The sequence below is a fragment of the Gossypium hirsutum genome, chromosome A05, assembly GCF_007990345.1.
Source record: "Gossypium hirsutum isolate 1008001.06 chromosome A05, Gossypium_hirsutum_v2.1, whole genome shotgun sequence".
In the NCBI taxonomy this organism is placed as follows: domain Eukaryota; kingdom Viridiplantae; phylum Streptophyta; class Magnoliopsida; order Malvales; family Malvaceae; genus Gossypium; species Gossypium hirsutum.
In genome coordinates this window covers 2,883,744-2,994,449 of record NC_053428.1, presented here as the reverse complement: position 1 = coordinate 2,994,449, position 110,706 = coordinate 2,883,744, and the positions used below count along the sequence as shown (strand labels likewise).

At 32.3% G+C, this 110,706-nt stretch overlaps 12 protein-coding genes, 2 long non-coding RNA genes and 1 other non-coding gene across 22 annotated transcripts; 8 read left to right on the top strand and 7 right to left on the bottom strand.

The window, feature by feature from the left end:
* Positions 1–23,106: 23,106 nt before the first annotated feature.
* Positions 23,107–26,220, bottom strand: LOC107944869 (mitochondrial carrier protein CoAc2). Its single transcript, XM_016878695.2, has 7 exons — positions 25,300–26,220; positions 24,783–24,868; positions 24,486–24,693; positions 24,232–24,358; positions 23,951–24,135; positions 23,744–23,866; positions 23,107–23,673 (listed from the first exon to the last, which is right to left on the bottom strand). The coding sequence occupies exons 1-7, from the start codon at positions 25,429–25,431 to the stop codon at positions 23,536–23,538; spliced, it is 999 nt and encodes a 332-aa protein (XP_016734184.1). The 5' UTR covers positions 25,432–26,220; the 3' UTR covers positions 23,107–23,535.
* A 219-nt stretch (positions 26,221–26,439) lies between these two features.
* Positions 26,440–28,701, bottom strand: LOC121229230 (thiamine phosphate phosphatase-like protein). Its single transcript, XM_041112863.1, has 4 exons — positions 28,412–28,701; positions 27,916–28,037; positions 27,632–27,833; positions 26,440–26,853 (listed from the first exon to the last, which is right to left on the bottom strand). Exons 1-4 carry the CDS (start codon positions 28,547–28,549, stop codon positions 26,578–26,580), a joined length of 738 nt encoding a protein of 245 aa, XP_040968797.1. The 5' UTR covers positions 28,550–28,701; the 3' UTR covers positions 26,440–26,577.
* Positions 28,702–30,446: 1,745 nt separating this feature from the next.
* LOC121229228 (probable protein arginine N-methyltransferase 1) lies at positions 30,447–34,094 on the bottom strand. 2 transcript variants are annotated; one of them, XM_041112861.1, is made up of 9 exons: positions 33,615–34,094; positions 33,238–33,248; positions 32,718–32,873; positions 32,522–32,585; positions 32,290–32,432; positions 31,549–31,636; positions 31,272–31,387; positions 30,973–31,123; positions 30,447–30,855 (listed from the first exon to the last, which is right to left on the bottom strand). In XM_041112861.1, exons 1-9 carry the CDS (start codon positions 33,874–33,876, stop codon positions 30,650–30,652), a joined length of 1,197 nt encoding a protein of 398 aa, XP_040968795.1. In that variant the 5' UTR covers positions 33,877–34,094; the 3' UTR covers positions 30,447–30,649. The 2 variants fall into 2 exon arrangements, with proteins under 2 accessions (XP_040968795.1, XP_040968796.1); XM_041112862.1 differs by lacking the exon at positions 33,238–33,248.
* Positions 34,095–34,246: 152 nt separating this feature from the next.
* On the bottom strand, positions 34,247–36,849 carry LOC121229229 (uncharacterized). Of its 2 annotated transcripts, none has more exons than XR_005926924.1 (5): positions 36,504–36,849; positions 35,951–36,094; positions 35,617–35,748; positions 34,649–34,732; positions 34,247–34,560 (listed from the first exon to the last, which is right to left on the bottom strand). It is a non-coding gene; the product is annotated as an uncharacterized lncRNA (long non-coding RNA). The 2 variants fall into 2 exon arrangements; XR_005926923.1 differs by having other exon boundaries at positions 34,645–34,732; positions 36,504–36,848.
* A 19,417-nt stretch (positions 36,850–56,266) lies between these two features.
* On the top strand, positions 56,267–57,857 carry LOC121229227 (1-aminocyclopropane-1-carboxylate synthase 7). Its single transcript, XM_041112860.1, has 2 exons — positions 56,267–56,872; positions 56,987–57,857. Exons 1-2 carry the CDS (start codon positions 56,325–56,327, stop codon positions 57,840–57,842), a joined length of 1,404 nt encoding a protein of 467 aa, XP_040968794.1. The 5' UTR covers positions 56,267–56,324; the 3' UTR covers positions 57,843–57,857.
* Positions 57,858–63,129: 5,272 nt separating this feature from the next.
* LOC107907153 (uncharacterized) lies at positions 63,130–65,686 on the top strand. 3 transcript variants are annotated; one of them, XM_016834407.2, is made up of 3 exons: positions 63,130–63,268; positions 63,625–63,812; positions 65,270–65,686. In XM_016834407.2, exons 2-3 carry the CDS (start codon positions 63,631–63,633, stop codon positions 65,454–65,456), a joined length of 369 nt encoding a protein of 122 aa, XP_016689896.2. In that variant the 5' UTR covers positions 63,130–63,268; positions 63,625–63,630; the 3' UTR covers positions 65,457–65,686. The 3 variants fall into 3 exon arrangements, with proteins under 3 accessions (XP_016689896.2, XP_016689895.2, XP_016689894.2); XM_016834406.2 differs by having other exon boundaries at positions 63,137–63,290; XM_016834405.2 differs by having other exon boundaries at positions 63,210–63,361.
* Positions 65,687–65,975: 289 nt separating this feature from the next.
* LOC121203639 (probable phospholipase A2 homolog 1) lies at positions 65,976–67,469 on the top strand. Its single transcript, XM_041112858.1, has 4 exons — positions 65,976–66,645; positions 66,786–66,825; positions 66,928–67,047; positions 67,151–67,469. Exons 1-4 carry the CDS (start codon positions 66,442–66,444, stop codon positions 67,327–67,329), a joined length of 543 nt encoding a protein of 180 aa, XP_040968792.1. The 5' UTR covers positions 65,976–66,441; the 3' UTR covers positions 67,330–67,469.
* Positions 67,470–70,762: 3,293 nt separating this feature from the next.
* LOC107907155 (GATA zinc finger domain-containing protein 14) lies at positions 70,763–75,754 on the top strand. Its single transcript, XM_016834409.2, has 7 exons — positions 70,763–71,164; positions 71,289–71,421; positions 71,505–71,608; positions 72,251–72,422; positions 72,544–72,684; positions 72,897–73,095; positions 73,199–75,754. The coding sequence occupies exons 1-7, from the start codon at positions 71,133–71,135 to the stop codon at positions 75,562–75,564; spliced, it is 3,147 nt and encodes a 1,048-aa protein (XP_016689898.2). The 5' UTR covers positions 70,763–71,132; the 3' UTR covers positions 75,565–75,754.
* An 8,349-nt stretch (positions 75,755–84,103) lies between these two features.
* LOC107958765 (40S ribosomal protein S15a-5) lies at positions 84,104–85,904 on the bottom strand. The gene is made up of 3 exons (XM_016894621.2): positions 85,586–85,904; positions 84,602–84,762; positions 84,104–84,426 (listed from the first exon to the last, which is right to left on the bottom strand). Exons 1-3 carry the CDS (start codon positions 85,713–85,715, stop codon positions 84,328–84,330), a joined length of 390 nt encoding a protein of 129 aa, XP_016750110.1. The 5' UTR covers positions 85,716–85,904; the 3' UTR covers positions 84,104–84,327.
* On the bottom strand, positions 85,849–85,920 carry TRNAP-UGG (transfer RNA proline (anticodon UGG)). The gene has a single exon. It is a non-coding gene; the product is annotated as a tRNA-Pro (tRNA).
* A 1,155-nt stretch (positions 85,921–87,075) lies between these two features.
* On the top strand, positions 87,076–94,163 carry LOC107958766 (zinc protease PQQL-like). 4 transcript variants are annotated; one of them, XM_041112856.1, is made up of 21 exons: positions 87,078–87,485; positions 87,657–87,903; positions 87,989–88,114; positions 88,503–88,640; positions 88,747–88,881; positions 88,978–89,235; positions 89,331–89,468; positions 89,566–89,635; positions 89,723–89,936; positions 90,247–90,352; positions 90,541–90,774; positions 91,154–91,318; positions 91,406–91,555; positions 91,637–91,728; positions 91,980–92,061; positions 92,182–92,265; positions 92,348–92,419; positions 92,530–92,661; positions 92,777–92,857; positions 93,214–93,402; positions 93,619–94,163. In XM_041112856.1, exons 1-21 carry the CDS (start codon positions 87,277–87,279, stop codon positions 93,685–93,687), a joined length of 2,991 nt encoding a protein of 996 aa, XP_040968790.1. In that variant the 5' UTR covers positions 87,078–87,276; the 3' UTR covers positions 93,688–94,163. The 4 variants fall into 4 exon arrangements, 2 of the variants coding, with proteins under 2 accessions (XP_040968790.1, XP_016750111.1); XM_016894622.2 differs by having other exon boundaries at positions 87,083–87,485; positions 92,348–92,464; positions 92,541–92,651; XR_001700718.2 differs by lacking the exon at positions 93,619–94,163 and having other exon boundaries at positions 87,076–87,485; positions 92,530–92,651; positions 93,214–93,399.
* Positions 94,164–94,383: 220 nt separating this feature from the next.
* Positions 94,384–95,400, bottom strand: LOC107958767 (uncharacterized). Its single transcript, XR_001700719.2, has 2 exons — positions 95,040–95,400; positions 94,384–94,747 (listed from the first exon to the last, which is right to left on the bottom strand). It is a non-coding gene; the product is annotated as an uncharacterized lncRNA (long non-coding RNA).
* Positions 95,401–98,132: 2,732 nt separating this feature from the next.
* On the top strand, positions 98,133–98,912 carry LOC121229183 (uncharacterized). The gene is made up of 2 exons (XM_041112649.1): positions 98,133–98,361; positions 98,479–98,912. Exons 1-2 carry the CDS (start codon positions 98,133–98,135, stop codon positions 98,910–98,912), a joined length of 663 nt encoding a protein of 220 aa, XP_040968583.1.
* Positions 98,913–101,461: 2,549 nt separating this feature from the next.
* Positions 101,462–103,876, top strand: LOC107960804 (uncharacterized). The gene is made up of 4 exons (XM_041112646.1): positions 101,462–102,897; positions 102,951–103,277; positions 103,499–103,607; positions 103,802–103,876. The coding sequence occupies exons 1-4, from the start codon at positions 101,462–101,464 to the stop codon at positions 103,874–103,876; spliced, it is 1,947 nt and encodes a 648-aa protein (XP_040968580.1).
* Positions 103,877–105,463: 1,587 nt separating this feature from the next.
* On the top strand, positions 105,464–107,986 carry LOC107960805 (uncharacterized). The gene is made up of 2 exons (XM_016897082.2): positions 105,464–105,932; positions 107,901–107,986. The coding sequence occupies exons 1-2, from the start codon at positions 105,464–105,466 to the stop codon at positions 107,984–107,986; spliced, it is 555 nt and encodes a 184-aa protein (XP_016752571.2).
* Positions 107,987–110,706: the final 2,720 nt, after the last annotated feature.

Sequence of the window (110,706 nt, the reverse complement as noted above, 5' to 3'; positions counted from 1 at the left end):
ATCTCCTTTCACATGTAAAACATGGTTTATCTATCGAATTCCCTTTTAACCTCAACCGAGACGGTTGTAGCGACGTAAAAATTTTAGCTTAGCTTGGTCGCTAATTGTGGCGATTTATTGAAAAAAAAGTTTAAAATTTGACGTTTGATTTTTGAAATAAATAGGGAGTCGCCACCGATCCTTTTTCTTAGGCGTGATCGGACACCTATTAAATCTCTTATTAAAACAAATAAAAGGCTGAGTTTAGGTCTACGTTAAAATCCAGAGAAAATTTAGGGTTCGGGAGTCGGTTACGCTCGAGAAAGGTATTAGCACCCTCGCGACACCCAAAATTGGTATCTTATAAACACGTGTTGTCTGGATTTTCAAAAATACGAGTTCAATATAAGATTAAATCGTGATCTGTTTGAAAAGACAAGAATTTTCAATCTTTTTTATTTTTTATTTTTTGAGAAGGATATACCGTTTTAACACGAGTCGATTGATATTCACCCAGCATAGCAATGAAATTGACGACTTGGTGTTAAACCGATATGTTGCCTTATGCCTCGAAATTAATCAGAAAATAGGAATAAGATTTTCGAAATAATGCAAAGCAAATTGATATGAAATAGAAATAAATAAAAGTGCCAGGTATATATTAAAGCAAATAATAAATAGGATAATAATATTAAAAACAATAATCATGCATACGATATTAAACGTAAATAATGATAATATTAAACATGAAATAAAAACAACGAGTATATATACATAATAATAATATTAAAAGTGTGTACATAAGATATATATAGTAATGGAGTCATAAATATACTATACATAGTATTTGAAATATATATATAAAATAGGGAAAAAGACTAACTAATATAGTAAAAACGCATATACATATGTGATATTAAAAATGTATATAAAAGAAAATATGCGTGTAAATATATGTACATAAGACCGTATAAAAGTATACGACTATGATACTAAAGTATATATATACATATTAGAATATTTATTGAAACTAAAACTAATACTAACAATAGCAAAACTAATAAAATAATATAGTACAAAAATATGTAACTAAAAACACTATAATATGAATACGTACATATAATATATTATTAAAATATACATATTATATATATAAAACATGTATTAAGATTAATAATAATAAAGATGATATAAAGATATGTACATGAAATAAAAAAACATATAACTAATAAAAAATAAATGAGGGAAATATACAATATAAAACGTATGCGATATATATATACATTAGAAGTGATAAATAAAAATATTTATGCGATAAAAATACGTACATATATATAGTAATAACGTTAGAAATACTCAATATATAATATTTAAAAATATACATACATAATACAGAACATATATAACGTAGTATTAAAATATAAACACAATATATACATTTTGAAACTAATAATAATAATAAAATATTGATAATACTTCACGAATACATACATATTAAAAATATACGTAATAATATATATAAATATAATATTAGAAGTACGTAACATATAAATATATATATATACACATAGTACAATACATAATATGGGCGCATTAGAAGTAATAATAATAATAATAATAATAATAATAAATTAAAGTAGAGTAACGAAAAAAGGTAAAAAAGAACGAAATTATAAAATGCGCGTAACTTGGAGGGGCTAAAAGGGAAATTTTCTCAAGCCTCCAAAACGCACCGCATTGAATGGGACTAAATCGTAAGGCGCGAAAAATTATGGGGCCAAATTAAAAATAAAAAATGACTTAATTGTAAAAGAGTGAAAAAGCGGAAGGACTGCACGCATAAATAAACCATTAATAGAAAACACGCGGATCCTTGGCGAGTTTGGATCGGGTCGGGTCGGGTAGGCTCAAAACGACGTCGTTTTGGGGTTAAAGGGCAGCCCCCAAAACGACGTCGTTTTGGAGGGCTATATAAGGCCAATTTTTGACAAAAAAAATCATTTTGAAGAGAGAAAGAAAAAAAAAAGAAGGGAGAAAGAAGAGAGAAGGGAGGGGGGAAAGGAAATCTGGCCAAGGGGGTCGGTCACCGGCCGATCGTCGGTCGCCGTCCGTCGTCGGCGCCGGCCACCGCCCACGGTGGCAGGAAAAAGGTAATTTTTTTATATATTTTTTATTATTATATTTTTATATGTTTTAAAATATATAGGTGAGAAAATAAGCTTAAAAAATGAAAATAAAATAGGAAAAAAAAGTAAATCACCTTCGTTCTTTGATTTCGATTTTTGTTCTCTGTTTCTCTGATTTTGTGTTTGATTTGGTGATTATTCTCTTCAATATTGATGGAATCGCTATCTTTTTGCTTAAAAAACGAATACTTTTCTTTGTATTATTTTAGAGTTGCCAAAAATAGGAGCGGAAAAAAAAAGAACTATTTACATTTGATTTCATGACTCTTATAGCCTTACAATTTTATTTTCTATTACTTTCTGTCTCTTCATTGCTGCTTGCAGGGTATGAAGGTGCCAGGCATGCGGGGATGGTGCTGGCAGAAGCATGGGCGATGTCTAGGTATGGGGTGACCAGGGATGGTGCTGGTGTCAGAGGAGTGGAGGCATGCCTAGCATGCGACGGCCTAGGGTTTCCCTTGGCTGAAAGTTTTGGTTTTTTTCCTGGGCTAGGGTTAGAATTGGGCTATTTGTTATTGGGCTAATTTGGGTATGGGTAGTGGTTAGGTTGGTATTGGGTTGTATTTGGGTTTTAGGGGGTTTGGGTAATAGGTTTATGAAATGGATTGGGGTTTAAGTGTGGATAAAATTGGGCTATGGGTATTTTGTAAAAGGGCCCAAAATTGGCCTACAACAACGGTTATCAACAAGTCATTATCAAAGATGCATTTCATGCATTCTCATGTCATTAATAATACAACTATCATGCATTCATAAATCATACAATCATGCATATTAGGGGTTTACTTTAAGTTATCTGAACTTACCTGGTAACAATTTCAGAGTTATGTTTCGGTTATTTCGAAACCTTGCATTTACCTCAATCGGTCTTCGGAATTTGTTCCTCGGGGTCTATAAAAACAAAATTAGCTCATTAATACCCCACATTATACATTTCAAGTTTAATGTCTACCCCGGTCCAAATGATTTGTTTTGCCCCTAACCTTTGACATTTTTACGATTTAGTCCCTAGGCTCGTATAATGAAACACATGCAATCTCTATCTTACCCAAGCCTAACCAAACATTTTTCTCTCTTATGGAAACCCACATTTTTCATTATTTTCCTCATTTCTACCACACATTTACATCTTTTGAAAAATAGTCCCTATAAGGGTTTCTCATGAAAACCAACTTGGAAAAGATGTTTAACATACATTTATCTTTCATATTCCTCCATAATCCATCAAAATACCAATAACTCATGCATGGGTAAATTTTTGAACATGAACCCTAGCATGAAATATGGGTAGAAATGGAAAGAGCAAACTACCAGGATTTCAAAAATACAAAAACATGAAAAATAGGGCTTGGGAGCACTTACTATTAAGCTTGAAAATTGAAGAAACCTTAGCTATGGTATCCTCCAAATTTCGACAGCTATGGGAAGAAGATGAGCATATTTTTGCTCCATTTTTCCCTTTTTATTTCATTAAAGTGACAAATGACCAAAATGCCCTTATGCCATTTCTTTAAAATTTTATCCATGCAAGCCCATTTTTGTCCAAAAATTTAGAATTTGGACAAATTGATCTCAAAGACCTTCTAATTCATAATATATAGCAATTTCATACAATTTTCTTCTAGAATCCAAGTTTTGCAATTTATTCAATTTAGTCCCTAATTTCCAATTGGACACCTTATACTGGAATTTCTTCATAAAACTTTAACACATGCACATACTCATATTCTAGGCCTCATAAAAATCATAAAATAAATATTTTTAATGTCGAATTTGTGGTCCCGAAACCACTATTCCGACTAGACCCTATTTCGGGATGTTACAGAAATAAACCGTACGCTGAGTATACATTCAGTAGTATTTCTATAAACCAATAATTAATTTATGCATTTATACTTAAACTGTAGAACCCAATAAATAAACACATCATAAGCATTCAATTAATTGTTTTCATTTCATAATAACATTTAACATTAGAATCGAAACCAGTAAAATATTCAATTCAGTTAGTATCATTTAGTCTTCAGTGCAGTAATTTACCCCTATTAACATAACTTAGACCTGGATGGATACACGGATCCAACCCACACACCGGGGTAGTATACAGTGTTTCATCGACTGATGCCGGAATACACCGTAACAGTAACAGTTGCAGTAACAATAACAGTAACAGTATCAGTACACAGAGTACCTCATCGGAACGAATCCGGAATAGTATCAGTAGTTGACACTTATAGTGCCTCATCAACACAAAGTCGAAATATCCCTGAACACTTCCAATCCTATGGCATGCCAATTATATTCGACTAGCCCGACACTGTTAATAGGGATTTCAGTTTCTTTTAAATTTAAACATTCACATTTTAAAACAGTACAATAAGATAACAATACTTACCTCATTTTCATTTTTCATACAATTTAAATAATAGATACTGTAATGACCCGAATTTTACGGTTATCAGAAAAGTTTATTTCCGGGTCTCCGTTTCTGAAAAATGGATTTGTAAATATTTATTAAAAATATTGACGAAGTTAATTGAGTGATTAATTAGAGTTTAATAAGGTGAATTAGCTTAAATTGAGGCTAAATAGTTATAAGGATTAAATTAAATAAAGTGTGAAAGTTGAATTATAGATTAAAAGAAAATGTAAATGACCAAAATGGCAATTATGCTATTTGTCCTAATTTAGGTGGCAAAAGATGAAAAAATCTAAGATTTTTCTTAGAATAAATAATTTGTTATTATGGTTATTATTATTTAATTGATATTAAATTATTACATTATTAAATAAATTAAAATAGTGACAAATGAGTGGTAATAAAAATATAAATGTGTAATAAATATTATACATACATTTGTAATACATATATGTATTTACTTATTATTTAAGCAAATATTATTATATTAAAATTATTATTGTATATTAATTAAATAAAGTAAATAAATAAATGAATTAAAGAAAGGCAAATGTGTGATGATGATTTGATACAAGTGTATTTGTAACACCCCTTACCCGAGACCGTTTCCGGAGTCGAGCACGAGGCATTACTTAGCTTATCTTACCAATTCGGAGCATAAAAACTAGGTTTGAAAATTTATTTCATTATTCGCAGCAAATCTGTCCAATCGCGCAGCAGTTACTAATTTAATTATAACTTGAGCTACAGAACTCGAAATTTAATTCCGTAAATTTTCTCTGAAACTAGACTCATATATCTACTCATCATAAAATTTTTAGAATTTTTGGTTCAGCAAATTAGTACATTTTATTAGTTAAAGTCTCCCCTGTTTCACCACCTGACTGCCCTGACCTCTAGTCACTAAAAATAAGTTTTCTCACTGTAGGATTTTCATATGAAGTTATTACTTGTTTATACAGAAAATAGACTCATTAAGAAATCTAAGCATGTAAATTTCAACTCATAACCATTTTTTTAAAATTTGTAATTATTTTCTAAACTCAGAACAGGGGACTCCAAAAATAGTTCTGACCCTATCTTACTAAAATTCACATATCGTAAAATATAAATTTCTTTTTTCTACACCGTTATTTTTCCATGAAAATAGACTCAACAAGATTTAATTCCATATATCATTCACCCTCTAATTCATTTTGTACTATCTTGGGTGATTTTTCAAATTCACGTTACTGTGCTGCCTGAATTCTGTTTCTTTGCAAAATTTTATCCTTTCATGATTTCCATGCATAATTTATCACCTAATCTTTCATAAGAACAAACACCTTCATCCTTAATCATTTTAATAACCATACATCATCAAATACTTACACATCACTCATTAGCAAAATCATCATTACAAACATACAAAATAACTAAATCCCTATACATGCCATAACTCAAACGTGTTTCGATATAAAATACCGAGCAGTTGTAGTTGATAGTGTGGACGATCTCCGACTTCTTTAGGATCCTTGAAGTAGCTTTGCAATACTATAAGAGAAAGAGAAATAAAAGAAGTAAGCATAAAGCTTAGTAAGTTTACTAGCAAATAAATAACAATATTTAACTTAAATAATTAAACTCAATGTCTATATCTCTAGTTTACTCTTTAGTTGATCTCATACTAGTTCTCTTACTTGTTTACTTAGAATACTTGTGTGCATAACTTACTCAATCCTTGCTGCATCGTTGAACATCAATTGATAGTATAATAAGTTCTTAAGTCTTACAACTTACCTGAGCTTGCCATTTATGCTTTAAACTGAACTTTCATGAACATGATTCGTTTACAAGCCCGTTGAGCTACATTGGAATAATAAGGATACTCGGGTCTCTTCTGATAATAACATGCCAAAGCCATGTCCCAGACATGGTCTTACATGGGATGTTCTCGTGATGGTGCCCATGCCATGTCCCAGACATGGTCTTATAGGGGACCTCTCATCTCGGTGCCAACGCCATGTCCCAGACATGGTCTTACATGGGACCTCTCGTCTCGGTGCCCATGCCATGTCCCAGACATGGTCTTACAGGGGACCTCTCATGATCTTAAGGATGCCAATGCCATGTCCCAGACATGGTCTTACATGGGATCTCTTTACCCAAATGTCATGACATTCGTATCCAGTACCATCCTTATGTATCAACGGGACTTTTAAATTTTAATTCTCTATCATTTCATGCTTGGATCATCATCAAATAAATTCATAAAATAAATTCATAATTGCTGGAAATTAACAGCATTAATAATAAATATTGAAATATTGCATTTATTTACCGTAAACTTACCTCGGTACCAATTATAGCCAAATTCACCAACTTAGTCTTCAACTTTATTCTTCCCTTTGTCTAACCTCGAGTTTCGTACTTCTTGATCTAAAATAGTAAATTTAACTTATTTAATAATCACATTCATCAAAACAGCCCTCGACTCTAACTTTTTCAAAATTACAATTTTGCCCCTAAACTTTTACATAATTACATTTTTGCCCCAAGGCTCGGAAATTAAACTTCATCTCTTATTCTTATGTTTTATAACATTCTGAACATTTTTCCCTTCTATGGAAACATCAAATTCCCACTCTAACATGTACTTATGAACATTAGGTATTTTTACCGATTATGTCGTTTTACTCGTTTTCACTTAAAATCGCTTAGCAAAAGTTGTTTAACATAATTTCTAGCTTCATATTCTATCATAAAACATCAAAATAAACACTTTTCACCTATGGGTATTTTTCCAAATATAAACCCTGGGTTAAATTATTGCTAGAATAAGCTAAATTAAGCTACCGAGATCTCAAAAACGTAAAGAACATTAAAAACGGGGCTTGGGATCACTTACTATGAAGCTTGGAAGCTTGAAAACCCTAACTATGGCTTCCCCCCTTTCTGATTTCGTTCATATGAAGAAGATGATGATTTTTGCCATCTTTTTCCCTTTTAATTCATTTTAATTACTAGATTACCAAATTGCCCCTAACTTAAAAATTTTCTATTTCACTTATCTCATGTCCATTTTTGTCTACCAAGTTACCAATGGTATAATTACCATATAAGGACCTCCAATTTAAAGTTTCATAACAATTGGACACCTCTAACATGTAGAACTCAACTTTTGCACTTTTTACAATTTAGTCCTTTTGACTAAATTGAGTGCCCAAACGTCGAAATTTTCGAACGAAATTTTCAAAAAATTATTTTGTGAAATTGTAGACCATAAAAATATAAGAAAAATAAAATTTTTCTCATCGGATTTGTGGTTACGAAACCACTGTTCCGATAACCTCAAATTTGGGCCATTACAGTATTAATAAAAATACATACATTTGTAATACTTGTATTTAATTATTAAATAGATAATTATTAAGTAAAAGATATTTATTAATTAAATAATTATATTATAAGATTTTTATGTAATAAATAAATTAAATTATGACAAATGTATGGTTATAAATGGATACATATGTGTTAATAATATACACATGTATAAATAATAAATAAGTATTACTAATTTAAGTATAAATAATATATAATAGCTTAATGAAAAAAAAAGAAAAAAAAAGGAAAGAAACAGAATAAAAGAAACGAAAAGCAGGGGAAGGACAGAAAGAAAGGAGAAAGAAAAGAAAAAGGAAGAATTAGGGTTTGAAGGTTTGGAAGTTTAATAGGTAAGTCAATTTAGCTCTTTTATTTAATTTTTATGTTTTAGAAGCTTTGGAATAAGGTTTTGATGAAATTAAGTTGATATTTTGAAAGTTATTAGATTTCTAAATATTGTTCATGTTGAATAAAATGATGAATTAGAGATTAAATTGATAGAAATTCAAGTTAGAAGTGAAATAAGGATTGAATTGTAAAGTAATTCATAAGTTTTATGCTTTAGGGACTGAATTGAAAGAAATTTGAAATTAAGGATTTATGGGAAATTAGAGAGTTGAAATTTGATTTTAAGTGATAGTTGAGTGAAAAATAGAGAATAAATTGTAAAGAAAATAAGTTAGTTTGAATTGGGATTAAATTAGAAGTTATGTAAATATTGAGTTGAAATTGGAATAAATAAAATGAAATTGTATATTGATGAATTTTTAATTGTTTTAATTTTCGTAGCTAACATCATGCCGAAAATCTCGGCTAAGCAAGAAAAAGGCAAAGTCGACGAGGGTTAGCCCGAAAATTACGGTTTGTATTTTTACAATCCGAACTTAATATTTAATTATTAAATTTATTACTTAATATGTATAGAAAGTGCTTTGAGATGAATATTTGAATTAGAATATATATCGGTTAGAATTGAAAAGTGAAATTATTTATTTATTGTTGAATTTTGATTGAATATTATAATAGTAATTGAGGTGAAAATTATTGTGTTATATAATTGAAATGGATTGATTAGGTATGTAATTCCCCATACCCGTACCTGAGACCGAGATAGGATACGAGGCATTACCGAGATTTTCAGAATAATTTCAATTAATTTATATTATTTAGTATTCATTTTCATGTTTCATGTAACATCCTTTTCATATATTCAATTCAAAATATCATATAAAATACGTACAATACTTAAATTGTCATATTTACATGCTCATTCAAGGTAGACGAACCTACCTGACTAAATTGCAGAAATACCAAGATTTAGGGGATATTGGTAATTTACCATTTTCCCAAATTTCACCCAATCTTAAATTTATATTTTCATTCAATTTATTAATTAAGATAATAAAACAATTCATTCCCTTCAATTTAGTCATTTTCGACATTTTTACAAAATTACCCCCTAAAGTTTTACTTTTATTCAATTTAGTCCATGAGCTTAAAACATGCAAATTAGCCATGCTAACTGAATATTCATATATATTTTTCCTCCTCCTCCTCTCCATTCCACATCCTTAATGTATATAACACACTTATAAGTAACATTATCTATAATTTTTATTATTTACTTTTATGGATATTCAAGCTGTCCATCTATGTCATAGTCACTAAATTATTTATATCTGGAGTTATAAAACTCCAAATTACGATCCGCTAATTTTTCCTGAAACTAGACTCATATATCTTCTTATCATAAAATTTTCAGATTTTTTTGGTTTAACCAATAAGTACAGTTTATTCTTTAAAGTTATCTCTGTTCTGCTGTCTGACAGTTTCAACCCTTCTTCACTAAAAATTAATTATCTCACAGTACAAAACTCGGATAATATTCCCGTTGATTTTTACTGAAAATATACTCATTAGGGATTCTAAAAATATAACTTTAGGTCTCTAGTTATTTTTCTCCAATTTTTGGTGATTTTCCAAACTCAGAACAGGGGAACCCGAATTCATTTTGACCTTGTCTCACAAAATTCATTATATCTCATAATTTACAATTCAATTATATCGTTTCTTCTATAAGAAACTAGACTCAATAAGATTTAATTCCATATTTTATTCATCCTCTAATTCAATTTATACAATTTTTGGTGATTTTTAAAACTTAGACTACTGCTGCTGTCCAAAATAGTCTTAGTGCAAAATGTTGATTTTCTACTTTTAATTTCAATTTAATCCTAATTAAATTCACTTACTTTTCTATCTTAATTCATACTTTACTTCTACTCAATTTTTAACCAAACTTACACATAATTATCTATTTTTCATCATAAAACCATAATTTCAAAATTCTTTCAATTTAGTCCTTAAAGCATAAAACTTATGAATCACTTTACAATTCAATCCTTATTTCATTTCTAACTTGAATTTCTATCAATTTAGCCCTTAATTCATCTTTTTGTTCAATAAGAACAATGTCTTATAATCAACTATCTTACAATAAATCAACTTAACTTCATCAAAACATTGTTCTAAAATTTCTAAAACATCAGAATTAAGTAAAAAGGGCTAAATTGACATACCTATTTAAATCTCAAGCTTCAAACCTTCAAATTTTCCCTTTCTTCTTTCTTTTCTCCTTTCTTTCTTTCTTTCCCTGCTTTTCGTTTTGCCTATTCTGTTTCTATTTCTATTCTTTTTTTTTTCTTTATTTCCTTTTATATATATACACACATGCATTTATTATTTAATAATAAGTATTATTTATTTATTCATGTGTATATTATTAGTACATTTGTATTCATTTATAACCATACATTTGTCATTATCTAATATATTTATCATAAAAAATCTTATAATATAATTATTTAATTAATAAATATATTTTATAATTAATAAATATCTTTTAATACTTAAATACAAGCATTACAAGTGTATGTATTTTTTATTTATTTTTATTAATACACTTGTACCCAATCATTACCACACATTTGTCTTACTTTTATTTATTTATCATATAATATTAATTTAATAATAATAAATACACTAATATTTACTTAAATAATAAACAAATACATACATGTATTACAAATGTGTGTATTATATTTATTACACTTGTATTTTATTTTTGCCATATACTTAGCATTCTTTTTGGCTTATTTGCTTATTTAGTCCTTTCAATTTTCTTTATTCTATAATTAAACTTTCACACTTCATTCAATTTAATCATTTTATCCAATTATCCTTAGTTTAAGCTAGTTCACTTAATTAAACTCTAATTAACCACTCGATTAATTTCGTAAATATTTTTAATAAATATTTACTAATCCATTTTTCAGAAACGGAGACCCGAAAATACATTTTTTCAGTAACGGTAAAATTCGGGTCATTACAAGGTATGTGTTAAATTTATTGAATTTATACGGATATATGTAATTATTGTAAAAATTAAATATTTGTTATTGAAAAGTAAAATGAATTATATCGAATTATGAATATATATATATATATGATTGTTGAGATGTGAAATGATTGGAAACTGGAAAATGAAACCCTATTAACAGTATCGGGCTAAGTCGGATATAGTTGGCATGCCATAGGATTGGAAGTGTTCAGGGATATTGTGACTTTGTGTCGATGAGACACTATAAGTGTCGTCGTACTGTTACTATTCCGGATTCGTTCCGAAGAGGTACTCTGTACCTTACTGTTACTGTTCCGGATTTGTTCCGATGAGGTACTCTGTGTACCGCTACTGTTACTGTTACCGTTACGGTGTATTCCGGCTCCGGCCAATGAAACATTGTATGCTATCCCAGTGTGTGGGTTGAATCCGTGTATCCGTCGAGTCCGAGTCATGTTAATAGGGATAAATAAATGTACTGAATAATTGACTACTACTGAATAACTGACTGTAACTAGATAACTGACTGCTACTGTGTAAAAGATTGTTACTGAATAATTGATTGTTACTGAATAATTTATCGTTACTGAATAACTGACTGTTAAATAGTGACTGAATATTATTGAACAACTAATTGTTATTGAATGATTGAATATTACTGAATGAAACTAAAAAATTGATCGATACTAAAAATTATTTACTGATATTGAATAGTGAACAGAAGCATAAGTAAGACATATGAATGAAAAATATTATTATTTAAATGATTGTAAATTTATTTGAAAAGCTAATTGGGTTAATAGATGATAAAAATTATTATTTAAATGGTAGTGAATTTATTTGAAAAGCTAATTGGGATGATAAAAATTGAATGAGTTGTAAAAAAATTATCCTTGAAATGAATAAATGAAAATTTATGATCATTAAATGATATTAAGTGTATGTTTTACTATTTAATGTTTGGTTTATAGAAATACAACTGAGTTCATACTCAGCTTATGGTTTGTTTCCGTGCGCAGGTTAAGTTAAAGCTAGAACGTGGAATTAGCATCCCAGGTCGATCCCGAATTCAATGAGGTAGAGCGTGTTAATAGTTGGTAATGACATGTACCTAGTATATTTTATGTATGTGTATTTTGAATTGTCAATGTATTGATGAAATATTTAGAATTAGGTTTGGTAATGGTATATAATAGGATTTGGCTTAATTGGTATAAATTTGAATTATTTGATAATTTGTTAAATTTGTGATAAGTGTAAATAATTATTTTAATTAATAACCGTAAATGAATTGTATTGACTGGTAATACCTTGTAATCCTGTTCCGGGGACGGATAAGGGTCAGGGGGTGTTACATCAATAAACAATTATTAAGCTCGGTTTATAAAAATAAAAATCGTGGTTCTCGAGTTTATTCGTTATATTCGCTCACTTTCTCTTTTCCCTTCTTTGATGACGTTCCCGATGCTACGTTAGCTACGGAAAAATTAATATTTAAAATCATCAATACATATCATTTAATAACACACTCTTCTATTTTCCATGTAACTTTTACATAAATTCCAATTTAGTCCTTCCACCATAACCATTCTTTCTCTTTAAAACCAATCCCATATTTTCATTTTAATCCATCCTTTACAAGTTTTAACACTTAACTTCCTCCATAAAACATCAGTTCTACAATCTTTTCAATTTAGTCCCTATTATAACAAAACTTATATCTCTTTTTACAATTCAATCCTTTTCCCACTTCTAACTTGAATTTCTATCACTTTTTCTCATAATTCATTCAATTGTTCAACTTAATTAACATCTAAAAATTCACTAGCTTTCTAAACTTTAACATAATTCAAGTAGGGCTTTATTCTAGGATTCCAAAAACATCAAAATTATAAGAAAATAGACTAAATTAACTTACCAATTAAGCTTCAAACCTCAAAAACCCTATTTTTCCTTTCTTTTTCTTTCCTTTCTATTTCGTTTTCATTCTCTGTTCTTTCTTTTTCTATTTTGTTTCTTTTATTTATTTTAAATATTATATTATATTATTATAATAATATATTATAAATATTAAATATCTTATACTTAAAATATAAGTAAATACATATATATTTTACATTTGTATAAATAAAATTATTACAAATGTATTAATTTATACCACACATTTGTCCCCTTTTTGGTTTTTTTACTAATTTAGTCCCTTCACATTTCTTTAGTCTATAATTAAACTTTTATCCTATATTCAATCTAGTCCTTTCAATAATTTAGCTTTAATTCAAGCTAATTCACTTAACTAAAGTCTAATTAACTACACTACTAGCTTCGTAAATATTTCTAATAAATATTTACGAATTCATTTTGCAGAAATGATGACCCGAAAATTAAATTTTCTAATACCTATAAATTTTTTCTTCTTATTTAGATTTGTTCTTATTTTTCTTATTCACCAACACCCTTCATTTCCCCCCCTTAAAACTCAAATCCTAAGATCTACAAGCAAGCTTCAGTTTCAGCACAACGTTATTCTCATTAATAGTATTAACAGACAAAAGCAAACGAAAGAAGGTCGGACGGTGGTCGTTGTTGGTTGGAGAGTTCACCGAATGAGGCCGGCCGGTGGCTAAGGTAGGAAAAAAAGAAAAAGAAGAAAAGAAAATGAGAAAACATGAGAAAGAAAATAAAAATAAAAAGATGGAAAAAGAGGGTACGCACATGGCGGCACACGAGTGGCTAGCGATGCCACATTAGCAAAAAAGTAAAGACATTAGTGATGCGATTTCTTGAACCTGAATAGAACCTCGAAAATAAATCGATGAGACCCGTATTCAATAGTAAGGAGAAAGTCACAATTGTTTTAAGGATCGTCTTGATTTAGGAACAAATGGGTGGAAACGTTGACTCGAAGTACTTGCAGTATAAGGAACCAAAGTTATATTGAACCCAACTCACTTAACTTGCAAAATTATTCGAACCTTGGTATAGTGAACTAGAATAGGATTCTCGACCCAATTTGAACAAGACTGTCTTGGGCTTGATCCCAGAGTCCACGCATCAATCCATTAAGAGCCTCCTTGAGTCATTTTGCTCGGGCCCTTGTAATTGGCCCAATTGGCATTTGCAAATGATCAAGCAATATGTTGGACATCCCATGTATAGTTGGACCATGATGATTGGGCCCATTAACATCATTCATCGGCCTATCAAAATTTGACTTAGTGCTTGATCTCAGAATCACATCAATTAGACCTGGGTATCAATATAGTGGACGAAAAATGTAACGTCCCCTAACCCTATACCGTTGCCGGAACAGGGTCACGAGACATTACCAGCCAGTACAGTCCAATTCCGGTCATTAATTAAAATAAATATTCACACTCATCCTAATTTTAAGATGTCGTCCCTTTAATGGGCCCTCGTGGTCCAATATGAACAGTAAATTCAATTTGGAACTAATTTAGAATCACTACGAATTTTTAATAAATTTCAAAATTCATACTATATACCGTTGCCAACAATAATTTACTTATTTCATCAATACTTTTACAACCTAAATGACTCTCATTAAACATCCTAGGTACATGCCATTATCAATACTCAACATACTTTACCTCATTGAATTCGGGATCGACCTGGGATGCTGATTCAACAGTCTAGCCTTAACTTAACCTGCGCACGGAAACAAACCGTACACTGAGTATACACCCAGTGGTATTTCTATAATCTGAACACTTAAGCAATTATAAAACTTATTATTTTATATATATATCGAACTATTCAAACTCAATGAGTATTCAAACATTCACTTTCCAACCAATGTTTTGGTTTACTTTAAATTTCAAATCATTTATTAATTTCAATAGCAATTAATCAATCAGTAATGTTCATTAACAATCAGAACAATTATTTATTCAGTAACAGTCAGTTATTCGGTAACAATCAATTATTCAATAATAACCAGTTATTCAGTATCGATCAATTGATCGGTTATCCAGTAACAGTCAATTATTCAGTAAAATCAGGTATTCAGTAACAATTAAGTTATTCAGTAACAGTCATTCATTCAGTGACAATCAGTTATTCAGTAATGATCAATTATTCAGTAATATTCAATTATTCAATAACAGTCTAATATCCAGTAACAATCAATTATTCGGTAACAGTTAATTATTCAGTAATAATCAGTTATTTTATACCTTTATTTACCCTTATTAACATGACTCGGACTCAGACGAATACACGGATCCAACCAACACACCAGTACGGCACATAGTGCCTCATCGGCCAAAGCCAGAATAATAACAATAACAGTAGCAGTACGGTACACAGAGTACCTCATCGGAACAAATCTGAAACAGTAACAGTAACGGTAACAGTAACAATATCCGACACACAAAATGCCGAATCGATAACAGTAACGGTAACAGTAATAGTAGTCGGCACATAAGTGCCTGATCAGTAAGCCGGCAAAACCCGTATTCTTCCATACCCTATGGGATGCCAACTATATCCGACTAGTCCGACTAGTTAATAGGGTATTTAATTCATTTTTCAGTTTTTAATTAATTCATATTTTAATTAATTAACTATATATTTTCAATTCAATATAATTCCATTCACTTTTCACTAATAAATATTTAATTTCACAATAATCACAATTTTCTATCAATTTCATCACACTTCCAACTACATATATTTTCCAATATAACAAATATTTATTATTCAATTTCCACATCAATATTCATTTAAGTTCAAACATTCATATATATATTCATAAATCAATTCAATATAATCAATATCCAATCCAATTCAAATAATCATCTCAAAACACCTACTACATATATATATTAAATAATAAATCCAACAATTTAAGTATTAAGTTCGGATTATAGAAATACAAACCATAGTTTCTGAGCTAACTCCCGTTGACTTTGTCTTGTCCTTTCTTAGCCGAGATTTTCGGTACCACATTGACTATGAAAGTAATACAATTCATAATCATTAATACATTACTAATTTATATCTTGAGTTACAGAATTCTAAATTAAGATCCGCTAATTTCTCCTTACCCTAAAATTTTCAAAATTTTTCGTTTAGCCATTAAGTAGAGTTTATTCTTTAAATTCACCCATATTCTGCTGTCTGACAGTTTCGACTCTTCTTCACTAAAAGTTAATTATCTCACAGTACAGAACTCGGATAATATTCCCGTTGATTTCTCCTGAAAATAGACTCATTAGGGATTCTAAACATATAACTTTAAGCCTCTAATTATTTTTCTCCAATTTTGTGTGATTTTCCAAACTCAGAACAGGGGAACCCGAATTCATTCTGACCTTGTCTCACAAAATTCATTGTATCTCATAATTTACAATTCAATTGCTTATACCGTTTCTTCTATAAAAACTAGACTCAATAAGTTTTAATTCCATATTTTATTCATCCTCTAATTAAATTTATAAATTTTTTAGTGATTTTTCAAACTTAGACTACTGCTGCTGTCCAAAATAGTCTTAGTGCAAAATGTTGATTTTCTACTTTTAATTTCAATTTAATCCAAACTAAATTCACTTACTTTTCTATCTTAATTCATACTTTATTTCTACTCAATTTTTAACCAAACTTAGACATAATTATCTATTTTTCATCATAAAACCATAATTTCGAAATTCTTTCAATTTAGTCCTTAAAGCATAAAACTTATGAATCACTTTACAATTCAATCCTTATTTCATTTCTAACTTGAATTTCTATCAATTTAGCCCTTAATTCATCATTTTACTCAACACGAACATTATCTAGAAATCTAATAACTTTCAAAATATCAACTTAATTTCATCAAAATCTTGTTCCAAAGCTTCTAAAACATCAAAATTAAGTAAAAAGGGCTAAATTGACTTACCAATTAAACTTTCAAACCTTGAAATCTGAAATTTCCCTTTTCTCCCTTTCTTTCTTTTCTTTCCTTCCTTGCTCTCTGTTTCGTTTCATTCTGTTTCTTTTCTATCTTTTTTTTTTCATTTCTTTTTCTTTTGTTTTACTTTATATATATATATAATATGTTAACTTAATAAATATCTAATTAATATCAAATATTTATTTTACATTTGTATCCATTTATTATCCACACACTTGTCATAATTTAATATATTTGTTACATAAAACTCTTATAATATAATTATTTAATTAATAAATATCTTTTATAAATAATAAATATCTACTAATAATTAAATATACATATGACAAATGTATGTATTCAATTTATTACACATGTATTTTATAATTACCACACATTTGTCACTATTTTAATTTATTTCATAATATAATATAATATTAATATTAATTAATAATTATAGAAATAATTTAATATTTAAATAAATATCTATTTATTATCAAATACTTGTATTACAAATGTGTATATTTTTATTTCTACACTTATATCAAATCATTTCCATACACTTGCCTTTCTTTTATTTATTTATCATATACTATCAATTTAATAATAATAAATACAAGTACTTAAATAATAAGTAAATACATACGTGTATTACAAATGTATGTACATTATTTATCACACATGTATTTTATTTTTATCACACACTTGGCACTCACTTTGGCTTATTTGCTTATTTAATCCCCTCAATTTTCTTTATTCTATAATTAAACTTTCACACTTCATTCAATTTAATCATTTTATCCATTTATCCTTAATTAAGCTAAATTTACTTCATTAAACTCTAATTAACCACTCGACTAACTTCATAAATATTTTTAATAATTATTTACTAATCCATTTTTTGGAAACAGAGACCCGAAAATACATTTTTCTGATAACCTTAAAATTCGGGTAGTTACAAAAAAAAAGTTTGGGTACCAATCTGGGAGAAGTGAACAAATTCAAGTACCAATTTTATATTTAATATTAAATATAAAAAAACCAAAACTTTGAAATAAAAATGAATTGCTGGATATAATTTTTTATTTCTCATAAAATAATTTCATTTAACAAAAATCTTTTGCGACAAATCTCAAAATTATACATGAACTGCAATTTTATATATGAACTTTAAATTGAGCAATTATACACATGAACTTTGATTGTAATTTAATGCATAGATAAAATTTTAATTTTGGTCCAACCATACTCATTTAAAGATAAATATTGTTAGGATAGAAAATATCAAGAGATGAGTGAATTGGTATTTTAAAATTTTCTACAAACTTCTATAAATAGAAAAAAGAAAATGGAAGAAAAGCTTGAATAATTCGATTTATAGTGGTTTTGCCCCAACTGACTACCTCCACTGCATTGGTATACCTCAACTAAGGATTTCTCAATTCACTATATTTAGATTATTATCTTTCAAGGAAAATGTATAACATTTACAATATAATCTCAATCTTTTTCACAGGGTTAAGATTGATCATTCCCCTAATTTTTATAACTTAATTAAAACCCTCTAGCTTTTGTGGCTAAGTTGAAAACCTTTTACAATCTACTTAAGATTTTATACCACAAAAACCTTAAATATGCACTTCACAACAAAGAGAAGATTAGCAAACTAACAATGAACCTCTAGTAGGTGTGTGTCTGCAAATTGAAGCTCTAAATACAAAGATGAAAAGGTATTACAATAAGCTCTTGATGAATCTATGTACAAGAGAAAATGAAGCAAATAAAGAATTGAAGACTTTTCTCTTGATCTCTATGATTGGATGTTCATCTCTTGTATCTTTAAGTACTCCTTATATGTATATCGAACAAGGGAAAATTTTGTGATTGTTTATAGCTGTTGGAGGTATTCCAGATAGACTTGTATCGATACAACTCACAAGGTATATAGGTAGAAGTGGACTTATAGCGGTAGAAATCTCCTTAAGTATTGGTAGAAGTATGTAGGAATGCTTGGGGTTCTTTCTAACTTGTTTCTATCGGTAGAACTTTCTCCACGTATCTATACAACTTCCTAGACTTGTATAAATGAATTTAAAACACTTAATAACATTTTGGATTGACTCAAAAATATTAGATAAATTAAAACACATTTAAAATCATAGAGATCAAGAGAAACGTCTTTGAAATGCTTTGAAAATGTTTAATGAAATTTTCAATAATTATTTTCACCAAATGACTTAGGAAATATAAAAAAAAATATTTTAAATATTAGATAAATATAAATATTTATGTATGCAATATATAAACATAAAATGATGCTATATTAATAATTGTGCTAAAAATTTATGAGAATTGGATCGAATCAAAATTTCATATGTGAAATTGTAAATTATACTAAATTTCATATATAATTTTGAAATTTATCTCAAATCTTTTAATATATAATTTTTAAAATTCGTTATTTATTGAAAGAAATAAATGATTAGCAAAATTCAAACCTTTCCCATTTGTCGTTTACTTGGGGATTTAACTGACGTGCTTACTGGGCGGCTAATAAGTTAACTATTCCATTTTTTATATATGAAGAAACTCTAACCTAATTCTTCTTCTTACTTTAAAAAACTATGGTTCAAAGGAATTGCTGGTAGACAAATAAATAAATAAATTAGTAATAATAATAATAAAACAAATATCAAACTGTTTGACATCTCCCACAATTCACAATGTATCTTTTCTATTTTTCTACTCATTGATTTATATATTATACTAATCGAGTCTTCTCATTATTAAATCTGTTTTAACCAATACATAAAATTTTATATGACATAATTTAAAATAAAAGTTTTAAAGAAAAGTAAGATATTACCGCATAATTTTTAAAATTAAAAACTTAAAAAAGAAAAGAAAAGAAAAGAAAGTGAACAATAGTTTTTATGAATTCTTTAAAATTTTTTTTTTAAAAATCAAGATTTTTAAATCCATTTTTACAATATTTATTTTTTAAAATTTTCATTTTTAAATTATGTCACGTAATATCTAATGTCTCATTCAATAGTTAAATTAACGATTTTAGTAATAGAATGACCTTATTGATATAAAATCTATAATTTGAAGATGTAATTAGAATATTTTAAAGTAATGAGAATTGGATGGTGAAATTAAGTTTTGTTTAATAAAATATAATATTTAGAAAAGAAGGAAAGCGGTAGAATATAGTTGATATTGTTGAATGAAATAATGGAGTTGTATGATAGGGTAAAAACTTTCTCCAATTAAACAAGACATGAATTGAAATTTATTATATATTGTATTGGATAGGTAAGTGCCCCCCCAAACCACAAATTGAGAAAAATCAGACTCCTTTTGCTTACTTTAAAAAAGAAAAAAAGTAGTAGTTTTGATGTTGTTTTAGGTATTAAATACAGGTTTTGCATTCAAAAAAGGTTTGTTTAATCAAATTTCAGGGTGGAACTGTCTTTAATCACAATCCAAATATACCTAGTTTATAGATATCTTACCCTACTTGCATTTCTCCTTTTCTATTTAAGGAGCTAATGGTGTTTATTAGTGAAAACAACCACATCAACTTATTAACATAATCAAACCAATCTCTCTCATAACATCATCTTTTCTTCTTTTATTTATTATTACACTAAATTTTAGAATTTTTTTTTATTGTGTCGAAATATCATATGTATATCCTCCTTTAGATTATTTTGTATTTCAATTGGGGTTTGCTTGTAATATTTTATATTGAGTTAATTTTAAATTTTGATAATTAAACATGTATTTTGCTTGTTACTATCAATAATATATTACTTATGGTAATATCTTTTTATAATCTTTGTCTTAACTTTCGATGACTTTTAATTAAATCTATCCATAAATCGAATGAAATTGTAACTTTTTCAAATTAATTTTTATCTTAACATAATTTAATTCTTTATTCACTTATTCACGAATATGATAAATAAATAGATTTTATATTTGTACATATAAAAGAATCATTGCATTTCTCATAGTGTATAAAAGTTTTTGGATGTTGATAAGATGCTCCCAATCATCCAATTGCTAAGAAAAGGTATATGTCAATATTTCATGGATTTGATTGCTTAAAAATCATAATCAACTTGCAAATGGAATCTCCAAATCCGCCTTTGTTTTCCCATTTTGGACTAAAACTAAACCATGTACAAGGGCTTTGTACTCATCATAAATATATATATAAATTGCTAAGATAGAAACTTATTTAATTACCAAAAATAAAGTTTAATGATTTGCTCAAACAAATTGTGATAGTTTAAAGAAAAAAGAAGAAGGAAGAATTAAATGAATTAGTAATTAGAAAGTGGGAAAAAAATGCAATAATTGCAGTGAAATAGGCACCACAAATGTTGCTTTCAATTGAAGGACATGAAGCACTAGCTAATAACATAGGATGCATGCACTTTTCTTCTTTTATCACTTACTTCCAATATTTGACAATAATAATCTAAAGAAAATAAAGAAGGGTGAGATTACATCATACATCATATATAATCTAAATTCTAAAATCAAGAACTGCAGGCCATTGTTGAATGTCTAATGTGCAAACCACTTTCATATCTTTGTTTCTTCAAATAATTTAATGTCACTGATTTTGAAGCATTGGGTTTTCATTTACGTGAAGAAAAATGCCATCTTCATGTAATTTTTACATTTTAATAATTCATTTGTATAAATTTTAACATATTCGTTTTTTTTTCCCCTCTTTCGTATTATATTTAAAATGGTTAAGTGTAACTGAAGGAACAGTAGTATAAAAGAGACAGTAGGGCAGCAAATGATAAGTAGCTTTTTAAAGGGAAAAAGGAGGAAGAAAGTGGGTTGCACTTGTATGCCTGAAAAAAAGAAAGGTGGAATTTCTTCACAGCAAATCATTCTTTGACACTAAGCAAAGCACATTATGCAGTAGAGTGAGCAAAAAATTCAATATGAAAAACACCAACTTGAAAAATTTTAAAGAAATTTGATAGTTTGAGTTAATTTTATCGAACTTCTTCAATTTTTAAAAATTAATTTAATAAGTAATTTGATTTTTTGAGTTAAATTTAATTTTAATTTCATAATTTAAAATAACTTAAATAATAAATGAATAAACATTTATTGATTTCCGGTTAATTTCGAAAATGGATAAATTGATTCCTTTAAAACTAAAAAAGTCAAAACAATTTTCAAAATATTTATATAAAAAAACTTTCAAATTTTGTAAACAAATACAAAAAAAAAATCAAAGAAATAAAAATGATATATTTATATATATTATTTTTGAAAAAATTAAAATGATAAATTTGAGATCTTAAATAAGTAAATTAGCAAATCAAGTTTATCACACTAAATTATTTGGTTCAATTTTCATTGCATTCAGAAAAAATCAAATTGAATTAATAAGATAAAATATCACCCATCAACTTGACTAATTCAAAATTCTTTTATTCGATTCGTTTCGTTAAATGCCACCTCTATCATGCAGGATGCTATTGGCTTTATTTCAGCCAATGAAAAACGGCTTGCCATGGAAACCATGACTGGGTTTTTTCTTTTTCCAAAAAGGACCATGTTTGCATTGATTTTTTTTGAAAGTATGATTTCAACAATTAATCCAGAAACCAAAGGTATGCGTTCGGTTTCAATAAGTATGCATGAACCGATCAGCATCAACTATAAATACGCATCTACCCTGAAATGGTCATTTTTAAGTTTATATATATATATATATGTGTGTGTGAATACAAATATCAAATAGGATTAAATAAATCCAAATAACAAACATCTTCAATAAACCAACATGGTTATTTTAGCAGTCAAAAAAGGCAACACAAAAGGATAAAACTAACAAATATGTTATTGAATGAGATTAAATTAATAGCAATTTCACTTTGACTAACGTATATAATATCAGAAAAATATTAGATCAAACATCTATGAAGCAAACCAGAGCCTCTTGGAAGGTTCTCATGCAAGTACATGCAACAAGCTATAATACAAAGCTCCAAAACCCAACAGTGGGAACCTAAAAGATAAGTTGAACCGCATCCATTCCGAATCGATTTCAAATATATGAATAAAATTCGAGTCTCTTGGCATGAAAACTTATCTGTAAGCTGCTCTAAGGCTAACATACAGCTTAAAAGAATGGAATGTACAACTCAGATGGCCTGACTTGATATCCATATTATAACATAAGAGCTTTAAAGGTGAAGTGAAGCTCCTTCATGGCCACTCGAACAATCAATGAGACAGATATTACTTATTATCATGACCGAAGAGATGATGTTCGGGTATTTCTTTTATTTGTTACCACTTCTATCACAGCTTCCTCATGGGATGGAACTTTCAGGCTTGATTTCATGATGTCGTAAACTGTAAAACCAATTGCCACAAATGGTACAACCTGGAGAAAACATACAGAGATTAGTTTAACAAGAAATGATAGATAAAAATGCATGACATTCTTTTCATACCTTCAGGTAGTTGATGCTCAGCCCTGAAAACAATTGCTTCCAGCCTTGACTTTTAGCAATCATAATAAGTGTTTCGATTGTTCCTTTCAACTCAGGACTATTAGATGCCAATACCCTTTGGACCTAACAACACAATTCTCATTCATCACATTAAAATTCCTGGTTTGATCACTTTTCCTTCGATGGATTTGAGTCCGAGTAAAATACCTGCATTTGCCTCCTCACGACATCAAGAGGATATGTGAAAGTTTGGCCCAACAGACCAGCTACAGATCCACATACTAGATTCACCATTATGTTTTTCTTCTGCTCATGAGGGACGTGACGCTTCATCTCTTCATAGAAGTAAAACTTCAAACCAGCATACGGGAAGATTCCGTAAAGCGATGGAGCTGAAAATCATCCTCACATATGACTAAGAAAACCCATGATAATGTAACCACCAACACACAATTTAACCGCAGCATGATTAGTTTTGAAATCCATACCAACACCCCGATAGAGACCTCTGAACCCTGACACTTTGTAAGTCTTGGAAAAACAATCAAGAATTCCTCTGTAAACTTGTTCTCTGTTAACGACTCCCACGACATTAATCCCTGGTGGACCAACAACCTGCTCTAGCAAACGCAACTTGGTCAGACAAACAGAAAATCCCAGAAAGAAGGAACCAAGCTGAGTGAGTGTCGACACCGACTGCCCCCGCACCTCCTCGGAGCCTCTAGAATATTTCTCTATTTACCTGATAAGCTAATTTAGTCCGAACCAAATCGAGAGGATAAGTAAAAAGCACAGCAGTTCCTCCAGCAAATGATCCAGCAACAAAATCAAGTGCAGGGCCCCTTCCAATGTCAGGAAATCGCTTGATGGTCCATCTACGGTATTGTTCGTAAGCCATATAGTGAAGTGCTGCATGGGGAACAATTCGAGCGACACTAGCACCGTTTCCTCTATAGTCATCTCATAAACTTAGTAAGCAATTAAAGATATATTTCGGGGAAATCCTTCAAGTAAAAAAGCTAATGAATTGGATATCCACCTGTAGAAACCCTTGATGCCTTCTGTTTTAGCAATCTTTTCGATGGATCCAAAGAAGCCTATGCTGCGAAATTCTGCTTTTCTAGTCTGGAACAGAACAACGAATTATAAGTTCATCTGCAAATGCACGGTGAATATCCAAATGTTGCAGGCCCCTGGAAGTTGGCGGCACAATACTGAAATCTACATTCTTACTTTAATAAATTACATATCACTTTGTTATTCCTAGAATGAAGAAGGCTATCAAAATATCAAAATTAAATAATCTCAAAGCCAACATAGTTTTTAGCAACGAAACTTCATTGCATTGACAAAACCAACAAGTTATTGTAAGCTCGAAAATCAATTATGGATGCCAATTCATATAAGAAAGAAAACAAAAAACCAAATAAAAAAAACAGCAAAGAAGAACCAAAGAGTCCAACAAGTACAATCGCGGCTAAGAGCAAATAGTTACACAAAGTAAATCAAGAAGCAATAAATCGAGCACAAACTGTGAAGCATCGAAAAAGAAATACCTGAAACAAAATCTTGACACGCTCAAGTGGAGCAACAGCGGTCTTTGCAAGGCCACCGGCAACACCTCCAGCGACCAATTCCTTTGCAAACAAAGGCATGGACTCTATGATCCCATCAAAGAACAAACCCATATCTCTTTCTCCTCACTTGTTTGCCATTTTAAGCAGATAGAGTGAAAAAAGAGTGATACTTTTCGTAAAAGAAGACGGTTAGTTATTAAAAGAACAGCATGGGTGGGAAAGGAAAAGAGAGAAGAAAAGGGAAAAACTATCTGATGGGGGTCGGTACTGGGTTGGGTTTTATATGTTGTGAGACAAGCGACATTTCAGAGCCTCAGATTCAGAGGAGCACATGTAATGGCCCCTTCGGTTTGGTTTGGTTTGGTTTGGTTTGGTACAGTATAAATTAGATTCCAGTTGTGCGAAGGGAAGGGAAGGGAAGGTAATTTACTAACGAGTTTTGTGGACCTGCTGGTATTTAATTCCGGAATTATACTGGCTCTTTTATAGTCAATCTTGGCTGTTGGTTTTTTCTTTTTTCATTGGTTCCAACTTGTTTGGTGGCCACTGGCCATTGGTGAGTGACTGTGGAATGAAATGCGCCTATTCTCCTGGTACCTTTTCTGTTTCTTTTACTATCGATGAAAGCAGCTGAAATAATTCATGCAGTTATTTTTAAAGACCCGACGGCTGCGACCTATACTTTGTATTCTCAAATTACGATATTTTCTTGAAAATGATAAAAAAACTAAAATGCCTCTTTCTCTTCTTATTTGTAATAATAATAATAAATACAGAAGTAGGATTGCAAGTTTCTATAGAGATGAAGAGGGAAGTATGAATTCTATGAAAACTATGTATATATAGTCCATGATATTTCCCGAATTAATTCTTTATAATCTTTAACATGTCATCTAAACAACATTATTAGCATTCAAGAATAATGATAAACGACTGAATCAGAACAGATTCTTATAGAATATGTCTGCCTGATCTAATAATTTTTTGCAAACTAAGGTTCTCAGTTATCCACCAATATACCTTAAGTCTGGAAGGTGATTTCCAAACATTGATCCGATATGAAATGAGACAAGAATAAGTTGTGATGAATGTAAACGCCAGAGAATTTTGAGCCTAAGGGATGAAACAAGAATTCCGCATTCATATGGTGTAATTGTAAGTATAGAAGCAATATTAGCACCTCCATGGTTTAAGGCTTTGGGCGAAGACACTGAAATATGGAGCTTGCAATTAGATGAGTTCAATTGAGAAAAAATGTTACAAGATGCTTCGTTCTGAGGATATTCTGTTAATGAGGTGGAGCAAGGTTCCTTCAAGCTCTTCACCGTTGCTCCATTCACGAACTTCTGCTTTGACAAAAGCTCGGTCACTAAAAATACAGTTCCATAAAGGGTAGTTCTTCCTTGGCATCACATAATCCTTGTCTCCAAGCTTCAAAGTTGGGCAGTAATCACCTGACCCATCTCCCAGGTAGATAAAATTCTGCCTTTCGCTTTCAGGAGCAGAAGCTTGGATATTGTTAAGTACTTGACCCTACAATAGAAACCACACAGTGACTATTTAATTCCCAAACTCTTAGATCCTGTAACGTAGTATATAGGAAGCAGTACTGGGAAACTAAACTACAATGCCTTTTGAGCTATTAGGTAGCATTCTAATGAAAACTTAACTTTAAATATTTTAGGGTTACTCTTTCCCTTTTACTAGTGGAACATGGATTACAGCATGCAAAACTAAAACGATTATGGGGGAATGTACTTTGAAGATTTATGATGACTTGGCAAAAGTTAACCACATCAGTTATGCTTAACCACAAAATATGTTACCTAAGCAACCAGATCCCGAATCAACAAAATCAAACTTAGACATGAATAAATCAATCCAATATTCTGCAGACAAATTCCAAGGCATACACATTGGCATCTTGCTTACTTCAGGGAGTAGGAGAATATTGACAGTGCATAAACTTCATGGCCACTACCCAGAAAACACTTTGCATCAACAAATTCAGATGCATTATAAACAAGGAAGAATGAGCATGTATCTTAGCAACTCCATATATTCCCCTTTAATTCTTTCCTGAAACTAGGAGTATCAAGAACATTAACAGAAACGAGGACTCCACAGGCAATATATCCAGCAATCAAAATAAACAAGTCCACGACATGCCTACAAAATGCAAATGCAGAACCAACAATCCTCAAGCTTCACATAAACTAATATTCCAGATAATCAACCAAATTTTCAATCAACATAAAGTAAAAAATTAACGAATTTTCGATAAATATGCTCAATCAGTGAACTTATTTACCTTGCACAAATTTGAAGGACATAGGCTGCACCCATGTGGAGATAAGGTAGAGTCATGATAAGGGAAGATCCTAAGCCTTCCTTCTTCATCTACGAAGGTTGGATTTGTATAGATCTTTGAGAAGCAACCCAACAGATCATGATGCTCCAAAATTTTCTCAATGAAAAACTGATTTGCATCACTAAGTATCCTCAAGTCGCATCTGAAATTCCCCATATAACCAACATTAACCGTAGAGCTTGACAAAGAACAAACCATGAAAAAGGATGTCCAAAAATAACTACCCAAAAGCATGGGCGGCTTTAATGGCGGCAGCAATTCTGGGATGTACCGGAGTCTTTTTCAAGCATTCTGCAATATCGTCAGCAGTTTCCCCTCGGGAATGAAGCTCCTTCATCATCCTATCCTACAAGTAAATTTAAAAAACAAATATTAAGTTCAAGAAACGAGAAAAGCCTCTAATACACTTTTTCAGCAATACTCCGAAAAAGTACAAACCTTTATCACAGTTAACAGTAAATTATGATATCTTAGTGTTTAATAAACACAAATAGCACATTTGATATAAAGCAATCAGCTAAATTTCACAGTAGAGTAAAAACTTATTAGCATGTATTTTAGAAAGCCTATCACTCCAATTTATTCCTAGTGATCAATACATTTAGTTTTACCTCGAAACCTGTGAACGACGATTAAAATGAAGTGTTTACTGTAACTATGAGAAAAGCGAACGGAATGGAAACTGGAAAAAGGAAGTTTTAAATCAAATGCAAAACAAACCATGAGGGAATTCCAAGGCAAGGTAGATCGGAGTTGATGGAAGAGGTCGGAGAGGCCCATCTCCGTCACCACCCAACTGTCGCTGTCCCCGTCTATTAACGTCCGATCAAAGTCAAAGACCACCACTATAGCCGCCATTTTTAGGGGACTCTCCGACACCCCCGCCTCAAATCTGTTGACTATTTGGGGGGTGGGGAGACTGTATCAGATTGAAGTTAGGTACCTGGTCACTAAACGATTAAACTTATCGTCGCCGTCAGTTGTATAAACTAATGTGAGATTACAATTAAATCTTGATGTTGACCAGTCTTGACTTTAAATATGTATTAGTCCCATGCGGATTTATTATTATTTTTAATAATTACTTTGTACTTACCACGGATTGATTATACATATTTATTTAAAATACATCAAGATTATATAAATATTTATATACTTTTTACATCAAAAAACAATAATTTAAATAAAAATTAAGATATTTTTATTTTAATATTATGGGAAATGAAAACTTGATAATATTAGGTTTTTATTTTTATATTTTAATCTTTGATAGTAATTAAAGAAAATGTGTCTTTACAAAATTACTTTTAGGATATAATAATTTAGATAATCAATACATATTATTATATAAAAATATTTAAAGGTAGAAAAGAATCATTTAATAGAATATAATTCAAAATAAAAATTATTAAAAATAATAAATAAATGATAATTCTAGATCTTCAAATTTTAAAATTAAAACTATATTTTAAAAATTCAAAATAAATTGTTTAAGTATATATTTGATAATTTTTTAAGAAAATCTTGTTTTTGAAAAAGAATCTATATTTTGAATTTTTTATATAGTTCTAAAAAAAAAAACAAAGCTATAAGAAGAAAAAAGTCTACATCCCAAAATGAAAGTTGTAAGTTCTTTTTTTTTAAAGAAAAATAGTATTTATATAGTTACAAAAGAGTAATTATGATTAAAAGATAATTATGATTGATTTATGATTATGGAAAGTAAAAGATAATAAATATTAATATAATATGAAAATCTAATCTAATATATATATTTAAAATTTATTATTATCTAATTATTTTTTATTAATTAAATATTTATCTAAATTTTTAAAAAAAATTTAATTATTTAAATTTAAAAATAATGATTATCATTATCTATTAAAAACTTTAGGGTTGTTTTTACAACTTTTAAAGCTTTTTCAAATTTAAATTTAAAGTATAAAGGAATTAATGACAATTTATTACATTCTTTTTTATTTTTTAAATTATTATTATCATTATAATTTTTTTTGTAAAATTATTATTTTTAAATCATTTTAATTAACAATCTTTTGATACTGTTTAATTATGTTTAAAACTTATATATTAAAAGAAAATAATTTTTAAAAATTGATAAAAAATTTAGAATAAAAATAGAATTAAATGTAAAAAATTGAGAGTGCGCCACTTGGTGCAAATATAAGGTATGTACCTTGGTGTATATATATATATGATACGATTAAAATATATTTTTATTAAATCTTTTTAAAAAATTAAAAGGATTTATAAATAATATGAATAAAAAGATTAAAAAGTAATATTTAAAATAATTCCCAAGATAACATTTTAAATTAAATTATTATAAGAAATAGATTTTTCCAATAAAAGAGTTTAGAGTAAATTTCAATTATAAATGTATTTTTTAAAAGTAAAAACTTAAAATGAGATTTAAATAGAATTTTTTTCCTATATAAAAAAAAACAACAATTATACTAACATTATAATGATGGAACTGATAAGTATTAAAAGTGTTCGCTCGTCATAATTGTATGATACCACAAATTTTTTTATTATAAAATATACTTTACAATTTGTTTACCTTACCTTATAATATAGTATATGATGTGGGGATCATGAGAAATGTTATTTAATTCAAGAAATTTTGGTTAAACTTGTGTAAATGTCACTTCTGTAAGATATATGTTTTTGTTCAACGTTTTTGTAAGGAAAGTCTTAACGAATTCTCTATGATAAGAAACCACAAGATTCAATATGAAGCATAAATGAGAAGAAAACAGTTGGATTGAGTTAATGAAGTACATGCATCTTATGTGTTTTTCTTTCTCAGGAAAAACCTTTCGAGGAAAAAGAAAGTAGAAAAGGAATTAAAAAAATGTTTGGTGAAACGTTTAAGGAACATGCAAACAAGGTCCCCTCCTACAGCTAGTAGTGGTGATGAAATGCTCTGCAACAAAATCAGCGCATCTTATAGAATTGAACTCTCGAAACCACACAACGTCGTCCACTCAATGAATATTTAACCATTATATCAACGTCTCGGGGATTCTTCTTGTTTGGTGCAACAGTCATGCTCCCAATTATTGCCTCCCCTTCACAGATGGTTAACACATCCTCTAGATATAGGACTGTTTGCTTCCAATGGGTAGCTCGCGATCTTGGTCCTGCATTTTGTATTTGCCATTAGCCAAGGCAAAGTTCTTCTAGGCTGGCTTGCTGATTTCTGTTCGTAGATAAAATGGAAAGGACAAAGGATAGAGAATTTTGATGTAGATACAAACCTGTAGAGAAACCCATCAATTTGTGGCATTTGGTAAACGAAACATCAAAATATGCAACGAAAGCATGGATGTAATAATCACGCTCTGCAATAAGCTTGAAAGGTGCAGTGAAAGAAGCATCCCCAGGAACCATCTTAGAAATATCCATTGTCTGAAACCAGAAAACCAAAATAAATAATTCAGTTGTACTCCAAACACATTATTTTGTAAAATAATTTCCAGTAAGTGTTCATATATAGATACCCAATGATATATACATACATACATACATACAGGAATATGCTTATATATTTTCTCACCTTGAGAAGGTGGCAATTTGTTACAATTTGTTTCTGGTCAACCGTATCAACAAGAGGTTCCATCATAGCTTGCTTTTTTATACAACTCATGTCAAAGCCATAAACATTATTCCAAACTGTAGCAAGATGATGCCATGTAGAAAAGGTGGGGTACATATAAGAATACAAAAAGTTGAATTGCAATGAAACACAATAGAAAAACTCGTTGAAAGTTATACAAATACATATGAACATGAATACCTAGATTTATATCAATTTAGCAGTCTGTTATACTCACATTCGATCTTGTCGTCTTTGTATTCGGCATCCTCAATTGCTGTCAAGTAAAGAGAAGCTTCATCTGGTAGCACAACTCCATCATCAACCTGACACGGGTAAAGGAATAAGAACTTTGATTGTAAAGAATGTAGCATATAAGAACCCAACAAAAATTTTGCTTTCATGAGCAAGAGTAAAAATAAATTTAAAAGGCCCAGCCCGTTCACCACATGAAATAATAAGGAAGCAAACTGCGCAAGAGAGCTTGACATGATGATAGAGTTAAAATCTCAATCAATTAACAGTTATAGCTGGAATCTAAGCTACTTTCTGCAAATCATATCATGCAGCGGAGAATTTAACTAATAAAGTAGCTAGCTGCCCCCAACCAAAAAGAGCTTGAGATGATGGCAACTGGAGTATGGGAAAAGGTCAAGAAGACATTGACAATAACATAAGACCAGGCAACACTACTGCTGCCATACTAGAATTTAGATTGGTCGCACAGTGGTATACTGGATATAGTATCACAAGAAAAATACCATATAGGCAGCGAGTCTTCACAACTAAACATAAGCCATACCTGACACATACAGCTCCATAACAGCCATACTAGATTGAATATCAGTTAACATAGCATACACATAAATGATTCATCAAGGAACTTCCTATTACATGATAAAAGTGCAAAAACATATTTCCAACCATGGAAATATTTTGAGTATAAATATTTATGGTATCAAGTATAGCAGCAACTTACAAGCCATTTATCACGGGCATATAACACTGTGTTCAACATATTCTCGAACAATAAAAAGTAACCCATCCACTCAGATATTATAATATCTACTTTTGCAACAGGAAGCTCAATTTCTTCAATCTTTCCTTTCAAGACCGTGACAACTGTAACAATCAAATAATTCTTTGGTAAACAATGTGCTAAAAAGGAGAGGAAGCAATACAAGAAGACACAACAATTTTAAAAAACTCACCATCAGACAAGCCATTTGTTTCAACAATTTGTTTAGCCATGTCAGCCATATGGGAGCATTCAACCTAGGAAAGGGAAAAATATGAACAGCATTTGACAAATAAGAGATAGACGCCAGGAGTGTAAGAATTTGGTCAGACAGATTATTAACAACACATTAAACAGAAACAAAGGAAGATGTAAACTGGAAGTCATACAGCATAAACATGAGCCGCCCCTGCTTTTGCACAAAACAGGGACAAAATTCCAGTCCCAGCTCCCACGTCAAGAACTACTTTGTTCTGGAATAGAAACTTATTCCGATAAATAACATTTTGATATGTCTTGGTTCGCACTACATCTTTAAGCATTTCCTGAAATACAGGGAATGGCAGGTTAACACAGAGGAAAAACATTTTACAAAAAAAGAAGAAATGAAAAAGTTATGCAACCATACCAAGTTCTTCTACTGAAACCAAGAACACAAACGCAGAAATCATTTCCAGAAATTTAAGTAAAAGATTAAGTTAAAAAAAGAAGACAGTTTTTGGATAGTAACTGTGTTGCATAAAGTCATGTATGAGCTTAAACAAAGAGAAAAATTACAAACAACCCTCCAATCACAGATATTCGGCACCCAATAGATCACAAAATAATGGTGACTGAAGCAGAACTATTCCATAAATAAGTCGACAAAAACGAAACAAGATTCAAATGTCCAAGTTGTTGCACACTTACTTCATGAATACCTGCACATACACAAAAGGGGGGGGGAAAGATTTAGAGGAAAGTGCTCACTGTAGATAAATAAAAGAATGTATGACTTGAAACATCAGCGAACCCAATGCGCTACCTGATACCGACATGCTAGCCCCATAAACATGCAACCAGTGAACCACAAATTACTTAGATATAAATAAACTATTGAACTCAAAGCTCTAACTTTTGCAAAGATAGAAACTTTCTTCTCACATTCGAACCTTCTTCACAAAAATGTTAAAGCCAACACTAAGAAATCCTCACATTCTCATTGTTTTCTAATCAACAAGAAAAATCAGTAAAAAAAAACTTCAAAATTGAATCTTGGAAAAGAGGATGAGAAGCAGAAAATATACCGAAGTGAGAGTAAGAATCGAAGTAATAATCAGCACTGGTTTTATCATCTTCGCCGTCGCAACCGAAAAACGAAACGTCGGGCTCTCCCATGGAAATATCTTCACTAGCTTTATCAACGGCGACGATTGAATCATCGAGATTGGAGCTGTTGCTGGCGATTTCCTTGTCGTCGGCGTCTTGGAAGCGAATGTTAGCTCCTTCGAATTTGTTCGAAGAGTTGGTCGAGGTTTGAGTTGTGTTGGTGCTTTTGCGGCGACCCATGTTCTTTTCTACGACCTTTATTAGGGTTTTGTGGAGGAAGAAGCGATGAGAAGATTAGGGCTTTCGTTAGAGCCTTTAGCCTGTGCTTGGGAGGAAGGTGAGCTCCACTGTGGCGTGAGCGCTTTTGCTTGCTTGCATTCTTGCTATGTGTCTATATATTTGCCGGTGGTGGCCTGCCTCCGTTTATTTTTTAAGAGGTACGGGAGTTTCTAAAAAGATTTTTTCTAAGATATCAATCGGCGTCGTTTTACTTATAACTGAAAAGCAATGGCTCCTATTTTTTAAAAAGAAAATTAAACCAAAATCAAATAGGATCATATTTCCAATCAAACAAAGAAATCCGAACCAAACTCCATTTGTCCAAATCTGGTTTAATACGTTTTGAAATTTATCTTTTCATGATAATGTCTGGTTTTTTATTATTTTAGAAATGGAATATTCATTTCATTTCAATTTGAATAATTACAACATTTTAATTTGTAAATAAAAACAGAACTGAACCAAATAAGTAAAAAAAAAAAAAGGTAAAGATCCAAACGACAAAAACTGAAAGGGTTGGTTCTTTCCTTTTCAGTAGGCAACCCAAAATGGGTTCTTAAGTCAATTATGCGTCCGAAAGTAGAAAAGTTAGTTACGTTATACACAAGGCTTTGATCGCTTGTGATTAGTAAGCTTTCCATTCACCTGCATCAATTGAAAAGTAAAAGCCGCATCAGGCATTCCACACGCAAGCATAGAAATAAGTTGCAAAATAGATAAAATACGTACTCACAGGGAATGTGCAAGTAATGTCTCACATCCATAAACTGTCTTCAGCTCCCAATTCGAGCAAGGTCATGTCTCTATCTTCTAATATCTGCAGTTTCTATCAGAATAACATGAATGCATTGATTTGGAACCCTTGTGACGACACAAGTCATAAACCTAATGAGATCATGTTTCTCTCGTTCAGATGAGACTAATGCAAATTACAATCACGAAAAGACAAATGGCTGAAAATAATACCCTATCATTTGGAGGTGCAGCATGTCCATAATGTAAAAGACAATTGCACAATAAAAACATAAATATTTTGATGGAATCTCGCATCAATAGTCACTCTCATGTATTAACCATACAAGAAGTAAAACTTCCAAAAATATAAACTGCAATATATGTCTCAAATCATACAGAATGAGAAACTGAGCATCACTTCTTGACATTCAAAATGTTTTCCTAATGGTACATTATACCGGAATTCTATAACAACGATAGCTATATTAGATTTCCTTTCTCGGATGTTTAGTTTAAAAGGTAAATCCTGAACAAATGGGCACGAAAAAACTATTAATGTGCTGTTATTATGCATTGCATGTATTGAACAAGAAATAATCAGAAACTGAGGCACTCCTATTTTCACATCTACTGCAAATGCACGTGTATGAACATGTAGGTGTGATTGAAACATACTTTCAAACTGATATTCTTTCTTGCCTGCTTTAGTTTTTCTAATAACCTCACAGAATGGAACATACCAAGTAAAGATTAAATTTTCGTTATTTAGCAATACACTTAGGAAACAGTTCTGCTACAACATCAATAATGCAGGTGAAGCAAAAGAAGATGTAAAGAAAGAACGAAATGGCCAAAAAGTAACTTCTAAAACATGTAGAATGACATATTATAGCCGAAATCATTTGCTTATACACGCAAAAACATATATACACAATTGTTGTTCAAGCAATGTACTATAATTATTACCTCAACATGAGCTTCAGAACTTATATCATTGGCAACTCGAATAAGAGTAAGCTCCAAGTCAGACTTGAAGACAGAGCACTCAGTCAATATCGGATGCAAATTTGTCAAATCTGTCTCAAAATTTTACATTCCCTAAAAACAGTAGAGAAAAAAACAATATAAGCCTCTAAATAAACAATGCAGCACTTTTACATAACGTCATAAAAATTGAATCAAAGTCGGTGCACTAATTCAGTCTGACAATACAAAAGTACACCAGAATTTGAGAAATAATATGACACTGTTCTAAAGGCAAGCGGCAAATGAGAATAGAATGGTCGGTGAAATGTTAAACCTTGAACTTGGCAAGTTTTGAGAAATTATTGCTATCAGAGTTAAGCCTGTGTAAGAGGAACAACAAGGGTTTCTGTCAAGATTTGAGCAATCTCATCAATATAGAAGGTCATGCTATCCAGTAACCTGTAACCATATACCTTTCCTGCCAACAAGAATGTAAACATAAGAAGCACTTATCACCTGGCATAATGAACACGACAACATCGATAGAATATTTATCCGGAAATAAGACAGTAACTTTATTTCCCCCAACCAATCAGCATAATCAGCAGGTAACCTAGGTGCAAATAGAATCAATTTCCCAGTTGTAATGTCCTTAATTCAGTAAAAATGGAAGTTTATCAACTTCAAAAGTTTCTAGATTCAATAAGCTCTAGCATCTAAAAAAACATGACCTTAGCAAAGAAAAAGCGTATAACATGAAAATTAACGTAAGAGAAGCAACTTTCTTGCCTAAAATTGAATAGATTATAATTAAATTTTAATTATTGCATTGTACTGAATTATAACTTAATTGAAAGTTTATAAAGAGCAAGGCACGGCCGAAGTACCTGAAAAGCTCAATGTGATCGGTGCAATAGCGCGTTCGCTCTCATCCTCCCTGATCGATCGATTAATCCAAGAAATTTAACATCGAAGAAAGCATGTATGGATGAGAACCAATTAGAAATGAGTGATTCGGCAGTCCCTGAAGGAAGGCGAAGCCACGGAGGGGCCGAGAAAAGTCGGAGAGGTGCCGGCGAAGAGAGTTGAGGAGATTTAGACGGTTGGAAACGTGGAGAACCATGGGGACCTCCGGAGAGGAGATAGACGACGGCTATGTTGAAGCCATGGCAATGGCTTCTTCTCTCATCGGTTTCGCGGTAAATACAACTGAACTAACCTAAGTACCGGCATTTGCTTGAGTATTTTATTTCTTTTTCCCTCGAAAATTCCATTGGAAATACGACACCGTTTTCCAAATATGGGCAGTGGATCGTGGATTGGGCTATAAATGGGTTCCTCTGCTTTTTCTTGGATAGCTAATAGTAGCTTAGCTTGTAATACAAGTGGCAAAAAAAATCACTAGTTTAATAGAAAATTAACACTTTTAGACTTTCAAGTTTCAACTTCAAGGATAAATTTATTTATAAACATATAATCATTGAAGACTACATATGGAAAATTCATAATATGCAACTTAACTATCCAATTGATAAGAAAATATAACTTCAAAAGTTATATAAATATTAATATAAAAAATTCATTATTAAATTTAAATAGAAAAATTATTTATTACACTACAAAAAAATGTCATTTATTGACGGCCAAAATTTGTCGATAATATAATCAAAAAATTGGTTGGTATAACACCTTATGTTTTATATCGATGGAAAAATACTTACCAAAACGAAATTCTGAATGTCGAGAAAAGTATTACTTGTATAGAATTCTACTGACAAAAACAATCCATTGATAAATTCCTTTCACCTTATACTACAAAAACCTCCATTGGTAAAGGCAATGTCAAGCAATTGCTACCCAATAATTAATTCATTGCTTTACTGATGGTTTAGACATGCATCCCATTGTCACTCGAGACAAGTAAACATCAAATCTAAACAAGTTTTGCCTAGCTCCAATTCTTAAGACATTTACCCAAAAATGTATAAATTGATTTTTTTGTTCATATTATATCAAAACTTAACTAATGTGTCTCAAGACCTATATATCAAATGGTCCAAAATATAATATTTCTAGTATATAAACGATACCTAACTATCACCTAAAACATACTATTACTTACCAAACTATTGCACAATCATTTTACTTATGAAACTACATTCTAACAACTTAAGATCATGGCAACATAAACATCAATTGATCCTAAGTATGTCAAGATAGTAAAGTAAACCAAGCATGCTTTTAAAAATCATCATTATAGTATGAGGTTTGCCAATGGACTTATAAAATCCGTCAGTATAGAAATAAGGTATATTGACAGATACATTATTTGACGATATAAATCGTTACCAATAATGACAGATTAAATTCCTCAATATAAGACAATTTTAGCGACAGTTTCCTTCCGTCCGTATATGTATTTGACAAATTTTTTGTAGTGTTAAATAGCAATTTATATCAAAATAATCCTAAATTACAAAAATCATATCTAAAGTCTAACCCATTTCGAATCTGATATCTATAGAAACCCATTTCAAACATGAAGAATTATATATGTCCATTGCGGCCTGAAGCCCAAACCCTTTTTGGGAAATTGCAAATATTTGACCATCTGTATACTACTTACAAAGTGGCTTGTTATAATTTGACAATCTATACTACTTATAAATTTACTGCAAGGTTGTGTTAGAATAGGTGTGTATTTGCATTTTATCTTCCAATTTGTGTAAATTTTCTTTTTTATAATGCTTAGGTGTGTGTCCTATATAAAAGGAGTCCGTTTTTTATGGTGTAAGTTTGTTCCTGTTGTTTATGTTTTATTAACCTTTTGATTAGCTGTACCTTTTTGAGTTCTAATAAAATTTTATTTTCATTGAAAAAATAGTATTTAATATCTTGGTTATGTAAACATGGTGCATGACTATATTATAGGAAATTCATTGAGCTCAATGGCTAAAAATAAAATAACCCTAAACCTACATCATGAATGTAATAATTAACATGGCTTGATTATATACAAGCTGACTAAGACTCTGAGATTATGAATATATTGTACGAAATTCTGAGGTCATTGTCTAAAAACAAAATAAACGTGGGGAACCAAACTCCAAACTTACTGAATTTACGGAATGTTATGTCTTAAAAATGATTATATGATTTATTTGTTTATTTAATAAGAATTTCATCTTGAATCAGTGCTGCCTCCGATCCAGGCATTGAACTTATATCAATCAGGTTTAAAGTCGGTGGTGGACACAATTAATTTAGGATTCTTATCTCTATACTGCATCCATGTTTTGCCAAGAAATTAGGATTGAAAAAAAAAGAAAAAAAAAGGGTCCAACCAAAGCTGCTTAATTGAGCTGTCTTAACTAAAACTGTTTGACATGTGATATGATGGTGATAAGAGGTAGGTGTGTCTAATTAGTAATTACATGGTGGAGAATTAGGACACGAGTTCCATTTTTTTCCCTTGAGGCATATTAAGGGATTCCTGGAATTTGCCTACCTCAATTCAATGGATATATTATATAGAGAGAGATATGTGGGAATCAAATTTTTATTCTGAATTTTGTCTAAATATGCTTCCTTCACTCTTCAATCTGGTTAATATTTTTTGTCCACTCTTTTCCATTCTTTCAACTCCCATTTTCTTGGCTCAACCCAATGATACAACTTTTTGTTTAAAAAATATATTTTTTATTATTAAATAATAATTTGGTTAGCTACCCAATCTAGATTTATATGATTTTTTTTAAAACTTATTTAAAAAAAATAGATCATGTCTAATCATTTGTACACATAAATCAACCTTTAAATAAGTTTAATTATTGTATATGTAATCAACTTATTTGCAACATATTGACAATGGTGAAACCTAATAATATAAAAGCCCATGGAAAATTAACGTTCTCAATATATTGTTGTTGCATTACCGGACGGAACCGTCTCTTGTCTCGTCCTTTAATTTATCGAAATTGTCCGCTTAGGGTTCCTCACGTGAAGGAAACTGATAATACTATTTGAATGCATTGCGTTCTTAGTAATTTATTTTCAAATGAAAATGGGATGTGTGCTTCAGTAAGTTTCATTGCTAAATTATGAAGTTGGTGAAGCATGTGTAAAGAGTTTCATCAAATTACGAGGTCAGGTCGTCAACATATCCTTTAATCTCTAAACAACATTCAATTAAATGCCCTGCGTGATCGCCTGGTTGGCAAAGGCCTCACATTTAAGCAAAAAAAAAAAATGTTAACTAATTACTAATTACTAATGTCATGGGTGGGTTGTGCATCAAAGCCCATGACGATTGCGCAAATAATGCTCCATAAAGCTCGATTGATGAAATAGGACTCATTTGACCTGCTTGAACTAACTGGGCTTATGAAACTCATGAATAAGCCTATCTACTTCAAATTTTGGTGGCCCAATGAAACACTCCTGTAAAACTATAGAGTTATTAGTGTAAATCCTAAAGGGATCAAATTGTATAAAGTTTAAATCCTTTATGACTCTCAATTGTAGATAAGCGCTAATCTTAATCGTAGATGTAACTCAATCTATTCCGTTGATATTGGAGTAATCACTTCACTTCATTTCATTCATAGTTGTGAATATATTTGAGAGTATTTACGCAAACACTTGGTGTGCGCTATTTTTCCTTTGGTCTTTTGTTCTTCGTTGCCCATTCATTCGAGTTTGCTTTCGCTATATTTCAATGCCTTAGAAAATTTTTACGAGAATTCTCACTTTGTGAGAGTTAAGCTAATTTAGATAGATTTAAAATAAAAAAATTGCATAAGGTTGCACGGTCTGTGAGACTAAAATTCTAGTCCCGTAATGCAATTGCAAATAATTTACATTGTTGAAGTTCTCATTCACATAAGCGTTGGATAAAGAAAATTTTAAAAAAAGAAAGAAAAAGCAATCGGATATAATTACAAAAAAAAATTGAAATGTGCAAAAATACAAATAATAATTATTGCTAAAGGTAAATAAAAAATGTAAATAATTATAAATGAAGTTTCAAAGCTTATATAGTGAAGTTAGAGTCTACTAATAGAAGAAAAAATGAAATATTTATATAACTCTACTAATGTATTATTTTATTTTGTAAAATTGATTTGTTTATATTATTTCTAACTAAATTGATGTGGAATTAGTGATATCTACTTAATTAACTATATATAATTATAATGAATCTCCGGGACTGTTGACTGTTCAAAGATCATAAAAGTGGTATCCAATAAATTTAAAATGCACTTGTAAAATATTAGACTCATGATGGACACTGAGGGCGGAGGTGAAGAGGGCGGACAAAGCACATGGAGAAGCTATATAGAAAATTCTTTCACGAAAAAGGCAACTCTTGGCTTGTGTGTTGGGAATTATGTGTTAAGAACTGGATTATATAAAAACAATTAAATATGGGGAAAGGAAATGGTCCACTGTCAATAGTTTACTATAAGCAAGTTGGAGATATAAAATTAAATATGTAGTGATTTAAATATATATTTAGTACATATACGAGTTTGAGCAACAAGATTACAGATCTTTTTTGTCAAGTTGATATCTTCAAATTTATAACGTACGTTTGAAATGTTCTTTCGAAGGCTAACAGTAACGATATATATATATATAGAAGAAATTTAACTAAAAATAGATAATTTAGGCTTAATTTAATTAATTCAAGTGCAATTGTTTTATAATGTCTTCTCATAATATATCATTACAAGGCTTGAATTATTCGTACTTTGAGTTGATTAATATTTTTAAAAAAATTATTAGTTAAAAAAGTAATTATTGGTGCAAAAAAATAAATAAATATCTATTTTCTTAAGTAAAAAAAATATTATGCCATTTATTCTCTTTAACAAATTTTAATTTACAAATAAACTAATAAATTCATATATATGATGATTTTGAAGGAGGATTCTAATACAGTTATCATGATAATTTCAATACAATAGTTCTAAATGAATTAAGGAATCCAATACAACATTAAACTCACCATGATGGTGATTCCAATTGAGTGTTCCAATATAATTATCATGGTAATTCTTGCTTGCAAATAGAAATGTGGCAGGACACAAAAAATAATAATGGGTAAGGTAATTAAAAATTGAAATAATAATCAATAAAGTTTTTATTATGTTGACAAAGTTTGATAAAATCATTATTAAATTATTAATTGAGTAAAATAATTAAATATAGTAATGTATATATAATGAATCTCCGGCGATGTTGGCTGTTCAAAGATCATAAAATCCAATACATTTAAAATGCAGCTGTAAAATATTAAAGACTTTTTTTGTTTTTGTATGTATATGATGTATACTGGGGGCGGAGGTGAAGGGCGGATAAAGCACATGGAGAAGCGATATAGAAATTTCTTTCATGAAAAAGGCAACTCTTAGCTTGTGTGTTGGGAATTATGTGTTAAGTTATATGGGGAAGGAAATAGTCCACTGTCAATAGTTTATTATAAGCAAGTGGGAGAAATAAAATTAAATATGTAGTGAGTGCGTATTCGAGTTTGAGCAACACAAATTTTTTTCTAACTTGATATCTTAAAAATTTTGTAAAGTTCGAAATGTTATTTTGAAGGCAACAGTAATAATATAATTATAAATTAAAATAAGATAATTTAGGGTTAATTTAATTAATTCAATCCGACTTGTTTTATAATGTCTCCTCATATTATAAAATATATGTTTTGGAAAAACGAAGTGATGCCGGTGGATCGTATTTAATTATATGTTATATTTTCAAAAAAAAAAAAAAAAAGTCAAACAACATCTATCGCGTAGGACTACTACTCTTATGTGATTTGTTCAAAGCGTAGTACTATGTGTAGGGCTAATATCATAATTTTGCACGCATCAATCAACCGGAAATTTCTTACATGAAGACAATGATGAGCATGTTCCAAAGACCATTGCATGCCTTTATGGCGGGGTTCACAAAGCGTGTTCGTACAAACACGCTAAGAATCTTTTTTATATATTAAAAAAACAACATATATACCATATTATAAAATTTATGCATTTCAGATTTACTCCAATTGGAATATACATTCTTTAAAAATTAATATTAAAACAAAAAAAATTTGATTTCAATAATTTTTACATTTAAAATTTTAATTATGGTTTAAACATATTAATCTATTTTTATATTAGATAAATATAATAATGCAATATATGTAATTAAAATGGTGTTATGTTTATAATTGTGCTAGTAAATTGTGGATTAAATATTAGGTCAAATTAATATTTTTATGTATGAAATTGTATAAGATTAAAGTTCATGTATAATGTTACATATTAAATCAAAATTTATATATAACTTTTATATTTATTTTGAAAAACTATACTTGAGACTTACTTATCAACTTGTATATATTTATATGATTTGTATTAATACATTAATTTGTTACAAGATTATTATCAAGTATGTTGTAAGCAGTGTAACATCCTCAAAACCCCATTGGTCATAAATAAAATGAGATAAAATTTTAGCAAAATAAGGTATAAAATCAAAGAAAATGAAAGTTACAATATATCAAAAGAGAGTTAAATCAAGAAGCATGACATGATGTATTGAGGAAGGGACCAAATTGAAAATATGCAAAAATTTCTTTGGCACAAGCATAAATGTAACATCCCTACAATTGATATATAAGAAAAGTAGTAATAAATTGTGTAACACCCCCTACCTGTATCCGTCGCCGAAATAGAGTACGAGGCATTATCGAGAAGCACGAAACACTTACAGATAATATAAATACATTTTCATAACAATTTGTTTCGATTTCATACTATTTCATATTTAAGCTTTATTCACCAATGTATTTGAAATATCATCTTTATGCAAATAGCACACATGAAGTACATAATTCCATAATTATGAATGAACACATTTATCAAACATATTCTATGTTTTTATATAGATCATAGCAACTTTCAATTTATTTCATAGAATCAAAAACTAATGAATTCAACAAGTGGACCTAGTTGTAAAAGTCATAAAAACACAAAAATTTCAAGAAATAATCAAGAATTGAACTTACTTGAAGTAAAAATATGAAAAACCAGCTTAAGGGAACTCTTCCATGGCGTTTTTGCTGATGAGAATGCAGAAAAATAAAGAGAAATCTAGATAATTCCACTTTAGTCCCAGCTTTATTAAGTAAATTTTGCAATTTTCTAATTTTGCCCTTAATTCTCCTTATTTTCTTGCTGATTTCATGCTCTTGCCGTCCAGCCCAAATAGACCTTGGGTCTATTTGCCTTTTAAACCCTGTTTATTTTATCATTTAAGCTATGTAATCATTTCCCACAATTTTGCATTTGATACAATTTAGTCCTTTTTGTTCAATTAACTATCAGAACTTTAAAATTTCTTGACGAAACTTTAGTACTAACTTATTAACACTCCATAAATATTTATAAAAATATTTATGGCTCGATTTAAAATTCCCGAGGTCTCGATACCTCGTTTTCGATGCTAAGTATTTTAGTATTTATTTTTAGTACACTATTCACAATTTCAAAATTTTTCCTAACTTCACATTTAACTTATACTCACTAAATTAATAATATTTCCTACTCATTTGTCGAATTTATTGATCTCGAATCACTGTTCCGACACTACTGAAAATTAGGCTGTTACAAATTGAATAATGTATAATTAATTTTTCGGTAAAATGAGAAAATGATATAAAGCAGATAAAAGAGAATATTCAGGAGTATTAAGATAATAATAACAATAATGATGATTAAGAAGTAGGTTTTAGTATATTGATTTAAAAGTAAAGGCTAAATTGTAAATATGTGGAAACTTTTTTCTCAAGTGTAAATATTAAAAATTTAGGGGATCAAAGTGTAAAAATGATAAATTTGAAGGACCAAAAGTGAAAAAAATCCAATTTACTAATATATGGAATTGGCATGCAATGACCAAATTGAATAGGTGAAGAATTGTGAGGGACTAAATCATAATTTTACCAAATTAAGTGATGATTTAAGGATGGAATTTTGAAATATCATGAAGGGCACAATGGTCAATTAGAAAGAGAGAAAATTCTATAATGTAATGATGATGTTGATGACATTTTGGTGATTTTTTTAATTAATTAGTTAAATATTATTTTATTAATATTTTACTTAGATATTTATTAATATTTTATTTAGAAAATAGTATTATAAAAAGAAAAGAAGAATGAAAAAATTTATCATCCTTCCAACGTGAGTGAAAATATGAGAAATAAAGTTTTCTTTTTTTTACAATTTAGTCCTTTGCCACGAAAACCTATCTTTTTACCAAAATTTTTGAAAATTTCCTTAGATATTAAAGAAAGAAGATGAAGTAGAGATTCTAGAGAATATGTTCATCAATTTAGAAGTAATAAAATAGTAGAAGAAAGTGGAGAAAATGAGAAGAAAAATGAAGGAAAGTGGTGAAGATGAGAAATGCATGGAAATGAAGAAGAAATGAAGAAATTCTTGACAGAGGAGGTAAGTTTCATATTAAACCTACTTGTATTTCAATAGATTGAGTTAAAGAAGTTTTGAGTGAGATGTATGAAACATATATTTAATCTAAATACTAGAAACAAAAATTATTTAATGAATAATAGATACTTAAAACACTAAATTGGTAAGAGATAATATGATTTGTATGGCGAAAAGTACTAAGATTAAGAAATGAATATGTAATCTACACATAACATAAGTGACTAAATTGTATAGTAATAAAAAGTATGACAATTATGTGTGATTGAATGAAAGATAGTGCAAAAATCCTTGGAAAATAAAATATTTTTATTAAAACAATTTGGACAGCAGTAGTTACTTAACTTTGAAAATTCACAAAAAATTATAAAAACTTAGTTAGACATTGAATTAAATATGTAATTAAATCTTATTTAGTCTTGTTTCATATGGAAGAAACGGTGAAAGAAACGGAACTTTATAGTTTGAGATATATTAATTTTCATGAAACAAGGTCAATGTGAATTCGGGTTCCCCTATTTTGACTTTGAAAAATCATAAAAAATTGTAAAAAAAATGACTAGGGTTTTAAACGTATATGTTTAAACTCTTAATGAGTTTATTTTTGAGAGAAACAAACGGAAACATCATCCAAATCTCGTACTAAAGGATAATTATTTTTTAGTAAAGAAAGGTCGAAGCTGTCAAACTGCAGAACATGGCCAAATTTGAACAATTTACTGTACTTATTGACTAAGTCATAAATTTTGAAATTTTTTGTAATGACCCAAAATTCACGGGCATCGAAAAAGTATAATATCGGGCCTCCGTCTTAGTAAATTGAGTCCGAAAATAATTATTAGAAATATTTACGAGACTAGTTGTGTGTTTAATTAAGTTTTAGATAGATGAATTTAATCTAATTAAGAATAATTAGGAAAAAGGATTAAATTGAATAAAGGGTAAATGTTTAATTATAGATCAAAAGAAAATAAGAGGGACCAAATGGGCAATTAAGCCACATTTGGAAGTTGAGGCGGCATAAAATTGTAAAAATCTTAGATTTTTATATTATTTATTTATATAAATATATAAATTAATTATAAAGGATATTATTAAATTAATTATATTATAAATATTATATTAAGAAATAAATTAAATAAAGACAAATGTATGGTGATATTTAATACAAGTGTATTAATAAAATACATACATTTGTAATGCTTATATTTAATTACTAAATAGATATTTGTTTTAATTATTATATTAAAGTAATTAAATAAAAGAAAACAAAAGAAATAAAATAAAGGAAATAAAGTAAAGTAAGTTAAAATAAAAGAATAAAAGAAAACAAAAGAAGAAAGAAACAGAATAGCCAAAGACGAAACAGAGAAGAAACAGGGGAGAAAGAAGAAAAAAGAAAGAAAAAGGAAAAATTGAAGGTTTAAGGTTTAAAGCTTTGATTGGTAAGTCAAATTAGCCCTTTTCTCTTAATTCTAATGTTTTAAAAGCTTTAAAACAAAGTTTTGATGGAATTAAGTTGATATTTTGTAAGTTCATAGGTTTTCAAGTATAGTTTATGTTGAACAGAAGAGATGAATTAGGGATTAACTTGAAGGAATTTTAAGTTAGAATTGAAAAAGGGATTAAATTGTAAAAGAAACTATAAGTTTTATGTTTTAGGGACTAAATTGAGGGAAATTCGAAATTAGCAAAATATGCTGAAATTTTGATAGTTAAATTTTAGTTTGGATGAAATTTGAATAGAAATAGAGTGTGAATTGAATTAGGAAAGTAAGTGAATTTAGTTAGGATTAAATTGAGAATTAGGAAGAAATTGAATAGAAATTCAATTATTTATTATAATTAGTGTTGTAATTAATATTACAAATTATTATTTTCGTAGCTAACAAAGAACCCGAGGCATCGGCGTCAAAAGGAAAGGAGAAAGTTATCGAGGACTAAAACGGGAGAATAACGGTGTGTATTACTATAATTCGAATTTTAATTATTATTGATTGCTGAATTTTTTTATTGTTATGTATGGTAAGTAAGACTTGAGGTAAGTATGTGAAATTGATATGAATATTGAGTGAAAATGAAAGTGATGCAAATTGAATCAAATTGAATTGAATAAGTGAATTATGGAAGATGTAATTATTTGAAAAGCGTATTGATGTAATTATTTGAAAAGCGTATTGATTGAAAAATGATTGGTGATTTGAATTGTGAATCAAAATGTAACACCCCTTAACCCCGAACCGTCGCCGGAACAGAATTACGAGGCATTACCGGACGTATCGAACGATTTACAACAATTCTTAAATAAATAACCAATATATTAAAATAATTCATAAAATTTATTAGTTTGTTTACCAAATGACTTCATTTTTTTATAAAAATTTCGGCAGCATTTCTGCTTATTTTTACATAAACCCCCTGCAAATTAAAACCATATAGTTCCCAAATATCACCAATTCAACCAATTCATTTCACATTCACATTTTCTATTCTAAATACTTCTAATCAAACTCAATCTACACAATATCAATTTAAAATTTAACAATGTACTAATTAGATAAAATAGATAGACTTCTTTCATTAAAATCCATAAACTTTTAATACTAACATTTTTAACCATTATATATTAAAACATAATAACCTTTATACACAATCTATGTTCATGCCACCTTTACCAAAGGAAAAATACATCACCAAGTTTTGCCGAAGCCGGGATTAATCTGGATGCTGAACCGGGACCTTTGACTTCTATCGACCTGCCACGGAAACAACCGTACGCTGAGTAATTCATACTCAGTGGTATTACCATAATTCAAATTATAACAATAATGTACATGTAATGCATAAATCGTATATACAATTTAAATTCAATATTTCAACAATAGCAATTCATCAACCAATATCGTATATCCACAATTTGAGTTTGAATAAATCACGAACCTTAGGTTCATTTATCAATCTCATTTCACATTTCAATTCACAATTCAACTTTTTCATATCATTTCAATAGCTCGTTTGACCAACTCGTTCGGTTTATCATTTCATCATTTACCCTATTAACAAAACTCGGACTTTGGCGGATACACGGATCCAACCAAACACACCAGAATGGCACCCAGTGCCTCATCGGATAGTTCGAAGCAATAGTTGACACCCAGTGTCTCATCGGCAAAGCCAAAGAAAGTTGGTACCCAGTACCTCATCGAATCTATCCGAAGAAATATAGTGACACCCAGTGTCTCATCGACTCGAGGTCGTACTGAAACTAAGTCGAGTACCCAATGATTCATGCAGCTGCTTCCAAAATCTCGAAGTGAATCGAGGATCTCTGTCTGAAATTATTGATACCGGAATACCATGTAATCTAACAATTTCTCGAATATAAACCTCGGCAAGCTTCTGTAATGACCAGTCGGTTCTAACTGCTATAAAATGAGCTGATTTTGTGAGTCGATCAACAATCACCCAAATAGCATTCTTTTTACTCACTGACAATGGCAACCCCGTAACAAAATCCATGGTAATGTGATCCCATTTCCACTCGGGAATAGTAATAGGCTGTAACAGACCTGTTGGTACCTGATGTTCTGCTTTTACCCGCTGACAAGTCAAGCATTTACTGACATATTCAACTATATCTTTCTTCATTCCTGGCCACCAATACAGTTCTCGTAGATCACGATACATCTTCGTTCCTCCTGGGTGCAAAGCAAAAATACTATCATGTGCTTCTCGGAGAATCAATTCTTTAATCTCAGAAGTAGATGGAACACAAATTCGATTCCGAAATCTCAAACAATCATGCTCGTCAATACTAAAATTTTCTACCGCACCATACTGTACCATTTCTCTTTTCCTCATCAACTTTTCATCCTCAAACTGATGGACAATCTGAACGAGTAATTCAGATATTAGAAGATATGCTTCGAGCTTGTGTCATTGATTTTGAATCAGGTTGGGAACGTTATTTACCATTGGCCGAGTTTGTTTATAATAATAGTTTCCAATCTAGTATTCAAATGGCTCCGTATGAAGCACTTTATGGTCGAAGGTGTCGATCACCAATATGTTGGACAGAATTAAGAGAAAGAAAAGTGATTGAGCCAGAATTGATTCAAGAGACAGAAGAAACAGTTAAAAAGATTAAAGATAGACTGAAAGCCGCTTTCGACAGACAGAAATCTTACGCAGACTTGAAACGACGAGACATTGAATATTCCGTTGGTGATAAGGTATTCCTCAAAGTATCACCGTGGAAGAAAATTTTGAGATTTGGTCGGAAGGGAAAATTAAGTCTGCGCTTTATTGGGCCGTATGAGATAGTGGAAAGAATTGGGCCTATTGCTTATCGATTAGCCTTACCTCCAGAGTTACAGAAAATTCATGATGTTTTTCATGTTTCGATGCTTCGGAGATATAGATCGGATCCTTCTCATGTTATTCCCACTGAAGACATTGAACTTCGATCTGATTTAACTTATGAAGAAGAACCAGTTCAAATATTAGCACGAGAAGTGAAAGAATTAAGAAATAAACGGGTTCCTTTAGTAAAAGTTTTATGGAGAAGCCATAGTGTGGAAGAAGCAACTTGGGAACCGGAAGAGACGATGAGAGCACAATATCCTCATTTCTTCTCAGGTAAATTTCGAGGACGAAATTTATTAAGGGGGGAGAAATGTAATGACCCAAAATTCACGGGCATCGAAAAAGTATAATATCGGGCCTCCGTCTTAGTAAATTGAGTCCGAAAATAATTATTAGAAATATTTACGAGACTAGTTGTGTGTTTAATTAAGTTTTAGATAGATGAATTTAATCTAATTAAGAATAATTAGGAAAAAGGATTAAATTGAATAAAGGGTAAATGTTTAATTATAGATCAAAAGAAAATAAGAGGGACCAAATGGGCAATTAAGCCACATTTGGAAGTTGAGGCGGCATAACATTGTAAAAATCTTAGATTTTTATATTATTTATTTATATAAATATATAAATTAATTATAAAGGATATTATTAAATTAATTATATTATAAATATTATATTAAGAAATAAATTAAATAAAGACAAATGTATGGTGATATTTAATACAAGTGTATTAATAAAATACATACATTTGTAATACTTATATTTAATTACTAAATAGATATTTGTTTTAATTATTATATTAAAGTAATTAAATAAAAGAAAACAAAAGAAATAAAATAAAGGAAATAAAGTAAAGTAAGTTAAAATAAAAGAATAAAAGAAACAAAAGAAGAAAGAAACAGAATAGCCAAAGACGAAACAGAGAAGAAACAGGGGAGAAAGAAGAAAAAAGAAAGAAAAAGGAAAATTTGAAGGTTTAAGGTTTAAAGCTTTGATTGGTAAGTCAAATTAGCCCTTTTCTCTTAATTCTAATGTTTTAAAAGCTTTAAAACAAAGTTTTGATGGAATTAAGTTGATATTTTGTAAGTTCATAGGTTTTCAAGTATAGTTTATGTTGAACAAAAGAGATGAATTAGGGATTAACTTGAAGGAATTTTAAGTTAGAATTGAAAAATGGATTAAATTGTAAAAGAAACTATAAGTTTTATGTTTTAGGGACTAAATTGAGGGAAATTCGAAATTAGCAAAATATGCTGAAATTTTGATAGTTAAATTTTAGTTTGGATGAAATTTGAATAGAAATAGAGTGTGAATTGAATTAGGAAAGTAAGTGAATTTAGTTAGGATTAAATTGAGAATTAGGAAGAAATTGAATAGAAATTCAATTATTTATTATAATTAGTGTTGTAATTAATATTACAAATTATTATTTTCGTAGCTAACAAAGAACCCGAGGCATCGGCGTCAAAAGGAAAGGAGAAAGTTATCGAGGACTAAAACGGGAGAATAACGGTGTGTATTACTATAATTCAAGTTATTTATTATTAAATGCTAAATTTTAATTTATGTGTCTAGTAAATGAAATGTGAGGTAAGTATAATATTAGTATTAATTTATTATTATTATTATTATTATTATTATGAGTGGGAATTAAATTGAATAGTTTATATGAATTAATATTTGAATTGTTTGTTGATTGAAAGCGGGAAATGAATTTGAATCGAATTGTGAATGGTATTAAATTGTATGGAAATGTATTGAGTTGTGAAAATGTGTGAATTTGTGAAATAATTATTGATTGAAGGTGGAAAAATGATTGAATTGAAAGTGTGAGAAATTGTGATTGAATTGAGAATATATGTGATTTAAATACCCTATTAACTAGTCGGGCTGAGTCGGATATAGTTGGCATGCCATAGGATTGGAAGAGTTCAGGGATACTTCGACCTCGAGTCGATGAGACACTGGGTGTCACTATATTTCTTCGGATAGATTCGATGAGGTACTGGGTACCAACTTTCTTCGGCTTTGCCGATGAGACACTGGGTGTCAACTATTGCTTCGAACTATCCGATGAGGCACTGGGTGCCATTCTGGTGTGTTTGGTTGGATCCGTGTATCCGCCAAAGTCCGAGTTTTGTTAATAGGGTAAATGATGAAATGATAAACCGAACGAGTTGGTCAAACGAGCTATTGAAATGATATGAAAAAGTTGAATTGTGAATTGAAATGTGAAATGAGATTGAGAAATGAACCTAAGGTTCGTGATTTATTCAAACTCAAATTGTGGATATACGATATTGGTTGATGAATTGCTATTGTTGAAATATTGAATTTAAATTGTATATACGATTTATGCATTACATGTACATTATTGTTATAATTTGAATTATGGTAATACCACTGAGTATGAATTACTCAGCGTACGGTTGTTTCCGTGCGCAGGTCGATAGAAGTCAAAGGTCCCGGTTCAGCATCCAGATTAATCCCGGCTTCGGCAAAACTTGGTGATGTATTTTTCCTTTGGTAAAGGTGGCATGTACATAGATTGTGTATAAAGGTTATTATGTTTTAATATATAATGGTTAAAAATGTTAGTATTAAAAGTTTATGGATTTTAATGAAAGAAGTCTATCTATTTTATCTAATTAGTACATTGTTAAATTTTAAATTGATATTGTGTAGATTGAGTTTGATTAGAAGTATTTAGAATAGAAAATGTGAATGTGAAATGAATTGGTTGAATTGGTGATATTTGGGAACTATATGGTTTTAATTTGCAAGGGGTTTTATGTAAAAATAAGCAGAAATGCTGCCGAAATTTTTATAAAAAAAAATGAAGTCATTTGGTAAACAAACTAATAAATTTTATGAATTATTTTAATATATTGGTTATTTATTTAAGAATTGTTGTAAATCGTTCGATACGTCCGGTAATGCCTCGTAATTCTGTTCCGGCGACGGTTCGGGGTTAAGGGGTGTTACATTTTTATGGTAAAAGATATTTGAGTCTAGTTTCAAAAACATCAAGTGGATCTTAATTTCAAATTCTTTAGCTCAAGATATAAATAATTTAGTGACTATGACTCAAGTGGACAGCTTTGATATGAACAAACAAGTAAATAGTGGAATTATAGATAATGTTACATATAAGCATATTATATGTTAAAATTTAAAGATTTTAACAAATATATACTTAAAGGGCGTGGAATGGAGAGGAGGAGGAGGAAGAAAAAATATGAATATATATATATAGTAGATGAATTTGAAATGTTTCGAAATAGTTGTAAGTGATGGAATGATTAATACATGTGAGTATGTTTAAACAAATTGATAAAATAATGAATATTGTTAATTCATGTGATATTGAATTCTTTGTTAAAATTTTATGAAGAATTAAATTGATTGGCACAATTTAGAAATAAATATGAAATATACATAAAGTGGGTAAACTACTTTGAAAGTGCAAGTCCTCCAATGGTATTATTGGTAAAATTTTAATATTTGTGTTAATTTTATAAACTTTGTTATCTTTGATTAAATATCATGTTTTTATGAGCTCATTTTAACTCATAATTAGTTCTATCGTAAATTCAATTATTACTAAAATGAATTAATGATCTATATTAATTAAATAATATGATACATTGATCTGAAATTTTTAATAGTTGCCTCGACAACGAATGACACACTGATGCATTGACTCAATGACCAAGTCGAGTATGAGATTGTTACAAGCATATTAAAAATTTTCCACAAACAAAATTAGAATTTTTAAATATAACTTAAGAAACATATCTTAATATTTAACCTTGATCGTAATTTTTTTTATTTCCACACACAATATTCGAAATAATAGTCCATATTTACATATAAAATTTATGCATAAATACCTGGTTAAAAATAATTTAAAAACAAACACACAGATGAATTTATAGATTGATAATAATTAATATAAACAACCCAATATTATTAAATATCTAGATTGACGTGTGTCATGTTCTTATTCGATTTATATCTTCCAAGAAGATTTGTGCCTGCCCATAGAGATGCAAAGATATACATATACTCCTTTTTTTTAATCAAATAATACTCGTAACCTTACCTCATCGAGATAATGAGCATAGGATGAGTAAATCTTGCAAGATTTCAATGGATGGAACAGTTTTTAACTTTTGATTTGAGATTGAGAGAGTGGTTTTCGGACATTTTAACTGCGTGTCGGCGGTATCAACTCAACTCATTATCTTCCAAAGTTTATATTAGGTTTTGGTAAAGTAGCAACATCAGATACAGATAGCTATTACATGCATATATGAAAAATATACTCTAGTTTTCGTTTTGTTTCTAGTCTAAATTCAAAGCATGAGAGGTGACAAACATGGCCCTTCATTATATGATGTTGACACACACTTTAGTTGCTATGGTGCTGACCATTCGGGAATGTACTTCTCCTTCATCTTAAAAGCTACTGAAATTAGTTTCTTACACATATATGCATGTGTGCAAGGACGCGTCCAGTTGTGAGCTCCCTATAAACCCAATTCGACTGTCATTTTCCTTGTCCCAACTTCAGGGGTGCTTTTCATACCTGTTTAGGAAAGATATCAAAACTCAGAAATTTAATTTAGCTGTTTCATGAAATTGAAAAGTTTATGATATTTGGAAGTGATAAATCTCAAAATTATACGTGAACAATAATTTAATGTGCAATTATATATATGAACTTTTGATTCGATCAAATTCTTGTAAATTATATATTATATACATGAACAATTATATTTATTTAATATAAAAATAAATTGATATATTTAATTCTTTGAATGTACATGATTAAATTCAAATTAAAGTTTCAAGTATACATTTGAACCGCAATTAGAGTTTCATCTGTATAATTGCATTAAATTAAAGTTCATATATACAATTGCATATTAAATCAAAATTCATGTATAATTTTAAGATTTATCCCTATTTCAAAAGACTGCTTCATGGCTTGGATTTACCTATGTCGGAGGTAGGTAGTAGCGTTGCTCCCATAAAAATAAAATAAAAAATTAAAATTACAAGTTAATTTATGGTAAAATTGTACTTTGACCCCTTAAAATATGAATTTTTTTTATGTTTAGCCATTTTCAAAATGATGAAATTATATATTAATATATAATAAAATTACATTTTAATCTCTCAAAAATTTTATAATTCAATTCCGATCTTCTTAAAAAATTTCTTGCTTCGACTCTATTTACCTAGCAGTTGATTATGATTATGAAATGATATTTTTTAGAATATATATTCATCATCTTTGGTTGAATATTTTATCTCTTGAATTTGATTTGGTAGGAGCTGGTTTTGGCAACTCCCCATAGATTTAAAACTGGGGTTTACTCTAGAAATTTTTATTTGATTACTGCTTTAACTCCAAGCCAGCCATTATTGTTCTTAGCTGCAGGGTAACCCTGACAGGAGAAAAGTTGAAGGTTTATTTTTAAACTTATAATCCAAAATTTAATCAACGTAGATTAAAATTTGAATTCCAATATATTTACCATCACTTTCTCATAATCCTAATATTCCATGATCTGATAAAAGACGATTGCTTGATACTTGTCTCTCTCCCAGAGACCAGAGTCGAAGAACAGTCGTCATCAACCACTACTACTTTTTTATGTTCATTATATTTGCATTGCTATTATATGACGATATAATTAAGCAATCTAATTAATTGAAGAATCTCATGCTGTGAAATTCCTAGCACATGATCTGCAACCCCACGTCGAAGAAAAAAAGCATATTCTTCGTATTCTGTTTTTGTTATGAAGATGATGTTTCTCCTCTAGTTGAGAAAAAATAAAAAAAAACATGATCTTGACAAAAATCTCATTTCTTACATATAGGAATATACCTGCTTGTTTATACCTAAACACCCATGTGGTTAATGAATCTAATTAGCCATTTACAAAGTAAATTAATGTATAGTATTTGACATTTTATTATTTGCATTGACTAATTATCAGTTAGTCCATTTGTTTGGCTTAAGATTGCCTTTAATTAAAACCTAGATTAGATAATGATGTTCAATAACGATGAAAATCCTTCCTAAATAAGATAATATTTTTGCTTGGAATTAATGCATCATTTAAGGGGGACCATGTTTTAGATCTTTTCAGAGCTTCTGTTTTGTCCCAAATCAGAATCTTAATCTTCAGTAAAATGGGATCTTTGTCAGGTCATCATAAAAACTTAACTACTCTTAGATCTCTTGGAACATAATTATGTTGTAATAAACTTGTACATTCTTCATCTAATATAGATTTGGTTTTTAATTAATGAAACCTTCATTTATTTATTAAAAACAGGGGTTTGATTGGTCATAGGTTGGGAAGTGGGGACTTAGCCAAATGGAAAACTCAAATTAAGAGATTACTTAATTTGTTGAAGCTAAACAATCATTTGGGGGGAATTAAGAGACTAAAACTAGGCACCTACTTTCCTATATATCGACCACCATACTTGGAGTATGGGATCTCTTCGAGATTGAGATAAAGAAAGATTTGACAAGTTGACAAGCTTAACAGTTGTCATTTGTGTTAAAATATAACTATATTGTAAAAGGTGGTATTTTTGCTTACACTATAGAGTTAATCATTGATATTTTTTAATTTCTTATTTTTCTATATTCTGAAAAGAAACAAGCAAGTTGTTATTGGATTCCTATATATAAATGCAAGTCTTTGACAAAGGTTTTCATCATCATCATCATCAGTCTTCTTCAAGCCCTCTTCTATCCCTTTTTTTTCCCTTCTTTCATACAAAAAGAAAAAAAGGGTAGAAATGGCTATTGAGATTGAACAACCTCGTGTTGGATTATCAAAAGTTGCTGTTTCCAAAACTCACGGGGAAGATTCTCCATATTTTGCAGGGTGGAAAGCTTATGATGAAAACCCTTACCATGAAACAAGCAACCAGTCGGGTGTTATACAGATGGGACTGGCTGAAAATCAAGTAAGTGTCAGCACTCTGCAGAAAAAAAACATGTTAAAACTAATACATGTAATAGTGTTCTTACTTTTTGCTTTGTTCCTCGTACAGGTGTCATTTGATTTGTTGGAGAAATACTTGGAAGAACATTCTGAAGCATCGAGCTGGGGAAAAGGAGCTCCTGGTTTCAGAGAGAATGCTTTGTTCCAAGACTACCATGGATTAAAATCTTTCCGACAGGCGATGGCGAATTTCATGGAGCAAATTAGAGGGGGAAGAGCAAAATTCGACCCTGATAGAATCGTCCTAACTGCTGGTGCAACCGCAGCTAATGAGCTTTTAACATTCATTTTAGCAGATCCTGGTGATGCTTTGCTCATTCCAACTCCATACTATCCAGGGTAAGAACAAGTTCAGATCATAACTTTTTAAACTATAAAGTTCCAACCTACAAGGATCATCTTTCATTTTTAAACCAGTGCTTGATTCAGAACCATTTTTTGTTTTTAATTCAGATTTGACAGAGATCTAAGGTGGAGAACCAGTGTGAACATTGTTCCAATCCATTGCGATAGCTCAAACAATTTCCAGATTACACCAGAAGCCATGGAAGCTGCATATCAAAGTGCAGAATCCATGAACTTGAAAGTGAGGGGAATACTGATAACAAACCCTTCAAACCCGTTAGGTGCAACAATCCAACGATCAGCCCTGGAACAGATTCTCGATTTCGCCGTAAACAAAAACATACACCTCGTGTCGGATGAAATTTACTCTGGTTCTACATTCTCTTCATCCGAATTCATCAGCATTGCCGAAATCCTCGAAACTCGTGGCTACAAAGACGCCGAGAGAGTCCACATCGTTTACAGCCTCTCTAAAGATCTCGGTCTCCCCGGTTTTCGAGTGGGAACCATATATTCCTACAATGACCAGGTCGTCACCACCGCCAGGAGGATGTCGAGCTTCACTTTGATTTCGTCACAAACACAACATCTCTTGGCTTGCATGTTGTCCAACAAGGAATTCAGCGAAAACTACATAAAGACAAATAGGGAAAGATTAAGCAAGCGATATGATATGATCATTAAAGGGTTGAAAAAAGCCGGAATCGAGTGTTTGAAAGGCAATGCCGGGCTGTTTTGCTGGATGAACCTCAGCCCATTGTTGGAAAAACCCACGAGAGAAAGCGAATTGGCTCTTTGGAAGGTTATACTGAACGAAGTGAAACTAAACATATCGCCTGGATCTTCCTGCCATTGCTCTGAACCAGGGTGGTTCAGGGTCTGTTTCGCAAACATGAGTGAACAAACACTTGAAATTGCACTTGAAAGAATACATAAATTCATGGAACAAAGAAAGAGGAACTAAACGTAGTTATATGTGTCCATAAAATCAAGTTTTTTGGGTGGGGGGGGGGGGTTAGATTTAATACCCATTTAGATTTTATGTGATTAAAATGTAAAGCTAAGAGTAAAATCGGGTTTTTTGATATATTATTCTTTGTTTAGGTGGACGTGATTTATATCCTCCTTGTTTTCTTGCTTAAGATGAAGCAAGTTCCCTAGAAATTCTTCTAATTTATTTTATTCAAAGTACTAATGATATTTTGTATTTCTCTCTTAGTTGTAAAGTATTTTTATAAATACTCTTTTGTCCTTTGACTTGGTCGTTATTTAATTCATACAAGAAATATGTTGCTTTTTTCAATCCTCTTCTACTTAAACACAATCAGGTTTTTATTTTAAAAATATAAAACAAAAAAAAATTACTTAAACAAATTGGATACCAAGTACCAACCAATTAAGGAAGTCAATTCAGAAACCTCCATTGTGCAATGAAATCATGATTATATATGACTTTTTGTAGAGAAGGATAGAGTTGCCCTAATCATATATGCATATATAAAGAATTTAGTAATTCAATGTGGCATAGTTCAAAAGTTGACATTTGTCAAATTAATAAGTTATGGTGTGTACACATTGTTTAAAATTGCAATTAAATGCTTAAAATTAGTTTAATCATACACTAGATTTTCGTTTGAATAAGAATATGAATAAATTTAAAAACTGAAAGGAGTCAAGAAAAATACCCGTTTCAACGAGTTAAAATTACTATTTAATTGATAATTTTTTTAATGCTCAAGTAATGTAACAAAATATTCAACACAAATGTAATAAAAAAGATGGAAGGTCAAAGAGTTTCCTTATAATTCACACTACGGTAGTTAAGAGTATTAATGGGTCAACTCATGATAGTAAAGAAAAAGGTTTGGAGACTCCATCTCGAAATTGGAGCCATCCTAATTTACTACTGCCATATCCATATGATTTATTTCTCCAATATTTCTTTATAAATTCTAGCATTGTAAGTTGTAACAAAAACTATTTTTAAGAAAAAGAATATGATATTTAGTTATTATATACTTGAGAAAAACATTATTCTGTGGTCTAATGGATTAACATAAAATTTATTTTCTTGCCAAGCTAATGTTACATCGTTTTCTATTAGGGCAAGCAAACCATGCAAAAGTATGATGTGACAGCTTCAATTTCATAGTTACAGATAAGCGTTGATTTCTTGCGTACGTACCAAGACAAAAACCTGTAATAAGCTTAAATATAATTTTGAGCAAATTTCGTCAAAATCTCATAAAAATAGGATAAATATCGACTTTATGTTCTAGGTTTTACAGCTTTCGAGCCTTCATTATTTTATTAAGTTTTTATATACAAAACAAAGAAAAATTACATCATTAACTCAATGTTAGCATGTTACTACCCATTTCTTTTCATTATTTTTATGGATTTTTTTGCTATTAGATGTTTTTCAAAATGAATTAACATATTTATTTACAGTAATGGTATTAGTATTAAAATTACATCAACAACTTAATTAGTTAATCCATCAAATTAATTAGAAAAAATACCGAGATTTTTGGGAATGATTGTAAATTATTATAGTGATTCTAATTAAAACATCTTAATCCCTAAAAGTTACTAACTTTTGCACGGGTGATCACGAACTTTCTTCTAAGGAACGGGACCATCTGGAGCGCAGTACGAAGAAGATTTAGGAGGTTGATGGTTCTGGCAGTTCTTCAAGGATTCTCTTATTCAGTCTCCACTTTTTACAGACATGTTTCGAAGTTCAATTTCAGTGGAAAAAGATGAGTAGGACTCTAATTTTGAGATGGATGAAAGTGATTGTGGAAATGTCACGATACCTACGATACAGATTAACAAAGTGTTAAGAGTCAACTCAGGCAGCCTTGGCGAAAAGCACTGATCATTAAACTACATGAGAAAACAATTACGTTTAATGCTTTAGTTTCAAGGCTTTCGAATCTTTGGGTAGCAATGAGTGTCGAAACTTTGCAGATTGATTTTTTTACCACCCCGTTTCCATGTGGCTGGAATGTAACAGCCGGTCCATGAAGCTGTTGGGTTTCCTTTTACCATGTGGCTTGGTTTTCACAGTTATTTTATGATGTTTATGAAAACGTCGAAATAAATGAATTTTTTAAGCTGTGCTTGATTCGCTGCAGCAAGTACTTTTGATTACAAGGAAATTTACTTAGGATGTTGACCGGGCGTGGCAGACTTTTATTCTAAGGGTTCACCGTAAGCCTAAATGCGTAGCTTGGCAACGTCCCCCATCGGGTTGTTGTATCCTTAATTAATATGGACGGTGTGCTGCGGACCTGCAATAGCTGGTTGGTTGCTTTGAAACGAGAGGGGTGAGTGGTTGCATGGATTAATGGTGAGGATAGGAGTAATAGACAGCCTACAAGCTGAACTTTGGGGATTTCAGGAAGGCTTACGTATGCCCAAGTTAATTATGAAACTTGTTGTGCTTTGGTTGATGAATCAGCTATCTCGACCTTTTGAAGCTTCTCATCCGTTGGACACTTTCGTTAAAAAGATCTTGCTCTTGATCCGGGAGGATTGGTGATGGAAGTCCGACATATTTTTCGGGAGGGCAATCGTTGTCCTAACCACCTTGCATGTTTAGCTCAGGACATGGCGGAAGGTTATATTTTTCTTATCGGCACCGCCGGACAGCTTACAAATGTTTTTGCATGCTTGTATGTAGGGCCAGGGTAAGATGCATTTCTCGTCTCATTATTTCATCATAATGTACCCCCCAAAAAAAATTAAGCATCTTAATCCCATAAATAATACCTTATACAATCATAACTTAAGATTAAGTTAACAAAGTCTTAATGAAAAATAAATATATATATATAAAAATAAAATATGCAAATTCAATGGTCTGCACTTAAGTATAAATTTTACAAGACTCAAAAATATTAGTGGTCATTAATTGTAATAATTTTTGCTAGTTAAATTTTAGTTCCATTAGAATAGTTGTTATTACAATATTTTAGAAGGTCTGGATTTAAAAAAAGTTTAAATGCATAATATCTTTTATTTTATAGATTAAATTTATTTATAATTTAAATTTGGTATAAAAATTATAATAATTTTAGTGTTTACTATTTAAAGAAATATTTGACTTTAATATACTGGTTAAATATTATTAATTATTTTAAAAAATTATCTAATATATTACTTTTACATGAAAAAGAAAAGCATTTGTTATATTATACTTATGACTTGAACAATGTCTAATGTCGCCAAAAACGATATTGAGAATCTAATACAGTACTACTTAGAGTTGAGATTCTGTAGGTTTTATTTCCCCCCCCCCCCAAATTTAATAATATCAACTTGATTAGAGGAAAATAAAAAGGAAAAAAGAAGAAGCAATAATTGGATATTGAAAAGAGCATACGTTGCGTGTGAACACTATTGTTGTTGACAATTTGAACAACTTTCTAAGTCAGAAGTCAACTAAACACCAGCAGGCGATTGGATCAGAGGCGGCTAAGATCAGCCAACGTGGCTCACATGTCACAAGACAATTCACGATCACGAATCATGAATAGAAGATTAAATTGACGTATAAGCACCAACCTCACATATCGTTCTTTTAAGTGGAAATTATAATTACACTTGTTATTACAATCAATACCATTTCAATAGTTACAATAATTATAATTAAATATTAACCTAATAATAACTAACTTCATTTTTTTCATTGAATTAACTTTGAACTTAATATCATAAATTTATCAAAACTTTATATTTTTGGTACATTCATAGCGGAATTTGCACAACCGCATAACCATTAAATCATCAATTTACAATTGATCACTGATTTGTTTTACCTTTTAATTTAGGGAAACGAAAACAATTTGAATGAAAAATTGTTTAGTTAATAAATTGAAAATAAAGAAAAAATCATGTCACGAAAGTTATCAAAATATCATCCAATTCAAATAAAATTAATTTGATACAATAAAATGAATGAAATTACATGTAATTATATAAAAAAAAAGTCAACATCATATAAGTTTAAATACTTAAGTTCTAGGTTTATCATGTAAATCTAGCATGCGCGGATTATCAATTCAAATTTTATTTTAGTTTAATTTTTACAATATATAAGTTTTAATTAAAATATTTTAATTTGTTCATTTATACATGTAATAATTTAACTATAATTATAATCATATTAAAATATTGATTGAAATTATAATTCCGAAGGTAGTAGCAGTAACTCCAATTTGTAGTATCATGATTCATGAAGCGCAGCTTGATTTAAAAACAAAATGCAACAAGCATCCAACACTTAATTGCTGAATGCTTCAATTGGAATAAATGGAAAATAAGGAGACGATGAATTAGGTTTTTGGTATTGTTTTGGCTAATTAATTTCACAAACATTATCGATACGTTTCCCTTTTTCAAGTTTTAATAGATTAAAATGGTAATAATTAATACAAGATTTAAAATAAATTTTAGCAATCAATCATATTTAGTGCTATGGTTGTTCAACTCATCTTTAATCATATTATTAAAATTTTGATCTCTACTCATAGAGATGAATCATATTTCATAACCAACTATTTACCCCATATAATGAGGGGTTAGTTCAAAATAAGTATGTTGACTTATTTAAACATTGTTAAATTTTGTCATTTTTAGTAGAAGTAACAAAATGTAATTAAACTACCAATATAAAAGCTTCTATAGTATTTTTACCCAAAAAAGAATTTTTTTAAACCATGCAGCTTACATTATTTTATATTTAAATTTTATTTTTTAAATTTAATACTTTTTTTTCAATGTGGCACCTATATTTAAAAAAAAGTTATATTTTGGTATCCAAATGTAACATTGAACTTTTAAGAGTTTAATCGAGTTTAGTGTTAATTTGATGAAAATTCATAATTAACTAATAATATTAATAATTAACTTTCATCAAATCAACACGTGAAAATAATCATATACATTAAGTTATATTTAATAAATTAAACACAAAATTAAATAAATTCATAACCAACATTAAATGTATTTTATTAATAAAAACATAAAAATTAGAGTTTAATATTATTAAAATTACCTATCATGAAATTAACATTAAAATCTAAATTAAATATTAAAAAATTAATATAATTAATTTTGTGTAAAAAAATGTATAATTTTTACTAAATATAAATATCACTTAAAAAAATAACTATCACACAAAAAATTTATCAAAATTGGGTACTAAATAGTGTCTTTAGCTTAAATTAAATAGAAGATCGGAGAAAATATTTGAAATTGTAGAAGGACCCTTGTAAAATACGGAAATTAAAAGTTCACCTAAAATAACCCCACCAAAAGAGGTCATGGTCATCCACTGATCCGCAAAACCTGCTCTGTCAGTCTCTCGCTCTTCTTTCTAAGGTAAGCGGCGGGAGAAGCCAAGGTCAGTACCCTCGCGTCTTTGTAGTCAACCATAACACGTTCATTTCATACTTTATTTTGCTCTTATCAAAGGTAAGGTTCACATCATTTGCTTAGATCTACAGTGTATTTGATTTTTGAATCGTTCACGATTCTCTTTGTATTCTCAGATCTATTGATTTAGAGCACGATCACTATCCACACTTCTTTTATTTCCGCTACTGGTTGCTTTTAATGTTAATTTTTAGGGTTTTGATTAACTGATTTTATGTTCTTTGTATTTTTTTTATCTTAAGATTCTCCAAGGCATTTTCGATATTTAAGAAATTTATTTTATGTTTTTATATATGGTGCAGATTTTGATGGCGTCAAAACTGCTGCAGTTGCAATCTAAGGCTTCTGAAGCTTCGAAGTTTGTAGCCAAGAACGGATCTGCTTACTATAAGCAGTTGTTGGAACAGAACAAGCAATACATTCAGGAACCATCCACAGTGGAGAAGTGCAACGAGTTGTCTAAGCAGCTGTTTTACACTCGCCTTGCTAGGTATTTCTTCTTGCATTTTTTATATTGGCGCCTACATCCATTAAGGTCTTTAAGTTTAGATAATTCAGTGCAATGCGTCAATGTATTTTGCTTGCGACAGTGAGTTAACGAATTTGTCTGCATCAAATTTGGCTACCAAATGTATGTTAACATGTTGTTTATCATTTATGCATTGCGTCTACATTAATCATATAAACAGAATTCAATGTTGTCAACTCATTTGGTTGTTCGTTTATGGTATCTCTCCTATTCTCAAAAGGTTCCGAGCAAGGTAGAAAAACTGAAAGAGACGGTTAGTCATGAACTTATATCATGCATTCCGATTTCAAAATATATGATTTCATGATTCCCTGAGATTTGATTTGTTAAATTAAAAAAATTTAAAATTTCTTTTATTTAACAGATGAGTGAGTTACAAAAAACTGTTGTGAAGGACATATGTTATAACTAGTCCAAAATATCAGTCAAGTTGTTTCGGCAATATTTCTTAGGCACAAACCAAGTGAATTTTTGTTTTGATAGAGGTGGCAACATATGAAGTTTTATATGGAATTTCAGGTCTGAAATTTTAAATTGTCCTCTTCTATTGCCAAGCTATTGATTATGGTGCTTTTTATCTGTAAATACTTTTTCTTTTTTGGGTTTATGAAATGAAACTAGTATGCTTTTTTAAGTAGAGAATTGTATATATTTATAGTTTCATTGGCCTGTTAGATGTTACTTGGGTTATGGCCTTGCTTGTTATTTTTCTTTCCCTAGCTGCTAAATTACTCACTAGTGTTTATGTGTTCTCAACCTTTGCATATGTCCATATTTATCCTGCACTATATTTTTTGGTTGAGTTACAAAATTTGTCAATGAAGCATTGTATAAGGTTTCTGCCCTTCTAGTGATAAGTTTCGTTTCGCCTAGGATTGTTTTGGATGACCTTTGTGAGAGAACATTTTGTCAATGAGACAACTTGGATTTAATGAAAGGAAGTGAAATTCTTGCTGTGTAATTGAAAGACCTTGGATGGTCGTTTGATAATTATTGTTATCAACATAGGTGTAGAATTCAACTTTACTCCATGAAGAACAGAAAAATCATTTTCTGGGGAATCACCTGGAAATGTATGTAATTTTGTTACTCCTTTCATTTTGCATGTGGCTTACGTTTGAGAATTCCCTAGTTTTTCATCTTTAGAAGGACTGTTCATTATCTTTAACATGCTTGTATTTTCTGAATGTAATAGAATAAAAGGACAAAACAATGTGGCTGGGTTGCTTATTATTGTGTTTTACAAAGAGTCGATGATAATGCTCCCTATATCTTTGTTTATTTGCAATTTCCTTGTTATATGCTGTTCCTTTAGAAACAAATATGAAATAGTTTATGCTTGGAGGCAGTACTACTCGCTAAAGTCAGAATCACAATGGCATATCAAAATAACTCCTTTTTTATGCAATTGTTTGCAGTATCCCTGGTCGTACCGAGTCATTTTGGAAGGAGCTTGATTATGTGAAGAATCTGTGGAAGAATAGGCAAGAACTGAAGGTTGAAAATGCTGGTATTGCTGCTTTGTTTGGACTGGAGTGCTTTGCATGGTTTTGTGCGGGTGAGATAGTGGGAAGGGGTTTTACTTTTACTGGCTACTATGTCTGAGGGTGATCTTCTGGCGGACGGTATTTCATGGAGTTGGAAGTGTATGCTCTTCTGGATGCATATTTTTTGTTGTTTTCATGAAAATTTTGAAGCTGAGAAATCAGTGGTTAATATGGTAGCTAAATAATTTATATAGTTAAAATGGCGTAGGTTTGTTTGTAAGCCTTGCTATGAACTATACGCAAGATTGATGATAATTGTGCAAATTACTCACAAACTTAATTCCTCCATTCTTCCCTTCTGTTTTTATCCCTATGGTTAACCGGCCAACTTTTGACCAACTTTTCTATTACCTTCACTAACTATATGCAACTAGTGTTGATGATTCACATTTATGTATCTGCTAGATTAAGGGGGTTTACCGTCGTTTGGATTTAGAATTGGGTGTCATCGTGGACTTTGCTCTATCAGAATAGATTAATATTGTGGTTGTTTATGGTGTAAAATCTAGTTCTTCGATCAATTTGTGGATGAAACTGATTCAAAATCTTCTGCATCAACCTGCTTTCTACAGACTAGAGTGCATTGACAGCTCTGAGTTGGGTTAAATTAGTGGTAGAGAGCCAATTGCTATCCTTTCGGTGTTTGCACTTATGAAGAATCAAATGCTTCTGCTTTTGGCTCCAATAAAAAAAAGGTTAATGGACTTTTTCTTTATGATTGATTTAATCTTAATATTATTAAAAAAATTAAATAAAATTAAATTTGAATAGCGTTAACTTTTATTATTAACAGACTAATATTTTTGAAAGCATTTTGTAACGGATTTTTTTTAAGTTGAACAAAAAATAATGATTTTCATATCATTTTGTAATCGTAAATGTTTGTTCTATTGAGGAATTAAATCCATAAACGTGGACGTACGGGCCCAGACCACCAGAGTCCTCTCCGCCAGTGCTTGTGTTGGGAGTTAGAAACTCGGAATTGGGAGGGATGATCTGGTAATTTTATCAGTTCGCCCCGCGGTTTCACCTCGATCAATAGAATGAGCGAGAAACACTGTTGGACGACGCGGATCGAAAGAGAACTCTCCAGACAGAATAACAAAAAGGCGTATATCGGACGACGAATCGTGATAGAAATGTTGCCCGGTTCTTTTATTCCGGCTCAGACGCGTCTGGTAGCAGCATTTGCTTTCATCTTCGTTTTCCTCATCGTCTTCGCCGATTCCGTTACCAATGATTCCCAGGTCTGATATTCTCGAAACCCTAGTTTCTTTTTGTTTCCGATTAAGCATGATAATTCGAATTAATGCATCCAATTTTTTAATGCTGGTTCTCTCCGTTAATAGAATTAATTGTTGTAACAGTAAATTTAATGATTTCTCAGGTAAAATGTAGCCGAACCTGCATAGCTGAAAACTGCAACTGTGAGCACCCTATTCTTCATCTCTCGAATTAAGTATTTTCTTTAGAATTCAATTAGTTATTTTTTCTTAATCGATGAAATTAATTTCAAATCTGGAATGAAGCCGTTGGAATCCGTTACGGGAAATATTGCGGGGTGGGATGGTCTGGTTGTCCTGGAGAAAAACCGTGCGACGATCTGGACGCTTGTTGCAAGATCCACGACGAATGCGTCGAGAAAAAAGGTTAAAAGCTAATTGATTGATTCAGTCTGTTTTTCTTTTTTATGGGTTGCCCAATTGTTTGGCAGACAGAATCACAATATAATTGCTGCCATTGTTTTTACAGGTTTGATTAACGTAAAATGCCACGAGAAGTTTAAGAGTTGCATAAAGAAAGTGCAAAAATCCGGCAAGGTTGGATTTTCTCGGAATTGTCCCGTTGAGATGGCTGTGCCTACCATGATGCAAGGTATGGATATGGCCATCTTACTCAGCCGACTAGGCAGCACCAAGCTTGAACTCTAATTTCTGAACGTCAAAAATTTACTTCATTACACTTCCATTTCATTTGATGTGTTAAGCGCTATACTAGTATTCCCATTCATACACGATATCCGTGTTCGATTCTTTATTAAATTGGTGAGAAATATGAACGTTTTTAATCATCTGAGTACTTCGTGAATGTTGGCCATTATAGTTGAATCGCTTATATTTTTGTTGTTTTTTTCGTCATCATTTTTCTCTTAATTCTTTTTTTTCTCAAACTTGATGGGTTATAAATTTTTTTCTTCCCAAGGAATTTTATCTCCCGCAGCTTTTTCCCTAAGAGTGGGTATTCGATCGAGTCGAATCAAAAAAATTCGAGTTAGACGAGTTGACGACAACCGAACTTAATTTGAACCTTTTTTCGAATCAAATTGAATCGAGCCAAAAAATTTTCGAGTTGAGTTAACGAATCATATTATTTATACTCAATATTGAGTTTACATGGACTGATTATTTAATTAGTAAACGAAGTACAAGATTATTTAACTACATAAATAATATAATTATTTTATCTTTTAATTTAATGAGTAAATATTTATTAAAACGATGTAATTTTGTCTTTTAACTTAATGGTTTTGACTTTTAACATTAGAAAAGTTAAATATTTATCAAAATGACGTACTTTTGTCTTTACATGGATCGATTATTTAATTAGTAAACAAAGTATAAGATTATTTAACTATATAAATAATATAATTATTTTATTTTTTAATTTAATGAGTAAATATTTATCAAAACAATATAATTTTCTCTTTTAACTTAATGATTTTGACTTTTAACTTTAGAAAAAGTAAAAATTTATCAAAACGATGTAGTTTTCTCTTTTTTTATTTGGATTTTCGGATAACTCGAATTGTGTAATTCATATTCGAGTTAAACAGAAAAATTTTATTTTTTATTCGAGTTGATACCTAACTCAAATAACTCAAATTATTTAATTCAAAATTTAAATTTTTTATCAAGTTTTTCGAATCAAATCAAATTTTACTCACCTCTATTTCTTTGGATGCTTAAATCCATCATTTGGTACTTGGTAATATCCGTTTTTTTTTACCTGTATAGATCATGACAAAAATGTAGTTTACTTGTGAATTGGTATGAATCGATTGTACGAGACTAAAAAATCGATTGAAGTGATGATTGAAGTAAATTGTTTTAATTTTTATGATTTTTTAATAATTCATTTGTTTGAACTGGATGAACCAATAACCAGTAGTTTAATCAATTCAATCACCCGTTTGATTCGAATGACATTCATAATCGTATTAATTTTTTAGTGTTTAATCATTGTTTTAGGTTAGCGAATCAAAGATATTTGCTAATATTTATTAGGGTTTAAATTTTCATAATTTTGTTAATATAATAAAATTAGTTTAATGGTGAATTTGTTTAATTTTATGGTTAATTTGTTGAATATAAATTGATAATTGTGATTTTCTTTTACTTTCAGGGTTAATTTAATGAATATTAATCACTAATATTATCAATTAATTATGAATTTTCATCAACATTTGCTATATATATACTATATTAAAAAGGTGTCAAATTTAAATATGAGATGATATTATATTTGTGAATGATGAATTTTAACATTTCCTCCCCTCCTTTTTGTCAAAAGCAGTTCAAACAGGCAGCTTCCATTTGAATTAATGAATTCACTGATTGATGTTAGGATGTTAGCGCAACTACCAACCGCATAAAATTGACCAATTAGTATATGGCCCAACGAAGCATTACAAAGGCTTACAAGTTACACTCCTGATCTAACTGATTTTGATTTCAGTTCCATGTTTTTTCATATAAAATCTTTTTTCGTCCACTCGATTTGCATATTTATAATAATAATAATAAAAGGCGTAAAAGACATGAATTTCATTATTCTTTACTTATTTGTCTGGCGATATTGAAGAAAAATAAAGAAGCGTTCGAGAACTATATCACAATTTCCATTTTCCCATGCGCGAATCTACACCTGGACCTTTATAGCCTTTTCTTTTGAATTTATAAAAGGTCAAAATATATCACACAATTTTTAAATTTAGTTCTTATATATATATATATTTAGAAATTTAAGGGTTCATTTTTTCAAATTTCAACATTTAAAATCAATTATTAACACTGTTAAAATTATTTTGTTAATTTCAAATTTATTACAATGTCAATTTTTTAGTCACATTGTTATTATGTGAGTATTTTTTTATTTTAAAATATCATGCCAAAATTTTAATATTTAATAAAGTTAACAATTGAATATAAATTTTGAAATATAAAAATAAAAATATTAAATTTTTATAAATAAAAGTACAAATATTAAATTTTAAATTTGTGAAAAGTAAATGAATTTATAACATATTTTAACCTTTAGAAAACTAAAAGTGTGCTATTCCATTACTTAACAATAAAGCCAATCTTATTTTAAAAAAAACTAAAAATCCTATCAAATGTCTATGCGTATGGAAATTACGAATTTAAAATATAGATGTATTTTTAAAAATAACATAAAATAAATAATGAAACTTATGGTTTGAAACTTATTAATTATGATAACACGTGAAATATATACAATATTAAAATAAAAAATTAGATTAAAGTATGAATAAAACGAAATTTAAACACATAAATACCTTAGATAAACAACACTAGATGCACTGTTGTTATTTATCATGGTTTTGACTTATCATCGTTTGTGAGGTACTGTTGTGTTGTGACATCAACTCAATTAACAAAATTATTAATATATACAACTAATGAAGATAATAAATTGTGGATATTACAATAAAAATGTATAAAATATATTAAAATAAAATTTTGATTAAGTGTAAGTTTGAAATTGTATTAATCTAATTGGCGTAGGTTCAAATTTCACTGTATGCACTTTATTTGCTTTTAAATAGAAAGACTAAATTATCATTGAATAATATAGTATATTTTAATTACGAAAATACATTTCCGTAAGATCTATAACTGAGTTAGTGACTCAGTTGACGATGATACAAATTTGATAAATAGGATAAAAATATAAATCTACAATTAATGAAGACAATAAATTATACATAATACAATAAAAATTGATAAAGATAATAAATTGTATATATTACAATAAAAAATAAAAAATATATATCAAATTAAAACTTTAATTGAATGAAAATTTTAAAATTTTACTAATTCAAATTAATACTATTCAAATTTTATTTTTAAAAATATTAAATTATTTTAAAATAATATAATTTATTTTAATTACATAAAGTGATCTTGGTAGTACGGCGACCCTCGCTAAAAAGATTGAAAATTTTATACCCAAAAGAAAAGAAAAGTTCTACCCTATGGAGAGGCGTTTTTGGTAAATTCCACATGAACAGAGAGTTCCACGTCGTTAAGTATTAATTTCCCAATCAACCTCTGATCTCAGACTCTGTGTCCCCTCTGTTTATCAAAATCAACAATATATTTTGAATTTGACTCCACACGCTTTCCTTATAGTGTTCCCAAATTTCAAGTGTTCTAATCACATTCGATTTCTGATCTGACCATCACAAGAAATTGAAAAAAGGAATAATAATAATAATAAAACGACATTTCAATTTCCGCGAAAACTCCAATCCATTCTTATACCTTCCTTCGCCGCTAAGATCCCAGTTTCCGTTAACAAATCAATCATCCGACCAAATCAAATTCACAATCTCACTTTCCCCTTCTGATCCAAAGCAAAAGATAAAACCCCTTTTTAGTTCTTCTGATTCCCTCTTTAACGACTTATCATACTCCATTCCGGGAAAATAAAAATGCTTCACAGGAGTTTCAAGCCAGCCAAATGGTAATTTCTTTTCTTAATTTTATTTCTATATCTGTTAAATTAATTGATTTTTGTGTGTGTTTTCTAACCGAAGAGGAAGTATGATCTTTTGACCTTTTTTATTATAATTTTTGACTTGATACAGCAAGATGGCTTTAAAGCTAGCGATACCTCGAATAAAGCTAATGAAGAACAAGAGAGAAGCACACGTTCAGCAGTTAAAGAGGGAGTTGGCTCAATTACTGGAGTCGGGGCAAGATCAGACGGCCAGGATTCGGGTATTAACTTTTGATCAGAGTTTTCTTTATCTTGATTTTGTTTTTAATTCTAGTGGCATTATTTATTTATTTTAATTTTTCAGGTGGAGCATGTCGTTAGGGAAGAAAAGACTGTGGCAGCGTATAATCTACTTGAGATCTACTGTGAACTAATCGTCGCACGTATGCCGATCATTGAATCTCAAAAGTGTGTAAATTACTTTCTTTACTGTTTCATTAAGTGATTTTAAACGCCTTTTATAATTGAATCTCAAAAGTGTGTAAAATTACTTTCTTTTACTGTTTCATGAATTGATTTTAATCGCCCTTTATGGATTTAGGGTAACGCTACTGAGTTTGCCGATGTTTGAACAAATAGAGGCAAATTAACCTTCATTGTTAAACCAATTAGACTTGGTTTATAAAACCCCCAAGTTCCCTTAATACCTAGGGGAACCCTTGGGGTACTTTGTTAGTCCAATGGATTTATGGACATAGGTAACCCTCTAAATACTTGGAAAGAACTTAGTAAAAGTTAAAGATGCATGTGTTGAACAGGTATCCCTATTTGACACTCACACCTGATTTCAAGTAACATAACTGGGAAAACTGGTATTCAATTCAAGTACAATAAAACTACTTTGATTTGAAATTTTAGTAGATTGGCGACCTCTGCTAGAGGTTGGTGCACCTGTTAATTTCAGTGGCTTTGAGTAGCTGGATATATGTGCTTGAGTGCGTCGAGGATGAATTTATAAGTGTTTTGGTCTTTCAGCTATACTAATTTTTTTCTCTATTGCTATATTTTTAGTAACCTTAGATTGTGTTTTCATCGACTTGAATTATTCAGAAACTGCCCCCTCGATTTGAAGGAAGCGATTTCAAGTGTCATATTTGCGTCTGCAAGGTGTGAAGAGATACCAGAACTCAAGGATGTCTCAAAGCATTTTACAGCAAAATATGGAAAAGAATTTACTTCTGCCTCGCTTGAACTGCGTCCTAATTGCGGTGTTGGTCGTATGGTGAGTTTGTATGGAACATCTACTCTTGAATTAACAGTAGTTGAAATGCACCCAGATTTTAGTATTATCTGGCATAATGAGAATTATATGGCCCTAACAAAATTCTTTTGATTCCTTTTAGTTAGTTGAGAAACTATCTGCTAATGCACCTGATGGTCCAACCAAACTCAAAATTTTGACTGCAATTGCTGTGGAACATAAGATCAACTGGAACCCTGAATCATTTGGAGCTAAAGAATCAAAGATTTATGATGACATGCTGGTAAGACTAGTGTAAAACAGGTTTCCCTTTTTTTCTTTTTTCTTTTTTCTTTTTGATGTGCAAACAAATAAATATTTATTTAAACATACTTGGAACCCTCCATGCAGAAATATTCAATTATGAAGTGGTTGTATGTTGTTACTCGTTTGTCCGAGGTTAACTGATTTGCTCGATGACTAATGCTCTCTGCATATGAATTTTTTTTTCTGCAGAATGGACCAAGTACTTCTATGGATACAGGCACCCCTAATGTTCAAGATTCAAAACACACTGGAAGAAATGAAGCACCCGCAAGCTTCTATGAGCACAGCTCTAGATCATTTCTTCATCCTAATAATTTTGATCACTCAAATGCTAGTACCAATAATTCGGTGTCCTCTGGAACTTATCCTCCAAATTCGAAGCCTCATGGTATGTTAATTATTAGATTTAAACTTATTGACTGATCATCTTTTGGTTTTTTTTTTTTTCATTGTATGTTACTTGGTATTTATTTCGGTGCTTTGCTTTTCAGGAACTGAAAATCAAGGGATGGAGTTTAGGAATTCATATTCTGGGAATGAGAGAGCTTCCTCTTCGCCAAGTCAACATTGGGAAATGAAATTTAAGGATGCTACTGCAGCTGCTCAGGCTGCTGCTGAATCTGCAGAGCGAGCAAGTATGGCTGCCCGAGCTGCTGCTGAACTTTCAAGCCGGGGAAATATCTCCCAGCAGTATTCAATGGAGTCATACATGTCCCCTAATGGTATGAGAGATGAGGAACTACAGAAGTATACTGGCTCATCATCAGAAAATGAACATCATGCCAGACATCAGATTAATAATTCCCTTCATGGAAGGGCTTCTGTGAATTATGAACAAGCTGACGGGAATGAACAACATAACCAGGAAGAGGGGACTGAAAATGTTTACAGTAACATTGCAAGGAGTGGTGATAAATCCACTCATGATTCCTTCAATGAAATGTCATCGGTGAATAATGAAATCAGAGATGCATATTCCCTAATAAACTCATCTGAAGACAGGCAGATGGAGCATTTTGCTGAAGTGAGCATGAAGAGAAACTCAGGTGGAAATGGGAAGCAATTTGTGAATGAACTGCATGATATTAAGAATCCTCAGAATGTTGATCATCATGACGTCAGGGATGGGGAACAATCAAGATATTCTTCGTCTGTTTCTCAAGTAAACACATCTACCGGTGATCATGATGATCTCTCTGTTCTATATTGGCAGGAGTCAGAAAATGATAAGAGAAAGTCTGGTGAAAGCAGGATGCAATTTGAGAATGAACTGCATGATAGAAAGAGTTCTTATGATGATCATGATGTTTTATCAAATATAAACTGTCAGAAGTCTGGAAATGGTTCTGGTGAGGATTTATTTCATCTCAATGATGAAGCAAGCCTTCCAAGAGGCACAGAAGAAACAACAGGTTCTTTTGACAATGCCTCGGCAGTTTTTGATGATTATGGATCAGATACTTATGAAGACAATTTTGGTTTGGAGGAAGAGCCTAAAGTACATGAATACAACATGAACTTTTCTTCTCCGGGTCAGATATCACCTAGTCATCCATTTACAAGTACAAATTCTTTGAGCATTGAGCAGAATATCAATTCAGCTCAAAAGTCCGTTTCAAAATCCAATATTTTCTCAGAGGAGTGGCCTGCTTCTGCCTTCTTTGAAAGTTCAACTAGCTCTGCAGTTCCTTCTCATGGGGATGACTTGCCTGCAACATTCGATGATTATGGCCGTAGTTCAGAGAGTGAAGAGGACATAGGCAAATCTAGGTTCGTTGGGAATAGCAATCCTGGTATAGGTAGTCAGAAACAAAATATGGATTCCCAGGAGGCTGGAAACAGTAGTCTCAATTCACGGTTGGTTGAAGGCATGGAAGATACTGAACATTCTAATGAGTCTAGTCTGGAAGAAAGAAAGGAACTGAACTTGGGAAATTTGACAGGTGGCCTTCGAAATAAGGGTTATAGGCGTCCACCATATTCTAAAGTTCCTGGAGGCAATGCGTTATCCTCTGAAGAAGCAGGCAATGATACATCTACTAGAATTAAGCAATCATCCTTTCCCGCGGCAGTGGAAGCTTCAGTTAGTTCTGGATCTTACATTCATAAGCCATATGGTAGGAAAGAGAATGCTGAAGTAAGTAGAATAGTCAGCACAAGAGCACCGGTTACTCAGGTTGACTCTAGTGACGATGATTCTCAGGAGGAACAGCCAAAACAGGCTTTTAGTAGCACTGATGATCAATACAACAAAACTCCAAGCTTTGAAGAAAGTAAAGGCTCAAACAACAAGAGATCAAGTTCAAGGACCCCTGTCCCATATTTTGATTCTGGAAATAGTGGTTCTGATGAAGATCTTCCTAAAACAAGTTTAAAGGTGCATTCAAACACAAGAATTTCTCGAAGGACGAAAGCTCCTCTTTCATATTCACGGAGAAGTTCTAATCACAGAACTACAGTTTCCTCCGAGCCAGCAGTAGCGCTTGACAATGGTGAGGAAAAGAGTTTAACCTCAAATTGCCCAGATGCTGACGAAGCTAAACCAAAGACTCAGCCTCAGAAGAAGAGCTCGGATCACCGAGAAAGTTTTCAGCATTCCCGGTTTTCATCTCAACCAACTTCAAGGCCGGTTTCAGAGACCAAGAGATCTTCAGTTGGTGGAACTTTGAAATCATCAGAAAAGGAACAAGTATCTTCTCCCGTCCGGAAGAGTATATCATCAGGTAGTGCCAAAAGTTCGAAGGCTCAAACATCAATTGAGGGATCATCGAAGGAGAGTGCCACTCATGTTCACCCTAAGCTTCCTGATTATGATACCTTGGCCGCACACTTAAATTCCCTCAGACAGAATCGCTAATGTATATGTAGTTTCTGAATTTCCAATGTGCTGCCTTATGTTATTATGACTATTTTCGATTTGCATGTTCATACAGATTTTTTTTTTTTAACATTACAGGGATGTATAATATATTACCTATCCAACTAGAGTTGAAATGTTATTTCCGTTGATAAAGCTTCTTTGATGCAATAAAACAGCTTCTTTGAAATTGGAGAAATAAGAAGCAGAATAAGTTTCTCAGGCTGTGCTCGGGATGTGAATGTGTGAAGAGAGCAACATCAGTCATTCCAAATGGCTGCTATGGGTTATCATCAAAACTCCTGCTTTAGATCGGGTTCAACCCTTATCTTTACTTGTATAGTCTAAAAAATGAATTGATGGCTTTCAACACCCAAATTCTTTATCAGACATCCAAAAATGTGTATAAATGTGTATAAACTAATTAAATGAATATGCTTATTGAAGTTCAACTCTTTGACATACATAAGTATTCACTGATACAACAATATTCAAATTCACAAAAAGAAAAACTTTTGCAGGTTTAAATAACAACTATCAAAACTAGGTCATTTCAACCAAATTAATTCTCGAGATTAATCAATACTAAATTAAATTAAAACAAAAACCCATGCATATTGACCTAAATAATCCAAATCCATAATCACAAACAACGAATTAAAGAAAAAAAAATAGAAAAAAAAGAAGGAACTGTCTTCGATATTTCATGATATTTAGGAAGGAGGATATGACGGTGGAGATTGATTTCAGTTCCACCCTGGCCTTGCCCCTCCTCTCAGCATTCACTATTGACCTTAACGCATCGTTCAGTATCCTCCTTCCAATCTCTCTCTCGTACTAGTTCCAGAGCCGAACAGCTAAACCCTCAAAGTTACAACCAGATCCTCGATTGGACTAACGAGAATGGTTTCGTTTTAACCTTCTATTATATGGAATCTCACTGTCGGACTAGTAAATTAAAAAAATTAAGAAAATAAAAATAACTTCAAGTAAAAGCTAAATTTTAAGTAAAACTTTTTTAAGTAAAAATGTTATATAAATAATTTTAAATTTTAGGAATAAAAGATATATATTTTTTAAATATATACTAGATTTATAAAAAAAAAACTCAAGATAAAACATTTGGGCTACTCGAATTATTAACACCATCGTACCAATAAACGAACCAACAGATTACCCAAAATCAAAACAAGTAACCCAGTTAATAACTTAATCCTAACAAATCAAAACTTAATTTAACTTTTTATTTAGATAGTAAATAGACTAGGGAGAATAGTTGTACAAATGAGGGAAGATGTCTCCTTTTTATAGATCAAATCCCTTCAAATAGATGGCTAACATTTATTACATCGGATGGTTAAAATTATGCCACATAATAGTATTAACAAATTTACACATTGTTAAAGTAATTTATTGCTTCTGAAAAATTTTACTGAGTTTTACAAGATTTTGGTCTCTGTTTTAGACTTTAAAACTCTTTGAGGCCTCCTAGATTCTTCCAATACATTCTTGTCACATAACAGAACCGTTAGGCTCTTCTCGAAAGTGCATCGTTTCGAACTTGTTACACTTGCGAGAGCCTCCCAGGGGTTGGGCCTCCATTTGCACTCTAGTGGCTTTTGTCCACACTAGGAGGGGCCTACTTTGCACATTTAGGTAGCCAGTCGTAATAATAGCAAGGGTAATAATAACAATTGTAATGACCCAAACTTCACAGGCATCAAAAAAGTGTAATATCGGACCTCTGTCTTAATAAACCAAGTTCGTAAATAATTATTAGAAATATTTATGAGTCTAGTAGTAAGCTTAATTAAGTTTTAATTAGGTGAATTTAGCTTAATTAAGAGTAATTGCAAAAAAGAATTAAATTGAAAAAAGGGTAAAAGTTTAATTATAGATTAAAGAAAACTTTAAGGGCCTAAATAAGCAATTGGACTAATTGCTTAGAATGAGGTGGTTAATGAATATAAAAATCCTGAGATTTTGTTATTAATTATAATTATTAATATGGTTTTTTTAAGTATTATTATTAATATTATTATATTATGAAATAAAATAAATTAAGACAGGTGTATGGTGATAAGATGATACAAGTGTAATAATGTATATATTTACACTTGTATTATAATCATTTATTTACTTTATTAATTAAATAATTATATTATAAGATTTTTGTATGATAAATAAATAAAAGAAAGACAAATAGATGATCATGATAATATACAAATGTAAAAATATTTATATGTACAATTGTGATATATGTATTTGTTATTAAATAGATATTTATTATAATTATTATTATAGTTTTATATTAAATTATTAAATTATAATTATTATTATTAATATTATTATTAAAATAAATTAAAATGAAGACAATTGTATAATGATTACTGGTATATGTGTAAAATATATAAATACACTTGTAAAAAATAAAATAAAATAAAATATTTTCTTATAATTTAAATTTAACTAAAAGATATTTATGAATTAAATATTATTATTATTATTATTATATATATAAAGTAAATGAAATAAAAGAAACAAAAGAAGAATAGAAACAGAACAGGAGGGGCGAAACAGGGGAAGGAAAGAAGGAAAAAGAAAGAAAAAAAAAGGAAAAGGAAGAAATAAGGATTTTAAAGCTTAGAACTTAAATAGGTAAGTCAATTAAGTCTTTTTTTTTAATTTTGATATTTTAGAAGCTTTAGAATAAAGTTTTGTTGAAATTAAGTTGAAGTTTTGGAAGTTCTTAGGTTTTTGAACATAATTCATGTTGAACAAAATGATGAATTAGGGGTTTGATTGATAGAATTTTTAGAATTGATTAAAGGATTAAATTGTAAAAGAAGCTATTAGTTTTACATAGTAGGGACTGAATTGTAAGAATTTTGAAATTAGAGTTTTATGAAGAAATTTAGATAGTTATGTCTAAGTTTAGTTGAAAATTGAGTAGAAATAAAGTATGAATTGAGATAGAAAAGTAACTGAATTTAGTTAAGACTAAATTGAAATTAAAGTAGAAAATTGAATAGAAATTCAATTTATTAGATAAAAATTAATATTGTATTAATGATTATGAAATTTATCTTAATTTTCCATAGCTAATATCGCACCTGAGGCATTCGCGAAGAAAGGAAGTGAAAAAGTAGACAAAGAGTAAAAACGAGAAATCACGGTTTGTATTACTATAATTCAAATCTATTTATTACTAATTGTTATATTTTAATTAAAATGAATGGTAGATAAATTTAGGAAAGTAATTGAAATAATGGTATTGATTTGAATAAAATTGATTTAAAAATGTTTATGGCTATTGAAATTAAATGTGAACAAATTGGAAATTAAAAGTGATTTGAATTGAATGAATAAAATATGTGATTATTTAAAATGTATATTAATTGAAAGGTGATTAGTGATTTGAACTTGGTTGAAAAATGAATCGAAAATATGAATTGAATGAAAATAAATTAAATTATGAATATGGTGAACATGTGAATTGTGTATTGATTGAAAAGTGGATTGAATTGAATCAAAGTATGATTATATGTGCTTATCTGAAATATGTATTGGTATTGAATTGTATATTGATTAGAAAGTGAAAAAGTGAATTTGAATTGAATTGTGAATTGAATGTTGGTTGAAAGGTGGAAGATAATTGAATTGTTTCGTAAATGAATTGAAAGTGATATTGAATTGAGAAAGTGGATCGAATACCCTATTAACTAGTCGGGCTGAGTCAGATATAGTTGGCATGCCATAGGATTGGAAGAGTTCAGGGATTCTTCGATCTCGAGTCAATGAGACACTGGGTGTCACTATTGTACTTCGGATAGATTCGATGAGGTACTGGGTACCACTTTACTTCGATTAGGCCAATGAGGCACTGGGTGTCAACTTTGCTTCGAACTATCCGATGAGGCACTGGGTGCCATTCTGGTGTATTTGGTTGGATCCATGTATCCGCCAAAGTCCGGGTTTGTTAATAGGGTAAATAACTGGAATGAGAAAATTCAAAATAAATTTGATTAATTGTATTATTAAAAATCATGAGAAAGAAATTATGAGTCGAATTGTGAATTGAATTGAGATGTGAGATTTGAAGCATGAACATAAGATTCATGAATTTGCTAAACCATCAAATTATTGATATTGAAATCAGTTGAATAAATGAAATAAGAAAATCGAATGAATTTGATTGATTGAACTATTGAAAGTATGAGAAAGTGAAATTATGAATTGAAATGTAAATTGAAATTGAGATATCGAAATAAGAAGTGAAAATAGAATGAATTGGAAATAATGAAATAGTGTATGAGTTAATTGAATATAATTATATGAATTAATTATAATTAATTTTATTAAAAAAATGTTGGTTTAAATAATTATTGAAAGTCTAATATAGTAAAGATTTAGATATGAAATAGAATAAATTGTTGAATTGAGATATAGAAATGAAATATATGAAATAATGATTTTATGAAATGGTTAAGAATTAAATGCATGAATGATTTATTATAAGTAAAATGGTAGTAAGATTAAAATGTGCATGTTTATTATTTTTACCTTAAGCATTTGAATTATAGTAATACCACTGGATGTATACTCAGCGTACGGTTTATTTCCATGTGCAGATTAGGTACAGAAATTTTGAAGAGTTGTATTTGAGATTACGAGCTTTCATCTCATCACATCTTCAAGCAACAAGATGATACGTTTTAAAATTTTGGATAGAATGTCATGTACTTAGGAAAAAAGAAAAAAAAATCAAGTATGTTCTAAGTCTTAATAAGGATTAAATTATAAATTATGCGTATTTATTATTTGTCCGTTTTTATATTCTAACATATTAGTGATTTGCCATGAATTACTTTGACACCGAATGTAATATTCTTATATCAGGTTCCTTGAGCCGAACATGGTATAGGAGTGTTACAACAATTTTAACCCTTTAATATTTATAAATTTTATCAATTTGATCCTAAATATAAAAAATCAACAAATTTAACCTTTAATGTTTATAAAATTAATCTTTTTTATTTAAAATTTAAAAATTCAAAATTCAGCCCGCAAATCTTGATGTACCAACAAAATAATGACGACAATTTAATCAAGTTACATTGACAAACACCTTAATTTATTATGAACTCAACACCCATTTTGAAGTGGTTGTATGTTGTTACTCGTTTGTCAGAGGTTAATTGATTTGCTCGATGACTAATGCTCTCTCCATATGAATTTTTTTTTCTGCAGAATGGACCAAGTACTTCTATGGAGGCCACCAAAATTTTGGCAGATCCTCCAGTTGTTCAAGCTTCACCCAGTCATGAGCAGAGACCTCCAGGCGTTCAATTTCCTAATTATGATTAAGGCACCCCTAATGTTCAAGGTTCTAAACACACTGGAAGAAGTGAAGCACCCGCAAGCTTCTATGAGCACAGCTCTAGATCATCTCTTCATCCTAATAATTTTGATCAATCAAATGCTAGTACCAATAATTCGGTGTCCTCTGGAACTTATCCTCCAAATTTGAAGCCTCATGGTATGTTAATTATTAGATTTAAACTTACTGATTGATCATCTTTTGGTTAATTTTTTCAATTGTATGTTACTTGTTGGTATTTATTTCGGTGCTCTGCTTTTCAGGAACTGAAAATCAAAGGGATGAAATTTAGGAATTCATATTCTGGGAATGAGAGAGCTTCCTCTTCGCCAAGTCAACACTGGGAAATGAAATTTAAGGATGCTACTGCAGCTGCTCAGGCAGCTGCTGAATCTGCAGAGCGAGCAAGTATGGCTGCCCGAGCTGCTGCTGAACTTTCAAGCCGGGGAAATATCTCCCAGCAGTATTCAATGGAGCCATACATGTCCCCTAATGGTATGAATTATGAGGAACTACGGAAATATACTGGCTCATCATCAGGAAATGAACATCATGCCAGACATCCTATTAATAATTCCTTTCATGGAAGGGATTCTGGGAATTATGAACAAGCTGACAGGAATGAACAACATAACCAGGAAGGGGGGACTGAAAATGTTTACAGTAACATTGCAAGGAATGGTGACAAATCCACTCATGGTTCCTTCAAGTCAACTACAGCTTCCTTCAATGAAAAATCATCGGTGAATAATGAAATCAGAGATGCATATTCCCTAACAAACTAATCTTAAGACAGGCAGATGGAGCATTTTGCTGAAGTGAGCATGAAGAGAAACTCAGGTGGAAATGGGAAGCAATTTGTGAATGAACTGCATGATATTAAGAATCCTCAGAATGTTGATCATCATGACATCAGGGATGGGGAACAATCAAGATATTCTTCGTCTGTTTCTCAATTAAACACATCTACCGGTGATCATGATGATCTCTCTAATCTAAATTGGCAGGAGTCAAAAATGATAAGAGAATGAACTGCATAATAGAAAGACTTCTTATGATGATCATGATGTTTTATCAAATATAAACTGTCAGAAGTCTGGAATGGATTCTGGTGAGGATTTATTTCATCTCAATGATGAAGCAAGCCTTCCAAGAGGCACAGAAGAAACAACAGGTTCTTTTGTCAACGCCTCGGCAGTTTTTGATGATTATGGATCAGATACTTATGAAGACAACTTTGGTTTGGAGGAAGATCCTAAAGTACATGAATAGAACATGGACTTTTCTTTCCGGGTCAGATATCACCTAGTCATCCATTTACAAGTACAAATTCTTTGAGCATTGAGCAGAATATCAATTCAGCTCAAAAGTCCGTTTCAAAATCCAATATTTTCTCAGAGGAGTGGCCTGCATCTGCCTTCTTTGAAAGTTCGACTAGCTCTGCAGTTCCTTCTCATGGGGATGACTTGCCTGCAACATTCGATGATTATGGCTGTAGTTCAGAGAGTGAAGAGGACATAGGCAAATCTAGGTTCGTTGGGAATAGCAATCCTGGTATAGGTAGTCATAAACAAAATATGGATTCCCAGGAGGCTGGAAACAGTAGTCTCAATCCACAGTTGGTTGAAGGCATGGAAGATACTGAACGTTCTAATGAGTCTAGTCTGGAAGAAAGTAAGGAACTGAACTTGGGAAATTTGACAGGTCGCTTTCGAAATAAGGGTTATAGGCGTCCAACATATTCTAAAGTTCCTGTAGGCAATGCATTATCCTCTGAAGAAGCAGCCAATGATACATCTACTAGAATTAAGCAATCATCCTTTCCCACGGCAGTAAAAGCTTCAGTTAGTTCTGGATCTTACATTCATAAGCCATACGGTAGGAAAGAGAATGCTGAAGTAAGTAGAATACTCAGCACCAGAGCACTGGTTACTCAGGTTCACTCTAGTGACGATGATTCTCAGGAGGAACTGCCAAAACAGGCTTTTAGTAGCACTGATGATCAATACAACAAAACTCCAAGCTTTGAAGAAAGTAAAGGCTCATACAACAAAAGATCAAGCTTAAGGACCCCTGTCCCATATTTTCATTCTGGAAATAGTGGTTCTGATGAAGATCTTCCTAAAACATGTTTAAAGGTGCATTCAAACACAAGAATTTCTCGAAGGACGAAAGCTCCTCTTTCATATTTATGGAGAAGTTCCGATCACAGAACTACAGTTTCCTCCGAGCCAGCAGTAGCACTTGACAATGGTGAGGAAAAGAGTTTAACCTCAAAGAGCCCAGATGCTGACGAAGCTAAACCAAAGACAGCCTCAGAAGAAGAACTCAGATCACCGAGTAAGTTTTCAGCATTCCCGGTTTTCATCTCAACCAACTTCAAGGCTGGTTTCAGAGACCAAGAGATCTTCAGTCGGTGGAACTTTGAAATCATAAGAAAAGGAACACGTATCTTCACCCGTCCGGAAGAGTATATCATCAGGTAGTGCCAAAAGTTCAAAGGCTCAAACATCAATTGAGGGATCATCGAAGGAGAGTGCCACTCATGTTCACCCTAAGCTTCCTGATTATGATACCTTGACCACATACTTAAATTACCTCAGACAGAATCGCTAATGTATATGTAGTTTCTGAATTTCCAATGTGCTGTCTTATGTTATTACGACTATTTTCAATTTGCATGTTCATACAGAATTTTTTTTTTTAACATTACAGGGATGTATAATATATTACCTATCCAACTAGAGTTGAAATATTATTTGCTTTGATAAGCTTCTTTGATGCAATAAAACAGCTCTTTTGAAATTGGAGAAACAAAAAGCAGAATAACTTTCTCAGGCTGTGTCTCGGGATGTGAATGTGTGAAGAGAGTAATATCAGTCATTCCAAATGGCACCAGACATAAATTTGCTACTATGGGTTATCAGCAAAACTACTGCTTTAGATCGGGTTCAACCCTTATCTTTACTTGGAGGCTAAAAAGCTGATGGCCCTGTGGGTTCCTACTTCCTAGTTGGGGCATTTTTTGTGAACACTGAAGCATATTATGCAAAGCATAAAAATCCATGTTTTAGATCAAAGATAAAAGGAGCACTTTGAAGGCAAAAACTATGGAGATGCAAACGTCTTAAAATTGGATTGGCAGCTTAAGCCTGAATATATGTGAATGAGCTTATGACATTTCAAGTGAAAAACCTTAGATAGCAGGCTACCAATGGAGCAAACACTGTAAAATTCTAGTCCTCAAATACAAATACAGGCATCAAACCAAAAGTTATATATTCTAATATTCCGTTTTAAACGATACCAAATTCAGATAGATATTTGATTGAAAGTTCACAGATAAAGCAGAGCTCAAACAACTATCAGAAAGATAAACAAGTCTAATGAAAATAACCCAGAACCTGCCCACCTACATTCCTTCGAATGGCTTCTTCATGATCCAAAACACCATCCGGAGTTGAAATCACAACATAACCCCACTGCACGTAATAAGAAAATAAACAAGGTGAGTATCAAACTAGAAGATCTCACCCTTGCATGACATGCAGATTCTACAAACATAGCTGCTGCATCTGCATTCTGTATCGAGCACTTTCTACATTAAATTGGCAATGAATAATTGAAACACCAGAGACACATGGATTCTTAACAAACCTGATGAGTTGGAAGTTTAAGTGTTTTGTATTTTTCGATTTCCTTTGCTTTGATGTCCTGCCTGTAAGTGAGTGCCCGGCAATCGTTTACCCTTCCTTGCAGGTCAACTGTTATCCTGCCCACTCTATGTGGATCATGAACTTCGAAGTTCTTTATGTATCCTTTCAAAATGCAATTTACAAAGAAGTCAAAAACACAGCAAGAAGCAATAGATTCAAAAGTAGCAGTAGCCACAACTCTAGATATCATGACAACTAGATTCGCAGCCACTTAGTTCATGAGATTACAACAGCGCTAATTCATCGAAAAGAGCATGATGCCTAATGGTTTTCAAAGCTTCAAATAAACAAAAACTACGGTTGACAAAACAAGGAAGAAATTTTGCATAATTCCTTCCACATCATATTGATAAAATAACCAGGCAACTGAAGATAGAAGCATGGATTCTAGAAATCAATCTAAACACTTAAGTATCAAGAAAAAGTGAAAATAAACCAGAATAAGAAAGGAAGAAGCACTATTATCATACCACCACTGCATCTTATTAATAAATACCCATTGCCCTCCAATTTCATACAAGATAAGCTTACTGAGGTGAAGAAAAGGATTAATCTTCAGTTATTATGATAACTTGTTTAGTCTAAAAAATGAATCGATGTCTTTCAACACTCAAATTCTTTATCAGACATCCAAATAATGTGTATAAACCAATTAAATGAATATGCTTATTGAAGTTCAACTCTTTGCCATACATAAGCATAAGCATTCACTGATACAACAATATTCGAATTCACAAAAAGAGTTTGCAGTTTTAAATAACAACTATCAAAATTAGGTCATTTCAACCAAACCAATTCTCGAGATTAATCAATACCAAATTAAATTAAAGAAAAAACCCATGCATATTGAACTAAATAATACAAATCCATAATCACAGACAATGAATTAAACAAAAGAAAATAGAAAAAAAGGGAAGGAACTGACCTCGATATTTCATGATATTGAGAAAGGAAGATATGACGTTGGAGATTGGTTTCAGTTCCACCGTGGCCTTGCCCCTCCTCTCAGCATTCACTATTGACCTTAACGCATCGTTCAGTATCCTCCTTCCCATCTCTCTCTCTAGCCACGGCTAAACCCTAACGAAATGTTCTCGTTTCAATGGCTTATATTTTATGGCATTAGTAAGGATTAGTAAATAAAAAAATTAAAGAAAATAAAAAAAGTTAACTCTTAAGTAAAAAAATGGGGCGTTCCGAGAATCGAACTCGGGACCTCTCGCACCCAAAGCGAGAATCATACCACTAGACCAAACGCCCTGTTATTCTATTGCTATATTTCTGAGTTTTATTACATTTAATAGGTTAACCCTAATTCTTTGAAATCTTTTTTGAATGGAAAAGTGCTCACTGGATGATGGCAAATTCCCACAACTATTTATGAATTTTAAAGTGGCAATTTCTAACACGAACATTGAAAATGGATGTGAAAAGTTGCCATCATACATACAATGGGAATTTCTCCATTCAGAAAATAAATGCATGCTTTGACAAAATAATTTGAAACATAAGTATTGTATATTCTTTCGAAATGAAATAAAGAAGTCTATTTTCTCGTCCAAATTTTCTGCCTACAGCTTTACAAACATTTACTACTTCAATGCAAATTTGCAGATATTTTTAAATTTTGCTTTTAGGGCTTAGCTTTCCTTTAGCTATCAGAAAAGGAAAAGTTACCGAAAATAGATGGGGGAGGGGGATGCCATCATACTACATATTTTGATAATAAAAAAATTGAAATCTGTTCTTTTTTTAGAGTCTCGTAAGTAGGATAGGTACAAGACAGAGAATAATAAAATAAGAGAAAATGAACTAAGAAATAGACGAGTAAACATGGCAGGAACTCACGTATAACCAATAACCAAAGTGACTTGTCAAGAATAAAAGAAATTAGGCTCTAAACCAGATATAATTTCATAACCCTTGAGAAATTAGCCAAGCGCGAGAGGACAAAGGGTTTATTATACAACAAGAAGGGAAAATGCCATCCATGCTCACAAAATAATGAAAAACTCCATTCATCCTTTTCTTGGGCCTTTGGACTGCTTTTGTTCCTTTTCCTTTCTTAAACGACGTCCAAACAGGGCTTATACCAGAGTCAAAATGTCTCGAGAAAGAGACAAGACAAGCACCAAAGCAAAATCCACAAATGTTTACTATATTTATCAAGGGCAAAGCTAGATGCCAAGATGGGTCCTTAGCCCTTTGGTTAAGTGGTCCAATTCACTTTTAGCCGCTTTTTAAGCTTAAATAATTCCGGTTTTAAATATTCAAATTTAATTAAAAATTAGATGGGGGCTATGGGCTAAAGTACGAAACATACTAATGTTCCCGAAAAGAAAAGTGTTTACAAACAAAAAAATTAGAAAAATCTCCTCAGATTTCACGTGGGTTCCACGCAATTGACGAGAAAAAAAGAAAAAGTACGATCCAGTTCCAGTTGCAGGCCCAATCCCATCTTCAAAATGAACATTTTTTCCTTCTCAGATCAGGATTACAAATTTTTGCAACTACTAAAACTGATTGCCGTTAACAATTTTTTTTAAATAAATAAAGCAATTTGAAGAAAACGGAACATCGAACCATTCATTTATTCTCCAATTTCCTTCGAGAGACATGGATTTGCTTCCAATCGACAACTCGCAGATCGCGAAGAAGCACGGCTTCAGGTCCTTGAAGCTGGTAAACGTGGACTTAGATCAAGAGTTCCAACACCAACCCTTCGGAGTGGACTACGGCAGACTCGACAATGGACTTACTTACTATGTTCGTTCTAATCCTAAGCCTCGATTGAGAGCCGCTCTCGCTCTCGCTGTTAAAGTTGGGTTAGTCTCTCCTCCGTTTCATGCTTTTCGTTCAAGAATTTATTGACTTAATCAAACACCTAGCAAGACCTAGCCCTTTTTAGGGATTTTTTAGAGTTTTTTCTTGCTTAAGCCCGAACCGTGTAGGAAATATTTTATACAGAATACTTAATTTTAACGGCGTTTATGCAGCTCAGTTTTGGAAGAGGAAGGTGAGCGTGGAGTTGCTCACATAGTTGAGCACCTTGCTTTTAGCGCCACTAAGAAGTACACAAATCATGATATTGTCAAGTTTCTTGAAAGTATTGGAGCTGAATTTGGTGCTTGTCAAAATGCGGTCACATCTGCCGATGATACTGTATACGAGTTGTTTGTTCCTATTGATAGGCCTGAGCTGTTGTCTCAGGCCATCTCGGTATTGGCAGAATTCAGTTCGGAGGTATATTACTACCCCGTTTCCTGCTATTTGGATGCTTTTTTTATTCTTCTTTTGTGTGTTTCTTTACCACCGATTGGTTGTGCAGATTCGAGTCTCGAAAGATGATCTGGAAAAAGAAAGAGGGGCTGTTATGGAGGAGTATAGAGGAAACAGAAATGCCAGTGGAAGGATGCAGGATGCACATTGGGCTCTGATGATGGAAGGTTCTAAGGTACTACTACTCACTCATTTATATACAGATCATTTGTTGAATTAATTGATTTATAAGGGCTTTAGAGTGGAGATCTTTAGCCTACTCATAGCTATGATGGGATCTATTTATTTGTCTGATCATTAGCACTACTTTTGTATTCACTTTTATAATGGAGCTCAGCAAATATCATATCAGCAGGCAATGGGGATAAGAATAGTGTTCCATTCATAGTCTTTAGTGAACTCCTTTCATCTTCCTTGCTGTTGAGACTTGAGATTAAGCTTGCAGTTCAAAGTTTCAAAGTAACATCATCAATGTATTTTGGTTGGGAGTCTAACTAGCTATCCAATCCTAACCTTATGTTGTAGTACATTTTATATTACATCTAAAGCTGGGTTGTTTGCAGTATGCTGAGCGCCTACCAATTGGATTGGAAAAAGTAATTCGAACTGTGTCTTCTGAAACAGTGAAGCAGTTTTATAAAAAATGGTACCATCTGCACAATATGGCAGTGATAGCTGTTGGAGATTTTCCTGATACAGAGGTTAGTTTATGTTTGCATGAAAACTCTACTCCGAGTTATAACCTTAGTCTGCTTACCAGTCTAGAGTGCTTAACAACTTCTCTCTTTGTTTCTCTCTCTCCTCTAGAGTGTTGTGGAGTTGATAAGGACTCATTTTGAGGGGAAAAACTCTGGGCCTGACCCTCCAATCATACCGTCATTTCCTGTTCCTTCTCATGAGGATCCACGCTTTTCGTGTTTTGTGGAGTCTGAAGCTGCTGGGGTAAGTACACTTCAAGTCTTGAACATATTTGAGCATATGGCTTTGTTGGATATCTACAATTCATAATTCCATTTTCTTGTCATTGCCTTGTAAAAGTCTGCAGTGATGATTAGCTATAAGATGCCAGCTGATGAGCTGAACACAGTAAAAGACTATAGGGACATGCTTGTAGAGTCCATGTTTCTACATGCTCTGAATCAAAGGTTCTTTAAACTCTCTCGTAGAAAGGATCCACCCTACTTCTCATGCTCTGCTGCTTCAGATGCTCTTGTTAGCCCCTTAAAGGCTTACATTATGAGCTCCACTTGTAAGGAAAAAGGGACATTGCAGGCCCTAGAATCGATGCTAATTGAGGTTTGCTATCTTTTTTTGATCTCTCGAATCATTTGTATTCCTTTCTGCTTCCTTAATTTTCATTCATATCGTCTCGCTGATGTATTGTGCTTCAGGTTGCAAGGGTGCGACTTCATGGGTTCTCTGAGCGTGAAGTGTCTGTTGTCCGAGCCTTGTTGATGTCAGAGATTGAATCTGCCTATTTGGAGCGTGATCAAATGCAATCAACTAGCTTAAGAGATGAATATATTCAGGTATATTATTAGAGTGGCTAGAATCCTTTCCATTTATCTACCTTGAGGTTTTGTGAATCTAGAAAGATCCTTTATATTCATCATTTTCATTTTGCAGCACTTTATCCACAATGAACCTGTTATTGGTATTGAGTATGAAGCTCAACTCCAAAAATCTATTCTGCCTTGTGAGTGAACATTTCTTTTTCTAGACATACAGAGATGAACCAGGTTCGATATTATGTTTTGCACTAATCATCATTACCTTTACATAGATATATCTGCATCAGAAGTGTCCAAGTACGCAGAGAAGTTACAAACATCATGCAGCTGTGTCCTAAAGACAATTGAACCTCAAGCTTCTGCTACAGTTGATGACCTTAAAAAAGTTGTGTTGAAGATCAATAATCTTGAGAAGGAAGGTAGCATTGCCCCATGGGATGATGAGTACATTCCAGAAGAAATTGTTAATATAAAACCGGATCCAGGGTAAAGTTTGGCCTTTCTACTTTATAATGTCCTTGTATTGTATATTTGCAACTATTTTTACCTTGCTACCTATTTGTGTCCCCCTTTTAAATTTATTTTGTCAATCATAAATGTAATGCACCTTACTAGGAATTAGGAATAACATAACTTCATATCATAGAATGTGATGGATTGCTTTGGTTTCTTTCAGCACCTCAATTTTCCCTCTTCAGATTATTACTCTTAACTGTTTCAAATGCTCTCATTCATGAAAAGATTGACTATCTTCTTTGGTTATTTATTCCTAAGTCAATTAAATTATTCACTTCAGGTACATTGTAGAGCAGATAGAGTACTCAAATATTGGAGCTACTGAATTAACTCTATCAAATGGAATGCGGGTTTGCTACAAGTGTACAGACTTTTTTGATGACCAGGTATAATTGCTTTGACCATTGCAGCATCTCTATGGATGTTCAGTTACTTGCCTGAGGCAATATTTGAATAATTCTAGTAAAATTAGCCTTAAGACAGCTTTATGTGTCCTTTATTTGGTTTCAAGGTATGATATGCTTTCTAGAGTTGATAAATGTTAAAAACATGCTTCTTATGCACCATTCAACAGGTTCTTTTTACAGGGTTCTCATATGGGGGGTTATCTGAACTTCCTGAAAGTGAGTATTTTTCGTGTTCAATGGGATCAACCATTGCTGGAGAAATTGGTGTATTTGGTCATAAACCATCAGTGCTAATGGAGATGCTTGCTGGCAAGAGAGTAGAAGTTGGTACAAAGCTTGGGGCCTATATGAGGACCTTCTCCGGTGATTGTTCACCTTCAGACTTGGAAACTGCCTTGCAGGTTTGGTTCACTGGAATTTTAAATGTAAACTTGTTGAGTATTGTTAGTGTTTTGTTCATCTTTTTATAACTTTCTTGTGACTATAATCCCAAATGAGATTGTAGAACTTAGAAGCACTCAACTTGATTTAACTAATCATAATTTCTATGTTGTTTTCTCGACATCTAGCCATAGCTTTAAAACTAGGCTTCGAAATGTTTTTTTTTTTTTTAATTTTCCTTTTTGTACATTGCGTACTGCTTAGAACAAAGGATCGGAAGAGGTTGCTAAAGATGTCTATCCTAACCCTGATTTACCAAATGAAATGTGCTGAATATTGTATTTTTGCTTTTCATTTCTAACTTAACTGTAAAGGTAAATTATTTAACTGTTCTGGCAGCTTGTCTATCAACTATTTACAACAAATGTAATTCCCGGGGAAGAAGAAGTCAAAATAGTGATGCAAATGGCAGAAGAAGCAGTTCGTGCTCAAGAGAGGGATCCTTACACTGCATTTGCAAATCGGGTGAAAGAGATCAACTATGGAAACTCTTATTTTTTCCGGGTATGTATGATCTCATGCCTTAAATATCTCTTAGGTTTTCTGGCAGTTGTGCCTGCTTTTAACTTTATTTGGTTTCATCTTTTGCAGCCTATTAGACTAAGTGACCTCAGAAAAGTTGACCCAGTAAAAGCTTGTGAATACTTCAATCGCTGTTTTAAGGACCCATCAACTTTTACAGTTGTCATAACTGGGAATATTGATCCCACAATTGCACTTCCTCTAATATTGCAGTATTTGGTAGGATGAGGTTCTTTTAAGGTATCTATGTTTGCTTTCATCTTTCATTTATGCTAACAAAGGTTGCAATTATCTTTTCAGGGTGGAATACCTAAGTCTCCTGAAGCTATATTCCATTACAACCGTGATGATCTCAAAGGATTACCATTTAAATTTCCTAAAACCGTAATTCGGTAGGTACCTCTGTATCTGGTGGTGGTGGTAGACAATGTCAAGGTGTTTTGACAAGAATATTTAGGTGGAGTCAGTTCCGCTGTTAATGGATTATCCTTGAGTTAAAATTTTAGCACTCTTTGTAACATGTAGTTGTACGCATACAATTTTGCATTCATGTATGGCATATTGGCTGGCTTTTGATGTAGGCTAGTATATAATTTCTATTTGGCATTCAATAATTTTTCTGATGCATTTGTTGTGATTGCAGTGATGTGGTACGCAGCCCCATGGTAGAAGCTCAATGTTCAGTCCAGCTATGCTTTCCTGTGGTGTTGAAGAATGGAACAATGGTGTGTGCTTTTCTTTTTTTGTTATAGGCCCTTGTAAATCTGGAAAAGGAATAATTGAGAATCTTGACTGACGTTTTCTTTCTTTTTAATGCACCTTGCTATTGGAAACCAAAATGCCAGGTAGAAGAGATTCACTGTGTCGGTTTCCTGAGCAAACTTATTGAAACAAAAATAGTGCAGGTTCTTCGTTTCAAGCATGGGCAGGTATGCACTTCTCCTAAAATTTACGCTTTAACTGTTTAACTAATCTTTGACTACTGTTTTGTAATTGCTCTTTATGTTCCAGATCTATTCTGCTTGTGTTTCTGTGTTCCTTGGTGGCAATAAACCTTCTAGAACTGGTGATGTTCGTGGAGATGTGAGTATAAACTTTTCTTGTGATCCAGAAATCTCCTCAAAGTTGGTATGTATTTCCTTTTATATCTTTCCTGATTGTAGTGGCTAAGTGGCATCATCTCACTGTTTCAGTTGTGGAACAGGTTGATCTTGCTTTGGATGAAGTGGTACATCTTCAAGAAGAAGGGCCTACAGATCAGGATGTTTCAACTGTGCTTGAAATCGAGCAGAGAGCCCATGAAAATGGACTGCAGGTTAAATTTTGTATGAGCTGCATGTTAAATTTTTTGTGCTAGTCAGTTTCAAGGATTTTAACTTGTATCACCTTTTCCATTTAAGTGAATTCTGACTTCTAATTTTCAATCACTCACTGTCTCAGGAAAATTATTACTGGCTGGAGAGAATTTTAAGAAGCTACCAATCAAGGATCTACTCCGGTGATGTTGGCACTTCCTTCAAGGTGGTTTGCCTGTCTGTTACCTGAGTTTTATGTCTTTAAATTTTTATTTTCCATGTCTCTTAAGTCATCAAATCTGAAGGATGTTGTCTGAAGTCTTAAGGGATAAAAAAGTAGATATCCACAAGTAACTACGTACATTCAATTAATGGTTTTCGCCATAAAGTTCAAAAGTACTTTGGATTTAAAATTATTTTTAAAGAAAATGGAGAAGATGATTTGTTCGAATATCATGCGCGTGACCATCAGTGTTGCCTTTGCAATACTGAAACTAAAGCATGTCATTGTCAGTCATATTTTCTTTCTCTTTATTAGAGTAGAGCAAGTATTTATTTGTTTTGAACCTTTATCTGGTGCAGATTCAAGATGAAGGACGATCTAGGGTTAGAGAAACTCTGACACCTTCAACAGCGCAGTCAGCATTACGAAGGATTCTGCCTTACCCTTGCAAAAAACAGTACACTGTAGTGATTCTTATGCCACAAGCATCTCGGTTTAAGTTGTTAAGATCACTATTCAAGCAAAATGCTCCTAGTAGAGATGCAAAGGTCAGTTATCTTCTCATTTTACTGAACTTTGTGTATGTGGAATATATTAAAATACAATATCATTACTTGGATATCTTGATTCCTGATTTCTGTTATTAAAAGATGTTTCTGGGAGAGGTTTAAAATGTATGATTATACACCACATGCGCATGTCGTTTCACACGCTACATTTTTCATCAACTAGTGAAATTTTCCCTTGAAATATGTGGAGCACAGATTTTAGCAGCCATTGCTGGTGGAACAGTCTTGGCAGCCTGCTTGTGGAGATATTCACGGAAGTCATAGCACAACTGTACGTATAAAAGCCTTCAATTGCTCCCCGACCTCAAAACTTGAAGCAAGAATTAGGATCGGATTTTTGTTCATTGATGTTCAACCGTACAACCATACGGGTTGCTCTATGGAGCATTTATATTACAGGTAGTCAAGGAGAAGTAACCACCAAATCTACTACTGGGTTTTCAATAGGGGTGCTTGTATACTCATTTTTTTTACCTTACCAGTTAACTTGCTTCATTGATTGTTTTTTTTTTTTTGCCCTTTTTCATTTTTAACTTTCCATTTTTTTCATGGTTTTACGTGTGTTAGTAGTATTGTTACTCATATTGCATAGGGCTATGGGCCCAACACTAAACAAAGTACGAAGCTTGTGTGTAAGATTACGAGGTTGGCCTTTTAGAGAGAATGACACCTTTTCATAACATATTTGATAGACATATATACGAACATGTAGTCACTTTTTTTTAAGTGACCTTTCATCATCGTTTTCTTTGCTATCATAGTTAGAAAATTCATTTTAAACTTTGACACTGGTTTGATCTTCTCTCTGCCAAAGAATTATGAACACAGCTCAAAACAATATCAGCTAGAATTTTATTTTTTTATATAATGTTTAAATAGAAAAAAATATGTCTAAATGTGCTTAAACCTACGTCATTTTGGTTATTGTAATAGTAATTATACCAATTGAGTTCAGAGATGTTAGGACATCAAATTACATAGAAATCAAATATCTGCTTACAATTTGTAGTTACTTTTAATAATAGCTACCATCCCATTGCAAGTCTTTCTGCAGGAAAAGGCCAGTTTTACACTTTTTTGCAGACATTGTAGACGATGCCTTGTGAGCTTTGTGTTGGACCAATTTTCTTTGCCCAGCCCACTAATCAAACCCATTAATCACTAGCCCAATCCTATAACCCAAAACAGCCCAAAACCAAAACAAAATCCACTCCAAATACCCTCATCCCCACGTGCCTCCACCATCCATTGCACCTCCGAGACGTGCGCTACCAGCAGTCCCTCTTTGTCACGCCTTGTGCTTTCGAGATATCCGCAACAACACCTGTAACAGGAAGCAAACAGATAGCAACCAATAGAAGAGTTTATTTGTTTTTCTAGGCTATAAAAGCCATTTTAAACATTGTAAACGGGGTTCTTTTTTTTTTGCTCATTATATAAGTACACTAGCAGAAATTATAGAGAAAAGATCGGAAGTAAATCAAAAATCTAGTCTCAGGATTGAAAGGTGATTTTTCATTCTTCTTCCTGTAACTTTTTTGATTCGTATTTTTTTTCCCTTTTTTTATTTTGTTTATAGAGTGATTTTAAGTAAAAAGAAAGAAAGGAGGGCTTACCCGGTCGTGATCCGTGAACCGGCGATGGGGTGAAGGTGCGTGGCACCGATGATCCTCCAGGGTGGCGCAAGCTAGGTTGAACTCCTAGCAAAAATGGAGAGGGAGCAAGGAAGAAAAAGCATTCTGCTTCTTTTTTGAAAAACACTAGAAATAAAAAATAAAATTGGTTCTTAAAAATGGCAGATGCCATTCAATAGCTTTTAAAGTGGTGGGGCCCACGCATTTTGCCCTTAAAGGGTCAATTTTCGCACTAAGTCCCCGTGCATTTTCTTGCTGCCCAAATCTGCTTCACTTTTGTTTTTGAATTTCACCCAGCAATTTTGTGCAGCTTTTAATTTGGTCCATATTAAATGCTAGGTTCAATAATTTGGGTAAATTACATTTTTAAACCCCCTTATTCCACGCGCGCTCCAATGAGATCCTCCCTTCCCCTTTTATTTATGTTTTACCCCAGAACTTCCGTTGTGATTCCAATTAAGCCCTATTTTGTTTATTTTAGACACTTTTATCACAAATTTTTTTTTTGTATTATTATTAATCTATTATTACTTTTTTTACTATCATTTTTTAAATTATTTTCCTATTATTTATTGTATTATTTTTTTACACTATTATTTATTATGCTTATTATATTATTTTCATTATTTTTTATTTATTTTCATTTAATTTAATCAATTTGAGTTATGTTTTACATTATTATATCATTTCATATTACATGCTTATTATAGTTTTTTTTAGCAAAGTTAATTTTTTTATGTATAAATCTTCATCATATTTATTATATTATTTGTTATATTATTATTTTTTACTAATAAGCATTTTTATACTATTTAGTTTTTTTTTAGGCTCATAATTTTAAATATAGTTTATTATACTTCTTATTTTCTTCATTATTTTTACTATTTACTACCATTTTTTTATTACTTATAACTTATATATATATATACATTTTTTCCCCTAAAAGTTTTTTTTCCTTCAAATATATTCTTTAATGGACTTATCATATTGTTTTTTATATACACCATTTTTTTTATCAATTATTTTATACTAAATTATTATTATTTATTACTCCTCACTATATATTATTATTGATTTCATATTGCTTGCTGTCCATATTCTTTTATATATATATATATGTATTATATTTTATTCATACATTTGTTTCTTTTAAATCCCATTTCAAAGTATACCTCGGTCTTCAAAATATTTTCTTATGTTATTTTGCATATATATTCAATTTAAATTATGCCTTTTACTTTATATGCATATCTTCTGATCCTGTTATGATTTAGTCGTATTATATTGTTGCATTAGATTATTGTTATATATTTCACAATGGCATACCTGTTTCCTTATATGGTATAACGACTCAAATTTAAACTCACTTAAGCCAGTTCTTAGTTTTTTCATTTTTTTCAAAAAATAAATTAAATAAATACATTTTTTAATTGACTTTAGATCGTTTTCGAAAGTCTTATAAAACAAGGCAATGTTGCGCGTTTGGAAGTCCGAAAGAGTCATGCCCTAACGTGTTGGGTTGTGGTTTTTTTGGGTCATCTAAATGTTTAAATATCCTTCTAGTCTCAGGTTTCGGAAAATTAAGGGACCATTTGGGTCTTGAGGGTTAAAATGTTGCATCCTAACGTGCTGGGTGTGACATTTTGTCCTTTTGGAACAAATAAGCCTTAATGTCCCAAAATGAACCGTTCAAATATTTTCTAAAAGAATTATATTTTAAAATCTCTTAAAATTTTCAACAATAAGGACATTATTAATAAATTTGGTACCGATTTTGGGCGTTACGAAGGTGCTAATCCTTCCTCCTACGTAATTGATTCCCGAACATGTTTTCTTAACATTCGTAGACCAAAATGCTTTATAAGGTGACCCAATTACACCTCAAAAAGAATTGGTGGCGACTCCATCCATGTTTTTAAAGTCGATCCACGTTTTAAAATTAAAAATGGTTTCGACAGCTTGGTGACTCCGCTAGGGACCTTAACAGAGAGTCAAGCCGTAAAATTGATTAATTTCTATCCTTTTGTCGAAAATGGAAATTGTGGTTTGAAATTATTTTTTCTTCCGTCACATTTGTTAGTATCATTTTTATCTTCTCTTATGTTATTCCTGCATCATACTGCATGTCCGTTGTGGTCGCACCCTTAAGTGGGAGTGAGAAACTATGCCTTCTTGAGGTTTTCACCTCCGCATGGGCTAGTGGATCGCCTCTGGGATACATCCGTACCTATGGTTTCGTGAGGTTTTCACCTCCGCATGGCCATAGGGAAATGTATCCCCCTGAACTGAACTCGATCCATATGAGCCTATAATGGGTGAGGATCAAGGAATCTGCTGGTTTAGGTACCCTTTCCTTAGAACTGAACCGCATATAGTAACCTTTAGGGACCTACCCTAAGTAGAGCCATGCCAAATTCTAGTGATTACCCAAATAGGTTTTTGATTATTTCTTGCTTGCTTTGATTTTTATTATTTAATACTAACTTATTGTGTTTTATTTTTGCCATGATTGCATGTTATTTCATATCTAGGAAGGTGTCAATACCTGTTCGATTACTAAGTTAGAGAGCTTGTCATGGAGAGCGGACTTCTTGATAAAGTAGAGGATAACGCGGGTTTTCGTGCATGGTCAGAAAATGCTCAGCTCGAGAAAGAGGATACCCTAGCCGAGGGGTATGCGTCGGAGTTGTGGGACTTCACCCGTATTAGTGTGACACAGAATGAGCTCCAAGAATTGAGGGATATATGGGCCCGCTGGAATGACGAGACCAAGAAATTGTTCTACTACAACTACGGTGATCTGCCTTACCTGCTCGATATTAAGGTAGAAAAGTACTTGTTTCGAGCTATGACTCAGTTCTAGAACCCCACATATAGTTGTTTCACCTTCGGGAAAGTGGACTTGGTGCCAACCGTGGAGGAGTATTCAGCCCTGTTACATTGTCCAAGGTTTCAAACGGACAGAGTGTATGTTAAGGTCCCCAATGTACCAAGTTTTGTAAAGAAGCTAATGAACGTCACTAGGATGAGTGAGCAGTGGGTTACAGCCAGGATTCAACAAAAAGGTGAGGGGAAATGCATTCCTTGGGTGAACTTGAGAGACTTGATCCTGGCATATCTAGATGCAAAAAAAAAGTTGACGTTTTCGCCTTGAGTATTTATGGGTTAGTGATCTTTCCCAAAGCGTTACGACATATCGACGAAGTAGTCACTGATTTATTTGATCGGCTTGCCAAGTGGGCTACACCGGTACCAGCAATTCTAGTAGAGACATTCAGATCTTTAAATGTGCGTCGAAGGGCAGGTGAAGGAAGATTCATGGGATGTGCGCAATTATTATTGGTTTGGTTCCATGGCCACTTCTGAAAAGTTCACAGAAGGCCGAATTGAGTTTTTTTTGAAAATTATTCCCCTTTGAAAGAGATAGCAGCTACGCCCATGAGGGACGACATATCAGAAGAAAGGTGGATGACAATTCTCCAAAATCTCCAAGAAAAAGATGTGGAATGGAAGGCCTTTTGGATAGTTCCCGATGAAGTCCTCTACCGGTGCGGAAATTTTGATTGGGTACCTCTGCTTGGAGTTTGGGGAGCTGTTGGGTATGCCCCTTTGCTGGTGTTAAGGCAGTATGAGTTAGAGCAATTTGTACCTGCGACACATGGGTTAGCTCATAGTGAATTTTTGTATAAAGGGGATAATTATAATAAGAGAGTTCGAGAAATCGCTGATGCCTGGAAACAGACACACCGAATGAAGAAGTTGACTGGATGCCCAATGACGACTCCTGAGTATAGTAGGTGGTTGAGTAAGAGGATCAATGATAATATTCCGAGGCCAAGTCTAGAAGGTGTCTAATCGATGGAAGAACACTTACGAGTAATTCCTTCCGAGTTGGAAATTATAAAACAAGAGTTCAAAAGGAGAAATTCAGAGTTAAGAAAGAAGATAGAACAGTTGGAGGAAGAGAATATGCATCTAAGGTTAGATATCGACGTTCAGAAACTCGAGGCTGAGAAACTGTAAAAGGGGAAAAGAAAAGCTGAGGAGGACTTGGACGCTTTGAAGACTGATTACCGGCAACTACATAAGTCAATGAGAAATGCTGGACTGAGAAAGACGTCAGAGCAATGGCGACAAGAGGTCCAAGAGGAAAGGTCTAAAGCCGAACAATGGGAAAAAAGATTTCATGATACTTGTGCACGAGAGAGCGTCTTAAAAAAGAGTTTGGTTGAAAGCCAGAATGAAAAAGAAATGTTAAGAGCTCGAGTAGAGGAGTTAGAGATGGCGCTTCATCAATCTCGTAGTCGCAACTCTGCAGTAGAGCTGAAGGCAAGCTTAAATAGGATCGAGGATTTGAGAGGGAAGATAGAAGAACTTGAGACCGTACTTCAGAATCGGGAACTTCAAATTCAACTTCTTGAGTCAGATAATGAGCATTGGAAAGAGCTGCTAAATAGATCTCAGAACCAGGTCAGGGACAGAGATCACATCATGGGTGAGGCCGTGGCTCAGATTCGAGAGGTAGCGGAGCATTTGCAAACTCTAGCAGTTCAAGCTGACGTGTTGAGTGTAAAGTATGAATTAGAGTCAGATCGAGGTCGAGAGCTAGCTGGGCTTCTCGAGAGAGTTAAAACTTTGGGCATAAGGGCTAGGTCGTATATATAACCCGTTTTATGTAAAGTTTTCTGTTTTCTAATAAAGTTCTTTTAAAAGAAATTGAATCAGAATTGACGCCTTCTTAGTTTTGCATTCATTTCATACATTTACATCACATCGCATCATATGCATTAAGTTACACAAAAGAACCCTATTAATTAGTGATAATTTATCTAGTTACCCTGGAACATCGCTACTATACACGGAGGAAAACAAGGGATATGGATCAGAGGTTAGAGAAATTAGAACAAATATAGGAACAACTTCAAGTTCAGATGCAAAAACAGCTGGCTAGGATCCAGCAGGAGATGAATGATCAAATGCTAGAGTCCCAGAAAAACATGCTGGAGTCACAGAACAACATGATGAGCCAGCTAACACAGCTGTTGAAGGGGGGTCTGACAAAGGAAAAGGCCCTATGGGTGATAGTGGGGACGACAATGAAGACTCCACATATCCTCCTGGATTTGCCCCAGCAAGTGCCCAACCATCCAAGGTGTCTGTTAATATTAGACCTCAGTATCAATCTGGTACTTCAGCGCTAGGGAATCTCCCAACAGGCTCAAGTTCTAATCCGGGCGATAATTTGGCAAAACCAACTGTCCCCGACCTCAACGATGTTGAAGAAAAAGAAAAAGCAAGGGCTGAGCTCCCAAAACAGTTCGAAGACCGTTGCAAGTGGTTAGAGGAGAGGTTCAAGGCATTAGAAGGTACAGATTATTATTACGGGGTTGATGCTAATGAATTGAGTTTGGTACCGGACTTAGTACTCCCTCCGAAATTCAAGATGCCAGAATTTGAAAGGTATAATGGAATCAGCTGCCCGGAGGCTCACATTACAATATTCTGCAGGAGAATGACGGGGTATGTCAACAATAATCAGCTGTTGATTCACTGTTTTTAGGATAGCTTGATTGGGGCTGCGGCGAAATGGTACAATCAGTTAAGTTGTACCCAAATCAAATCGTGGAAAGACTTAGCTCAGGCCTTCATGAAGCAATATGGCCATGTAACGGATATCGCGCCTGACAGGATCATATTACAAAACATGGAGAAGAAACCGGGTGAAAGTTTTAGGAAGTACGCCCAGAGGTGGAGGGAAGTTGCCACACAAGTTCAACCACCACTGCTGGAAAAAGAAACAACCATACTGTTTATCAATACATTGAAGGCACCTTTCATCAATCATATGCTGGGAAGCACAACTAAGAGTTTCGCAGACATAGTGATGTTAGGCGAAATGATAGAAAATGCGATAAGATGTGGGAAAATAGAAACGGGGGAAAACACAAGAAGGTCAGCCTTAAAGAAAAGAGAAAATGAGGTAGGTAATGTGAGCTCAGGGTATTCAAAACCTGTCACGGTTAACCAATCGAGAACGATAGCCACAGGCCAACAGGCCGCACCAAGGCGAGAGCCTAACACAAGGCAAAATACAGAGAGGTTCCAGTTCACTCCCATACTAGTGACGTATAGGGAGCTCTACAAAAAAGTTATTTGATGCACACGTAGTGGCCCCTTTCCACTTAGAACCGTTACAACCCCCATACCCTAAATAGTATGATGCAAATGCTCAGTGCGAATACCACGCAGGGATTACGGGGCACTCGATAGAAAATTGTACCTCATTCAAAAGGTGTGTAGAAAGGCTTATCAAAGCAGGTGTTGTAAAATTCGATGATACACCTGGTACGGGAAATCCGTTGCCCAGTCATACTGATAAATGGGTAAACGCGATAATTAAGAATATGGGGAGGAAAGTCAAGCTAAATATCGCGGAGGTGAGGACCCCATTGAAGCTAGTTTGGAAGGAAATGCAGAAGAGAAGTTTAGTCCCGCAGGAGTTGAGGGATAAAATCCAAGATACACGGAACTACTGTGAGTTCCATCATGAGAAAGATCACGAGATCCAGGATTGTATTGAGTTCAGGGCCCTAGTACAGGGTCTAACGGATAATAAAGAATTGGAATTCCTCGAGTCTATCGAAGAGGAAGATGTATGCTCTCTAGGAAGAGAGTCGAGTGAAGAAGGCTGCAGAGCCAGCCGTCCAGTGATAATTATTTCTAAGCCCAGAGTTAGTGAAGTAGAAGCAAGAGTTACACCAAGAGTTATAATCCAGAAGCCAACAGTTTCCCCTTATAAAGATAGTCATAGAGTACCTTGGAATTATAATTGTAGTATAGCAGTTGCAAAGAATAAGGGTTCGATTAACACGCCAAACACAGAAGTCGAACCAGCAAAAGGGAAACCCGTCATGCTCAAGCAAGAAGTAAAGAGATCAGAACCACTAGTTAATGAGCCAATAATGGAAAATGAAGCCAAAGATTTCTTGAAGTTCCTAAGACACAGCGAGTATAGTGTTGTGGAACAACTACACCAGCAACCGGATCGCATATCGATATTGGCTCTGCTGTTAAATTCGGAGGTCCACCGCAACGCATTGATGAAAGTGTTGAACGAAACCTATGTTGCGGATGACATTTCGATTAACAAACTGGATCGTCTTGTCGGCAACTTAAGAGCTGACAATTTCATCTCCTTCAGCGATGATGAGATACCATCAGGGGGTAGGGGGTCTACTAAGGCTCTGCATATCACTACACGTTGCAAGGGGTATACGCTACCCGGAGTACTAGTTGATAATGGGTCTGCATTGAATGTGTTGCCTTGGGCTACGTTAAACCGTTTACCTATAGACAATTCCCATATGAAGACGTGTCAGAACATAGTAAGAGCATTTGATGGAAAAGAAAGAAAAGTAATGGGAAGGATAGAGGTACCTCTTCAGATTGGCCCAAACGCGTACGAGGTAGATTTCCTCGTGATGGATATTAAGTCTTCCTATAACTGTCTATTAGGAAGACCTTGGATTCACTCAGCTGGGGCAGTGCCATCCTCGCTGTACCAGAAGCTAAAGATGGTTACTGAGGGTCGACTAATAACAATAAATGCGGAGGAGGACATTATTGCGTCAGTTACCAGTGATGCACCCTACGTAGAGAATGACAACGAAGTGGTTGAATGTTCATTTCGATCGTTAGAGTTTGTAAATGCAATGTTTATAGCTGAAGGAAGCAGGATTCCGATACCTAAGATGTCAGGGGCTACGAAAATGAGCCTGCAACTGACAGTTGGGAAAGGGCGTTACCTGGCAAAGGACTCGGGAGGCACCTCCGTGGACAAGTTAGAGTGCCAGTCTTGGTTGGTAAGTGGGATCGCTTCGGTTTGCGATTCAGGCCAGATGCAAGCCAGGTGAAGAAAGAGTTTGAAAGGAAACAGGAACAGGGGAGAGCAAGATTGAGTGGGATAGAAGTCAGGTGGGAACCGATGAGCTTCCCCCACATTTTCCAAACATTTGTTTCTGGAGGGTTTATTCATTCTGCACCGGAGAGGATAAAAGAAGGAATGGTCGAGGATGTGATAGGAATTTGGAACATCAACGCCACGTTTGAAGAGGAAGCAATGGAAAGAAATTTATCGAGTATTTGCCTGTATGAGCCTGGGAGTGTTTTGAATAACTGGACTGTGGAAGAAATTCCTGTAATCTTTAGAGCTAACACAGGGTAATATTCAAAACCCACTTGTTGTCTTCTAGCCTAGGGACAATAAGAATCTTTTGTGAAATAGGCTCATGTTTAAACATTATTATTTTCAATAAAAAATGCATTATCATATATCAGTTCGAGCAATTATTTTTTCTTCCTTTTCATTTCATACACAATCATAACATACAAAGGAATTATTCATTTTGTTTTCTTTGGGTATTCCCTTATACTCATAATAGGCCCCCAGATGTCAACGTCATGAGTAATGCTGATACGAGCCCGGAATTTCTTTTCAAGCGAGAATGTGCTTTGAGGGACTTCAGGATTTTGAAGAGGATGAGGATTGTGGTTTATCTCCCAATTTGTTAAGGATGGTGGAGCGAGAAGATGAGTAGATCCTGCCACACAAAGAGACTACTGAGATTGTGGCCCTGGAAAAGGGGAGGGAAGTTAAAATTGGCACTTGCGTTAACGAAAAAACAAAACAGAACCTTATTGAACTGTTGCAAGAATTCAAGGATGTCTTTGCATGGTCATATCAGGATATGCCTGGTTTAAGTACCGATATCGCAGTACACCGTGTCCCTACAAAAAAGGAGTGCAAGCCAGTTCAGTAGAAGCTCCGAAGGATGAGACCCGATATAGCAATGAAAATAAAGGAAGAAGTTAAGAAGCAGTTTAATGCTGGATTCCTACACGTGGTCAATTATTCAGAATGGGTGGCCAATGTCGTCCCTGTCCCTAAGAAAGATGGGAAAGTACGGATGTGTGTAGATTACAGAGATTTAAATAAGGCCAGCCTAAAGGATAACTTTCCATTGCCTCACATAGACACTCTAGTGGATAATACGGCAGGCTATTCACTGTTCTCCTTTATGGATGGGTTCTCCGAGTACAATCAGATTAAGATGCATCCTGAGGATATGGAAAAAACCACATTCATAACTTTATGGGGAACATTTTGCTACAAGGTGATGCCCTTCGGGTTAAAAAATGTAGGAGCCACAGACCAAAGAGCCATGGTAACCTTGTTCCATGACATGATGCACAAGGAAATTGAGGTCTACGTTGATGATATGATTGCAAAATCCCGAACTGAAGAGGAGCATGTGCGAGTGTTGAGAAAATTGTTCCTGAGGTTCAGGAAATTCCAATTAAAGCTCAATCCATCAAAATGCACCTTCGGAGCTAGGTCCGGAAAGTTACTCGACTTCGTAGTCAGTAAGAAAGGAATAGAAGTCGACCCTGATAAAGTCAAGGCTATTCAGGAGCTGCCACCGCCACGAACTCAGAAAGAAGTCCGAGGTTTCCTAGGGAGACTAAACTATATCACACGATTTATTTCACAACTGACTGATAAGTGTGACCCCATATTCCGTCTTCTTAAAAAGCGTAATCCTGGGGTATGGGATGATGAATGCCAAAAAACATTTGAAAAGGTTAAACAATATTTGTCCAGTCCCCTAGTGCTAACACCACCAAGCCCTGGTAAACCATTGATACTGTACTTAACAGTATTTGATAATTCGATGGGGTGTGTGCTCGACCAACACGATGAGACTGGGAGAAAAGAAAGAGCGATATATTACCTCAGTAAAAAATTCACTGAGTGTAAAATGAGGTATCCACCAATTGAGAAGCTATGCTGTGCTTTGGTTTGGACAACACGAAGGTTGAGGCAATACATGTTGTACCATACAACTTGGCTAATCTCAAAGTTAGACCCTCTCAAATATATGATGGAATCAACCGCTTTAAATTGAAGGATGGCCCGATGGCAGATTCTGCTCTCCGAATTTGATATAGTCTATGTAAACCAAAAAGCTGTGAAGGGGAGTGCAATAGCAAACTTCCTAGCCAGTAGAGCTTTGGAGGACTATGAACCTTTGATTTCCAGTTTCCCCAATGAAGATCTAATGTATGTAGCAATCGCTGAAGGAGACATGTCTGAAGATCATTCTTGGAAATTAAATTTTGACGGAGCATCAAATGCCGTTGGAAATGGAGTTGGGGCATTACTGATATCCCCAAATAGAGACCATTATCCATTCACTTGTAAGCTGGATTTTGACTGCACAAACAACATGGCAGAATACGAGGCATGTATCATGGGAATTCGGGCAGCTATAGATCGCGAAATCAAAGTATTAGAAGTGTATGGAGATTCCGCATTGGTAATTTATCAGCTTAAAGGCGAGTAGGAAATGAGAGATCCCAAATTGATCAGTTACCGAAAGTTAATCCTGGAGTTAATTGAAGAGTTTGATGATATTACCTTTCATTACCTCCCGCGAGACGAGAATCAGATGGCTGACGCCTTGGCTACACTGGCTTCCATGATCAAAGTAAATGAACAGGAGGATATGAAGCCAATTCAAATGAGTATCTGTGAAGCTCTGGCTCACTGCTGTAATATCGACGAAGAGGAAGAGAGAGATGATCATCCTTGGTATCATGATATCTTACAATATGTGAAGAGCCGTGCGTACCCAGATCAAGCAACCAAAAATGATAAAAGAACATTGAGGAGGTTAGCCAGTGACTATGTCCTGGACGGTGAGGTCCTATATAAGAAAAGAAAGGATAAGGTGTTGCTAAGATGTGTTGACGCTGTTGAGGCAAAGAAAATTCTAGAGGAAGTCCATGATGGCATCTGTGGGACGCATGCCAATGGTTTTACAATGGCTCGACAAATCATGAGATTCGGATATTACTGGTCCACAATGGAAGGAGATTGCATCAATTACGCTAAGAAGTGCCATAATTGTCAAATTTATGGAGACAAGATCCATGTCCCTCCTTCACCGCTCCATGTTATGACTTCCCCATGGCCATTCTCAATGTGGGGTATGGACATCATTGGTCCGATTTCGCCAAAGGCTTCCAACGGACATCGATTCATTTTTGTGGTCATTGACTACTTTACCAAATGGGTGGAGGCTGCTTCGTACGCCAATGTCACAAAGTCGGTGGTCAGCAAGTTCCTGAAAAAGGAGATCGTATGTCGTTATGGTATGCCAGAAAGAATCGTATCTGACAACGCATTGAATCTGAACAATAGCGCAATAGCAGAAGTCTGCAGTCGGTTCAACATTAAACATCACAACTTGTCGCCATACCGCCCAAAAATGAATGGGGCGGTTGAGGCAGCCAATAAAAATATCAAGAAGATTATAGGGAAAATGGCGGAAACCTACAAAGATTGGCATGAAAAGCTCCCATTTGCCCTTTATGATTATCGGACATCTGTCAGATCTTTTACCGGGGCAACACCTTTCTCATTGGTTTATGGGATGGAGGCAGTTTTACCTATTGAGGTCGAAATCCCTTCTCTCCGAGTTTTATCAGAGTTGAATTTAGACGAAGTAGAATGGATCCAATCTCGTTACGATCAACTAAACTTGATTGAAGAGAGGAGGCTGAAGGCTATTCGTCATGGTCAAATGTACCAGAGGAGAATGATGCGAGCCTACAACAAAAAAGTTCACCCTAGGGTGTTCCATGAAGGGGACTTAGTATTGAAAAAGATTCTCCCTATGCAAAAAGATTTCAGGGGGAAATGGATGCCAAATTGGGAAGGACCCTATGTGGCAAAAAAGGCTTTTTCTGGAGGGGCATTGATACTAGCAGAGATGGATGGCAAGAGCTTGTCTAACCCGATAAATTCGGATTCTGTCAAAAGATATTTTTCTTGAAGCAGTTGAGGTGAAAACCCGTAAAGGGAGCCAAAATAAAAATAAAAAAAATAAAAAAGAGAGAGGCCAAGGTGAAAACCCGTAAAAGGGCGCCTTGAGACCAAATGAGTTTTGAATTGAAAACCCACAAAGGGCAATTCAAAAATTGATCCAGACTGGGGCAAGTAGCAATCTCGTTACACTAGAATCGACAAAGAAGGGATGGGCTACATATTGGGGTATCGACAAATGCTATAGATCCCTTGAGCACATGTCAAGTGTAGAATGTTCTTCCAGTAGTTCGTTCAAAGAAGCTCAAACTACGGAATCTGGGGCACCTATTTGTTCTTTTTATCCATTTTTTTTTCAAATAATCAAAGCTTTCTTTCTTTAGTACATCTTTCGTGAGCTAGGACTCGAATAAATTTCAGTTCCATTTACCCTTATGATCTTTTTCAAGCATTTTATATTGAAATAATGATTAATAAACTAACAATGTTCTCAAAAGAGGTTTTACGTATTACTCTGAAAGATTTCTAAACAATACAAGATCCTGAAACAGGACAATTATTTAAAACTCACCAGGCTTAAAGAGCTAGAAACGTGTGAAGCAAAAGGGATTTACAGTATCCTCAAGCCCTCTTTTATCAAGCTAGATGAGAAGGCATACGTCAGGGATGTTACCATAGCAAACAGCGAGCGATAACAGCCTAAAAATTTAAATGATCATTCTCATGACATTTTGCATTTATGCATTTAAATATCCATAAGACATCTAGTTAGGAGCATTTGATTAATCATGGCATCCTAAACATCTAGCATAAGCATAAAATCACTCTTCTACAGATAGGATCCCCTAGTGGACAATGTAGCAGGATTGATTAAAAAGACAGATATCATCAGCCTTATCTTCACTGAGCAGGAGTGGAGCAGGTTAAACATACTCGATCTTATCTTCATTGAGCAGGAGTGAAGCAGATCAAGTTTTGGAGAATCTTATCTCTACGTACCAGCGATGGAGCAGATTCCAATCATCAACCTTATCTTCACTGAGCAGGAGTGGAGCAGGCTAAATATACCAGATCTTATCTTCATTGAGCAAGAGTGAAGCAGATCGAATTTTGGAGAATCTTGTCTCCACGTACCGACGATGGAGCAGATTCCAATCATCAACCTTATCTTCACTGAGCAGGAGTGGAGCAGGCTAAATATACCAGATCTTATCTTCATTGAGCAGGAGTGAAGTAGATCGAATTTTGGAGAATCTTATCTCCACGTACCAGCGATGGAGCAGATTCCAATCATCAACCTTATCTTCACTGAGCAGGAGTGGAGTAGGCTAAATATACCAGATCTTATCTTCATTGAGCAAGAGTGAAGCAGATCAAATTTTGGAGAATCTTATCTCCACGTACCGGCGATTAAACAGATTCCAATCATCAGCTTTATCTTCACTGAGTAGGAGTGGAGCAGGATAAATATACCAGGTCTTATCTTCGCTGAGTAGGAGCAGAGCAGACCAAATTTCGGTGAATCTTATCTCCATGGATTGAAAATGGAGCAGATTTCAGCCACCAATCTTATCTTCATTAAGCAGGAGCGGAGCAGATCATGTAATAGCCCAAAATTGGGTCTAGTTGGAACAGAGGTTTTGGGACCACAAAATCTGAGATATAAATAATTATTTTATGATTATTTTGAGGTCTATGATATGATTGCATGATTGTGTGAAAATTTCGTGAAGAAATTCTATGCATAAAGTGCTTAATTCGAAGTTAGGGACTAAATTAAATAAGTTGCAAAACTTGCATTCTAGAAGTTTCTAGTATGAAATTGATTTGAAATATTAATTAGGAGGTCTTAAATAGCAATTTGACCAATTTCTAAGTTATGGACAAAAATTGGACATGGATGGAATTTTTGGAAAGTTTAGTAGTAAGGGTATTTTGGTCATTTAGGGGTAAAATGAATTAAATACAAAATTAAAAGCCAATTTTGCTCATCTTCTTCACGATGGACGTGTATACCAAGGGAGACTCCATGTATAGGGTTTTCAAGCTTCCCAAGCTCAATTGTAAGTCCGTTCTAACCCCGTTTTTCAAGTTCTTTACGTTTTTGGAGTCCCAGTAACTTGATTTAGCTTATGCTAGCAATAATTCAACCTAGGGTTCATATTTGAAAAAATACCCATAGGTAAAATTTGTGTATTCTGGTGTTTTATGATACAATATGAGATTTTAAATTATGTTAGAGAACTTGTGCTACTCGGTTTTAAGTGAAAACGAGCAAAAAGGCTTAATCGGTAAAAATACCTAATAGTCATAAGTATATGTTAGAGTGAGAATTTGATGTTACCATAGAAGGGAAAAGTGATCATCATGTCATAAAACATAAGAATAAGGGATGAAGTTTAATTCCCGAGCCTAGGGGCAAAAGTGTAAATATGCAAAAGTTTAGGGGCAAAATTGTAATTTTTCCAAAATTTGAGTTAAGGACTGTTTTGAATAGTACATTAATTAAATAAGTAAAATATGATGTTTTAGATCCCGAAAAATGAGATTTGAACCTAGAATGAGAGAAAAATCGAAAATTGGGAAAGTTGGTAAAATGGTCGTTTTAATATCAAGGTAAGTTCATATGTATAATAAGAATTAATTTATGCATGTTTCAATGTAAAATTGATATATTTACTATGATCTCCGAGGTGTTGAAAGTATGTAAGTTGGTATGATAATAATACAACAATAATGCTGTAATTTATATTTGAAAGTTAAATTTAGTGAATTAATTGAATTATGTTAAGTTAAATGATTATGGTGCCAAGTGTAATGCCCCCACGCCCGAGACCGTCGCCGGAGTCGGGTATGAGGTGTTACTAAGCTTAATTTAACATTTTTAGAACTTTGGATTATTTGTTTCTACATTCACAGCTTTTAAGCTACTTGCGTCACAGTCACAAGAAAAATCATATCTTGAGTTACGAAACTTGAAATCAAGATCCGTAAATTTTCCCTGAATCTAGACTCATATACCTATCTACTAATTTTTTTATAAAATTTTTTTGTTGGGCCAATTAGTACAGTTTATTAGTTATATTTACCCCTGTTTCAGGACTTGACTGGTCTGACCTCTGTTTACTACGAACCACATTTATCTCTGTAAAAAATTCATATGACTATGAGGTTTATTTCTCCTAAAACTAGACTCAATAAGGATTCTGAAGATATAAAATACACCACCTAATTATATCTTTACAATTTATGGTGAATTTCTAAAGTAGGAACAGGGGATTCAGAAACTGCTATGACCCTGTTTCACTAAAATTCAAATATATTCTAACATATAATTCCTTTACCTGTTTCATTTGTTTCATGTGAAACTAGACATAATAAGCTTCAATTTGATATGTAGTCCATCACCAAATTCAATTGCTATGATTTTTAGTAAATTTTCAAACTCGCGTCAGTGTTGCTGTAGTATTCTGTTTATGGCAAATTTCATCCCTCTTATGAGTTTTTATGCACTAAGTATCTTAATAATTTTCGTTAACATCAAACATAATCTAAACTTACCATTTTCATAATTTATCATTATCAAATATTTTCTCAACCATTCTGTCACCATATGATAAGATCATTTACACAAAATAAGTATATTGCTATACATGCCATACTTAAATTTACAAGCCATTTACCAAAAATCTTCCTGATAGTGTGACTGAGCCTTCGACCTATCCTGACTCCTGAACTGGCTTGTCCAAAACTACAATGAGT

Excerpts from the sequence above, each read along its gene's own strand:
- LOC107944869 (XM_016878695.2), bottom strand. The coding sequence starts at position 25,431 with ATGGGTTTGTTCTTTGATGGGATCATAGAGTCCATGCCTTTGTTTGCA. Across the intron at positions 24,694-24,782 it reads GGCATCAAGGGTTTCTACAG|AGGAAACGGTGCTAGTGTCG; the intron begins GTGGATATCCAA and ends AGATGACTATAG. Across the intron at positions 24,359-24,485 it reads GGACTAAATTAGCTTATCAG|GTTGTTGGTCCACCAGGGAT; the intron begins GTAAATAGAGAA and ends TTGCTAGAGCAG.
- LOC121229230 (XM_041112863.1), bottom strand. The coding sequence starts at position 28,549 with ATGGCGGCTATAGTGGTGGTCTTTGACTTTGATCGGACGTTAATAGAC. Across the intron at positions 27,834-27,915 it reads AAAGCCGCCCATGCTTTTGG|ATGCGACTTGAGGATACTTA; the intron begins GTAGTTATTTTT and ends GGGGAATTTCAG. Across the intron at positions 26,854-27,631 it reads GTCCTTCAAATTTGTGCAAG|GGTCAAGTACTTAACAATAT; the intron begins GTAAATAAGTTC and ends TTTCTATTGTAG.
- LOC121229228 (XM_041112861.1), bottom strand. The coding sequence starts at position 33,876 with ATGGGTCGCCGCAAAAGCACCAACACAACTCAAACCTCGACCAACTCT. Across the intron at positions 31,637-32,289 it reads ATGCCCGTGATAAATGGCTT|GTTGATGATGGAGTTGTGCT; the intron begins GTAAGTTGCTGC and ends TACCCGTGTCAG. Across the intron at positions 31,124-31,271 it reads CAAATTGCCACCTTCTCAAG|ACAATGGATATTTCTAAGAT; the intron begins GTGAGAAAATAT and ends TTCTGGTTTCAG.
- LOC121229227 (XM_041112860.1), top strand. The coding sequence starts at position 56,325 with ATGGCTATTGAGATTGAACAACCTCGTGTTGGATTATCAAAAGTTGCT. Across the intron at positions 56,873-56,986 it reads CCAACTCCATACTATCCAGG|ATTTGACAGAGATCTAAGGT; the intron begins GTAAGAACAAGT and ends TTTTTAATTCAG.
- LOC107907153 (XM_016834407.2), top strand. The coding sequence starts at position 63,631 with ATGGCGTCAAAACTGCTGCAGTTGCAATCTAAGGCTTCTGAAGCTTCG. Across the intron at positions 63,813-65,269 it reads TTTTACACTCGCCTTGCTAG|TATCCCTGGTCGTACCGAGT; the intron begins GTATTTCTTCTT and ends AATTGTTTGCAG.
- LOC121203639 (XM_041112858.1), top strand. The coding sequence starts at position 66,442 with ATGAGCGAGAAACACTGTTGGACGACGCGGATCGAAAGAGAACTCTCC. Across the intron at positions 66,646-66,785 it reads CCGTTACCAATGATTCCCAG|GTAAAATGTAGCCGAACCTG; the intron begins GTCTGATATTCT and ends ATGATTTCTCAG. Across the intron at positions 67,048-67,150 it reads CGAATGCGTCGAGAAAAAAG|GTTTGATTAACGTAAAATGC; the intron begins GTTAAAAGCTAA and ends TTGTTTTTACAG.
- LOC107907155 (XM_016834409.2), top strand. The coding sequence starts at position 71,133 with ATGCTTCACAGGAGTTTCAAGCCAGCCAAATG. Across the intron at positions 72,685-72,896 it reads AGATTTATGATGACATGCTG|AATGGACCAAGTACTTCTAT; the intron begins GTAAGACTAGTG and ends TTTTTTCTGCAG. Across the intron at positions 73,096-73,198 it reads TCCAAATTCGAAGCCTCATG|GAACTGAAAATCAAGGGATG; the intron begins GTATGTTAATTA and ends TTTGCTTTTCAG.
- LOC107958765 (XM_016894621.2), bottom strand. The coding sequence starts at position 85,715 with ATGGGAAGGAGGATACTGAACGATGCGTTAAGGTCAATAGTGAATGCT. Across the intron at positions 84,763-85,585 it reads CAATATCATGAAATATCGAG|GATACATAAAGAACTTCGAA; the intron begins GTCAGTTCCTTC and ends GCATTTTGAAAG. Across the intron at positions 84,427-84,601 it reads TTAAACTTCCAACTCATCAG|TGGGGTTATGTTGTGATTTC; the intron begins GTTTGTTAAGAA and ends TATTACGTGCAG.
- LOC107958766 (XM_016894622.2), top strand. The coding sequence starts at position 87,277 with ATGGATTTGCTTCCAATCGACAACTCGCAGATCGCGAAGAAGCACGGC. Across the intron at positions 88,115-88,502 it reads TGATGATGGAAGGTTCTAAG|TATGCTGAGCGCCTACCAAT; the intron begins GTACTACTACTC and ends GGTTGTTTGCAG. Across the intron at positions 88,641-88,746 it reads GAGATTTTCCTGATACAGAG|AGTGTTGTGGAGTTGATAAG; the intron begins GTTAGTTTATGT and ends TCTCTCCTCTAG.
- LOC121229183 (XM_041112649.1), top strand. The coding sequence starts at position 98,133 with ATGCATTCCTTGGGTGAACTTGAGAGACTTGATCCTGGCATATCTAGA. Across the intron at positions 98,362-98,478 it reads AAATGTGCGTCGAAGGGCAG|AGATAGCAGCTACGCCCATG; the intron begins GTGAAGGAAGAT and ends CCCCTTTGAAAG.
- LOC107960804 (XM_041112646.1), top strand. The coding sequence starts at position 101,462 with ATGGGGAGGAAAGTCAAGCTAAATATCGCGGAGGTGAGGACCCCATTG. Across the intron at positions 102,898-102,950 it reads GGAGGCACCTCCGTGGACAA|GCCAGATGCAAGCCAGGTGA; the intron begins GTTAGAGTGCCA and ends TTTGCGATTCAG. Across the intron at positions 103,278-103,498 it reads ATCTTTAGAGCTAACACAGG|GCCCCCAGATGTCAACGTCA; the intron begins GTAATATTCAAA and ends TACTCATAATAG.
- LOC107960805 (XM_016897082.2), top strand. The coding sequence starts at position 105,464 with ATGAGAGATCCCAAATTGATCAGTTACCGAAAGTTAATCCTGGAGTTA. Across the intron at positions 105,933-107,900 it reads CTGTGGGACGCATGCCAATG|GAGTGAAGCAGATCAAGTTT; the intron begins GTTTTACAATGG and ends TTCATTGAGCAG.